Genomic DNA, 144,179 nt, shown 5'->3' on the forward strand with positions numbered 1-144,179 from the left:
TCACTAGGATTTGTTAATAAAGGCGTTAATATCCCACTCTATATTGAGTCCATGAGGGAAAAAACAGCGAAGCTGGTATATCCAGAACATCTCAAGTTGGGACACGCCTCTGATCTTGGACTCACCCCTCCAATGGGGGGTAAATTTACCAATGATCTGGAAACTTGTCCCCTCTGGATTTTTATGATGATGTTCCAGGTAGTGTTTGGGCACACTGTGATTAGTTTTACCCAATCTGATCCGAGCTATGTGTTCATTTACCCTGATTGAGAACGTACGTATGGTCCTGCCAACGTATTGTTTTTTGCACGGACAAGTAAGCAAATAGACAACATAACGGGTGTCGCAGGTTACAAAATCCCTCACATGGTAAATACTGGATGTCACTGTAGATGTAAAACTGGTAATCTTTCTGTTGGTAAGCGCGTTTAAAAGACAGACATTGCATCTCCTGCATGCATGGAATCCCTTCATCTCAGGAAAGAAAGACGGTTTGGTAGGAGGGTCTGATACGTTAGGGGCAAGCTTATTCCTGAGTGCCATGGCCCCCCTAAATACAACTCCAGGTCTATCAGGGAGTGCCGGACCCAAAAGGGAGTCGCTTTTCAAAACGTTCCAATGCTGATTGAGTATGCTTTTGATACGTTTATGCTGGACAGAATACTGAGTAGTAAATGCCCATTTGAATTTTGTATCAGGGGGACGTTTTGGCTTCTCTACAGTAAGGGAATCTCTATCGATCTTGCGAACACGCTCAATATCCTCATCCACTTTCCCCGGTGAGTACCCCTTCTCAACAAATTTGGCCTTGAGGGATTCCGCTTGTATGACAAAATCAGAGGCGTTTGTACAATTCCTTCTAATGCGGAGCAACTGGCTGAAGGGTATAGATTTCAGCCAAGAACTGTAATGACAGCTGTCCGTGGGAATGTACCCGTTTCTATCTGTTGGCTTAAAAAATGTTCTAGTAACCAACTGATTATTGTCCACTGAAATCTCAAGGTCGAGAAAATGTATAAGGGTGTGGCTAAGATCATAAGTGAGGATAATGCCCATCTCGTTGTCATTTAAAGTGACCATAAAGTCATGGAGAGATTCTTCATCCCCATGCCACAGGAGGAGGATGTCGTCTATGTACCTGGCCCACAGCAAGATCTCTGGACGATGGAGGGCATAGACGACATCCTCCTCCCAATGGGCCATGTAAAGGTTCGCCAGGCTGGGGGCAAACTTGACAGTAGCTGACAGTAGTGGGCGGCACCTGAAGTCAGTGATTGTGATTGGCTAATTCCTCTGGCTTCCCTCAGCTGTTTGCAGGCACGCTGTCATCATTGCTTATCCTTATGTTATAAATAGATGGCGTTGGGCACTTGTATGGGTTATGCCCCAGTTGAAGAGCTCTGCCGCTCGAAACATGTCGGGTACATAGCTCATACGCTACTTGCTCATTACGCCATATTTTACTTGTGATCACTTGTACTCGTCTTTCACTGGGCTTGTACTTTTCTATCTATTTTATATATTTTTATCCAGTTTTTTGTTTATTTTGGCTTTTATTTTCTATGCCTAATAAAGGCTTGTTTTGGGATTAACCGCACTATGTGAGTACGTTTTCCCTTACATGGTTTCTACGTTTGGCCTGCATATTACACTCTTTCATCTGAGAACCACACCTGCACGAGCTGTCTCCTCTCATTGGATTGGACCCGTCCTGGCGGATTAAAGGCTGGCACATCAAACAGCTTCCCCATTGACATCACGGCTGCCTAGGAGCTCGTACATGCGTGTTTGACATACCGTCGCTGACGTGTATGTCCACACTTTCCGGTAAGAGTACCCATCTTTATACTTGTTTATTTGGATACCATTATGGATTGCTGATGAGGTTCCAACTGCTTATTAAGAACATCTGAGTTCCATACCTGAGAAGATCACAACATCTTCCATTCCTCTACAGTCATTTGGTCTTTTCCACAAAGAACTTTTGACCAACTCCAAAAAAGGAAATACATTGCATATATATATTTCTTTGGACTGTATAGGCCATTTTGACCTTGGACTATCACATTTACATTTTGGAGTTACACGTATAAATTATATGGACTTCATTTGAGGTTCTCATTATCATTTATTTTTGTGTCCCCTCACTTATCACGGTGTGTTTATATTACACATTATCCAGCTAGATCTCACTTTCTAGCTGCCTTTCAGGTTATTTACCTGTCACATTACTTGGGGGTGTGTCCCCCTCTTTTTTCTTTTTTAAATTTCTTTGATTTTTCACTGAACTTTGATTATTTACCATATTTTTTGATTCATTTCACTGAATACTCAGCGCTGCACTTTTTCTTTTTTATTCTTTGTACACAATATTGTCTTTTGTTGGTGCTAGCTGCTACTGGTTTACAATATTTACAGTTAGCGCAACTTTTTTTTCCTCATTTTATCTTTTTCCACGTGACACCATTGTTGCAGCTCACTAAACAGTCCTTTATCATTTACTACACATTATCAATTATGGATGTATTTGATTATAGGTCCTCTCGCTCTTTAAACACTGAAGGTATTTTCACGGTCACTGGTACCAGCGTGGAAATCAGTGGTGTTTTCATGAGATTGAAAAATCTCATGACCACAGAAATCCATCTACAATGGGACATAGCCTTTCTGGAACAATACCAGAAGGAAAAATTGGTCCCGAGAGGATTAAGGTGGGATATTCACCCACAACAAGGGGATGATGATTTACAGGCTTGGTCTCGTTACTTTAACGAAGCAGGCTTAAATCTTCTCGAATTCCTTACAGGGAGAAAAAAGTCTAAATTAAAGGCCATTGACTCAGAGATTAAAACCCTTCGAGAACAACTTCTTCCACATAAAACATCTCCAGAATACATCTCCCTTTCCTCTAATCTCCAGGGTATACTGGAAAAGGAAGAAAGAGACCAACGTTTTAAAAAACAAAAAAAATATATCCGAGACACTAATGACTATCAAGCTGGTCTGGTTTACAAATGGCAAAAAAAAGAGTCACTTATACCATCCAGTGAGGTAATTCCCACACAGATGGATACCACGGCTCCTTTGGCCAATGTCTCGAGAATTTTGGTTCCCGCGACCACCCCCCAAGTTCCTTCAATGAAAACAACAGATCCTCCAAGTAAATTCCCCATCCCCAATAATCACATCAAGGGGCAACCCAGGGGGAGGGGTGGACGAGGTAAAGGAAGGGGTAACCACCAGGTTTCCAATGACCATAGTACTGCCTATTACCATAGTCGGGATAGATCCCCCCGGGATTCATACACCAGGGATAGATCACCCCACTACTCCCATGGTAGAGACAGATCTCCTCATGAAGTCTATGACAGTCGAGGAGGTGGTCACTATGATCGACCTCGTGGAGATCATACCCCGGTACATACCCACAATAGGTTCCTTCCATTGAGGGACACTAGGGGTTACTATCCCTATACGGAGGGTGATCAGGATTCTTACAATAGGTCTCCTTATTCTTATAATCGCTCACATCATGAGCCCCCCCATGAAGGGGATTTTCCCAGGGCTCGCACGGGTTCCAAAAGGGGCATAGAACAAAACGGGGCACCCGAGGGGGGAGGAGGGCAAGGAAAAAGAGGCAGACTGTAAAAGGTAGTGGCATTTTCAATCTGAGCAAGGTTGAATTTTCCAAGGCTGAGATTACCACCTTAGACAAGGGTTTAAAATTCGTTCCATCGAAACAATTGAACAAATTCGACACTTTTGTCGATATTCATAAGTTTACCCGAAAATTAAATATTCAGAGATATTTTTTGTCTAACCCCTATCAGTCCAAAACTTCTTATGCCTCCTTAGGAGATGTAATCCATTCAGGGATGTCCAATCCATCATTGTTCAATCCTCCTACTACCACAGCATCATCCATTAAGGTCTTTCGAGACTTGGTACTCAAAGATCTTGAAGCCATACCCAAAAAACGTACCTACGACCATCCCGACATCAAATTGGGTCTTAAATCTTTGTGTGAGAGAAAAGACCTAATAATTCGGCCAGCCGATAAGGGAGGTGGTTTGGTCATCATGGATAAGGCGGATTATCATTTAGAAATGTGCCGCATCCTTGATGACACAAGCACCTATGCCCCATTGACGTCTGATCCAACAAAGACGCTAAAGAAGTCTCTTTTGGGTTTGATCAATAGGGGTTTTTCTGATGGAATTCTGGATAAAAAAGAAAAAGATTACCTTATACCTACCGTCCCTCGCATTCCAGTCATGTACTTCCTCCCTAAGATCCATAAAAGTGTCACCAATCCCCCGGGCAGACCCATCGTTAGCGGGATAGACTCGGTGACCTCTCGTATTGGGAGGTACATCGATTTCTTCCTACAACCCCTGGTGCGGGCTGTTCCGTCTTTCTTAAAAGACACAGGAGACACGATACGCAAATTACAAGCAGTGGATCTTCCTGAGGGATGTCTATTGGTAACTGCCGATGTTACATCTCTGTATACGTGCATACCACACAAATTGGGGTTCAAATCTGTGGAACTGTCCCTTTCCAGGGACGGCACACTCCCCATTGCACAACAGAGATTCATCATGGACTTGCTCAAATTTGCCACACAGGGCAATTATTTTTGGTACGACCAACGTTTTTTTCTTCAAACAAAAGGTGTCGCGATGGGGGCCAAGTTTGCCCCCAGCCTGGCGAACCTTTACATGGCCCATTGGGAGGAGGATGTCGTCTATGCCCTCCATCGTCCAGAGATCTTGCTGTGGGCCAGGTACATAGACGACATCCTCCTCCTGTGGCATGGGGATGAAGAATCTCTCCATGACTTTATGGTCACTTTAAATGACAACGAGATGGGCATTATCCTCACTTATGATCTTAGCCACACCCTTATACATTTTCTCGACCTTGAGATTTCAGTGGACAATAATCAGTTGGTTACTAGAACATTTTTTAAGCCAACAGATAGAAACGGGTACATTCCCACGGACAGCTGTCATTACAGTTCTTGGCTGAAATCTATACCCTTCAGCCAGTTGCTCCGCATTAGAAGGAATTGTACAAACGCCTCTGATTTTGTCATACAAGCGGAATCCCTCAAGGCCAAATTTGTTGAGAAGGGGTACTCACCGGGGAAAGTGGATGAGGATATTGAGCGTGTTCGCAAGATCGATAGAGATTCCCTTACTGTAGAGAAGCCAAAACGTCCCCCTGATACAAAATTCAAATGGGCATTTACTACTCAGTATTCTGTCCAGCATAAACGTATCAAAAGCATACTCAATCAGCATTGGAACGTTTTGGAAAGCGACTCCCTTTTGGGTCCGGCACTCCCTGATAGACCTGGAGTTGTATTTAGGGGGGCCATGGCACTCAGGAATAAGCTTGCCCCTAACGTATCAGACCCTCCTACCAAACCGTCTTTCTTTCCTGAGATGAAGGGATTCCATGCATGCAGGAGATGCAATGTCTGTCTTTTAAACGCGCTTACCAACAGAAAGATTACCAGTTTTACATCTACAGTGACATCCAGTATTTACCATGTGAGGGATTTTGTAACCTGCGACACCCGTTATGTTGTCTATTTGCTTACTTGTCCGTGCAAAAAACAATACGTTGGCAGGACCATACGTACGTTCTCAATCAGGGTAAATGAACACATAGCTCGGATCAGATTGGGTAAAACTAATCACAGTGTGCCCAAACACTACCTGGAACATCATCATAAAAATCCAGAGGGGACAAGTTTCCAGATCATTGGTAAATTTACCCCCCATTGGAGGGGTGAGTCCAAGATCAGAGGCGTGTCCCAACTTGAGATGTTCTGGATATACCAGCTTCGCTGTTTTTTCCCTCATGGACTCAATATAGAGTGGGATATTAACGCCTTTATTAACAAATCCTAGTGATTGTATGACGTTTATGTCCTTCTCTTATTGTGCTTTCCTTAATTTGGGATTTTTGTTAGGCATTCTTATAAGCATATCATTATGGCCATTTTCTCCATTTCTCACATGTATTCAAAATATAGCATTGTTATTTTTATATACAGGCATATTTATTATTATTTTTCAGGTACTTTGCTTATTGATTGTATATGTATTAATGTATATTTTTTGTTTACAATAGCAATGATGCCACACAGCCTTGTATACACTGCCTACACCATCATTGGGTATTCCTAAATGTCACTCCCCTTGTATTCCAGGTCAGTGTCCATATTCCTCACTGATTCATATGTGCGAGTCATTGGAATACTTGGAACGCATTGTGAGGGCGCAGCGTGATGACATCACGACGCTGACCTGGTTTCATAATACACTGACTCTTCCCTGTGATTGGCCCCTTTGCGTTCCAGGGTGGGACGCACGCGCGCCGCGTACATCACACGTCAGTATCCCTGCGGTTGCCGTACGGACCCTCGTGTCCACCGTGGCTGCGCTTGCGCATATGTCAAGAGCCTGACCGCCCCCCGCCTCCAGATTGGCAGCAGTTGCAGGTGCCGTAGATCGACGCACCGGCTGCAGTATTGAGGACGGCTATGACGTTGCTTATGCCCCGCCTGGACACGCTCTGGGGACCAATGGACACTCGGATGGTCCACAGTTAACAGGTGGCTGTTCACTTACTACGTCCTTTGCTGACAGTAGTGGGCGGCACCTGAAGTCAGTGATTGTGATTGGTTAATTCCCCTGGCTTCTCTCAGCTGTTTGCAGGCACGGTGTCATCATTGCTTATCCTACGTCCTTTGCTGACAGTAGTGGGCGGCACCTGAAGTCAGTGATTGTGATTGGCTAATTCCTCTGGCTTCCCTCAGCTGTTTGCAGGCACGCTGTCATCATTGCTTATCCTTATGTTATAAATAGATGGCGTTGGGCACTTGTATGGGTTATGCCCCAGTTGAAGAGCTCTGCCGCTCGAAACATGTCGGGTACATAGCTCATACGCTACTTGCTCATTACGCCATATTTTACTTGTGATCACTTGTACTCGTCTTTCACTGGGCTTGTACTTTTCTATCTATTTTATATATTTTTATCCAGTTTTTTGTTTATTTTGGCTTTTATTTTCTATGCCTAATAAAGGCTTGTTTTGGGATTAACCGCACTATGTGAGTACGTTTTCCCTTACATGGTTTCTACGTTTGGCCTGCATATTACACTCTTTCATCTGAGAACCACACCTGCACGAGCTGTCTCCTCTCATTGGATTGGACCCGTCCTGGCGGATTAAAGGCTGGCACATCAAACAGCTTCCCCATTGACATCACGGCTGCCTAGGAGCTCGTACATGCGTGTTTGACATACCGTCGCTGACGTGTATGTCCACACTTTCCGGTAAGAGTACCCATCTTTATACTTGTTTATTTGGATACCATTATGGATTGCTGATGAGGTTCCAACTGCTTATTAAGAACATCTGAGTTCCATACCTGAGAAGATCACAACATCTTCCATTCCTCTACAGTCATTTGGTCTTTTCCACAAAGAACTTTTGACCAACTCCAAAAAAGGAAATACATTGCATATATATATTTCTTTGGACTGTATAGGCCATTTTGACCTTGGACTATCACATTTACATTTTGGAGTTACACGTATAAATTATATGGACTTCATTTGAGGTTCTCATTATCATTTATTTTTGTGTCCCCTCACTTATCACGGTGTGTTTATATTACACATTATCCAGCTAGATCTCACTTTCTAGCTGCCTTTCAGGTTATTTACCTGTCACATTACTTGGGGGTGTGTCCCCCTCTTTTTTCTTTTTTAAATTTCTTTGATTTTTCACTGAACTTTGATTATTTACCATATTTTTTGATTCATTTCACTGAATACTCAGCGCTGCACTTTTTCTTTTTTATTACCTCAGCATGAACCGTGATAATAATTATTGAACCAGTTGAATAAATTATATATATATTTTTGATCTATTGATCTGTGCATACCGCTTGATTTTTGTACCAATATACATTTTTGAAAATGTATTGTTTTGAATTATGTATTTTCTTATTCAAACAAACTAACTTACTGTCCATCCATTATCTTGTTTGTTTTTGCGTGACCTGCTCTAACATAAAAAAAAAACTCCTGAAGAAGCTCATTTGAGCGAAACTAGTTGAGTGATTTTACAGCAGCGGTGTATACGTATGACTCATTGTCATGTACCTCACATGGATGGTTCTTTTATCAATGCTTGTGTGTTTTTTACCTTTCCAATAAATAGGTACATTTTAATACTTTTGTATTTTCATTTCAACAATCGAACACCGTTTAAAAATCCCGGGGTATGTTTACCCATTTCTCTTTTTGTAGGCTAGAAGAAGATTGCCAAGACTCTGAAACTGAGCTGCAGCACAGTGGCTAAGACCATTTAACAGGACAGGTTCCACCCAGAACAGGCCTCGCTATGGTTGACCAAAGAAGTTGAGTGTCCGTGCTCAGCTTCATATCCAGAGGTTGAAGGGGTGGGGGGGGTCAGTCTATCAGTGCTCAGACCATACGCCGCACACTGCATCCAGTAAACGGCGTATCTTTGAGCCTGCGGGACCCCTGGACTCCTGCCAGCAGCATCTTTGGAGCGGCGTGTATACCGCTCCTTCCCATTTAAAACAATGGGAAACCGCGGTAATACTGCCCGCAATGCGCCTCTGCAGAGGCGCATTGCGGGCGGTATTAACCCTTTATCGGCCGCTAGCGGGGGTAAATACTGCACCGCTAGCGGCCGAATCCCGCGGCAATTCTGGTGGTATAGCGCTGCTATTTTAGCGGCGCTATACCGCCACCGCGCCTCCCGCTCAAGTGTGAAAGGGGCCTTAGTGTGAATGAGCCTTTAAACTTATTTAAACAAGCCTTTGTGATAGTTTACCTGGAGTCCAATCACCGTTAACATTGATACAATATCACTGGGAAAAGTGCAGAGATGAGCGGGCGCAGTGATTTTGCTTAGCAGCTCTTAGCAACAAGGACAAACTGTATGCATTAGAGATGTTTGCTGAAGAAAACAGGTTATTTAATTACAAGTGAAAATGTATTTCAGCACATTACAAATTCTCTTTCCAGATTTTCCATTAACAGGGCTCACAATAAATAAGGTCACTGAGGAGACTGGGGAGACTAATAGAAAATAGATTGTGGTCACAACACATGGAACTCAGGACTAAAGCAGTAGAAGTAGAACTTTGTTTGAATGTTTGTATGGAAATAATGCATTTCATTCAAAAGCTCTTAACCACTTCAGCCCCAGAAGAATTTACCCCCTTCCTGACCAGAGCACTTTTTGCGATTCGGCACTGCTTCGCTTTAACTGACAATTATACCCAAACAAAATTGGCGTCCTTTTTTTCCCACAAATAGAGCTTTCTTTTGGTGGTATTTGATCACCTCTGAATTTTTTATTTTTTGCGCAATTAACTGCTTGCTGACCAGCCACCGCAGTTATACGAGCGGCAGGTCGGCTCTGCTGGGCGAGAGCACGTAGCTTTACGTCATTTCGCCGAGCAGCCAATAGGGGCGCGCGCCCCCCGTTCGCTCCTGACTCCCGCGCGCGTGCCCGGCGGCAGAGATCGCAGCTGGGCACCCGCGATCGCTCGTTACAGAGCGAGAACCGGGAGCTGTGTGTGTAAATAAAATGAGCGTTTATTGATTGGTTTGCGCAAAAGTTAAAGCGTCTACAAAATAAGGGATAGTTTTATGGCATTTTTATTATTATTATTTTTTTTACAAGTAATGGTGGCGATCAGTGATTTTTATCGTGACTGCGACATTATGGTGGACACATCGGACACACTTTTTAATGCTATTTTTGGACCATTGTCATTTATACAGCGATCAGTGCTATAAAAATGTACCGATTACTGTGTAAATGATGGCGTTAAACACTAGGGGGAGAGGAAGGGGTTAAGTGTGTCCTAGGAGTGATTATAACTGTGTGGGGTCTGGGCTTACTGTAACACGACACTGATCGCTGCTCCCGATGACAGGGAGCAGTAGATTAGTGTCCTGCCACTAGGCAGAACAGGGAAATGCCTTGTTTACATAGGCATCCCCCTGTTCTGTAGCTCTGTGACACGATCGCGGGACTCCAGCGGACATCGAGTCCGCGGGTACCCACGGGCACGGTCATGGAGCTTGCGGCAGGGGCATGCGCGCGCACGGCACGAAATTTAAAGTGACGTTAATATACGTTACTTCGCGCAGCCGTGCCATTCTGCCGACGTATATGTACAGGCGGCGGTCGGCAAGTGGTTAAAGTGCCACTGACCACCAATGATTGTGGGATTGTTTTGGTGGGTTAAAATGCCATTGACCACCAATGATGGGGTATGACCATCAATATTTGTGGGATTTGCCATTTAGCCATTGCAGACAATGCAACTTCATCCTCCAGGGAACTTACTTCCACTAGTAATGGAAGACTTGCACTTGGCATCATTGAGAGACTTGAAGGCCAAGTACATCTTAAACCACTTAAGGACCGCCGCACAAAAATTTCCGTTGGCAGAATGACACGGACAGGCAAATCTACGTGTGTGTGTATATATATATATATATATATATATATATATATATATAGATATATACTCCCCTTTAAATTTGCCTTGTGGGCGAGGGCACGCCCCTGCAGCGAGCTCCGTGATCGTGCCTGCGGGACCCGTGGACTCGATGTCCGCTGGTGTCCCACGATCGTGTGTCACAGAGCAGCAGAACAGGGATGCCTATGTAAACAAGCATCTCCCCGTTCTTCCTAGTGACAGGAGACTGATCGTCTGCTCTCATCAGGAGCAGCCATCAGTGTCGTGTCACAGTAAGCCACGCCCCCTAACAGTTAGAATCACTCCCTAGGACACACTTAACCCCTTCCTAGCCTCCTAGTGGTTACCCCTTCACTGCCAGTCACATTTACACAGTAATCAGTGCATTTTTATAGCACTAATCTCTGTATGAATGTGAATGGTCCCAAAATAGCACCAAAAGTGTCTGATGTGTCTGCCATAATGTCGCAGTCACGATAAAAATCACTGATCGCGGCGATCAGCGATTTTTATCATGACTGGGACATTACTAGTAAAAAAAACAATTATTAATAAAAATGCCATAAAACTATCCCCTATTTTGTAGACGCTATAACTTTTGCGCAAACTAGGGTTGTCCCGATACTAGTATCGGTGACCGATACAGAGCATTTGCGCGAGTACTTGTACTCGCGCAAATGCTCCCGATGCTTCGCCGATACTTTTTTTTTTTTTTATTATAGTGGCCGCGAGCAGCCAGTATCGGTAATCGGTATCAGCGAGTACTTGGAAAAAAGTATTGGTACTTGTACTCGGTCTCAAAAAAGTGGTATCGGGACAGCCCTAGCGCAAACCAATCAATAAATGCTTATTGCGAATATGTAGAGGAATACATATCGGCTTAAACTGAGGAAACTTTTTTTTTTTTCTCAAATTGTTTCAAATTATTTTTGTTTATAACGCAAAAAATAAAAACCACAGAGGTGATCAAATACCACCAAAAGAAAGCTCTATTTTTGGGGAAAAAAGGACATCAATTTTGTTTGGGAGCCACGTCGCACAATTGTCAGTTAAATTGACGCAGTGCCAAATCGCAAAAAAAGGTTTGGTCTTTAGGCAGCCAAATGGTTAACCACCTCAGCACCAGCATGTGTCTTCATTGCAAAAAATATTGTGGCAAAAATTATAGAATTTTTACAGATTCTATACCCGCGTAATTGTCAGTCAAACTAACGCAGCACTGAAAAATGACCTTGAAAGAAGGGAATGTAACGCACTGGTATTGAGGTGGTTAAGTAACGATTTCTAAAAGGCAAATTAATGAATTCAGAAATATCCTATTTATTGATAACTTTGGAACGGTTGGCCGTATTCCCGCAGCCAGCGGCCTTTTTAATAATAAGACCCCTAAAGGGCCTTTAAAATTACATTTTTCATTCACGCCGATTTTTAATCTCCTGTCCTCATCTCTCTTTTAATCAGCACCGGAATAATAAAGAGCTTGGCCAAGTTTTAGCTATATTGATATCCCTAGAAATACAAGAAATGTAAAATCAACATCCAACATAGGCTGAAAGATAAGGTTAAGGCAATAAGGGGAATCGATCTACTTGACATCACAGAGTTTCCGTAAAAGAGCACTCTACCACAAAGTAGAAGATACTGGTGCACTGTGAAGGTTTGGCTGAAACGAAAGACTTCACAGTCCTCTGCACTCTTCGGGCCAGATTCACAAAGAGATACGACGGTGTATCTCCTGATACGCCGTCGTATCTCTGACTTACACTGGTCGTATCTATGCGCCTGATTCATAGAATCAGTTACGCATAGATATGACTAAGATCCGACAGGTGTAACTGTGTTACACCGTCGGATCTTATTTGCAATTTGAAAATGGCGCGGGGAGCGTTCCCGCTGATTTACGCTGAATAATATGTAAATCAGCGAGATACGCGAATTCACGAACGTACGCGGACCCGACGCAGTGTTGTTACGACGTTTCCGTAGCGGTTTTCCCAGCGTATACTTACCCCTGCTTCTATGAGGCGCAGCCAATGTTAAGTATAGCCATCGTTCCCGCGTCGATTTTGAATTTTTTTACGTTGTTTGCGTACACCGATTCAGAAACGCGCGCGGCGCAAGTTACGCTCACGCCGAAACCACTGACGTCCTAGTGACGTCAGTGGGAGCAATGCACGCCGGGAAATTTCGCGGACGGCGCATGCTCATTTAAATCGGCGCGGGAACGCGCCTGATTTAAATGGTACACTCCCCCTAGCCGCGGAATTTGAATTCCGCCGGGGGTTTTACGATCCGCCGCCGCAAGTTTGGAGGTAAGTGGTTTGTGAATTACCCACTTGCCTCTCAAACTTGTGGCAGCGTATCTTAAATCAGATAGATCAAGCGGATCTAAAGATCCGCTGATCTACCTGAATCTAGCCCTTCATACCTACGTCTCATGCCTTGTACACACGAACGGTTTTCCCAGCGGCAAAACATCTGCCGGGAAAACCGAGAACCTGCTCGGTAGATTTTTCCCCCTACACACAGCCGTTTTCTCTCAGCAGTTTTCCTGTCGGGAAAACTGCAATGGAGCATACACACGGACGGTTTTCCCGGCCAAAAGCTGTCATGTCACGGGAAAACCGGTCGTGTGTATGAGGCATCAGAAGGTACTGCTGAACGATGGCAGGAGACCTCATTTTTCTCTACTTTAATTAAACCTGAACTCCAGGAGTTATTTGTATTGCCTACTTACATTGGTCCAGCTTCGTACATTGGAAGTAGGCATATCTCATACCTGAGGGGCCGCTGGGTAAGCTGATAATCAATGTAGTAATTGGTGCTACTACAGTGATAGCCACAATCTTCCCGGGTCTCCTCAGGTTCTTGCCAAGCTGCTTCCCCTCTGCATACTGACCACAGGGAGTGGTTTTCTTGGAACTGCCACCATTCATAGAACACCTTGTATTTTTTATAATGAATACAAGATGTTCTCTGATTGGACGAGGTAGAAAGGAGGGGCGGTCATATCATGATATCCAACTTGTCCAATCAATTACAAGATGTTGTATACAGTCAGAGGCATTCCCTCTGATACATTCTTAGTAGTATTTAATTTTTTTTTATTTTTTTACCATTTTGGATAGAGTAAGGGAGGGTTATAACCCGCCAGTTTTTTCGCCTTTGTGTCCCATTGTAGAGATTTCCCTTCACTTCCTGTCCCATAGCCACACAGGAAGTGAGAGGAAATCCCTGCAAATTAAAGGAATCCCTTGGGGACCCGCAGCTCACCAGAACTAGGTGTTCCCATTGGAAGATTTCTCCTCTATTAGGCCCCTTTTACACGGGGCAGTGGAGGTGCGGTGGCGGTATAGCGGCGCTATACCGTCTGAATTGCCGTGGGATTCGGCCGCTAGCGGTGTGGTATTAACCCCCGCTAGCAGCCGAAAAAGGGTTAATACCGCCTGCAATGCGCCTCTGCAGAGGCGCATTGCGGGCGGTATTACCGCGGTTTTCCCATTGTTTTAAATGGGAAGGAGCGGTATACACACCGCTCCTCTCATCGCTCCAAAGATGCTGCTTGCAGGAGATTTTTTTCTCTCCTTCCAGTGCTTCGCCTCAGTGTGAAAGCCCTCTGGCTTTCACATTGAGAGTTTTTCAGGTGGTATTAAGGCGATATTTTTAGCGCTATACCGCCTGAAAAACTCCTCAGTGTGAAAGGGGCCTTACTTTTCTGAAAACCCAACAATTTTTGGTTTTCATTTACTTTCACTGAAAATGGTAAACAGGACAAATAGAGAGGTTGAATCTCCCGAATTGGGAGGCACAGACAGCAAGAAAAGAAAAAACACTATCCCAAAACGAAAAAAAAAATACATTTTGCCTTTAGTTATACTTTAAAGTGGAGGTTCACCCAAAAACTAAAATTTTAACATTAGATTGAGGCTCATTTTGGGAAGCAGAATCGGGTGTTTTTTTTTTTTAAATCAAAGCAGTACCGTTTTAGAGATAGATCTTCTCCGCCGCTTCCGGGTATGGGCTGCGGGACTGGGCGTTCCAATTTGATTGACAGTCTTCCGACAGGCTTCTGAAGGTCACATACAGCGCGTCACGATTTTCCGAAAGTAGCTGAACGTCGGTGCGCAGGCGCCGTATAGAGCCACACCGACGTTCGGCTTCTTTCGGCTACTCGTGACGCGATGTATGCGACCGTCGGAAGCCTGTCAATCAAATAGGAACGCCCAGTCCCGAAGACCATACATGGAAGCGGCGGAGAAGATCTCTCTCTAAAACGGTAAGTACTGCTTCGATTTAAAAAAAAAACACCCGATTCTGCTTCACAAAATGAGCCTCAATCTAATGTTAAAAATTGTTTTTCGGGTTAACTCCCGCTTTAACTGCTTCCGGTGCGTGTCATTGTAAAATTGGAACCCTATTGTTTTGGGATGACATCATATGACGTTGTCCCGAGAACAGGCCGCACTCTGTCAATCACTGCGTCCACCGGACACTGCAGGTGAGCGATCACTATACCAGCCCCCTGCCGTGTCATGTGATCGCTGTGACCAATCACAGCAGACCACATGGCTTCCTTTCGTGCCATTCATTAAATACAATTGTGTTAGCTGTGATTGGTCACATGGTAGAAACAGGGCCAATCACAGCCCATTTGTACCAGGTGATTAGCTGTGACCAATCACAGCTACTTACAACAACAGTCGGTGTCTACACACTGTCATTCAGTAAAAATATTTGTTTATAGCTGTGAAACTCACCGCTATAAGCTCGGTTTACAAATAACGCGGTTAACGAGCATTTTGAAAGACAAGCTACTTTTTTTTAAAAAAATCTGACTCTGTGAGTGAGTGTTTAGCAATATGAGCAGAATTCAAGCTAATGGAGTGTGCAGGACCACATTTGGCCAGAGGTGCGGGGGTGCCGGAGCCGAGCAGAGCCATTCGGAAATACTCCATTCCCGGGTGTTTTGGAGCCTTTCTGAGGTCAACCGAGCTGTCCTCGGGTCTTTCCGAGTGTTTCTGAGGCTCTCCAGGCGCCCCCCCACATCTAGCCACATGCGGTATTGCATGCCATTAAAGTCAATGTGGAACAAATTATTTTAGTTTCCATTGAGTTCTATGGGGAAACTCGCTTTGATATGCAAGTGCTTTGGATTACGAGAATTCTCCAGGAACGGATTATTCTCAAAATCCAAGGTTCCAATGTATGTAAAAAAAAAAAAAAAAAAATACTGATCAACCCCCGAGTGGTACGGTGTTACTATAGTAACACTGCATTGCTCTAGTCACAGTATGTTAACCGCTTCCGGACCACCCAATGTACATGTACTGCAGCCTGGTGGCCCTTCAGCGCGAAATCGCATGCCTGTACATCATCTTCATTTCCGGGCCTGCGGTGCGCATGCGGGAGGCAATTAGCGGGTGCCACGAACCCGATGTTCGCTGGCACTCCGCGATCATTCCCTAGAGAGCCAGAACAGCGGTCTGTAAACGAGGCAGATCGCCGTTCTGATAGTAGGGAAGATAGAAATCTTGTGTTTCAGTTAAGCAGGAACACAAATCTGTTTTCTCACCGTCAAAGCACTTCCAAAGAACACAGTTAACCCTTTTGATGGCCCCTGATGTTAACCCCTTCCCTGCTAGTGTAATTTAGTGTAATTAGTACAGTGACAGTGCATTTTTTAGCACTGATCACTGTATTGTTACTGGTCCCAAAAAAAAAGTGTCATAAGTGTCACTTAGTATCCAAATTTGTCTGGCACAATGTCGCAGTCCCTCTATAAGTCGCTGATCGACACCATTACTAGTAAATAAATTAATATCCCATAGTTTGTAGACGCTATAAAAAAATCAATATATGCCAATTGGATTTTTTTTTACCAAAAATATGTAGCAGAATACATATTGCCCTAAATTGATGATATTTGAGTTTTTACATTTTTTTTTATTGGATTCTTTAAAGCAGAAAGTAAAACATTTTTTTTTCTTTTCAATTGGCTTTTTTTTTTGTTTTGTTTATAGTGCAAAAAATAAAAAAACGCAGAGGTGATCGAATATCACCAAAAGAAAGCTCTATTTGTGTGAAAAAGGAAAATCTATTTTATTTGAGTACAGCGTTGCACGACCGCGCAATTGTCAGTTAAAGTAACGCATCGCAAAAAAATGGCCTGGTCATGACCTTCTGGAGCTGAAGTTGTTCAAAAAAAATTGAGAAAAAAAAGTTCCCCCCTGTACAGGCCTGTCTGAAGTTTGCCAATGAACATCTAAATGGTTCAGAGAAGAATTAGGAGGAAGTTTTGTGGTCAGATGAGACCAAAATTGAGTTCTTTGGCATTACCTGGACACATCCCTACAGTCAAGCAGAGAGGTGGAAATATTGGGCCAGATTCACAAAAGGGATACGACGGCGTATCTCTGTTTCTATCTATGCGACTGATTCATAGAATCAGTTACGCATAGATATCCCTAAGATCCGACAGGTGTAATAGTTTTACACTGTCGGATCTTAGGATGCAGTACCGTGGCCGCCGCTGGGGGGAGTTTGCGTCGTAAACCAGCGGCGGGTATGCAAATTAGGAGTTACGGCGATCCACAACGGATTTTCGCGTTCGCTACGTCGCCGCTAGTCTAGTTTCCCGTTGCAAAGTTAGTCGTCGTTTTGGGTGCCCTAACTTTAGTCAGCAATCGTATTGCTGTCTAAAGTATGGCCGTCGTTCCCGCGTCGAAATTAAAAATTTAACGTCGTTTGCGTAACACGTCCGGGAATACGGAAGTACGCTACGCGCGTCGCCGTTCGAAAAATGACGTCACGGCGCGCAAAGCACGACAGGAATTGCGAAACTGAGCATGCGCAGTAGGTCCGGCGCGGGAGCGCGCCTAATTTAAATGGCACACGCCCATTTGAATTGGCCCGCCTTGCGGCGGAGGCCGCCGGCGTAGTTTTCATCGCAAGTGCTTTGTGAATCAGGCACTTGCGATGAAAACTTGCGGCGGTGTAACGTATCTACGATACGTTACGCCGCCGCTCCCCTACGTGAATCTGGCCCATTATGCTTTGGGGCTGTTTCTCTGCTAAAAGGGGCCAATAGACGGGGCCATGTATTGTACAATCTTGGATGAGAACCTTCTTTCCTCAGCCAGAACACTGATGATGGGTCTTCAAACATGACAATGACCGAAAACATGCCGCCAAGGCAACAAAAGTAGTGGCTCAAGAAAAAGCACATTAAAGGTCATGGAGTGGCCTAGTCAGTCTCCAGACCTTAATCCTATAGAAAATGTATGGAGGGAACTGAAACTTTGAGTTGCCAAGCGACAGCCAAGAAACCTTAAAGTGGATGTAAACCCCATTCATGAACTCTGACCTGGGCACATAAATCTGTAGTGTTCACTTCTCGCTCTCCAAAGCCCTAAGTCCTGTGTCTTTCTGCTGCTTCGTTCCTCTGTTATCAGCATGACAAGTTGTCTGATACAGGAGATAAAAGCAGCTGGAAATTTGTGTCAGGGAGGTAACTTAGAGAGACAGATGTGGAAGGGGGTGGTGCCTTTCCTCCAATCAGCTCTCACACAGTGTATGCCCAGAGTCCCCTCACACTGCTTTTTTTTTTTTATTTTATAACACAATGTGCTCTAAGGAGTCTAGAAAGCTGAAGACAGCATATATGTGTAAAACTTATGTAGGGAGATTTGTTTCATCTCTGTGTATCATCGGAGGCTGTTCACTTCCCTGGGTACATGTGAGGGCTTACATCCACTTTAGGTATTTTATGAATATCTGTAAAGAATGGACAAAAATCCCTCCTGAGATGTGTGTAAACCTGGTAGCCAACTACAAGAAATGTCTTACTTACTTACTGTGCTTGCTAACAAGGGTTTCTCCACCAAGTACTAAGTCATGTTTTGCTTGGGGATCTTATTTCACTCACTGAACTGCAACTTAAATTAGAACATGTGTATCATGTGTTTTTTGGTTGATATTCTGTCCCTATCATTTAAAAAACACACCCGATAAAAATGATAGACCTTTAATTTGTTTGTAAGTGGGCAAACCTACAAAATCTGCAGAAGATGAAATAATTATTTCCCCACTCTATACCATAGTTTGTGGACTCCAAAACTCTCCTACAGACTAAATAATATACAATAATTTGGGTTCTTTTCACCAAAGAAATGTAACAGAATACAACGGCCTACATTTATGAATATTATTTATTTGCAAAATTTTATAACAGAAACATAAGAAAAAATAAATAAAAATGTTGGCCTTTTTTTGTGTATTCAGCAAACAAAAAAACGTTGGTGATTAACAACTTAAGGACTGCCTCCTGCACATTTACGTCATTGTGAAGGATATGCTTCAGTGGAATTCTCCCTGCTAGTTTAATGCTGTGTGTGTGTTAGAGGGAAGGTGATTTCAGGTGGGACTCACTCCTCTGCTAACAGGCTGTTGAAATGTTAATGACCCTTCTTCAGCCAGCTCCCTATTTCAAAGGATAATTGATCTATTGTGTGTGTGAAGGAGACCTGTATTTACTGTTTACTGTGATTAGAAGTGGCTCATGTTAATTATTCTGATTGCTTCATTGTGGTAATTATCTCTTCTATATGCGGGGCCAGGCTGTCTAGATAATGTATTCTGTTACAACTAGTAATTACCTTCGCTGATGTCATTATCTAAAGAAATGTTTTCAGGGTCGACTCCGAAGTGTCTGCCTATTATCTGTATGGGAGCCCCCACTGTGTGAGGGGGCGGAGATTGTCATTGTAACAGTTTTGTAAATTACATATAAGCTGTGTGTTGTACCATTAAAGTCTGTCTTGTTCCAGCAGTAAGCTCTGACTCATGTGTGGCTTATTGGGCGATCCCAGGAATATTCCTCCTCATGGAATATTGGGTGATTTTCTTTATGGGAAGAAGGGAATCTTTGACGGGGATATCATTCTAATACCGTCACAACTGGTTGGCAGCAGCGGGATTTTCCCTTCTACTCTCCTTTACACCCGGATTCCAAGCAGACACTGGAAGAACTACTGGAAGTTCGTGGAAGGATTGCTAGCAACAAAGCCAAGCGGGTCATCGTAGCAGAATTAATGGAGCTAGACCAGGAAACCTTGGTTGCAGCAACGCCAGCAGTACAAGAGATGGAGACACCAGTGATTCAGGAGGAGGAATCGCTAGCCAACAAAGTAATGAGAGAGAAGCTAGCATGGTTCGGTCCAAACCCAACGGCGGATGTGGTGCTGAAAGTGATGGACCTGTTAGTGAAGGAGGCTAAACAAATAAGAGACGCAGAACTACAGAAGGATAAACAAATAACAGACGCAGAACTACAGTTAAAACTGGCAGCAGTCCAACAAGCAGCCGCACATTCTCCAAACAGTGAGTACAGCACAGCAGACGCAAGGAAGATTCCGTTTAGCGCTTTTAATGAAAAGGACTGTGAGATTGATAACTACCTGGCAGATTTTGAGCGACAATGTAACCTGCACCGAATAGCTAGAGGAGAGTGGGTTGCAATATTGTCAGGCAAAGCTTCTGATGCTTTCCGGACCGTGCCAGATCAGGATATCCATAGCTACGCCCGGGTTAAAGAAGTGCTCCTGGCTCGTTATGCAGTAACCCCAGAGTCCCACCGACAGAAGTTCAGGGACTCACGCAAAACCACGAAAGACTCTTACGCGGAATGGGCATGCCAGTTATCCCTGTCGGCCTCTAACTGGGTTAACAGCAGCCAGGCCACCACCGCAGAGGACATTTTGCAACTAAAGCTCCTGGAGCAATTTTACAATCACATCCAGACGGACGTCAAAGACTGGGTGAGAGATCGCAGGCCCATGACTCTACCAGAGGCCGCTAAGTTGGCGGATGAATATGCGGATACTCGCAAGACGAACCAGGTCACACCACAGGTACAACCTCCACGACCAATGGTGCCCTCACACCCACCAGCCGCTAGATACCAACCTCCTAACAGACCGGTGACATCTAGCCCTCGCTATCCACGCCAGGAGGACAACGAACAACGCTGCTTCTGGTGCAAACAGCTGGGTCACTTCAAGCAGAATTGCCCCCTGAATGACAACACCAGGTCAAATTGGTCTCAACCTGGGTACCGCCCACCAGCAGCAGCCCATTGTGTAGACTCGGCTTGGGATCCCCAGGAGCTGGGTCAGGAAGAACCATTGGGCACCCCTTACGAAGCCCTCATGGTACAATCTGTTATTACGGACAACAGGGAACACCATTGTCAGCTGGTCATGGGCGACAACCATGAGCCGGAGGGGCCCTGGAGGGAGCTGGGCAGAAAGAGGCACCGCCGGCTACCCTCCAAGAAGAAGAGGTCCTGGAAGCCGTATAACAAGCTGACCTGGGAGGAGAAGAAGCGACTGGAGGAGAGGGAGTCGCAGCGGGCGTCCCAGAAGCGGGCCGAGATGTTCGCCAAGGGCCCACCGGTGGCCCCTTACACCACCACCCAGTTCCTGATGATGAAGGACCACGTGGAAAGCCTGCAGGACATGAGCAAGCAGGAGCTGATCCGTGAGTACATGGAGCTGGAGGAGTGCATCAGCCGCATGGAGGAGGAGAACAACCGCCTGCGGTCACAGCAGGCCGACCCCCCCAGGCTCCATGAACTAGAGATGGAGCTGGAGAAGCTCAAAGAGGAGAACCGGCGGCTGCGGAGGGAGCAGGGGGTGGCTGACCCTATGGGGCACTGATCCCCCCCCCCCCCCCGGACTCTGAGCACCAGTGCTACAGCATTTCAACAAATATAACTTTTTCTTTTTATGAATCTCCTGTGATTGTCACTTCAGAGCCATAACCTGCCCCCTCCCATAGCGGGACACCTAGACGGCGGCGCACAGACCCATTCGCCGTCTTCACACTGACTCTGCAGATCGCACAAAGACTTGGGGACTGACCGGCGTGTGATCCGACGACCCGGTGGCATACCTGAGTCGGAAGCAGTTGCCAAGGGAGGTCAGTCACGCTAAACTGAGTTTACCTCGGACTAAAAGCTCTGAACCCGTCAACCCTACTGGACCAGGGAAGGTCCAACCGGGTTGCCGGAGCAGGGGAAAAAAGGGGGGCCATTGTGAAGGATATGCTTCAGTGGAATTCTCCCTGCTAGTTTAATGCTGTGTGTGTGTTAGAGGGAAGGTAATTTCAGGTGGGACTCACTCCTCTGCCAACAGGCTGCTGAAATGTTAATGACCCTTCTTCAGCCAGCTCCCTATTTCAAAGGATAATTGATCTATTGTGTGTGTGAAGGAGACCTGTGTTTACTGTTTACTGTGATTAGAAGTGGCTCATGTTAATTATTCTGATTGCTTCATTGTGGTAATTATCTCTTCTATATGCGGGGCCAGGCTGTCTAGATAATGTATTCTGTTACAACTAGTAATTACCTTCACTGATGTCATTAAAAGAAATTATTTCAGGGTTGACTCCGAAGTGTCTGCCTATCATCTGTATGGGAGCCCCCACTGTGTGAGGGGGCGGAGATTGTCATTGTAACAGTTTTGTAAATTACATATAAGCTGTGTGTTGTACCATTAAAGTCTGTCTTGTTCCAGCAGTAAGCTGACTCATGTGTGGCTTATTGGGCGATCCCAGGAATATTCCTCCTCATGGAATATTGGGTGATTTTCTTTATGGGAAGAAGGGAATCTTTGACGGGGATATCATTCTAATACCGTCACAGTCATTATTGGTCATTAAAAACGATCGTGTGTAGGCTCCAGGGCATTTTTCTCGACGAGAAAAATGGGCATTAAAAATTTAGACCCTGCTCTATTTTTTCTCAACATTTTTCACGTCGTCGTTTTTCTCATCGTGAAAAATGGTCGTGTGTAGGCTTTAATGAGGGGGGGGGAACGTGCATGCTCAGAAACAAGTTATGAGAAGGAAAATGTGCATAATCAACCCAAAGGGTGGTGCCATTCGAATGGAACTTCCACTTTAAAGTGCCATTGTACATGTTGTACGTCACCGCGCTTTGCTCGAGCATTTTTTTTTTCACGATCGTGTGTACGCCAGGCAGGCTTGACAAGAATCACGTCGAGAAAAACGTTGTTTTTTTCCATGACATTAAAAACGGCCGTGTGTACACGTCATCAGACTGTGCTTTTCTGCTCCACTCTTTTAGAGCAAGTCTACAGGTCAGGTTTGACTTGACAGGAAACAGAAGCCTAATGCCGCGTACACACGATCGGAAATTCCGATGTGAGCTTTTGGTCAGCAATTCCAACCGTGTGCAGGCTCCATCGGAATTTTTCTGTCGGAATTTTAGCCAAGAAAAATTTGAGAGCTGGTTCTCTATTTTTCCAACGGGAAAAGTTCCTGTCGGAAACTCCAATTTTGTGTAGACAATTCCGACACGCAAAAATCATACACATGCTCGAAATCAATTTGACGCATGCTCAGAATCAATTTGACGCATGGTCGGAATTGTTGAACTTCATTTTCCTAGGCCCGTCGTAGTTGTACGTCACCGCGTTCTTGACAGTCAGAATGTTGTGTGACCGTGTGTATGCAAGACAAGTTTGAGCCGAAATTCCGAAAATCCAAGTTTTTCTTGACGGAATTTCCGATCGCGTGTACGCGGCATACGTCTAGGTGATTTTTGCTATAGCGTTTATTAGAGCTGCACAATTCTGGATAATATGAAAATCACAATTTTTTATGGCTTAGAATAAAGATAACAATTCTGAAGAACTTTTTTATTGTAAAGATTTACAACCCCTGAACATTATGTTATCAAACAAGATGGCAATAAAATAAGACATAGTACTCTTTGCTTCAATCAAATTTAAAGAAATGTAATGAAAAATAATGTAATGTGTAAATAAATTAAATAACCATAATATTAAGGTCAGCAATAGTACAAAGCATTAAAAAGTTATTTTTACAAATTAAATACTTTTTTTTTTTAATTGTACACTTTTTTCCAATTTGAAACGTGTAAATATATTGTATGTTGAAGATGTAAAAATATTAATGAACAAAGCAAACAACAACAAAAAAAAAAATGATTTCATTATAAATAGCTTATAAAATAGTAAAGTAAAAAAAAAAAAATCAACAGGAAAATAAGTAAATGGAGAAGGAGATAAAAGGAGTTAATTATGATTACAGTAAATGAAGGGTTAATAAGGGGTTAAACAGAGGAACAATTTAATTAAAAAAAAAAAAAAATTTTTATTTTTTTTTTTACTTGACAAGGTTGCTTTAAAATTTACTTAATTTGTAGACTAAAGTTCATCCCTTGGATCTGTAAGCCTGTATTCACACCTAAATGTTTCAAAGTTGCGCATATTTAAGATTTTGCCGTGATTTTGAAAACGCCTGTAAGGCCGCGTACACACGGTCGAACATGTCCGCGGACCAGTTTCCGCGGACATGTCCGACCGTGTGTACGGCCTAGCGGACAGGTTTCCAGCGGACAAAAGTTTCTTAGCAAGCTAAGAAACTTGTCCGCTGGAAACATGTCCGATGGTTAGTACACCTAATCGGACATGTCCGCTGGTTATGACGTGTAACCAGCGTCCCGAAATCCCGCACATGCGTCGAATTGATTTGACGCATGCATGGAAGCATTGCACTTCCGTGTTTGAGAACGTCGGTGTCTTCTACGTCACCGCGTTCTCTGTCCGCGGGGATTTTGGTCTTATGGTGTGTACACACATCAGGCCAAAAGCTCCCAGGAGACATGTCCGATGAAAACGGTCCGCGGACCGTTTTCATCGGACATGTCTCCTCGTGTGTACGGGGCCTAATCTGCCCCAAAGAAACTCATGTTCTTTTTTGAGCTGAAGGCGGTTTCAGGCGTTTTGCTTCAGGTGACAAAAACGCTCAGATGTGAACAGGTGCCATTGAAATGAATAGGATTTTGCGTGTTGTGCGTTTTTCAGGCATTTTTTTCCTGGCATTTTCCAAGCGTTTTATTAGCTGAAAACACTCAGGTGTGAACGTAGCCTAAATTAATAAACATAAATATACAATGTTTCTTTGTATCTGTCTTTCAGCACCGAGCAGTGTTGTTGATAAACATTGTCGGCTGATTTTTTTTTTACAGCTTTGAGCAGGGGAACTACTCTTCACTTATTACATGAATTGTGGAAATGCTGGATTAAGATCATGTGGGGGGTTGAATCAAAATTGTGATTAATCGTGTAGCTCTAGTGATCATCATCCATGATCCCCCAACCCCCATTGTGTAGCATGTGGTGGCAATAAATCACTAACAGTAGCACAAAGCTTAAATTTGAGCTGTGAAGGGGGCGGTGCCGGGCGTCTCAAACTCTCAGCTGCTCACTGAGAGGCTGAGACGGGTGTCAGTCCAGGCACCTGGCAGATCCAGACTTTGTCGTGATGACACGGTGCCTGGACTGAAATCCATAGCGTCAACAGAGAGCGGACTTCATCGGTGGCGGGAGAGGCTCTAGTAAGCGGCGGAGGCAATCGCGTCCGTTCCCGTGTGTGGTATGGAGCCGAGTGAGGGGGAAGATGGCCCTCTTCCATCTCGATACCATTGCAGGGCAAAATGTCACTTCATCCCATAGCTCTTAAAGAGACTTTTTTTTTTTAAACAACATTTTTTTTTAATGCATTTTAGTGTAAATATGATATCTGAGGTGTTTTTGACCCCAGATCTCATATTTAAGAGGTCCTGTCATTCTTTTTTCCTATTACAAGGGATGTTTACATTCCATGTAATAGGAATAAAAGTGACACAATTTTAATAAAAAAAATAAAAAAAAAAAAAACAGTAGAAATAAAAAAATAAAAAAAAATTTAAACGTGCCCCGTTCCACTGAGCTCACGTGCAGAAGCGAACGCATACGTGAGCAGCACCCGCATATGAAAATGGTCTTCAAACTACACGTCAGGTATCGCTGTGGTCGTTAGAGTGAGAGCTATAATTCTAGCCCTCCTCTGTAACTCAAAACATGCAACCTGTAGAATTTTTTAAACATCACCTATGGAGATTTTTAAGGGCAAAAGTTTGTTGCCATTCCACGAGCGGGCACAATTTTGAGGCGTGACATGTTGGGTATCAATTTGCTCGGCATAACATTATCTTTCACAATATAAAAAAAAAATTGGGTTAACTTTACTGTCGTCTTATTTTTTAATTACATTTTTTTATTTATTTTTAAAAAAAAGTGCGCTCGGAAAACCGCTGCGCAAACACAGTGTGACAGAAAGTATTGCAACAACCGCCATTTTATTCTCTAGGGTGTTAGAACAAAAATATATAAAGTGTTGGGGTTCTAAGTCATTTTCTAGCAAAAAAAATGTTTTTACCTTGTAAAACACCAAATCTCAAAACGAGGCTCGGGGCTGAAGTGGTTAAATGCAACCATATTGCTACACTTAGAGTTACCTCTCTTACTCTTTATACCATCACTGTTCCTCCCTGTTACATGGACAGCCCCTCTCACAAAAGTAGTGCTGAAGTCATGTCAAATCATTACAAAATCTCACAGTAGTATTTGAAGTCAGGCTTTAAAAATTGCACTTTAAATCGCACCAGGCTTCTACGCAGTTGCTACTCGTATTGCAAGACATCGCTCATTTATCAAGTTAAAATTTTTAAAAAAACGTTGCTAGTGTTGTAAAACACTCACGGACCAAGTTACTCGCAATCCAAGGTTTTACTATATTTATACATCTTTTATGTTTTCCTATTTACTATAATAACCATGGTCACTTTTTTCTTTGAAGCACATATTTCTTATAAAATAAATTTGATCAATTTCAACTATTTACATAGGAAGATAAAAATGAGGGTACACCCATTTTGTTTTACAAGGCAACATGCAAAGGGGAAACAAAGCACGCTGGTCCTTGTGTAGGCAAGTCACTGAGAACTTCCATGTTCCATTGAGGCTTTTCTGTCCGGTACAGTAGTAGAATTTTGAGACCTACAGGACAGGCAACACAAACTCCTAATTAGTTCAATATAGTCTCTTGTGCCTTAAAGCATTTTAAAGCCCAAAACAAAAAAGTTAAATATAGTAGCTTTCCAGTCTTTAGATTCCTGTATTATTCATTTTTTTAGGCTTTATTTCTTTAAAGTGAAACTAAACACACAGGGGCAGATCCACAAAGAAGTTACGACGGCGTATCTATTGATACGCCGCGTAACTTCCATTTTGCTCCGGCGTATCTTTGTTTTGTATCCACAAAACAAGATACGCCTGAAGCTGGGCTAGATCCGACTGGCGTACGTCTTATTTACACTGGCCGCTAGGTAGCGCTTCCGTTGAATTCCGCGTCGAGTATGCAAATTAGCTAGATACGCGAATCCACAAACGTGCGTCCGGCCGGCGCATTTTTTAACGTAGTTTCCGTAAGGCTTTTTCGGCGTAAAGTTACCCCTGCTATATGAGGCATACTCAATGTTAAGTATGGACGTCGTTCCTGCGTCGAATTTAGAAAATTTTACGTCGTTTGCGCAAGTCGCAAATAGGGCTTTGCGTAGAATGACGTTCACGTCGTAAGCATTGGCTTGTTGCGGGTTAATTTCGAGCATGCGCACTGGGATACACCCACGGACGGCGCATGCGCCGTTCAGAAAAAACGTAATTTACGTTGGATCAAGTAAAATTAACATAAAACACGCCCACATGTTTAACATTTGAATTCCGCGCCCATACGCCGGCAGATTTACGCTACGCCGCCGTAACTTTAGAGGCAAGTGCTTTGTGAATACAGCACTTGCCTCTCAAAGTTGCGGCGGCGTAGCGTTAATATGATACGCTACGCCTGCCGAAAATTACGATCCGCTACGTGGATCTGGCCCGCACTGTTTAAAGCGGGAGTTCACCCTAAAAACTATTTTCTAACATTACATTGAGCTCAGTCTCGACATAGTCAGTATGCCGATTTTTTTTTTTTCTGTACATACCTCGTAAAGCTATTTTCCTGACACAGCATGACAGCATATACGTATGGGAAGGCTCCACCTGCCTGCCCAATCAGGACCGGTTATACTATAAAAGTAGGTCTCCTCCCTTACCGCAGTATTCTCTGTTTTTTCCTCACTGCTACAGGCGGTTATGCTACTGCTAGAAAGCAGGACATTTTTTGTTTTTCCCTTGCTGGACACTTCCGGCCAAGCCGCACAGGTTCATGCCTCTCCTGTGTCGAAGGTCCCCGCTGTACAGGCAGTTCTGAACGCCTAATGGGGGAGACCTCACCCCCAGCAAGATCCATAAAGATTGGGGTGCAGGTATCTGGTCTAGGATCGCAAAATGGCGGCGGTACGACTTCCGGGTACAGCAAGATGGCGGAAACTGGACTTCCGGTGGTAAACAAGCTTATGGATGGCCAGCCGGGTGAAGCAAGATGGCGGCCAAAGAACTTCCGGTCAGGTGAGACGCCGGGGGCATCTCAGGCACGAGATATAACTTTGGAAACAGCCTGTACACAGAGCGCAGCACAAGGTTAGTGCACCAGCATCGTGACCAGGCACTACAAACGAATCGGGATCCAGGTAGGAAACTTACATGTTGAAAGTTTCATCAAAAACCATGTTATGACAAGTATCTAAGTGGAACCATCTATGAATTTCAGAATCATGAGCACTCCTAGAGACCAGCCACGTATCTTAAAGGGTTTGCAAATCACAACGGATGACGCGGCGCGCCGGGGGGCGGGGCCGAGTGATACAGTCGGCGGCTATGGCCGCTGCTGTATCACGGGAGCGCGCTCGCAAAAGCTTTCCACCATGCGAGGGAGCTCGCATGAACGTGGAAAGCTTTTGCGAGGAGGAGCCGAGACAGCCGCCGAGGGACCCCAGAAGACACGGATCCGGGTCACTCTGTGCAAAACGATCTGCACAGTGGAGGTAAGTATAACATGTATGTTATTTAAAAAAAAAAAATTGTACCTTTAGTGTTCCTTTAAGGGGAGGGCAGGTAGGTATGCATGTCTGCATGACATATCTTTTAAAAGAGTGCATTTACTGATTGGCTATAAACCTGTTTCAGCCTGCAGTTACCACATCATTCCTCCAAGAGCAAGGAGACACAGCACAGACATGCCTCAAGCTCTGAGAGATCAGCATCACACTCTAAAGCCCGTGATCAAAGCCGGCACAAAGTGGAACATACTCAGCATGGGGAGGAGAACAGAGATGATCTCTGTGTAGGATGTGGAAAAGTGGCCCTTAGAGGGAAAATCTTGTGTAAAGCCTGTGTGCGTGAAGCAGCAACAGATAAAGAGATTGAAAGAGCTGAAATTATCCAAATAATAAAGCGGACGGTTAAAGAATCTATACACGATTCAAAACCCACAACCAGTGAAGCCAGAGGGACAAGCAGGGGTCATACTGCGACCCAAAGACCTAGAGACCCATCCCCAGAGTGGGATTCCAGGGAGGATTCCCAAATTGATGACACAAAACTAAGTTTTAGATACTCGGCGGTACAACCGTTGATAAAAGCTGTAAGAGAAGCACTTCAGTGGGAGGAAGAAGTGACTCATCCTGCAAAAGCGAGAAAGTATTACCCACAATTGAAAAAGACAATGCTGTCATTCCCTCTCATAGAAGAGGTAAAGCAAGTGATTCAGGAGGAGTGGGAAAAGGTGGACAGAAAAGCGTCACCTGTCAATAGATTTATGCGTATGTATCCCTTTAAGACAGAGGACATGCATAATTTGGAAACTGGAAAAGAGAAAAAATTGCGCTAACAAAATGGTAAATCAATTAAGTGTATAAATATGAAGGCAGCAATAGCGTGACCCAACACAAAATACTAAAGAAAAAAGAGAGAAAATTGCACCAACCAAGTAATGTGCAATAAAGTCCTTTGTGTAACCACATATAAATAATCAAATTATCAAGGAAAAAATCACACAAATATAAGTGCAAAAATAAGTGCAGATAAGTCCTTAATATATGCACATATGCAACATCAAAGTCCAAAAACGGTGAAATCCAGGACAAACAACACCCAGTGTGTAGATAATAACGTAAACGTGATCCGCCACCACATGGACTGAGGCTTACCAAAAGGTAACCAAATAACAGCGTTATTTTAGGTCACAGCAGGATACTCCAGAGTATGGGGAACAGCTTTAACATGGACCAGGAATGTAAACAGACCACACTTCATAGGATTATCCCATTGGCAGCGGTGAATAGGTATTCACTCAGTATTTTGTGCTGAAGGCTTTATCCTTTGCCTCTGCTCAGTCCCAAGGGAGCTTTTCTGGGTTTCTTTGGTTGATTGTCAAGTACCCATACTTCACAATCAACCAAAGAAACCCAGAAAAGCTCCCTTAGGACTGAGCAGAGGCAAAGGAAAAAGCCTTCAGCACAAAATACTGAGTTGATGGAACCAGAGTTCCTGTTGTACATGAGTCCAGACATGCATGGCAGGTCAATGTTTAACCTGTTCACCGCTGCCAATGGGATAATCCTATGAAGTGTGGTCTGTTTACATTCCTGGTCCATGTTAAAGCTGTTCCCCATACTCTGGAGTATCCTGCTGTGACCTAAAATAACGCTGTTATTTGGTTACCTTTTGGTAAGCCTCAGTCCATGTGGTGGCGGATCACGTTTACGTTATTATCTACACACTGGGTGTTGTTTGTCCTGGATTTCACCGTTTTTGGACTTTGATGTTGCATATGTGCATATATTAAGGACTTATCTGCACTTATTTTTGCACTTATAATTTGGAAACTCCCCCCTTGGTTGATGCCGCTATCATGAGGTTGGCATGGCATGTAACCCTTCCGATGGACGATGCAGTGTCCTTGAAGGACCCCTTAGACAGAAGGATGGATGCAGACTTAAATAGAACCCATCTATCTGCAGGCAGTGCATGTAGACCTGTCTTCGCACTTGCAACACTGGCAAAAGCCATCACAGCATGGGCAGAATACATAAAGGGGAAAATACAGTCGGGTGCAGACATGACGGCATCCCTCGAATTCCTAGACAATATTATACACAGTCTGGTGACTATGTTGGAGAAGCAGCTATTTATTCGTTGCATTGCTCAGCAAGGGCCATGCAATCCTCGGTCATGGCAAGAAGAGCTCTATGGCTTAAGTCATGGACGGCAGACACCTCATCAAAAATAAATTGGTGTCACATCCCCTTTAATGGGACTGCGTTATTCGGAAATATGATGGATTCGGCAATATCAAAAGTGACAGGGGGCAAGTCGGGGCTGCTCCCACAAGATGTAAAACCGAAACAGAGATGCTTCCCGGGGAGAAGGCAATACCCCAATAAAGTAAGGGAGTTCAGACCTCTAAAAGAGTACAGAAAGGGCACAAAGCCACCTCAGTCAACAGTGGCACGGATGTCGAAGGCGGGCACAACGTCAGAACAGCAGAAACCCTTTTGAAGGTTTCTCCGTCCAGACAGGTGCAGTGGGGGCCAGACTACGCAGGTTTGCTCATGTCTGGACGGATCAAGTCAAGGATCCTTGGGTAGTGAAAGTTGTCCGAGTAGGATACCGCTGGAGATTTCTGGTCACTCCTGCGACCCCACATTTCTGCCCCACACGTTTACCTCAAGACACATGGAAACGGCAGTTAATATTCGAATATGTACAAACACTACTCCACAAGGGTGCAGTGGAACCAGTGCCAATACAAGAACAAGGGCAAGGTTTCTATTCCCCAATTTTCTTAATTCAGAAAGAGACAGGCGACTTAAAGCGGGAGTTCACCCATTTGTAAAAAAAAAATTTTTCTCCCCTTAGCTTCCTGCTCGTTCGGTCTAGGGGAATCGGCTATTTGTATTAAAATATGTGCAGTACTTACCCGTTTTCGAGCTGCATCTTCTTCCGTCGCTTCCGGGTATGGGCCTTCGGGAGCGGGCGTTCCTTCTTGATTGACAGCCTTCCAAGAGGCTTCCGACGGTCGCATCCATCGCGTCACTCGTAGCCGAAAGAAGCCGAACGTCGGTGCGGCTCTATACTGCGCCTGCGCACCGACGTTCGGCTTCTTTCGGAAAATCGTGACGCGATGGATGCGACCGTCGGAAGCCTCTCGGAAGCCTGTCAATCAAGAAGGAACGCCCATTCCCGAAGCCCATACCCGGAAGCGACTGAGAGGATGCATCTCGTAAACGGGTAAGTACTGCACATATTTTAAAATAAATAGCCGATTCCCCTAGTAAAAACGAGCAGGAATCTAAGGGGGAAAAGTGCCCTCTAAGGGTGAACCCCCGCTTTAAGACCCGTATTAGACCTAAGAGAATTGAACAAAATGATTTTAGTTCAGAGTTTCAAGATGGAATCATTGCAGTCAGTAACGCAAGCTCTCACAAAGAACGAATGGATGCTATCCCTCGACCTGAAGGATGCATATTTGCATGTCCCAGTGCATGCGCAACTGCACAAGTACCTAAGGTTTGCAGTGGCGGACCAGCATTTTCAATTTACGTGCCTACCATTTGGCCTAGCAACCTCACCCAGAACCTTCTCCAAGGTTCTACTTCCGATAATAGCCATTCTACGCGCTTCATTACTTGGACGACATCCTGTTAACAGCAAAGGACCCACAAGTCCTTTTGAGTCATCGACAAACGTTAATAAACACACTGCAGAGGTTTGGATGGATGATCAATTGGGAGAAGAGCCAGTTAGAACCATCACAGAGAATATTGTTTTTAGGGGCGATCCTGGACACCCACAAAAACACGGTGGAACTTCCCAAACAGAAGATGGTAACCTTACTGAACAGGTTAGAAAGTGTATCCAGAAAACAATACCTGTCAGCGTCGAATTGCCTCAGTATCCTGGGGACACTCTCCTCAACTATCCCAATGGTGAAGTGGGCACATTGGAGGATAAGAACATTTCAGAAAGGTCTCCTCAAGCAATGGCAGAGACGATCAGTCAGACAAAAGATTAATTTAACTTGGGAAATGAAGAGATCCCTGGACTGGTGGAGAGACCCGGTAAACCTTCACAGGTGTCACCAATTAGTAACAGACCCACCTCAAGTAATAACTTCGGATGCGTCAGCATCAGGGTGGGGAGCACACCACGAGGGGCTGTTGGCTCAAGGCAAGTGGAAGTACAGAAGGAAGGAGGTCTCCAATGTCATAGAGTTAAGAGCGGCCTTGTGTGCGTTGGTAGCGTTACAGACACAGATCCAGAACAAGAGAGTGATAATACAGATGGACAACAGGGCAGCGGTCACTTACATAAAGAGACAGGGTGGAACGTGGAGCCAGTCACTGCTGAAAGAGGCGACACCCATAATGGAATGGGCACAACAAAACCTACTTGACCTGTCAGCAGTCTACATACCAGCACTGCAGAACTTTCTAGCGGACACACTGAACAGACAGGCCCTAGATCCCAACGAGTGGGCACTGAACCAGTCAGTATTCTATTGGATATGCAAACAATGGGGATATTCAGACCTGGATCTGATGGCGACGGCAACCAATACAAAGTGCAGGCATTTCTTAGCAAAGGCAAGGTTCCAGGAAGCGGAAGCAATAGACGCTCTCAACGCCAGATGGATCTGCAGGCTAGCGTATGCATTTCCTCCGATCCCCATAATCTTCAAACTACTCAACAGAGTAAGAACACACACAGGAACAGTCATAGCAATAATTCCCAAGGTGGTCACGCAGACCGTGGTTCCCATTACTAGTCATTGACAGTGGGCCAACCCATGCCTCTCCCGAACATCCCGGACCTATTACAACAGGGTCAGGTAGTACATGCAGACCCAGGAATTCTGCACTTAGCTGCCTGGAGGCTGAAGGGAGAAGGCTAACAGAAGCAGGACTTACCACAGAGGTGGCGAAGACATTATTGAAGGCTAGAACATCCACCACTAACCAAACGTATTCAAGGATATGGGAAGTATTCAAAGCTTTTGCAGAGGCATAACAGTTTAATCCCAGAACACCTTCAGAACCACAAATTCTGAATTTCCTTCAGACAGGTTTAGACAAGGGTTTCAGTGTCAGCACACTGAGAGTACAGGTCTCAGCCCTGTCAGCACTATCAGGAGTATAGTGGGCATCGCAATGTCTAATCCATCAATTTTTGAGAGCATGTACAAAAATTCGTCCTGTAAAAAGGTCATATGTCCCACCTTGGGACCTTCAAGTAGTGTTAGACTTTCTATCACAAGAAACCTTTAATAAAAGGACAGTCCACAACGTTAAGAAACATCTCAGCGAAGGCAGTGTTTCTCACGGCAATAACTTCCGGCAGAAGGGTATCGGAATTGCAGGCTCTAGGCTGCAAACCACCATACTCTTGTCTAATGACGGACAGAGTAGTGTTACGAACTCTATCACACTATAGACCGAAAGTCAATACATCATTCCATATAAACCAAGATATGGTACTTCCAACATTTCGGACAGATACAGCAGAGACACCGCATAGTCTGGATGTGGGGTCTGTCCTAGAAACCTACATAGAGTTGACAGAAACATTCAGAAAGACGAAAAATCTATTCGTTGTGTATGAAGGTCACAGAAAAGGGCTGGCAGCATCTAAAAGGACGCTGGCATCGTGGCTAGTTAGGGTCATAGGGAGAGCTTATGTGGCGAAACATCTAGATCCTCCAGCAGAGCTGAAAGCGCATTCCACGCGGGCGATGGCAACATCTTGGGCGAATTTCAGGGGAGTAACCCCCGAACTCATATGTAGGGCCGCAACTTGGGCGACCTTTAGTACATATCTAAACCACTATAAAGTGGATCCGCCGGCTTTAAGAACAGTGCAGTTTGGTTGCACGGTGTTACAGGGAGTGACATGAAGTAATGTCACAAATAAGTAAAGATACATAGTACTATATGTATAAATAAATAAGTACAGCATTACCCACCCGTTTGGTCTGGCGATTTGGTACATCCCATACGTATATGCTGTCATGCTGTGTCAGGAAAAGGGAAAGTGTTATACTTACCTAATGGTAATTTTCCTTTCCTGATGCAAGCATGACAGTATATATAGGTCCCCTCCCGGAAAAAAAGAGGGCCTTTCGCAGTGATACTAAATTATGAGAATACTGCGGTAAGGGAGGAGACCTACTTTTATAGTATAACCGGTCCTGATTGGGCATGGAGGCGGTGCCTTCCCATACGTATATGCTGTCATGCTTGCATCAAGAAAGGAAAATGACCGTTAGGTAGGTATAACATTTTCCCTTTTCTTAGCCGGCTTCCGGGTAGTGAATCCTGCGGGAGTGGGCGTTCCTATGCTGCAGTTAGTGATTGACATGATGACAAACACTACCCCCCCCCCCCCGTCGCATAAGGAGCGTCACGAGTTGCCGAAAGAAGCCGAACGTCGAGTCGGCGCTATATGGCGCCTGCGCACCGACGTTCGGCTTCTTTCGGCAACTCGTGACGCTCCTTATGCGACGGGGGGGGGGGGGTCGTGTTTGTTGGCAGCCGGCTAAGAAAATAGCTTTACAATGTATGTACAGCACAGCAAAAAAAATAAAAAAATCGGCATACTGATAATGTCGAGACTGAGCTCAATGTAATGTTAGAAAATTGTTTTTAGGGTGAACCCCCGCTTTAACCACTTAAGCCCCGGACAATTTCGCTGGCCAAAGACCAGGCCACTTTTGCGATTGGGCACTGCGTCGTTTTAACGGACAATTGCACGGTCGTGCGACGTGGCTCCCAAACAAAACTGACGTCCTTTTTTTCCCACAAATAGAGCTTTCTTTTGGTGGAATTTGATCACCTCTGCGGTTTTTATTTTCTGCGTTTTGCTATAATAAATATCCCTAAATAATATAATATAATATATTATATATATATATATATATATATATATAAAAATTCCCTCAGTTTAGGCCGGTACATATTCTTCTACATATTTTTGGTAAAAGAAAAAAACAAAATCGTAATAAGCATTTATTGATTGGTTCGCTCAAAAGTTATAGCGTCTACAAAATAGGGGATAGTTGTATGGCATTTTTATTTATTTTTTTGTACTAGTAATGGCGCAGTAATGACTGTGACATTATGGCGGACACATTGGACACTTTTGACAACATTTTGGGACCATTGTAATTTTTACAGTGATTGGTGCTATAAAAAACACACTGATTATTGTAAAAATGCACTGGAAGTGAAGGGGTTAACCACTAGGTGGCACTAAAGGGGTTAAGCGTGACCTAGGGAGTGCTTTGAACTGCTAGGGGGCGTGGCTTGCCGTGACACATCACTGATCACTGTTCCCGATGACAGGGAACAGACGATCAGTGACATGTCACTAGGAGATGTTGTGTTTACACTCAACATCTCCCCGTTCTTCAGCTCTGTGACCCGATCACGGGACACCGGCGGATATCCAGTCCTCGGGTCCCACGGGCGCGGTTACGGAGCTGGACGTGCGACCACATGGCCGGCAAATTGAAGGGGACCTATATATATATATACACGCCTATTTGCCCAGCCGTACCATTCTGTCGACGTAAATCTGCGTGCGGCGGTCCTTAATCGGTTAATTTACATTGTCCCTTCTATTTCTATATATGAATGATGGCACTAATTAATTTAAAAAAAGTACCCTTTTTCCTAATCAATATACACCTGTCACATGTTCCAGCTCTTTCCGTGTGGACGGATTTCTGCCAGTCACATGCTGTGTCACACCCCTCCAGCCTGTGTCTTAGAATAAAAGGAAGATGAAGCCTCCATCAATCTACATGTAATATCCAGCCCCCATTGAGTTTAGCTGGTTAGTGGGCATGGGAGAGGAGGGGAGGAGTGAGCTGTCATTTACCTCTGTATATCCACCCACATGTGTGTCTCTCTAGTCACATGGGCTGCTCAGATGTGATAGGGAGGAAATACTCAGCATAGAAACTCACTGAAAACTGAGCATGTGTAATCCCTAGCTGCATTGGGGACTTGGACAGAAGTGGGGGGAAGAGAACAGCAGGATCAACCAGGTGTTTTGCAGAATACATAAAACAAATCTCATAGTGAGCGAGTATGAACCGCATGTACTATATTATAAGATCAACAAGAATTTGATACTTGCATAAAATGCAGTCACCACATCTAAGGGCTGGTAAGCTCTAACATATTACATTTTTGTTTGTGTATTTACATATACTTCAAATAGATTTTCTCCTCACTCTGAAATGATCTGTGTATTGCTGGGTGTCGGGTGAAAAAAAGCTGTTGGGCGAGGAGAATCCAGTGTTATCTCGAGTGCTTAGTGAAATTTCATCGATTTTGTAAGAGATCGAGTTGTAGTAAACCGGGTTTGTGTGGCAGCTCAATGCTTCATGATGAGATATGGATGGACTGTTACAGAATGGGGATCTGTAACACATACATGCACAAAATGAACCAGCTCTAGAGGTTGCATTTGAAGATCTTCGTCTGCCCCGGTCATGGTCTTCCTGTATGAGAGGTATGAGGTTTATCTGGCTTGTTGCATCTCCTATTGGAAGAAAAATGGAACTCCGACTTCTGGCATCCATTTTTGACTGAAGACCGATTGTGTTCTGTACTCTCCGTAATGAAGCCCTTTCTTCTGCATCCCGTCTTTCATCTTCAGAGTTCATGGTCAGAAAGCGGAGGACTACCAAGTTAAGGAAAGCACCAATAACGGTCAGTCCCACAAGAATATACATGAAGCTAAATGCTACATAGGGTGGTTTCTTCTGCAATGCCTCATTCTTCTGGAGGGCAACAAAGTCTCCAAACCCAATGGTTGTAAGAGTAATAAAACAGTAATAGTAAGAGTGGAAAAATGTCCATCCTTCAAAATAGGAGAAGGCAGCTGCTCCAATGCCAAGGGTACCAATGCAAGACAGCAAGCCCACCATGACCATATTTTCCATAGACACCTCGGTCTTTCTCATGTGAAAACATTTTTTCAACTTCTTTAATAAGAATCTGACAAACGTGTTCATGCGTTCACCCAGACTTTGGAACATGACCAGGGTTAGTGGAATCCCAAGGACTGCATAGAACATACAGAAGACTTTTCCAGCATCAGTACCGGGAGCAGCATGACCGTATCCTGGAAGAGAACACAGAAAGCTCTGATGAGATCAAGGTAGATTTAGAGCATGTTTATCAATGTCTTAAAATTATTTTTAAGGGGACGTTTATATAAAGTCTAATGCCTTGTACACACAAATCGGAATTTCCGATGGAAAAAGTCAGGTGGAAACTTTTCATTGGATATTCCGACCGTGTGTGTGTGTGTGTGTGTGCCCCATCTGAGTTTTTCCATCGGAAATTTCAAAGGACTTAGAAAGAGAACATGTTCTCTTTTTTTCCGATGAAAAACATTTCTATCAGAAATTCCGTTTGTCTGTATGAAACTCCGACAGAGAAAAAAACATGTATGCTCAGAATCAAGTCAACGCATGCTCGAAAGCATTGAACTTAATTTTTCTCAGCTCGTCGTAGTGTTGTACGCCACCACGTTTTGGACGGTCGGAATTCGGTGTGACAGTGTGTATGCAAGACAGCTTGAACAGAATTCCGTCAGAAAAATCAGACGAGTTTATCCCGATGGAAATTCCGATCGTGTGTACAAGGCATTACTCCAATCAATATTTTTTTAAGCTTTGAATAGATCAAGAAAGGGTTATAAATAAAGCTTTATCAGGTTTTCATTGCCTTTAGAACAACATACTCAAAGAGGTGCTGGTAATGTTACATGCGTAGACAGATGAAGATAAACTTTAAACAATTTCAATAGCTCTGGCAAGGCAGCTCCCACACAAAGCTTTCCTTAACGGTCACCCAACAGTAGCTCAAGCCATAGAAATATCGAAAGGAACACCAGATCAAAACTGCATGAAAGAGTTCAAGATAACGTTAATTGTTGGTAAAAAAAAGTTGTATAAAGCAGCCAGTGCTCTTCATCTAAGTTTTAGGACTCCTTCATCCGCTTTTGGTCTGGTTATCCTCTCTGTATTTGTTTTTATTGCCACCTGTGTTCCTGTTAAAATTACCTGTTGCTTCTAATTCTATGCATTGAGGTGAAAAACCTACTGTAGTGCACCAGCCCCCCCCCCCCATTTTTACTCACCTTAGACCGTTTGTTCACTCGCCAGAAAAGCACACACACGGTCTGCCCTGTGACTCGGCTCTTGATTGGATAGATTTATAGCAGCGCAGCCATTGACTTATCTCTTTGAACCCTTAAGGCTGGGTTCACACCTATGCAAATTGCATGCGGCTTACACCGCATCCAATTTGCACAACATTTTAAAATACATTCATTTTAATGAGGCTGGTTCACATATGTGCGGGCATTCGCATTGCCCAAAAAATGTGTGCGTTTTCTAGGCATTGCGGTGCGAATTGTCTGCACATAATCTTCTATGGGAACGCATCTGTTTCGCAGATGTGTTCCGTTCTGAACACAAATTCTCTCCCTGCTCACTACACCTCCCCTCCCCCCGTTCCCAGGTCAGCTGATCCGCAGCTACAACTGAGAGGAACCACTGAACTGCCGTTTTTTTCTACTCGCAGAGAAAACAGAGCTGGAATTCGCACTGCACATATGTGAACCCAGCCTTAGACATTGGTTTTTAAAATGGCCAATTTCATACAAAAATAACTTGACCATTTCCCGCCCGCCGTATAGTAAAAGGACGGCAGTCAGAATGCACTCTCGTTCTGGGACGACATCATATAACGGCGCCCCAGAAGCGCCACTCTAGGACACAGCGTGACCCCGATTTCGGTAAAGAGCCGATGACGCTGCTCTTTACCCAAGTGATCGGCTGTGTCCAATTACAGCCGGTCACATGTAAACAAGGAAGTGCCGTTTATTGGCGCTGCTTGGCTCACTCTGACAGAGTGTGTGGTGAAGAGAGCCAATCAGTGGCATCTCCCCACAGGGGAGACCTGTACAGGTAATCAATGTCCTGATTACAGTACAGCCCCAACAGTGCCCATCAATGATACCTATCAGTGCCCATTAGTGATGCCAATCAGTGCCCATTAGTGATGCCAATCAGTGCCCATTAGTGATGCAAATCAGTGCCCATTAGTGATGCCAATCAGTGCCCATTAGTGATGCCAATCAGTGCTTGCTCATCAGTGCCACCCATCGGTGCCACCTATCATTGCCCACCAGTGCCACCTATCAGTGCTCATCAATGCCGCCTATCATTGCCCATCAGTGCCGCCTCATCAGAGCACATCAGTGAAGGAGAAAAATTACTTGTTTACAAAATTTACTGACAGAAACTAAGCAAAACTTTTTTCCAAACTTTTCATTCTTCTTTAGTTTTTTTTAGCAATAAATAAAAAACCCAGCAGTGATCAACCACTTTAGCCCCAGATAGATTTCTCCCCTTAATAACCAGGCCATTTTTTGCAATACAGCACTGCGTTGCTTCGACTGACAATTGTACGGTCAATGCGACATTGTACCCAAACAAAATTATTTTGGTGGCATATGATCACCGGTTTTTATTTTTAAACAAAAACCGTCAATCTTAAAAAAAATATTATATTTTTTCACTTTTTGCTATAAGATTAATATATAACAAATGCATTCATAATTTTGTAGAAAATAGACGTATATTGATTGGTTTGCGCAAAAGTTATCGTGTCTACAAACTATGGGACTTTTAACAGTTTTTATTGTTTTTACTGCTAGTAGTGGCGATCTGCGATTTTTAGCAGGACTGCAACAGTGCGGTGGACAAATCAAATCTGACCCCAAATTACACTTTTTGGGGACCAGTGACATTATTTTAAAAATGCACTGATAATGTAAAAATGACACTGGCAGGGAAGAGGTTAACACTATGGGATGGTCAAGGGGTTAAGTGTGTTTCCTCAAGCGTGTTCTAACTGTATGGGGGGATGGGCTACCAGGGACATGACAGATCACTGTTCCCAATCATTGGGAACAGTAGATCTGACATGTCCCATGTCAGAATGGGGAATCGCCTTGTTTGCAAAGGCAGTTCCCCGTTCTGCCTCTGTAATAGGCACTCGCGGGTCGCCGGTGGACATAGAGTCTGCCTGACACACGGGCACACTCGAGAGCATGCCCACCCACAACAGGTACAGCGATTCACGCAGGAAAGCCAACCTGTCGCAGTATATCCGCGTGAGCAGGTGGGCTAGTGGTTAAAAAACACCAAGAAAGCTCTATATGTGTGAAAAAATATTATAAAAATGTAATTTGGGTACAGTGTTCCTTGACCGTGCAATTGTCATTCAGAGTGTGACAGCGCTAAAAGCTGAAAATTAGCTTGGACAGGAAGGGGGTAAAAGTGCCCAGTAGGCAAGTGGTTAAATGGAAAGCTTGGCAAATAGGGCAAACGCCCCATGCATCACACTTGCTTTGCAAAATTAGATGATGCACTCTATCTCATAAAGACTAATTTACACCAACTGAATCGAGCTGCATTGCTCAAGGCAAAGAAGCTTGTTTTCAATGGTGCCATTTTATCGCTGCTGTTGTAACAAAATGCAAAAAACACAAAACAAAAAGGGGTAGATCCACGTACAACGGCACATTATTGCGCCGGGCGTAGCGTATCTAAGATACACTACGCCACTGTAACTTACTTGTTTTTGTTTCGAATCCTCAACGAATTCGGCCGTAAGTTACGGCGGCGTAGTGTATCTCTTGCGGCGTGAGGGCGCGGAATTCAAATGGATGTAATGGGGGCGTGTTTTATGTAAATACGTTGTGACCCGGACGTAAACAACGTTTTTTTTTAACTGCGCATGCGCCGTCCCTGGGGGTATCCCAGTGCGCATGCTCGAAATTTAACCGGAACAAGCTAATGCATACGACGGTGATGTCATTCTACGCAAATTCCTATTCGCGAACGACTTACGCAAACGACGTAAAAAATTCAAAATTTGTACGCGGGAACGACGGCCATACTTAACATTGATTACACCATATAGCACCTTTAACTATACGCCGGAAAAAGCCGAACGAAAACGACGTAAAAAAATGCGCCGGGCCGACGTACGTTCGTGGATCGTCGTAACTAGCTAATTTACATACTCGATGCGGATTTCGACGGAACGCCACCTAGCGGCCACCAAAAAATTGCAGCTTAGATCCGACGGCGTACTAAGACGTACGCCTGTCGGATCGATCCCAGATGCCGTCGTATCTTGTTTTGTGGATACAAAACAAAGATACGACGCGGGAAATTTAAAATTACACCGGCGTATCAGTAGATACGCCGGCGTAATCCTTTTGTGGATCTGCCCCAAAGAGTATTGATTTGTTTATATAGGGGAATGAGATTCACATAAAGAATTTGGTTTTAGTGGGGGAGGTAAAGTAAAGTAAAAATAATGTATAAAGTGACTCAAGCGCTGATAAATATTCTGAAATTCCAAATAAATGTGTAAAATAATTAATAGATGTTCAAATGATAAAAGCTGCAACCAAATAGATGTGTTTCAAACACTGTGGCATGTAAAATAAAAATTGTGTACAGTAGTTGCGCTAAAATCAACCTAATAAATACAAAACACACCTTAAAATATATGCAAACGTGCTAGTGCAATAGGATCAAGAACGATTTTTAAATGTCCATGAAACAGGCGCCTTGGTATTGGTAAACTAGTGCAATAAATCGATAGAATACCTAAAATCAAAGAGATTATATATAAATGTCCACCAAACTGGTACAAATAGGCTTGTCTGTTTATTAAACAGTCTCTGCAAGTGGTTCCTAATATACCGCAATCACTGCTAATCACAAGCTGAGTGGTAGAGATTTCAGATGCTTGCTACCAATGTTCTGAGATTTATTTGAGAGCCCACTCGAAGCAATCAAAAAAGAAAGATACATAGTGCAATATGCTGATGCTGGGTTCTGAGACACTACAGTGCAAGTACAACTCACATGCCATCAGATGAACTCCGGCACATAATACGATCAGATAAAAATACTGGACTCCTCAGGTCTCGTCACTGGGCTCCTCCCCTACGCTACCTTGAAAAAGTCACATTGACAAGTGAAGTAACGCGTAGGGGAGGAGCCCAGTGACGAGACCCGAGGAGACTGAGGAGTTCAGTATTTTTATCTGATCGTATTATGTGCTGGAGTTCATCAGAAGCGTCTCAGTAGCCAGCATCAGCATATTGCACTATGCATCTTTCTTTTTGATGTATTTGAGAGCCCACTAGAAGCAATCTCGGAACATTGGTAGCAAGCGTCTGAAATCTCTACCACTCAGCTTGTGATTAGCAGTGATTGCGGTATTTTAGGAACCACTTGCAGAGACTGTTTAATCAATAGACAAGCCTATTTGTACCAGTTTGTGACATTTATATATAATCTTTGATTTTAGGTATCCTATTTATTCATTTATTGCACTAGTTTACCAAGGCACCTGTTTCGTGGACATTTAAAAATATTTCATGATCCTACTGCACTAGCACTTTTGCATATATTTAAAGGTGTGTTTTGTATTAGGTTGATTTTAGCGCAACTACACAATTTTTATTTTAACGTAAAAATAACTACTCCCCCTGTTTTTGTTTTTTCTCACAATTTGGAGGAGGATAGTAATGGGGACAGGGAGATGGAACTTCTCCCCCCTCCTCTCAAAAGTAAAAGATATATAGACACGGGTAAGTGAGGGGTATAGGAGTCACACACATATGCGTGTACGCGTTTATATGCATGCACGTATATGTCTTCCCCCCGCTTTTAAATTTTTTTTTTTTTTTTCAGAAGGGGAGAAGATGGGGAAACGAGTTTGCTCCCATGTGCCTCTTTCTCTCGTCTATTCTGTTTTTTTTTAGAAGGCACAGGAGAAAAAAAAAAAGTATATGCCGCGGTATAGTTTAATTTTTAAATGCATGTTTAGAGGATGGATCCTTTTATGTACCAGGCACAGTTTACCCTCTATTTTCAGGATAAAAAAGTGAGTGTTATACGCCAATAAATACAGTATATGTAGCAATGTATTTTTATTTGTATGTATTTATGTGAATTTGAGAATGTTTTGTATTTTTATGTAGGATTTGCAAATGGTTTTGCAAAAGTTATGTGAAAAAATTTAATGAAAACAATATATATATATATATATATATATATATATATATATATATATATATATATATATATATATATATATATATATATATATATATATATAAAATAAAAAAAAATATATAATATATATATATATATATACATATACATACACACACATACACACACACATATACATATACATATACACGCATACATACAGTACCGACCAAAAGTTTGGACACACCTTCTCATTCAAAGAGTTTTCTTTATTTTCATGACTATAAAAATTGTAGATTCACACTACTGAAGGCATCAAAACTATGAATGAACACATGTGGAATTATACATAACAAAAAAGTGTGAAACAACTGAAAATATATTTCATATTCTAGGTTCTTCAAAGTAGCCACCTTTTGCTTTGATTACTGCTTGGCACACTCTTGGCATTCTCTTGATGAGCTTCAAGAGGTAGTCACCTGGCGCAGCACCCCATCACTCTCCTTCTTGGTCAAATAGCCCTTACACAGCCTGGAGGTGTGTTTGGGGTCATTGTCCTGTTGAAAAATAAATGATGGTCCAACTAAACGCAAACCGGATGGAATAGCATGCCGCTGCAAGATGCTGTGGCAGCCATGCTGGTTCAGTATGCCTTCAATTTTGAATAAATCCCCAACAGTGTCACCAGCAAAGCACCCCCACACCATCACACCTCCTCCTCCATGCTTCACGGTGGGAACCAGGCATGTAGAGTCCATCCGTTCACCTTTTCTGCGTTGCACAAAGACAGGGGGGTTGGAACCAAAGATCTCAAGTTTGGACTCATCAGACCAAAGCACAGATTTCCACTGGTCTAATGTCCATCCCTTGTGTTCTTTAGCCCAAACAAGTCTCTTCTGCTTGTTGCCTTTCTTTAGTTTCCTAGCAGATATTCTACCATGAAGGCCTGATTCACACAGTCTCCTCCTAACAGTTTTAGAGATGTGTCTGCTGCAAAAGGTGGCTACTTTGAAGAACCTAGAATATGAAATATATTTTCAGTTGTTTCACACTTTTTGTTATGTATAATTCCACATGTGTTAATTCATAGTTTTGATGCCTTCTGTGTGAATCTACAAAGCCATGAAAATAAAGAAAACTCTTTGAATGAGAAGGTGTGTCCAAACTTTTGGTCTGTATAATATATATATATATATATATATATATATATATATATATATATATTAGTGCTGTCAAGCGATTAAAATTTCTAATCGCATTAATGTCATAGTTAACTCACGATTAATCGCGCGATTAAGGAGGTTCACCCTTTAAAACATTTTTTTTTTGTTTTCTTATTTATTTTATTTTTTTTTATAATATTAAATTGTGTTTTTTTTGTTTTTTTACATTCTGATCACTTTTATTGCTGTCACAAGGAATGTAAACATCCCTTGTGACAGCAATAGGTGGTGACAGGTCCTCTTTATGGAGGGATCGGGGGTCTAAAAGACCTCCGAGCCCTCCTTTGCACTTCAAAGTATTCAGATCGCCGAAAACGGCGATTCTGAATACTGTGTACTTTTTTTAAATCCGGCACCATTGGCAGCCGAGAAACCCGGAAGTGACGTCATGACGCCGCTTCCGTGTTTTCAATGCGGAGACTGAATCAAAGCCGTTTACGGCTTAGTGTCAGTCTCCGCCTGGACACAGAAGGAGCCGGATGGAGGATCGGGTCTCCCGGGAGGCCCGGTCAGAGCGGCGAAAGGCGGCGGGAGGGGGGGGGGGATGTCCCCTCCCGCTCCTCCGGCATAACAACCGAGCGGCTTTTAGCCGCATCGGTTGTTATGTTTGGATAGCCGATCACCCGCTCTAAACAACGGTACCGGGATGATGCCTGCGGCTGCAGGCATCATCCCGGTATAACCCCCGAACGCCGCCTCGTTAATCACGCGATAAAAAAAATTACGGCGTTAACATGGGTCTGCGTTAACGCCGTCAATAACGCGTTTAATTGACAGCACTAATTATATATATATATATATATACACACATACATATACACACATATACACACACACACACATATATATATACATATATATATATATATATATATATATATATATATATATATATATATATATATATATATATATATATATATATATATATATATATATATATATATATATATATATATATATATATATATATATATTAGTGGTCCACCGAAATGGAAATTTTTAGAACCGAAACAAAAAGAAAAGCAAAATAAAAAATAATGTCAGGCCGAAACCGAAAATTACTTTTCTTTTTCTTTTAAATAATTACTATTTTTTTTTTATGGTGATTGTTTTTTTTTTACTATTTTTTTTTTTTACAGTGATTTTTTTGAGGGGGGCTAGTGGATTGTCAGTGTGTTTTTTTATTTTTTATTTAATTATTATTATTTATTTTTTTTATTAATTTATTGCAATTTTTTTTTTTAATCAGCCGTGTTGGGGGGGGGGGGGGCTTTGGTGAGATATCAGGGGTCTTAACAGACCTCTGACATCTCCCCTCTGAGACAGGGAAAGGGACTAGGGACAAAGATTCCCCAATCCCTTTCTCTACAGCTTCAGCTGCGCTGAAAATGAATGGAGAGAAGACAGCGGCTTCTCTTCATTCATAAACTGAAACATTGTAAACACAGTTTACGATAGTTCAGTTATGTGAATGGACAGTCAGTCATCACTGACTCTGTCCATTCGGAACAGTAAGGAGACGGATTTACCGGCTCCTACCCCGCTCTCCATCCTGACAGTTCCAGGGGGTGGAGGAGGAGCACGGAAGGAGAGAGTAACACGGCGGGGGACACGGAGGGATACACAGAGGGAGAGAGAAAGACGGCGGGGGACACGGGGGAGAAGGATACACAGAGGGGGACACGGAGGAGAAGGAAAAACCGAGGGGGACACGGAGGAGAAGGAAAAACCGAGGGGGACACGGAGGAGAAGGAAAAACCAAGGGGGACACGGAGGAGAAGGAAAAACCAAGGGGGACACGGAGGAGAAGGAAAAACCAAGGGGGACACGGAGGAGAAGGAAAAACCGAGGGGGACAAGGAGGAGAAGGAGACACCGAGGGGGACAAGGAGGAGAAGGAGACACCGAGGGGGACAAGGAGGAGAAGGAGACACCGAGGGGGACAAGGAGGAGAAGGAGACACCGAGGGGGACAAGGAGGAGAAGGAGACACAGAGGGGGACAAGGAGGAGAAGGAGACACCGAGGGGGACAAGGAGGGAGAGAGACTGCAGCAAAACGGAGGGGGGCTGGAGGAGGACACGTGACAGTCGGCGGTGATCGTGCGAGCAGTCATTATCAGCAATTTTTAAGCTGTTTCGGCATGTCCCCAAAACAGCTGTTTTCGGCCGATATGTATCAGCCACCGATATATCGGTGCATCCCTAATATATATATAAAAAAAAAAAAAAAAAAAAAAAAAAAAAAAAAAAAACTCACCTTATTGCCCTACAACGTAATAAAAAATAAAAAACTCTTTGTGAATGAGCCCCATTTCCCTGCTTCTGTAATCACAATACTGCTCCTCTACGATAGCCCCCCCAACCATAAGAAGCCAGTGATCTTCAAACAGGGGTGTTGTCAAACTGGCAAATTCCTTTAAGCCAGCCAAATGCTCAAAGTTCGCATAGATTTTGTGAAAGTACATTACAGAAATCTTGCATCGTAACCCAAAATAAACAGAATAGCGCTAGAATATTGCTGGCAAGGAAGCCACATATAAATGTGCCAATAATGAGATCTACACATATCTCCCATGTGTTTCCCTGCAGACCAAACTTCTTATTCCCAGCGCCCAGACTGAAACCTGCTGCCGCGAGAAAATCTTATTTCAAGACCTAAAAACATGCATTCATGTTCTTTCTATTTATAGCCCACTAGTAAGCAGGTGTGAAACCAATTTCTCATCATTTAATTTTTTTATTTCTGTAATTACCATGATACCCAGCCGAAAACGCAAAAATTGGATATCATTTTAAAACTTACCAGACACATACCGGTAAATGCTACAACCAAATGAGGAAATATAGAACATAATGTCATTAACCACTTCAATACTGGGTACTTACACCCCCTTCCTGCCAAGGCCATTTTTCAGCTTTCAGCGCTGTCACACTTTGAATGACAATTGCGCAGTCATGCTACACTGTAACCAAGTAAAATTTTTGATCATTTTCTTCACACAAATAGAACTTTCATTTGGTGGTATTTAATCACTTTTTTATCTTTTCCTAAAAAAATTCAAATCAGAAAAATAAATAAAAAAAAGACTGAAAATGTTGGGAAAAAAAATTTGTTTTTCTTAGTTTGTCAGTAAATTTAGTAAATAAGTAATTTTTCTCCTTCGCTGATGGGAGCTGATGAGGCGGCACTGATGGGCACTGATGAGGAGGCACGAATATGCTGCACAGATAGGCGGCACTGATGGGCATTGATGGGTGGCACTGATGGGCAGCAGTGATAGCACTGACTGGCATCACTAATGGTGATTTCTGGCATTGCCGATACTGATTGCTGGCACTGGTGGGCACTCACTGCTGGCACTGTGGGGGCTTTATTGTAATCAGGGCACTGATGATCAGTGCTCCGATTACATCCCTAGATGTCCTCTGTGAGGAGATGCTGCTGATCGGCTCTCCTCTCCTTACACTCTGTCAGTGTGAGGCGAGGAGCGCCGATTACCAGCATCTTCGTGTTTACATGTGATCAGCTGTGATTGGACACAGCCGATCACATGGATAAAGAGCCGCGGCTCTTCACAGACAGGTAGAGTAATATGGCACACTCTGGATATGGCTAAATATAACTAATAACAATAAGTTTGGGTGATTGAACAAGGGATTTTTAGAGAAGTCTATTAGAGCCACAATGTGTCCATGTAAGGAGAAGCATATGCTGTTGAAATAGCAGCTCTTTACAGAGATCTGGGTCGCGCCATGTCCTAGCAACACGGCGCAGCTGCGATCGAGAGCAGTCGTTCTGGGAGCCATCATATGACGTCCACCCAGAACAAGAGCCGTACCGCCCAGCCGTCATTTGATGGTGGGCGGGTGGCAAGTGGTTAATAATAGAGGTTGACCGATATGGGTTTTTCTCTGGCCGATATGCTGATATTTTAGGCCGATTTTTTTTGTTGCATGTGCCACTGGCAGGCACTTACAGGTGGCACTGGCACTAACAGGTGACACTGGCAAGTGGCACCGATTGGCAGGTGGCACTAATTGCCACTGGTGGGTGGCACTAATTAGCACTGGCAGGTTGCACTGGATGGCACTAATTGACACTGGCAGGTGGCACTGGTTAGCACTGGAAGATGGCACTAGCAGATGGCACTGATTGGCAGGTGGCACTGGCAGGCACTAACAGGTGGCACTGGCAAGTGGTGCTGGTTGGCACTGATTGGCAGGTGGCACTTATTGGCACTGGCAGGTGGCACTAATTGACACTGGCAGGTGGCACTGGCAGATGGCACTAGTTAGCATTGGCAGGTGGCACTAACAGGTGACACTGGCAAGTGGCACTGATTGGCAGGTGGCACTGGATGGCAATAGTTAGCACTGGCAGCAACGCTGTATTCTGGTCTAGGCCAACAAGGCCTAGGGCAGCACGGAAAGAGTCCCCGTTGGCTTGTGCTACATAGTTAGTATAATGCAAGCTGCTTCTAATTTTGACTGTCCTATCATCCTGGACCACAAACCTTCCTCACTGTGCTATATGTTTTCTGCTGCACCATTGGCATGGTTATATCTTCTTAGTCCTCTTCATAAAATTATCAGAAATTTGTGCTTAAAGTAGAACTATAGGCAACACCTTTTTTTTTTTCATTTTGGATAGAGTAAGAGAGGTTTATAGCCCCTGTCAGTTTATTTTTTACCATCCCTGTCCCATTGCAGAGATTTCCCTTCACTTCCTGCCCTATAGCCAAACAGGAAGTGAGAGGAAATCTATGCAAATTAAGGGAATCCATTGCCCCCCCCCCCTCAGGCCATAAGAACTAGTGTCCCCACTCAAAAATTTAAAGGTGGGTCTTAAACAGAAAGGAGGTGTGGCCTTGACAGGAAGGGCTGGGTCATATTTAAATTAGGTGGTGCACAAGTTTAGTCAGGCCTAGGGCAGCACAAAACCTAGGGAGGAGGAACCCCACGTTCCTCCTCCACACTCTGCTGGCACAGGTGCGGCCAGTGTTAAATATCGGCCTAATTTGGATAATTAATCGGCCGATTTTTCCAAAATGACCAAATATCGGCCGATATATCGGTTGACCTCTAGTTAATAATGTGCTATACAGTGAACATAAAAAGTCTACAAACCCCTATTAAAATGTCAGGATTCTGTGATGTAAAAAAATGAGACAAAGATAAATCATTTCAGAACTTTTTCCACCTTAAGGCTCGGTTCACACCTAAACCGGCCGCGGATCGCACTGGAATGCGATTTCAGGGATGAATCAGGGCCGAATCTGCGTCCCTGTTCTCCATTTCAGGGATGAATCAGGGCCAAGTCTGTGGCTGAATGCGGACTGAAACTTGGCCAAAGACGCACGTTTCTGTGCAGTGCGCTCCGCAGCCGCCCCGGAGATATGTGAACCGGCTCCATAGAGAATTGGATGCAGCTCGCATAGGTGTTAACCCAGGATCAGTTCACATTGGTGCGATGCGGGAAATCCTGCGAATCCACTGCAGGTAGCCGCATCACACCTGACCTATGCGAACCACTGGGAGTGTCAATACAAAGTTAATAACACCCGCAATGACCGCAAAAAAAGTTGCAATGACCGCCATTTTATTCCCTTATATTCGGGTCGGCTTATACTCGAGTATATACGGTACTTCCCTTACTGTTTTGCAATAAAAAGACAGAAGTAACTGGTGTCCAATATCCTCTCTCGGTCCTCCTATTTTAGCCATGGATTTAACCCTAGGGTGATATATATAAACAAAATTGAGTCTTTTCTGAGTTAGAGGCATGCAGCGGGCTCCTGCGGTGAGCGATACGGCAATACAGTCTGTAGGAACCTTAAGGGCTGAGCAAGAAAAGCCAAAAGAGCTATATGCAGCCACTCCTAAAGTGCCCGTGCCCCTGCCCATTGTAATCAATGGGCAGCGCCACCGAAGCGCCGTTTTGCGGGCGCTATTAACCCTTTTTTGGCCTGCTAGCGGTGGGGTTAAAAGTGCCCCGCTAGCGGCTGAAAAGCACCGCATAAAAGACGGTAAAGCATCGCTAAAAATAGCAGCACTTTACTTCCGACGCCCCCAACGCCCCAGTGTGAAAGTAGCCTAAGTGTTATTTTACACCGGAGTGGCTGTAGACCGGGGGCCAGCAACCAGTCGATAGCAGCCAGCTGACTGGTAGATCACGATCTGGGTTTGCCGACGCTCAAACCCAGAGCAAACAAACAAACAGAGTGCAATGCAGAAGGGACTATTTGTAAAGTTGGAGGTGTAGTAGGTAGCAAGAGCCACATAAGCCAATGCCTCCTCTGTAGTGCTGGCTCCTGTCCCATGCAGAGTGATACCAACTGCACTCCATCTTACGCTGGCTACAGGTCTCCAGAGTAGTGCCAGCAGCAGGAAAGAAGAGATCTTCAAGTCAGTGTGAAACAATACATTGGGTATATCAGTATAGGGCTGCTTCCACACTGATGCACTGCAGTTTACACACACCATGGGTGCAGTGTACCTGCAGCTTTTCTGCAGGTTTGCTACACTTAGCCATAGCCCGGTGATCTTTGACTACTCTCATGTTGTTCAAGTAGATTCCCACCTCTTGAAGGTTGCCTACCCCTGCTGTAGACGCTTCTGTGAGACACAACAAGCCCCAGTTGTCAAAATGACAGAGCAGAAACGGGAACATGGTGTACAGTATTAACCCAAGGTACTTTTGATAAAGTTTGTTAAAGCCCAAGTTGTGAAAAAAAAAAAATCAATGAATCATTTGTGCTGCAGTCTGCTGCTTTAGTTGAAACCCTCAGGCCCCGTACACACGTCCGAGAAACTCGCCGGCAAAACACATCGCTTTGCTCGTCGAGTTCCTTGTGAAGCCGAGGATCTCGGCGAGCCAACTTTTCCCATTGACTAACGAGGAAATAGAGAACATGTTCTCTTTTTGGCCCGACGAGATCCTCGTCGGTTTCCTCGGCGAAAAGTGTACACACGACTGGTTTTCTCAGCAAAATACGCCTCCCATTGAGTTTCTGGCTGAATTCTGCCGAGAAAATCGGTCTTGTGTACGGGGCCTTAGTCCTCTCATCCCCTTCACCCCTACACCTGTAATCTTCCGGTGCCACAAGGGGATAAAAGAGCCAAAGGACCAGTCATATGCACTCATCAATGCCGACTATGCCCACCCTTTCCTCCCTATATTCATGGACGCTATGAATGTTCATTTAGTTCAGCCTATATGAATGGAGGAGTTGGTCAGAAAGGGCAGGCACAATTGGCACTCTTGGTAAGTGCACGACAGGTTTCTCAGCTTTATTAACCCTCACCACTCCAGAAGAGATGGGGGTTAACCACTTAAGCTGACCATTTAACATAGATATACAGTGGCAAGGTGGCTCTGCAGGGTAGGGGGCGCTTGCGCGCCGCTGGCGACACAGCTCTTCTGGGATTGTACACAGTATATGATGAACATTGTGTACCGGCCAATAAATTACTGCCGGCACCTGCCGATTTTCCAGAACACACACACACACAGGACTGGGCTCTGTCTATGTAAACAAGGCAGAGCCCTGCCCTGTCAGCGGAGAAGTAATGGATTTACTTTCTCCACAAAGCAGGGAATAAAATTGATTACTTCCCCTAGTAAAAGCAGCACACTGTACACAAACATGGAGCGATCCCTGCTAAGCAAGCGGATAAGAAGGCCCTTATAACTTTAAGTACGACTTACGCAAACCGCGTATATTATGCGCCGGGCGCAAGTACGTTCGTGAATCGACCTATCTCTCTCATTTCCATATTTGAATAAGAAATCTATGGGAGCGCCACTTGCGGCCAGCGTAAATATGAGCCCAAGATACGCCGGCGTAGGAAAGTTACGTCGGTCAGATGAAGCCCATTTTCAGGCGTATCTTGGTTTCAGAGTCCAGTGCATAGATACAACGGCGCATATTTACACTTACGCGGCGTATCTCGAGATACGTCGGCGTAAGTGCTTTGTGAATCCGGGCCATTGTATGTCTATGGCCACCATTACTTCGAAGAGAACTGGTTTGCTCATGAAAGAGAATGGTGCCTTCTAATTATCATTCCTCTGGAGCCACAATTATTACACGAGTGGTGCCAGCCGTTCTCAGAACAAGTGCTCAGTGTAAGTACCAGACACTGGAGATAAGTGTCCTGTGTTTAGATGAAATTATCTCTGCTTTTAAACTCCTATTACTTAAAATGCAAATGGAAAAACATTTCCTATAAATCTCTCAGAGCATTTCTACTTAATGCATAATGAATGCCGATGTTAAATATTACAGAAATATGTGAGCAGAGAGGTTCATTTATTATTTACAGCGCATTCCACTTACAGACATTTCAGAGGGTGCTTAAAAAAATAAATAATCAAAATTTTAAAAAGAAACAGCATGAAAGCCGAATGCTGTGCAGGTTTAAAAGGTAGCAACATTTTAACCTAGATTCCTGATGGTGCAGTATGTAATAAAACAGCTTATAGGGAGTTAGTGTACTCTAGTCAGCAACTCAAAGGGGTTCTCAACCGAGTGGATAAAAAAAAAAAAAAAAAAAAAATGCCGTGCCCAAAAAAAGTCAGCCAGAGGGTAAAGGACCAGTTATAAGTATTGACTGTGGTCTCCTGGTAGCTGATCTTTTTCCTTTACCAACTTTCCATGCCTTGTTCTGCACTGTGTCTCTGTGTGGAGGCAGCCATCTTGGCAGAGGCAGGGCTTTGCTTCCTCATATCATATCATTCCAGCAAGGAGAATCACTGAGCTGTAAAGAAGTGACATCAACAAATTTCCTGAGACTGGCAGTCAGAGGCAAGAGAAACTTCGATATTAGGCTTGGTTTGCACTGGTGTGATGTCCAACATCAGATGTGAATCGCACCGAACTGCAGTGCAAATTACATGCAATGTCTGTGCGATGCAAACTCAGCCATACAGATTGTATGGCTTAATTTGCATCACATTCGGACCAAACTCGCACAAAACCCTTTTTTTTGGGGGATTTGCAGGGTTCCCTGCATCACTGCCGTATGAACCGATCCTTACACTGTGAAAAAAACAGGATAAGGGTGTAGGCACAGGAGTGTCTAGACACACTTTCAAGAGGAATTCGAGACAAAAAAAATTAAAAACATTTCAAAGTACTGCTTAGGTACTATTCTAAATTCTCCCTATAATACAGAAAAAGGTTGCACTTATTAAACTACCAAAATTAATAACAATCAAGAAATGACAATCAAAGAGTGTGAAACCACAATAGGTGAATATATGTGAATAGTCAATTGTGTATGAAAAAATAAAGTATACAAAACGTCTCTGAAAAATGTATAAAACTATAAAGTGCAATGTAAACGTCTCTGAAAGATGAAGGTAATATAAAGTGCAACAATGTTCACAAATGAGAAAGGTCCAGCAAGATGAAATGTTCCAGGGCTTTCACCAAGGAAAATGAAGATCTCCGTGTGATAATCATTCAATACGTGGGGACTCTTACCGGAAGGAGTGGACCTCCTGTAGCAGCGAGGTCACACATACTTGAGTATCATTTACAAAAAAGGAAAAATTAGTAGGTATGCCATTTGGGCATAAAGGACAAACACGGGAAGCCCAATCCATTCACCCAGCACATGATGTCTCTGCACTGATCCTGAGCAGGACTGGGATTTCTAGGAGGAGAGTTGGGACAGTAGCCAGCCATCGAGGAAGACTGCCCCAGACTGTCAGCGAATCCTTGAGACAGGATGTATCTTCAGACCCTGTAGAGGGCTATATCTGCAAGTGCTTGTGACCTCACTGCTACAAGAGGTCCACTCCTTCCGGGAAGAGTCCAAACTTATTGAATGATTATCACACGGAGATCTCCATTTTCTTTGGTGGTGGTGAAAGTCCTGGAACATTTCATCTTGCTGGATCTTACTTATTTGTGAACATTGTTGCACTTTATATTACCTTCATCTTTCAGACATTTAGGGCCCTTTCACACTAGCGGACCGTTCGTCCGCTCATTACAAGTCCGTTAACGGACTTGTAATGAATCCCTATGGGAACGCGTCCGTTAGCGGATGGAGCATCTGCTAGCATCCGCGTCAGTCGGGATCCGCTTTTCAGAACGGAAGAAACCCTATTTTTCTTCCGTTCGGCGGAACGGACCGGATGCAGACGGACAGACGGTCCGTCTGCATCCGGTCCCCCATAGGGGACAGCGGAGCAGAGACAGGGCGGTCCCTGCACTGTATGCGGGGACCGCCCTATCCGCCGACAGCTCAGCGGGGATCCCCGCTGAGCTTTGGCGGACACACGGAGCGGACCCAGAAACGGTCCGCTCCGTGTGAAAGAGCCCTTACATTGCACTTCATTATTTATTCATTTTTCAGAGACGTTTACATTTGTATACCGTATTTTCCGGCGTATAAGACAACTTTCTAACCCCTTAAAATCTTCTTAAAAGTCGGGGGTCGTCTTATACGCCGGTAACCTAACCTTACCTTATCCTAAGACATGCAGAATCGCGGCCGTACGTTTTTTCAAAAGCCGCGCCTCCTACGTCTTCTGTTCCGTGATAGGCGGAACACTCAGCTTCCAAGGAGGCATTGTGTTTAGTGTCCGCCTATCACAGAGGCCCTCTCGTCCTGTGTTTAGTGTCTGCCTATCACAGAGGCCCTCTCGTCCTGTGTTTAGTGTCTGCCTATCACAGAGGCCCTCTCGTCCTGTGTTTAGTGTCCGCCTATCACAGAGGCCCTCTCTTCCTCGGACGATAGGGCCTCCGTGATAGGTGAACACTGAACACAGTGCCCTCCTGGGAAGCTGCGTGTTCCGCCTATCACGGAACAGAAGACGTAGGAGGCGTGGCTTTTGAAAAAACGTACAACCGCAATTCTGCATGTCTTAGGATGAGGTAAGGCCTTTAGATATACTTTACTGAACAGTGGAATAACTGATTTCCAAGGGCAGAAAACCCCCCATGTCTGCTCAGCGAGTCTGGCATGTAATGGGGCACAGTCTGGCATGTAATGGGGCACAGTCTGGCATGTAATGGGGCACAGTCTGGCATGTCTAGTAGGAAGGGGGTAGTCTTATACGGCGAGTATATCCCAAAACCAACATTTTGGCTGGAAAATTAAGGGGTCGTCTTATACGCCGGCAAATACGGCAATTTATTTTTTTATACACTTGCGCAATTGACTATTCACATATATTCACCTATTGTGGTTTCACACTCTGATTGTAATTTATTAATTCCTATTCATTTTAGTAGTTTAATAAGCACAAAATGTTTCTGTTTTTATTTCCTTCTGTTTGCATGATTATATCTCATGTTTTAGTGTCGCTGCTATTTGCACATTTTGATCTATTGGCACGGTATACCATTTTTTGCCTATAATAATGCAGCAAATCTTAATTTTTTTTGTTCAGTTTCACTTTAAAGAGGAAGTTAACCCTAATGGGTTTTACTTCCTATTTTGCTCCCTGCAAATGAAAAGCATAATGGGCTAGTATGCATTGCATACTAGCCCATTATGTGACATTTACCTGCAAAATAATCCAGTGATGTCCCCTGTGCAGACTGCGTCCATCTTCTGGCCCTTCTTCCTTCCGGGCCGTGGACTTCCGGCTCTGTGATTCGCCAGAGCCGCGTGACGTCACTCCCGCGCATGCGCACGGGGGCCGCCATTAGTGGCACAGGTCAGGGAAAAAGCGCCACTTAGTTTAGTTTCTTCCCAGCGCATGCGCTGTTTACATTATCAGCGGACTACAAGTGAAATATCTCCTAATTCTAGGCTTACCTACAGGTAGAAGTCACAAAAAAATGGTTTACCACCACTTTAAGCCCTAGTAAATGAAAAAAGAAGCTGTGCTCAAAAAAGCCAGCCAGATGGTAAAGGACTAGTTATCAGTATTGCCTGTGGTCTCCTGGTAGCTGATCTTTTTCCTTTAGACCCCTTTCACACTGGGGCACTTTAGCATTAAAAATAGCGCATGTAAAGTGCCTCTGAAGCTACCCAGTGTGAAAGCCTGAGTGCTTTCACACTGGGGCGGTGCGCTTGCAGGATGGGGAAAAAAGTCATGCAAGCAGCATCTTTGGGGCAGTGCGGGAGCGGTGAATACACCGCTCCCACAACGCCCTGCCCATTTAAATTAGATGGCAACGTTGCCGAAGCAACGCGGAGCGCTATTAACCCTTTCTTCGGCCGCTAGTGGGAGTTAAAAGCGCCTCACTAGCAGATGAAAAAAGCAGATATAACAGCAGTAAAGTGCTACTAAAACTAGGGGTGATTTACCGCTATGGCTTGCACCGCCCCAGTGTGAAAGGGGTCGTCCTGACTTTCCATGTCTTGTTCTGCACGGTGTCTCTGTGTGGAGGCAGCCATCTTGGTAGAGGTAGGGCTTTGCTTCCTTATATCAGTCTTCCATAAAGGACAAACAGTGAGCTGTAAAGAAGTGAAGTCAACAAATCTACAGAGACTGGCAGTCAGAGGCAAGATAAACTTAGATCTTACACTGTGAATAAACAGCAATAAGGGTGTAGGCACAGGAGTGCCTAGGCACACTTACATACCAGGAAGTTCTTGCTACTTTTCAAGAGGAATTTCAGACAAAAAAAATGTCCAGGGTACTAATTGGGTACAATTATAAATGCTCCCTATAATACAGCAAATCTTTTTTATTAGTTTCACTTTAAAGAAGTACAGCCAAAGCTTGTTTGCTTGTACTTCTATGGATCACAGGAGTGCATATGATTCTGCACCCCTGTGACCCATTCTCAACAGACAGCGCTGTCGGCTGACGTCACCAAGCCAGTTCAGACTCGGGCAAGATTGTGACCATATTGTCGGGAATCCACCCACATGCCTGGACCAGCACAGCCACTGTGGACCCGAGCTGGCTGCTCCCACCCCCTCCACAGCCCAGTGGACTTTTTTCAAAATCTTAGGTCTTTAGTTTTTACCACCAAAAGAAAGCTCTGTCAAAAATAAAAAGATAACATTTTTATTTGGGTGCATCGTTCCATGACCGCGCAAATGTCATTCAAAGTGCGTCAATGCTAAAAGCGGATTGGCTTGGGCAGGAAGGGGGTAAAACGTGCCCAGTAGGCAAGTCGTGAATTCATTTGTGTTTGTAAATCCATTCAAATTACTGAGCTGTGAAGACAATGGCAAGTCAACACTGTCCTCATTTTGCTTGATCACATTTTTATAAATGACTTTGTTTATATTTAAACTAGGGTTGTCCCGATACCACTTTTTTAGGACCGAGTACGAGTACCGATACTTTTTTTCAAGTAGTCGCCGATACCGAATACCGATACTTTTTCTGATTTTTTTTTTAGGGGGAATCTCCACTTTAATTCTTATCTTCAGTTAGTCATGAGAGAAAGGCAGGAGGGGGAGGGGAATGTACTGTCTGCCACCACTGGTCATAGTAACTAATGACCAGTGGTGGCAGACAGTATATTCCCCTCCCCCCCTCGCCATGCTGCATATTAAAAAAAATCTGAATGGCAGTCACAGATCATAATTAATCTTCATACACATATCACATATTACATCGGTTACTTACTATGACCAGTGGTGGCAGACAGTACATTCCTCCGCCCCCCCCCCTCCCCCTCACAGACTGGCTTTCTGATTTTTTTTAATATGCAGCATGGCGAGGGGGGGAGGGGGAGGGGAATGTACTGTCTGCCACCACGGGTCATAGTAACTGATGTAATAAGTGTATGAAGATTATGAACTGTGAGTCACAGTTCATAATCTTCACATATATAGAAAAAATAGTGCAGCGCAAATAACACATTAAATACAATAATAAATCAATAAATCAATTTGGTAAAGTCCATAAAGTGCAAAGTGATATAAGTGCTCCAAAAAATCAATGGTGATAAAAGGTGCAATAATCTTCAACAGATCCGTGACCCACAGGAAAGGGTTATCCTCCACCAAGAGTAAAGGGTGGCCTCTCACCTCAATAATTCGACCTGTGGCTAGGTCAAAAGACAAGAAGCAAAATCTCCAAAGATAGGTAATCAGCTTTACATGGGTTCAATTCCAAAGAATCCACCAGATGGCACCAGCGGGCAATAAGCAAGGCAACACTCTCCCATACAGCATTTACATGGACCGAAAAAGGAGTAAGAAGGACAATTCTAAGTGCTAACTGCTTAAAACGTTTAATGAAAATAAAAGCATAAGATATAAAACTCACATGGTCCTGCACTCGTAGACCGAGTGCAGGTATAACAGCAGTTACCGGAACGAACGTCCGGATCAATGTACACAGCTTGTTTGGGTCTCTGTGAGGCAAACGCGGGTGACGTCAACGTAGCTCCTCCCCCTCGTACGCGTTACGTCCCAAAGTGGGCGGGACTTCATCAGCGTGCCCCGCCCCACGCTGATGAAGTCCCGCCCACTTTTGGGACGTAACGCGAGAATTGTCCTTCTTACTCCTTTTTCGGTCCATGTAAATGCTGTATGGGAGAGTGTTGCCTTGCTTATTGCCCGCTGGTGCCATCTGGTGGATTCTTTGGAATTGAACCCATGTAAAGCTGATTACCTATCTTTGGAGATTTTGCTTCTTGTCTTTTGACCTAGCCACAGGTCGAATTATTGAGGTGAGAGGCCACCCTTTACTCTTGGTGGAGGATAACCCTTTCCTGTGGGTCACGGATCTGTTGAAGATTATTGCACCTTTTATCACCATTGATTTTTTGGAGCACTTATATCACTTTGCACTTTATGGACTTTACCAAATTGATTTATTGATTTATTATTGTATTTAATGTGTTATTTGCGCTGCACTATTTTTTCTATATATTCACTTTGAGATATTTTTTGAGTTATATCTGCAGTGCTGGCTTGCAATTTAGTTTAATTCGTATTTATCTTCCAGCGCTGAATCACTTTTTATTTCATAATCTTCACATATCACATCAGTAACTAACTATGACCCGTGGTGGCAGACAGTACATTCCCCTCCCCCCCCTCGCCATGCTGCATATTAAAAAAAATCTGAATGGCAGCCAGTCATCACTGATCAAGATCATCATAATCTTAGGCATCTGACTACAGTTTTATCCGATGTATTAGTCACATGTTAGTCTTACTTGCTGCCTGCCTGGCAATGGTGCGGTGGTGGTGGCACTGACTCGTTGTTCGTTCCTCCTCGGCGGCGCTGGCTCCGCCTCCTCTTCTAGCTTGAACGGCTCGGGCTCGGCTCCTCCTCCCATCCCCTCCCGCATATGGCCGTGACCCCTGAGATACGTCACGCCGCTGGGAGGGGAGCAGTGATGGACGCCCGTGATTGGCTGACGGCGCCGCGTACATGCAGATACGTGCAGCCTGAGCCAGGTAAATGAAATACTCACCCAGACTCACAGTCCATCGCTGGCTCCCGTTCACTGCCCCCTCTATGCACCGCTCACCTCTATGCACTACTCGATGAAAAAAAAAAAAAAGTATTCTATTTTGGTATCGGCAGTCTGTACTCGAGTATGAGTACTAGCGCAAATACTCGGTATCGGTCCCGATACCGATACTGGTATCGGTATCGGGACAACCCTAATTTAAACCCATTCAAACATTATGAATAGGTCATAAGATGAACAGACCCATCCATACCAGCTATCCCTGAGGCAGTTATGTGTCGGGAAAAGGAGAAGAGCGGTCCAACAAGAGGTGCCGTTTTTTTGCCACTGATCGCCGATACTGGAACCAATATTCAAATTAGCCACTCCCTTTTTTAAATTAGCCACGCCTGCCGTATGCAGCAGTGCCACTATGTCACCCTGCTAAGCTTCCCCCAGGATTGATAGGAGTGTTGCATATAGCCTATATTGCTGATTTATTACGTGTATTAGGATCATGATAATATTGATTTTAAAAACAAACGTGCAGTAAAGCAGTTATGTATTCATTAAAAATACTTTAAATTCATTTTAAAATTTCAAAATTATTATTTTAGAAGGACAGGACAGGCAGACTGTAGATAGATTTTGTAATTCTGAAGCAGGTTAATGGAAGCTTATATTTGGTGCTGCATTGAGGAGATGGAAAGGAAATGAGTTATGATCAAACCTGCTACCCAATGATGGGTAGAAATGGATTCCGATTACCCATAGTATGAACTTGCTCTGCTAAAGTCAAAATGAGAATTGCGCGGTCGTTCACATTTATTTCTGAAATAAGTAATTGTTCATTTTTATTCCACATAAGAAAGGGAAGGATGTGATCAAGGTGAACAATACTAATAACGTCCTCATTTCAAGAAAACATTTACGTAAATGACTTCTACTCTTTTGCCTCTTCAGCTTTTAATATTCTTTCAGTTTAACTGCCAGCTACTAAAATGGACAGGTCAGAACAGCTTAACCACTTAAGCCCTGGACCATTTGGCTGGCCAAAGACCAGAGCACTTTTTGCGATTCGGCACTGCGTCGCTTTGACAATTGTGCGGTCGTGCTACGTTTTTATATATATAAAAAAAAAAAATAGTTTCCTCAGTTTAAGCCAATACGTATTCTTCTACATATTTATGGTATTGATTGGTTTGCACAAAAGTTATAGCGTCTACAAAATAGGGGATAGTTTTATAGCATTTTTATTAACAAAATGTTTTTACTAGCGATTTTTATCGTGACTGCGACATTATGGCGGACACATCGGACACTTTTGGGACCATTCATGCACTGATTACTGTGTAAATGTGACTGGCAGTAAAGGGGTTAACCACTAGGGGGTTAGGAAGGGGTTAAGTGTGTCCTAGGGAGTGATTGTAACTGTTAGAGGGTGTGGCTACGAGTGACACGTCACTGATCGCTGCTCCCGATGAGAGGGAGCAGACTATCAGTGACCTGTCACTAGGAAGAACGGGCAGATGTTTGGTTTACACTGACATCTCCCTGTTCTTCAGCTCCGTGACCCGATCGCAGGACACTGGCGGACATAGAGTCCACGGGTCCCGTGGGCACGATCACGGAGCTCACGGCGGAAAATTTAAAGGGACGTACATGTACGCCCATTTGCCTTCAGGCGGCGGTCGGCAAGCGGTTAAAGAAGTATTCCAAGTCTAAATTTTACTTGATCCAAACTAAACAGAAAGGAAAAAATATTTTTAGTCTATCTTTTTTTGTTGATAGTGCAAAGGAACCGATTGCCTTCAGAAGTCACCTATTTAGTAGAGTCCACCTGTGTGTAATTTAATCTCAGTATAAATACAGCTGTTCTGTGAAGCCCTCTGAGGTTTTTGTTAGAGAACCTTAGTGAACAAACAGCATCATGAAGGCCAAGGAACACACCAGACAGGTACAGGATACAGTTGTAGAGAAGTTTAACTAGTTAAAGCAGAGTTCCTCCCGTTTTTTAGTTTATTAAGTCAGCAGCTACAAAAAGTGTAGCTGCTGACTTTTAATAAACAGACACTCACCTGTCCCACAGTCCAGCAAATCGGGCGCCCGGAGCCTCGCTCCTCTCCCCCTCCTCTCTGCGGCACCGTCATAGCAACTGTGGGCACCCGGCCGTGACAGCTCACGGCTTCACGGCCGGGCGCGCACTGCGCATGCGCAAGTCATGCTGCGCTCCGCTATTGGCCAGGCAATCTTCTGTGACCTGTGAAGTGTCCCAGAAGATTGCTCACAGGGAGGGGCCATCTAGGGCAAGAGGAGGAGTCTGGGCAGCCGTGAAGAGGAAGGAGGAAGTGGGACAGGAAGTCCCACTAAAAAGAAGATACCCAACCCCCCCAAAAAAATTACATGCCAAATGGCATGTAAGGGGGAGAGGAGTGCTTAGTTCAACTTTTGGGTGGAACTCCGCTTTAAGGACCGAGCCTATTTTTCAGACTTGGTGTTTTACAAGTTAAAATTGTTTTTTTTTTGCTAGAAAATTACTTAGAACCCCCAAACATATATATATTTTCAGACACCCTAGAGAATAAAAGTGTGACAAACTTTGACTCTTAAAAATCTCCATAGGCAACGTTTAAAAAAGTCTACAGTTACTAGTTTTGCATTACAGAGTGGCTGTGTAGTTAATTTTTGCGCCCGCTCGTGAAATGGCGTCAAACTTTTACCCTTAAAAATCTCTGTAGGCGAAGTTTAAAAAATTCTATAGGTTGCATGTTTTGAGTTACAGAGAGGAGGTCCAGCGCTAGAATTATTGCTCTTGCTCCAACGATCGCGGCGATACCTCACATGTGTGGATTGAACACCGCTTTCATATGCGGGCACGACTTACGCATGCGTTCGCTTCTGTGCGCAAGCTCAGCGGGATGGGGAGCTTTACATTTTTATTTATTTTACTTTTTATTTTTACACTATCCTTTTAAAAAAAAATGGATCAATTTTATTCCTATTACAAGGAATGTAAACATCCCTTGTGATAGAAAAAAAGCATGACAGGTCCTCTTAAATGTGAGATCTGGAGTCAAAAAGACCTCAGATCTCACATTTACACTTACATGAAATAATAAAAAAAAAAATCTCCTTTAAGACCATTGAGCGGAAGTGGCATTTGACGTTGCTTCCGTCATCCAATGTTATGGAGCCGAGGGGGAGCATCCAGCCTCACAGGGGAAAGGACGCGATTGCCTCTGCCGATACCGACGGCTCCGGTAAGTGGCAGAGACGACCGAAGCGTGGCGTGGGGGGGCCTCTTGCTCCATTCGATAAAAGGGATCTGCTGCGAATGCGGCGCAGAGACCACTTTTATCTGAAAGAAGACCATCCACCGTTGGGGATACCGGGGTTATGGCATCAAAGTACCGACGTACAACGATGCCCGCAAGTGGTTAGCAGGGTTAGGTTATATAAAAATATCTCTAGCTTTGAACATCTTACGGAGCACTGTTCGATCCATCACCCGAAAAAGGAAAGAGTATGGCACATATACAAGCCTACCAAGACATGGCCACCCACCTAAACTGACAGGTCGGGCAAGGAGAGCATTGATCAAAGAAGCAGCCAAAAGGCCCATGGCAACTCTGGAGGAGCTGCAGAGATCCACAGCTCAGGTGGGAGAATCTGTCTACAGGACAACTATTAGTCGTGCACTTCACAAATCTGGCCTTTATGGAAGAGTGGCAAGAAGAAAGCCATTGTTAAAGGAAAGCCATAAGAAGTCACATTTGCAGTTTGCGAGAAGCCATGTGGGGGACACAGCAAACATGTGGAAGAAGGTGCTCTGGTCAGATGAGGCCAAAAATGAACTTTTTGGCCTAAGAGCAAAACGCTGTGTGTGGTGAAAAAATAACACTGCACATCACTCTGAACACACCATCCCCACTGTGAAACATGGTGGTGGCAGCATCATGTTGTGGGGATGCTTTTCTTCAGCAGGGACAGGGAAGCTGGTCAGAGTTGATGGGAAGATGGATTGAGCCAAATGCAGGGCAGTCTTAGAAGAAAACCTGTTTGAGTCAAAAGACTTGAGACTGGGGCGGAGGTTCACCTTCCAGAAGGACGACCCTAAACATACAGCCAGAGCTACAATGGAATGATTTAGATCAAAGCGTATTCATGCGTTAGAATGGCCCAGTCATAGTCCAGACCTAAATCCAATTCAGAATCTGTGGCGAGACTTGAAAATTGCTGTTCACAGACACTTTACATCCAATCTGACAGAGCTTGAGCTATTTTGCAAAGAAGAATGAACAAAGGTTTCACTCCGTAGATGTGCAAAGCTGGTAGAGACACCCCCTAAAAACATATGAAAAGTGGTTCTTCAAAGTATTGACTCAGGTGGGCTGAATACAAATGCACACCACACTTTTCACAGATTTGTAAAAAAAAATTAAAACCATTTATAATTTTCCTTCCACTTCACAATTATGTGCCCCTTTGTGTTGGTCTATCACATAAAATCCCAATAAAATACATTTACATTTTTGGTGTCACATGACAAAATTTGGAAAGTTTCAAGGGGTATAATTACTTTTTCAAGGCACTGTATATGTGGGGAAAAAATTACATATTTTATTTGGGTACAGGGTTGCATGACTACACAATTGTCAGTTAAAGTATCGCAGTGCCATATCGCAAAAACTGGCCTGGTCATAAAAAGGGTAAATCTCCTGGAAGTCAAGTGGTTAACCACTTGCCGACCAGCTGCCGCAGTTTTACGGCGGCAGGTCGGCTCGGCTGCGTGAGATCACGTAATATTACGTCATCTCGCGAATCAGCCAATAGGGGCGCGTGCGCGCTGCCGGAGGCACGGGCGCGCCCCCGGTCCCGACGCGTGTGCCCGGTGGCCGCGATCACCACCGGGCACCCGCGATCGCTCGTTACAGAGCGAGAACCGGGAGCTGTGTGTGTAAACACACAGCTCCCGGTCCTGTCAGGGGGAGAAATGCCTGATTGTCTGTTCATACAATGTATGAACAGCGATCAGTCATTTCCCAAAGTCAGTCCCCCCCTTCAGTTAGATTCGAACACACCCAGGGAACATACTTAACCACTTTCTCACCCCCTAGTGTTAACCCCTTCCCTGCCAGTGGCATTTTTATAGTACTGATCGCTATAAAAATGTCAATGGTCCCAAAAATGTGTCAATGGTCTTAAAAATGTGTCAAAAGTGTCCTCCATAAAGGACGCAGTACCGATACAATGCTGATCGCAGCTATTACTAGTGAAAAAAAAATATTAATAAAAATGCCATAAAACTATGCCCTATTTTGTAGACGCTATAACTTTTGCGCAAACCAATCAATAAACGCTTATTGCGATTTTTTTCTATTTGTGGGAAAGAAGGACGCCAATTTTGTTTGGGAGCCACGTCGCACGGCCGCGCAATTGTCAGTTAAAGCGACGCAGTGCCGAATCGCAAAAAGGGGCCCGGTCATTGAGCAGCAATATGGTCCGGGGCTGAAGTAGTTAATTTCCTCTTCCAAATTGATTCTTCTAGAAAAAAACATCCAATCATCCCAGAATATCAGAACATTTAGGTATGGAGAGAATGGGCCTTTGAATATAGAATCTTAAGGGGCTTTGGCACAGCTTAAGGGAGAGCGAGAGACGTGAGAGCAAAATGTATTATACATCACACGATGGTGCCTGCTGTCCAACTGTAGCCTTACTTTAGATTACCATAAGCACAATAAGCTAGTGATATACACACACACACACACACACACATACATATTGCAATTTTAGTTCAGAGCAAATTTGTGTTGCTGTATGAAGCACTGATCTTATAACTAGCTAAAAAAATATGCGGTCTTCATTTTATAGCCTTATCTGTACAAATCATCTCTTGACAGTGAAATCATAGAAATGTTACATCATGCAGACATAGCTGGGTGTACTGCTGACTGCATGTGCCTCTCTCCTTTCACTTCCCTCTCCCCATCCCACAGTTAATGATTACTGAAAATTACCCCTTATTTTAAAACCCATCAGCCATACTTTGTGTACAGTCTTACAGGCACACGTGCATCACCAACAGAAAGGCCCCAATAGAAAGCTGGCCAACATTACCAATTAGGCACCAGGTACTTTACAGCTACCTCCTGGGGTACCCCTTTTCTAGTAACACATAAACCCATCTGCTATTGGCTGTTTGTATTGAGTGCACTCAAGAACACCGAGTATCTATTGCCTCCTTACAGGTGTAATGCAAAAAAAAAAAAAAAACGGGAGGGGGGCCAGCCGGGCCTGTAAGGGGGCCTGGGGACCATTGGGCCCCTTACAGGTGTAATGCAAAAAAAAACAGGGGGGGGGGGCTACTGGGCCCCTGGAAACCATCGGGCCCCTTACAGGTGTAATGCCTGTACCCCCTGATGGCGGCCCTGGATCTAGGTCCCTGCTTTGCTAAGACACAGGACCACGCCTTCCCTACTGAGAGAACGGCAGTCTGCCTTGTTTAAATAGGCAAACTGCTGTTCTGCCTCTGTGCTGAATGATCAACAGGTACTGGCGGACATCAAGTCCACAGTACCTACAGATCAGCTCCCGTTGTGTATTATCACAGCGGGAGCGGGCCGGTGCATGCGAGCCCCCAACCTGGAAGTGTCATGTCACGTATTGGGTATGTGATCCGGCGCAGCAGTGCCACTTCACCACCTATTTTTAATGTATACGGTCAGCAAGTGGTTAAAGTGGTGGTCAGAATGCTAGCCTTATGCACACGATAATTTTTCGTCTTGGAAAAAAAAACACGTTTTTCAGCCTCTAGAAAAAACAAAGTTTTTTCCAACTTCATCATTAAAACGACGTTGCCCACACACGATCGTTAAAAAAAATGCTCTAGCAAAGCGTGGTGACGTACAACACGTACAACGGCACTATAAAGGGGAAGTTCCATTCAGATGGCGCCACCCTTTGGGCTGCTTTGGCCGATTTTGTGTTAGGAAAAGACGATTCGCGCTTTTCTGTCTGTTACAGCGTGATGAATGTGCTTACTCCATTACGAACGGAAGTTTTACCAGAACGAGCGCTCCCGTCTCATAACTTGCTTCTGAGCATGCGTGGGTTTTTGACAACGTTTAAGCCCACACACGATAATTTTTTACAACCCGAAAAACGACATCGTTAAAAAATGCAGCATGTTCGATTATTTATCTTTTTACGTTTTTCGGAACCCAAAAAATGATGTGAAGCCCACACACAATCATTTTAAATGACATTTTTTTTAAACGTTGCTTACATGCCGAAAAATTATCATGTGTATGCGGCATTACAGAAAGCTAAAATGATCACTGGTATCATGCTGTTGGCTCTGCCAAGTTGCGTTGGTTCTAAAACCATGGATACGCCACCAGATAGGAGGTCAACCAGCCACAGCTCAAGGAACCCCCAACAACCTCCGGAGGAACCCTGGTCAACAATGTCTGCTGTGGATAATACTAAACAGATCTGATCAATAGAACATCTGATCTCTGCAACCAGGGACAATGACACTGAACAATATAAATACCTTGTTAAATAGCGTAGGCGGTTATAATAAGTAAGCACTTGTTAAGGGAGCATGGAGCTTTTACATGTGCAAGTTTACAAAGCCTCTGCTTTTTATGTACACAGCTAAAAAGCATTTACTTGTGTCCACTTGAAGAGAAATCAGTCATGTAGATAGGCACAGCTAGCGCCTTTTAATGCTGGGGCTGCATATTTAAAGACTCTTCATGCGAGCACGGTCATAAATGTCCGAGTCATACCAAGCACTTATGTCACACTGCGACAGATGGTGGAAGCATAAGCGCTTCTAAAAACAGGTGCATCAATATACACATCATCCGTGACTCATTGATCATTTCTTCGTCGCCAGGAACATGAACTGGGCTAAGAAAATATTATTTCTCTGTTACGTTTTAATAAATGTGCTGAGCACCTGCAGCAGGACTGCAACCGGTACAGAGTAAAATAGCAGACTATGGGAGTTAAGTTCCACCCGCTCATTTGTCGTCGTCCCCTCTCCGGTGCCACATTTGGCACCTTTCGCGGGGAGGGAGGCAGCGGATACCTGTTTCTGACAGGTAACCTGTCCCCACTTCTGGAAGACCGGGCCGCGGTGAATTACATCAGCGGCTCGGCTCACTCCTTCCCCCCGCCGTGCCAGTAGGAGAGTGCAGCAGTGCTTCGCACATACCCAACCCAACGTGAAGCCGTAATGCTGCACTGTCGCGTTCCCTTGTCGGCAATGGCGGCGGCAGCACCCGACAGCTGATGGAAAACATCAGCTGCAGTGCCGACATCGCTGGACTCCAGGACAGGCCAGTGTCCGAATATTAAGTCAGTAGCAACAGTATGTGCAGCTGCTGGCTTATCATTTTTGCAGTGGTGGGCGGAACTCCGCTTTAAGAGTTTCAATGTGCATGCAATCAGGCAGGCCCTGGCACTACATGGTTTTGGTAAATCTAAAGGAAATCGGACAATAAAAGTTGTATTGTGTGTATGGGATTTTAGGGCTCATTCACATTCATGATGTTTTCCTTTACCAATAAATGCCAGTCACCGAAAAGACAACTGTACCTTGTTCATGCTACAATGGAGTTGGTTTTGGGACACTCTGGCTCTCCAAGATGCCCTCTTTAAACCCAAATCATTTTACTAATCATTTGACACTATATTGTCAAAAGTATTGGGACGCCTGCCTTTACACACACGTGAACTTTAATGGCATCCCAGTCTTAGTCCGTAGGATTCAATATTGAGTTGGCCCACCCTTTGCAGCTATAACAGCTTCAACTCTTCTGGGAAGGCTGTCCACAAGGTTTCGGAAGCATCGGTACAGGCTTTGCAGCACTTTTATTTAGAGCCCTGCTCATCCATGCTCCATCCCTGGCTCATCCATCCACATTCATGCTCCATCCCTGGCTCATCCATCCACATTCATGCTCCATCCCTGGCTCATCCATCCACATCCATGCTCCATCCCTGGCTCATCCACCCACATCCATGCTCCATCCCTGGCTCATCCATCCACATCCATGCTCCATCCCTGGCTCATCCACCCACATCCATGCTCCATCCCTGGCTCATCCATCCACATCCATGCTCCATCCCTGGCTCATCCATCCACATTCATACTCCATCCCTGGCTCATCCATCCACATTCATGCTCCATCCCTAGCGCATCCATCCACATTCATGCTTTATCCCTGGCTCCACCATCCCTGGCTCATCCACACTCATTCATGCTACATTCCTGGCTCATCAATCCTCATTCATGCTCAATACCTGGCACATCCATTCTCAATAATGCCAATTCCTGCTTCATCCCTGGCTCATCCATCCTCCATCCCTGGCTCAATCATCCATAGTAATGCGCCATCCCTGGCTCATCCATCCACATCCATCCCTGGCTCATCTATCCACATCCATGCTTATGCATGCTAAAAAAAATGCACTGTCACTGTACTAATGACACTGACAGGGAAGGGGTTAACATCAAGGGCAATCAAAGGGTTAAATGTGGCCCTGGCAGTGATTACCAACTGATTATATTGGGGGAATGTAAAGATCTGTGTTCCTGCTTAGCAGGAACACAGGATCAGCACATTCCCTTCTCACAGAATGGCGATCTTCCTTGTTTACATAGGCAGACCGTCGTTCTGCCTTTCTCCTGACCCGCCAATTGTCTCCCGCTGTGTCCAATCATGGAATGCGCCCCAGACCCAGAAGTGTCAGATCACGTACCACATGATCTGACACAGAGCGGTTAAAGTGGGTGGGATATATTAGGCAGCAAGTGAACATGTCCCTAAAGTTGATATTTTGAAAGCTGAAAAAAAAATGGGCAAGCATAAAGATTTAAGCGACTTCGACAAGGGCCAAATTGTAATGACTGGGTGACCGAGTAAGAGGAACTCCAAAACTGCAGCTCTCGTGGGATGTTACCAGTATGAAGTGGTCAGGACTTGCCAAAAGTGGCCCAAGGAAGGAAAACCAGTAAACTGGCAACAAGGTCATGGGTGGCCAAGGCTTATTGATGTACGTGGGGAGCGAAGGCTGGCTGTGTAGTCCAATCCAAACAGAAGAGTTACCGTATCTCAAACTGCAGAAAAGGTTACTGTGGTTCCTATAAAGAGGTGTTACATATGGGGCTGCGTAGCTGAAGACCGGTCAGGGTGCCCATTAGGGCTGAAACAACTAATCGATCATAAAAATAGTTGTCAACAGTTTTCATAATCTAGTTGGTCAGCCGACATATCAGGAAATACAGTGCAGCACACATACAGCTCAGTACACCATCCATACAGTAAGTGCCTGAGCGCTTGTAAATGTGAATGTGCGAGAAGCAATGCCTTGTGGGACACAGTCCTGGACAGGACAAGGAAGTGATTTAGGCTCAGTTCACACCTATGCGAATTGAATGCGAGTTTTTCCGCATCAAATTCGCATAGCACGAGAATGTGACTGACTCTCTACGAAGTCGATTCTCATATCTCCGCAGCAGGTCCGGTGCGAATTGCTGAAAAAACGTGTGCTTTTTGGTGCGTTTCAGGTGCGAATTCAGCCCAATATTCGGTCTGAACTCGGACCTGAAATGGTGAACCAGCATGCACAGGACCCCTGCTGTGCGACGGATGCGGCGATAGTGTGAATCGAGCTTCAAAGTGGTTCTAAATCCAGAAGTCTTTTACCTTAATGTTTTCTATGCATTAGAGGGGTTGTAAAGGCTTGTGTTTTTTCACCTTGATGCATCCTATGCATTATGGTGAATAAACACCTGGCAGTCACCGGCCCCCCAGTTTCAGTAAAAAAAACTTAAAAAATAAACCACTTTGAAGCAAAATAATGGTCAGTGTCAATCTGCAGCCTCAATGCAGTCTGATCTGTGTCCATATGCAGCCTATGTGCCCATCTGCAGACTCACCATCTCTTGTGCAGTGCAGCCGTCATCTCCTGTTCACTCGGCTCTCAGTCGCGTCGGCAGTCACATACACAGTCCCGCCTCTACCATCGACATTGGACCAGCTCCTTTGATTGACAGAACACTGGTCCAATGCCGGTGGCGGAACTGTGTGTAACGTCAGAGCCAAGTAAACAGGAGATGATGGCTCGGTGAATTCCGGCGACGCTCATTCCCCTCCGAGTCCAAGGTAAACTATCGGCGTATAACACGCACCCGTGATTTTCCCCTTTTCAGATGGAAAAAGTGCGTGTTATACGCCAATATGGTATTTTATATAATAAATGGCGGCTGTATCTGTGCCTTTTTACCTTTGTTTCACATATGCCAACAATAATATTGCAATTACCGCTAAATCAGTATAAATTAGGCTGAGATGCATAAAAAAGGCTGAGTTGCATAAAAAAAACTTTAACAAACGTTTTTATTCAAACAAAAAGAAAACAGTACAAAAATTGGAATAAAAAACAGCGGTACAGCAGAGGATAAGTACAGTGAGGAACTCAAGACAATAAGATTACAAGGATAATCACAAAGTAGTAGATGGAGCTAGACCCTGCAAGGTCTAGAATGGGCAGCGGGATGAGGTGATCCTAACCTGAGAATAGTTCAGGTTGGGAGGAACCAATCATGATGGTGGAGGGGAGGGGGTGTGGGGGTCTATGTGAGTCCAGGAGGTGCCTGGAGCACAATCAGTTTATCTTGTGTCATTGGCAGTCGGCCCCCAACATTTTGGGACTAGAGGACGGTAACAGGAGGAAACATCTTTTGCGTGCGGGAGGAGGTGGGGAGATCAAAGCTCCAGCAGCAGAGAGCCATCACCCCTTCATGGAGAAAGTCTTAGTGTCCAAGTCTATCACCAGCCATAACATTATACAGTGATCGATCTAGCAGTCACCCATGATTTTCAGACTTTATCACATTTTTGAGGGCATTTGCGGCCCATATACATCAATTTGTAAAGAGGTAGTACTGAGTCTACCAATGCACGACATTGAGTCATTGTGGGGGGTCGCCAATTTCCAAGCAACGTCTTTCTAGCATAGAAACAGAGAGATAAAACAGTTTCAGTTTAGCATGTGTGGAATGAGTCACCAATTCCGTGATACCCAAAAGAAGAGCCTTAGGGTCCAGTGATATCGAGAGTTTAGTAGCAGCGTTAATCTCCGCCACTACCTCCCTCCAATAGTTCTGGGCACAGGTCCGATTGTGTACGGTATATCGGGGCAAGCCTTTGAGGGGTATAGTAGGCCCTATGTAAAAACTTCAGTTGAATAAATCTGTCCACAGCAGAGATTACTGTTGGTATATACTGGGACAGTACCGACTTCCAATCCTCCTCCGACAGGTCTGGAATGTCTGTCTTCCAGACTGGGTGCAGGGGAGATTCACCTCCTGAGTCTCTGCAGATGAGGCGAAGGTAGACGGAGGATACTATTCTATCTACCCCACAGGAGATAAGGAACCTCTCTATCCTGTGTGGCTCAACTGAAATTGCCCTGGGAAACTGTGCCTGCGCAGCATGCTTCAGCTGTAAATATCGAAATGGCATCCACAAAGGGAGCCGATATGCTGCGCGCAGCTCTTGGAAAGGAAGCAGCGTTACGGCAGGCATAATTTGTTGTATCTTCACTATTCCAAATCTGGCCCAGACACTGGGGTCCGGGATAGATTTGAAGTGCGAGAGTTTGGGGTTACCCCACAGTGGGGCATGAGGGGAGATGAGTCAGGCGCTGCAACAGCCGCAGTGACCCTCTCCCAAACCTGGATTGTAGTACGCATTGGGAGTGTTACCTGCGGGGAAGCTTTAGTTCCTCTATAAACTATAAATTGGTAAGAGTAAGAGCCTACAATAGCAGCTTCAAGGTTTACTCCAGGGTTACATCTGGTTTGCTTAAACCACCAGCGAACAGTGACCAGCACTGTCGCCCAGTAATATTTCCTGAAGCATGGTAAAGCTAGCCCACCAGAGGATAAAGGGAGCTGAAGTTTGCGCTGTGCTATTCTGGAGCCCTTCCGCCCCAAATAAAGGAGGAAACTATGCCATCCAGTCTTTAAAAGAAGGAGGCGAGATGGGGGCCGGGGTATTTCGAAATAAGTACAAGAACTTAGGGAGAAACACAATTTTTAACAGGCTTACCCTCCCCACCGGTGTCAAGGGGAGTGTTTTCCAGGCCTGGCATTTTACAATCAGGTTTTGTAACACCGGGTATAGGTTATCAGTTAGGTATTGCGTCAGGTCATTACTGATTTCAATTCCCCGTAGGGGTGGCAAGGTCAGACAGGCAAAATAGTCTGGATTTACTCCAGTTGATTCTAACCCCAGAGAAACTACCAAATCTATCTATAATCGAGAGGGCCGCCACTAGGGATTGAGAGTCATCGCCGAGATATAAAAGGGTATCATCTGCGTATAGCGATATCCGCTCTATCCACCTCTAGTCCCTTCACCTCATGCGTTGAGCGGAGTAGTATAGCCATGGGCTCAATGGCCAGGGCAAAAAGCCCCGGAGACAGTGGGCATTGCTTTCTCGTCCCTCTGCATAATTAAAAGGAGGGGAGAGGGTACCACTGGTGCGCACCCTAGCCATGGGCGATCTATACAACAGCTTCATCCAGCTAACAAATTTAGAGCCAAACCCGAATTTGGCCATCACTCGCCACAGGAAGTCCCACTCGAAGGCCTTCTCTGCGTCGAGTGAGGCCACCGCCCCGCAAGCATTTTGATCCCAGAAGGTTGCTATATTGGTGTGGAGCCTGCGGATATTAATGCCCGTGCCCTTGCCTGGCATGAACCCTGTCTGGTTGCCATGAATTAGTGAGAGTATTACTGCGTTCAACTGATTGGCCAGAATCGTAGTCAGGATTTTGGCATCTACATTAAGCAAGGATATGGGCCGATAGGATGAACACAGTTCTGGATCCTTCCCGGGTTTAGGTATCACAACAATCACAGCCTCGATCATGGAAGTCGGGAGGCACTGTTGCTCCAACGCTGCAGTGAGCGTGGAGTGATAGTGCGGGCCTACTATGTCTAGGTTGGTCTTGTAGAACTCCGTGGGGAGTCCATCGGGACCTGGGGTCTTGCTTGCGAGATGCATACAATTTAATGGGGTCTCCAAACCTGAACAAAGGGGCAGTTTATTGTTCTTCAGACTTTAGGGGGGCTGAACTGTGACCAGCAGCAGTGGCAATTTTCCTGCCATTAGTGGGCATAAATATCACCATATTTGGTATTAGAGGGAGGAATGCCCTATCGTTGGTATCACTGGGAGGAATAGCAGTTCTAATATTGGCGTTAGTGGGAGAAATGGTGCCCTATTGTTGGTGTCAGTTGGATGAATAGTGTCTTATATCAGTGAGAGGAAAAGTGCCCCAAGGGCCGGATAAAGTCAAGCAAAGAGCTGCATCCAGCCCCAGGCCTGCAGTCAAGAGATCACTGGTCTAGATGCTCTCATTTTTAAAAACCTGAAATAACAATACAAATCATTTGTAAACAGAAAAAAATTCACTTTCAAAAGGAAGAACACATAAGGATTTGGAGCCAATCTGTCCCTCCCAGGCCTTCAGATAGAAGGTCTTCCTGGCTGTATTAGAAATTCCATATTTCTGACTTTAAAGCGAAGCTGTCAAACCATCAGCTGCTAGGAAAGGACAAGAATAGACACCATAATCTTCTCTCTGAAAGTACCATCAGAATCCTATTTACCAGTTCTCTAAGCCAGACTTTTTATGCTCTAGCAATGAATGTAGCAGACAAAGAGATGCTGAAGCTGTCTCCGAGGATCTATTAAAATAGGCTTCTATTTTACTGTCCAATATATCTATAAGTGTATCCAAGGGCAAAACCTATCTTTAGTTTCGGATGCTTGAGTAAAGGGTTAAAACCTCCATCAAGTTTATATTCTTGTCTCTCCTGCTGGGGAGATTAAAATCCAAAAATCCCAAATTTTGAGCTTTCACCAGGCCAGGAATAGAATGGAAATCTTCTAGTGGGGACATCCATCTCAGAAAGGATTTACCTCACTTTGGAGACATTTCCTCTCACATTTTCTTGTCTATATTGTTTAAACTGAAGTAGAAACCACTGTGCCTCTTAAAGCAATCAGCGTGGTGGTGATATGATGGCTCTACATGGCCCGTTTTAACCCTTTAATCGCTCCACCAACACACAACAAACAGTGTAGTGAATGCGGTTGCAGGGCGCTTGTGGTACTTCCCATTCACTTGAATCGGTCACAGGTGGCAAGTTTACTGCCCATCGAAAAGGGACAAGAACAATAGTTGTTGCTGCTAGTACGCAGCAAAGCATTTCAACTTCGGCATGTAAACACCCCCGTCCACTGCCTTTGTAGCTTAAAGTGGAACTTTGACCATAACAACTTTATAAAAAGTTGTATAGTGTTCTTTAGCAAGGAATATACCGAATTTTTCGCAGAATAAGATGCACCTAGGTTTTAGAGAAGGTAACCAAAAAATATATATATATATATATATATATATATATATATATATATACACACTCTGACCCATACAGAAGCCTGGCAAATAAAATGTACGTTAGCCAGTGGACAGTACGTTAGCCAGCGGTATTCAAATAATAAATAAAGATACACCAGTGTTTATGTGAGTATAATCTGATAAGCGAATAATTGGATCTTATAAGGCAGGGATCGACAAATCCCGGGCGCCAGGTCGCCATGGCGACTAGAAATAGTGTCCTGGCGACTTGGCTTGGAAGGTGGGCAAAAGGTGGGCTCACCACCAGCTGGTGCCATCTGGTAAGGAAAAAAGGAACGTTGCGCTATTAATATAAATTAAACTAAACAATCAGTTGATAATGGAAAAAACCGTGCCCCAGATGACGTCAACTTTTGACGAAACGTGCGTCGGGAAGGTAGCATGCTGACGCAAGACGTTTCTTCGTTCCGTGTGGACGGGCGTTTGATTGAGCCGGCCGGCTTCTATCCATTTCTGTTTTTATCCTGTAAGTGTTAAACTTTTTTTATTAAAACAACTTAGTCAACATACTTCACCATGTGGGCAATATCATTCTTTCTATGTATCTACTGACCACATTACACCGGAGGACTCCAGGATATATCACCATCGCTCAGGATCTCAAAGGCCCTGGCTAGGGGTTTAGCCGCATGCTCGTATTGCTTTATGCTCTGGTAAGCCTCCCATCCATAGGGTGTTTTGGTGGTGGTGGTCCCTTGAGTCACAAATATCCTATATGTGCTGGTCCTGTTGTACTTCACCATTAAGTTTTTCTTGTGACACGCTGCAATCTTGTGGATCCGTGTTTGGGAAGTCTCAACATCCATCCCTTCTCATCCCCCTGCGAGGATCATCAAAAGGCCCTGGCTGGGGTTTGCAGCCGCAAGCCTTTTATTGCTTGCCATCCGGTAAGCCTCCATCCTTTTTTATTTAGTGGTGTCGGCCACCACACATGATTTCAACTTATGAACTTTTATTCAATATTGATGAACTTACTGATGAACCATTTCCATTGATACAAAGACTTTACTTTCAATCATGTGTTCTATTCCCTTTTAATTTTGGGGTCTTTTTAATTTTAATTTCATCATATTTTTTCCATTATCAACTGATTGTTTAGTTTAATTTATATTAATAGCGCAACGTTCCTTTTTTCCTTACTTGTATTGTGTTTGTATGACACTGTTGTGTTGCAGCTTAGTTAGGTATTTTTTTTTTTTTTTTTTAGTGCCTTAGCGCGGTATTTCTTCTCTTTGTCTTATCTGGTGCCATCTGGTGGTGAGCCGTTGTTATTACCACCAGATGTGAGCTGGCGCCATCTGGTGGTGGCCGTTGGTATTACAATTTAAGCATTACAAGTTAAACAGCAATTCTAATGTCATTTTTCACTATTTTCACTGCCATCTTCCTCCCTCTAATTAGAACCCCCAAACATTATATATATGTTTTTATCCTAACACCCTAGAGAATAAAATGGCGATCGTTGCAATACTTTCTGTCACGCCGTATTTGCGCAGCGGTCTTACAAGCGCACTTTTTTGGGAAAAAATTACACTTTTTTAAATTAAAATAAGACAACAGTAAAGTTATCCCCATTTTTTTTAATATTATGAAAGATAATGTTACGCCGAGTAAATTCATACACAAAGGAGAGAAGGATATGGGAATCCCACCTATTTATCAAATATGTAGTACTCACCGATATTTTCGGGGGGTGCAATCAAAAATATAATGTACCAAGAGAGAAAAAAAAAAAAAAAAAAAAAAAATGACTGCTGCACACCCTTAAGAGTTATTACTACGTTTTATTAAATATCAGAAAATAGAGCATAAAAGGCATTAAAAACACACAGGTAACCAATAATGGTATAGTACCCTAGAAGTGACCTGAGAATACACTCACAAAAGCGAGACGGCAAAAATCAGTGACAAATTGAAAACTGGAGCTTGATCATCCAATAAGGAGATCTAAGTCCATAACTCACCCATTCACCCTCCACACAACACAAAGAGACCCCCCACCCCAAGCACATATAAAACCCCCACTGCTATCAATAATCCTAAAGATTTCCACACCATGCGGTGGTTCCCTGTAACTACAGGTGAAAGTACCACCGTCTAAGTGGGAAAAGTTGCAAAAAAGAAAAAGCTCAAAAATGGGGACATGAGAGGGATCCACTATATAGTGGTATAGTAATACTGCTCAATTGGAGATAAATGGCAAGTGATAAATCAGATGAGAGAGATATAGTCCCAGGGACCACAGACAATTCTACTAGGCTGGAGAAAAAAAGTGGTATATATATATATGTCTCTGCTCTTCAGATGGGTCGCCGCGTCTGGCGTAAACAGTTATTCAATTTCCATCAGATAGTAACTGATAAGGAGGCATTCAACAAAAATATATATTTGAGACACTGTAGTAGTGATCATTAAGTATCAGAGTTCACCTATGCTGCACTTGAGAGGACTATGCAACAATGTAGCCACAATTGATTGACGGGTTCCCATTACTTATGGGTAGTGTCCATTCTAATATATCAAGTAGATATGTCCATCAGATATTGAAATCTTGTTGAACTGCTAATGGCAATTAGGCTTACATGAATATTGGATGTGTTGATATATACACTGTTGGTGAGCAGATAATTGATCAGCATTCCACAGAAAATAAACGGTTGAAGTTGTACTCACTGTTGGGCTGTTATGTGTAGCTCAGAGTTGTAGCTACCACATCAAATCTGTACTCACGTGCTGCCAGAGAGATTTGCAGCCGAGCCATCCATCCATGTGTAGCACACAGAGCCTGAAGCACTCCTCATCAGTGCAGTAATGATAGGTGAATGATATAGTAATGTCCAGTATAAAACTGCAATTATACAGTGTCTTCAATGATGTTAGGCAAATACCAATCTCCAAAGTTGAGAATAAAGAATGTATTAGGTCTCCATGGGGTCAGTCTCTCCAATTTGAGCGTGCAAGTAATGTTCAGATTGCACTGTTCATGTCTCCATGTGATACTTTTCCTTAAGCTGCTTAGTGGCTCAAGGTAACTATGTTACCGAGCTCCAAAAGAAAAAAAAAGTAAAGTAAAGTAAAGTAAATTCATACCCAACATGTCACGCTTCAAAATTGCGTTTGAACACCGTTTACATATGCGGGCGCTGCTCACGTATGTGTTCGCTTCTGCGCGCAAGCTCGTCGGGACGGGGTGCGTTTTCTGGTTCCGAACCTTTTTAGCTGGCTCCTAGATTCCAAGCAAATTTGTCAACCCCTGTTATAAGGCCATACAGTGTAGATCTATAGCAGGATGTCTCCCATGTTCCTAAGGAATCTATAGCACAGTAGACACACACCTCTGTCATAATACAAGTAAAGATATTGAAATAGTAAGAAAAAGGTGAGAAACAGTGAGTGTAGTTAGCTGTGTCTCGTTCCATCTATCTAAGCACCTAGCATGATCTCCATATAAATACTCCCATAATATACATACCACATATTTCAACACACACGCCGCGTCTCCATCTCACTGCACATCCCATTCATTCTGGCAGTTGGCCCTGCCTCCCTCTGCCCTATTGGCTCGCAGCAGCCCGGGAGGAAGGCGTTCCCAGAAACGTCAAGGGAATGGCTGCGTTTGGTGACAGCGGACTCTCACGTCACCCCACGTTGGGCTAGCGGCGCCATGATTGGAGGGGATGCGGCATTGCCTTGGGCAGGACCAGCTTCTGGTTAGCTGGAGTGAGGGAGGGCGGCCCGAGTAGGTGGTGTGTCCTGTGTGTGTGCACGGTGCGAGCGACGGCGGCGACTCAATATTCGCTCCATAAGGCGTTGCCTACACACCATCGTTTTTTCAAAATGCTCTAGCAAAGCGCGGTTACATTCACCACTCTTTTCTATTGAAGCTAGCTTCATAACTTGCTTCTGAGCATGCGCGGGTTTAAAAACGTTGTTTTAAACGTTGTTTTGCCCACACACTATCATTTAAATTGACACAAAAAAAACAAAGTTTTGAAAAACGACACAAAAAATTCAAGCATGTTCGAATTTTTTTTTGTCGTTTTATTTAAGACATAAAACAACGTTTTGCCCACACACTATCATTTTAAATGCCTATTTTTAAAACGTCGTTTTTTTTTCATCACAAAAAACGACCGTCTGTACGCGGCAATATTTTCCATTTAATAATTTTTTTCCCGATGATTTTTTTTTTTACTTCTATTTTATAAACTATTAACAATTAAAAACGTTTTTTTTTTTTGTTTGCTTTGTTCTATTTTTACATGTTTCACATTGAAAAAAAGCACAAAATGAAAAAAAAAAAAAAAAAAGTATTTCATTTGTAAATAACATTTCAATGCTTTGTACCATTGCTGACAGTTGAAGTGTAAACAGTAGGTATCGGCAAGTAGAAAAAAACAAAAGTATTGGTCCATCCCTATTACATAGCTATACCTGCAAAAGGGGCCAGCCTGAAGTGATCTAGTAGGACTTCATTTTCTGACTAAAGATCCACTTTAAGTGGGAGTGGTAAAAATGAGGTTTAACCATGCATTTTCAACGCCATCCAACTGCAAATCTACAAGCCCTATGTGAAGGAAAATGTTCCCAATTAGACACAGATAGGAGAAAAAACACCTTATAGGGATTTGCACGTTTGTCTAAACTGATCTTTTTTCTTCTAGATAGACCTAATCATCATCATCATCATCATCAAAAAGTAAGTTATTTTCGTTAGTGAGCTTTGATATTTCCGCATCTATTATAGGGCCCAATTAAAGCCCAGCTGAACTTTTAAATCACCTCATTACATTCTAGGGGCAATTAACCACTTGCCGACTGCGCACCGCCGTTCTACGTCGGCAAGTTGGCTCTGCTGGGCGAGAGCACGTAGTATAACATCTCTCTCAGCCGCCACTAGGGGCGCGCTCGCCCCCGACTCCCGTGCGTGTGCCCGGCGGGCGCGATCGCCGCCGGGCACACGCGATCGCTCGTTACAGAGCGGGGATCGGGAGCTGTGTGTGTAAACACCCAGCTCCCGGTCCTGTCAGCGGGGGAACCGCTGATCTTCTGTTCATACAATGTATGAACAGAGGATCAGTGTTTCCCCTAGTGAGGCCCCCCCCCCCCCCCCCCACAGTAAGAACACACCCAGGGACATACTTAACCCCTTCCCCTTCCCCTAGTGTTAACCCCTTCACTGCCAGTGGCATTTTTATAGTAATCCAATGCATTTTTATAGCACTGATCGCTATAAAAATGCCACTGGTCCCAAAAATGTGTCAAAAGTGTCCGAAGTGTCCGCCATAATGACGCAGTACCGGAAAAAAAAAAAAAATCGCTGATCGCCGCCATTACTAGTAAAAAAAAATATTAATAAAAATGCCATAAAAATACCCCATATTTTGTAAACGCTATAACTTTTGCGCAAACCAATCAATAAACGCTTATTGCGATTTTTTTTTACGAAGAATAGGTAGAAGAATACGTATCGGCCTAAACTGAGGAAAAAAAAAATTTATATATGTTTTTGGGGGATATTTATTATAGCAAAAAGTAAAAAATATTCATTTTTTTCAAAATGGTCTCTCTATTTTTGTTTATAGCGCAAAAAATAAAAAAAACGCAGAGGTGATCAAATACCACCAAAAGAAAGCTCTATTTGTGGGAAAAAAAGGACGCCAATTTTGTTTGGGAGCCACGTCGCACGACCGCGCAATTGTCTGTTAAAGCGACGCAGTCCCGAATCGCAAAAAGTACTCTGGTCTTTGGGCAGCAATATGGTCCGGGGGTTAAGTGGTTAAAATAAAGAGGTGTGAAAAGTGTTATAGTTTGTTCTCTTTAGAAAGCAAGCACAGCCAGAGTAGAAAAGCAATACGTGCAGATGTTTAACAAGCGTGCAGCGCTTACTCATTATTGAGCAGATCAAGGGCCAATATGGGCCCCTAGCTGAAAAAGCCTGGAAATTCATTATTTCCAGTGATGGGCAACATCATAATCCACAGTATCTACCTCACTCTGCTGGAGGCACAGCCCAAGGCAGGGGTCTTCAAACTACGGCCCTCCAGTTGTTCAGGAACTACAATTCCCATCATGCCCAGTCATGTCTGTGAATGTCAGTGTGTTACAATGCCTCATGGGATGTGTAGTTCTACAACAGCTGGAGGGCCGTAGTTTGAGGATCCCTGGCCCAAGGGAACAGAAGGCCTACTCTCCAGCACCATCATGATTAGTAGGCAGCCCCATCCCAGGAGACCTCGGAACTCAAGAAAACCAGAACTACTGGAATCCAGCCGGGTAAATAATGGGACAAAACTGTAAGGGGTTAACACTCATCCCCTAGTGTTAACCCCTTCCCTGTCAGTGACATTTATACAGTAATCAGTGCATTTTTATAGCACTGATCGCTGTAGAATTGTCACTGGTCCCAAAAATTTGTCTAAAGTGTCCGATCTGTCCGTCGCAACATCGCAGCCCCGATAAAAAGAAAAAGAAAAAAAAAAAAAACACGCTGATCACCGGCATTACTAGTAATAAAAAAAGAATTCAAATGCCATAAATCTATTCTCTATTTTGTAGACGCTATAACTTTTGCGCAAACCAATCAATATACACTTACTGCGTTTTTTTTTAAACCAAAAATTTGTAGAAGAATACATATTGACCTAAACTGGTGAAGAAATTTTAATTTTTTCGAGGTATTTATTATAGCAAAAAGTAAAACATATTGGGTATTTTTTGGTTTACAGCGCAATAAATAAAAACCGCAGAGGTGATCAAATACCACCAAAAGAAAGCTCTTTTTGTGGGGAAAAAATGGACATCAATTTAATTTGTCAGTTAAAGCGACGCAGTGCCGTATTGCAAAAAATGTCCTGGTCCTTAAGTGGTCAAGTATGGTGTGTATACATGTCAATTTTAGGTAATTTTAAATCAGCAAAACAACTAAATGGATCAAAAAAATAAACACCTTTTCAGTGGAGCCCCCCCTCGCAAGGATTAAATGCACATCAAGTCTAGTGGTAGAGGAAAAAGGTGCAATACCTACCTTATGCCTCGATCCACAGACTCCCTCCATCTGTGCAACCAGCCTCCTCTCTAAGGTACTCCAGCCTCCGGTTGCACATTTACCTCCTTATATACAAATGGAGAACTAACAGTCCTAAATTGTATGAAATGATTTCAAGGGACTGCCCACGGTCCAGAGCTTTAGGGAGAAGAGTAGAGTGCTGGAGTGAGAAATATGGCAAGAAACCCCCCTACTCCCTGAAGGTAAGCCCCTGTTCTCATCGCAGCGATTTGACAGGTGAAATCGCATGTCAAATCAGAGCCTATTGCCAGCAATAGGAGCGTCTCAATTGGTGCCGCACCGATTTCCAAAAGTAGTTCTTTTGGCGACTTTGGGGGCGATTTCAATAGACATCCGATCCGTGCATGAGCCCGCACACATGCCTTTCAAGTCACCCCCGAAGTCGGACTGAAATGCGTTTTTTAATTATCCGAGTTCACATGAACTCGCACGACTTTAAAGCTGTGTTCAGTGTGAACAAGGGCTAAAAGAGAAGTATGGGAATAGCAAAATAAATCACTCGCCTAGATGGCTGCAGCTGTTCCCCGCCTGCTCTTGGTAACACAAATTACAGCCAATCACATGGCAGCAACTGCATTTAGGCATCTAGACATGATAAAGATGACTTTCTGAAGTTCCAACCAAGCATCAGAATGGGGAAGAAGGGGGATTTAAGTGACTTTGAACGTGGCATGGTTGTTGGTGCCAGGTCTAAGTATTTAAAAAAAAAAAGTCTGATCTACTGGGATTTTCACACACCATCATCTCTAGAGTTTACAGAGAATGGTCCGATAAAGAGAAAATATCCAGTGAGCAGCATTTGTGTGGAGGAAAATGCCTTGTTGGTGTCAGAGAAGACGATTCTGTTTCCAGATGATAGAAAGGCAACAGTAAAGCCCTGTACACACGATCGGTTTGTCTGATGAAAGCGGACCGATGGACCGTTTTCATCAGTCAAACCGATCCTGTGTGGGCCCCATCGGTTTGTTTTCCCATCAGTGAAAAAAAATAGAAACAGGTTTTAACATTTTCCTATGGCTAAAAAAACGATAGAAAAAAAAAACAAAAAACGGTCGTCTGTGTGGAAGTCCATCGGTCAAAAATCCACACATTCTCAGAATCAAGTCGACGCATGCTCGGAAGCATTAAACTTAATTTTTCTCAGCATGTCATAGTGTTTTACGTCACCGTGTTTTGACACGGTTGGATTTTTGACTGATGGTGTGTAGGCAAGACTGATGAAAGTCAGCTTCATCGGATATCCAACGAAAAAATCCTTTGGATTAGATTCCATCAGATAGCCGATTGTGTGTACAGGGCTTTACTCAAATAACCACTTGTTACAACCAAGATATGCAGAATACCATTTCTGAACGCACAACACATCGAACCTTGAGGCAGATGGGTTACAGCAGCAGAAGACCACACAGGGTGTCAGCTAACAGGAAACTGAGGCTGCAAAACGCAGACTCACCAATTGGACAATAGAAGATTGGAAAAATGTTGCCTGGTATGAGGAGTCTCCATTTCAGCTGCAACATTCAGATGGTAGGGTCAGAATTTGGTGTAAACAACATGAAAGCATGGATCCATCCTGCCTTGTATCAACGGTTCAGGCTGGTGGTGGTGTAATGGTGTGGGGGATATTTCCTTGGCACACTTTGGGACCCTTTAGTACCAATTGAGCATTGTTTAAACGCCACGACCTGCCTGAGTATTGTTGCTGACCATGTCCATCCCTTTATGACTACAGTGTTCCCATCTTCTGATGGCTCCTTCCAGCAGGATAATGCACCATGTCACAAAGATCCAATCATCTCACCACTGGACAATGAGGTCACTGTACTCCAATGGCCTCCACAGTCACCACATCTCATCCAATAGAGCACCTTCGGGATGTGATTGAACGGGAGATTCTCATCATGGATGTGCAGCCAACAAATCTGCAGCAACTGTGTGATGCCATCATGTCACTATGGACCAAAATCTAAGGAATGTTTCCAAAACCTTGTTGAATCTATACCATGAGGAATGAAGGCAGTTCTGAAGGCAAAGGAGTCCTGCTGATGCGTCCATTGACACAGACAGCGGGACTCTGCGCCGCCCCCCACATCATTGAATTTGATTGACAGCAGCGGAAGCCAATGGCTGCGCTGCCATCAATCTATCCAATCAGGACCCGAGACACTGGCTGAAGCTGCTGTGCTTGTCCCCGTTGCTGGAACGATCGGGTTCAGGTAAGTAAAAGGGGTGAAAAACCTCAAGGGTTTATGTCACGGGGACCCTACTTCCCCTACTGTTCCCCAGCACCAGCCCTACAAGTGTTTGCGCCAAGTATCACTGACAGGAGTCACTTTGGGTGTGGTTGTATTCCATTGTTCTGTTGTATCTGTAGGCCTTGGGAGAAAAGTATATTATGGGATGCATGTCTAGGTGGAGGGGGGGGGGGTTCCTCCAGCAGCCCCTCCCTGCTGATAAGACTTTACTGATGAGAAGTTTGAATACACCTGACCTGTGTGTCTATTGTCATTGGACAGTTAACCCCGCCCTGAATCCAAGGGAGAGGGGGGGGGGGGGGGGGAATTGTCCCTGAGTTGTATATCTGTTGTTACATGTGTTTGAATAAAGAGTCTGATGTTTCTCATCCTACATTGAGACACGGCTAGTGACTGGGTGGGCTAAAGGGTCTCGGATCATGTGATATCGGACAGAAGAAGCATTTATAGCGGACACAGTCCTGTTGAGGACGGAGGCCTGTTACAGTTTACAACTCCTTTAAGTTTATAGGCTGTGGTGTAACCACCGGGCATGGTGGGTTGGCATTTTCAGTGTTAAAACAGGTGGTGAGGAGGTGCCATTTCATTTCCTCACTGCTTGTCAAATGGCCGCAGTGGATCACTTTTCAGAGGGGCAGCAAAGGCTATTGCATGTGCGAACGAGGCCTAAGAACCCCAAGAACCTTGGATTGACTTCATATGAGCTTCTTGTACTCCCTGTACAACAGAGTTCAGAGAAACAATACAATCAGCCAATTAACAGCACAAGCAGCCAATCTGTTGTACTGTAGAGCAGGGGTAGTCAACCCTTGGTCCCCGGCCCACTACCAGGCCGTGGCCCTTCTGCAGGCGAGCGGCCATCAAGAGACATGCTGGGCTGCCGGCATGAGAATGCTGGGTGGATGAAAGAAGGGAGCAGGCGGGCAAGCAGAGATATGATCTCTCTCCGCCCCCTGCATCACCGCTCTTTCGCCTGCCAGTGCTCTGTCTCAGTGTCGGAGGTTGGGCGGGGAGCAGAGAGATGACATCTCACACTGCCCACCCCGTATCGCCGCTCTCCTGCGGCTCCTCGCTGTGAGAACTTAGATTCCTTGTTCAGCGGCGCAGATTGCCTGCCCCCGGACAGCTAATCAGGAATGGCAGAAGGGTGGAAGCAGAGAGTCACAGCCGAAGGAGTCCCGGACCCTCCCTCTGCCAGGTGAGACCGGCTGCAGCATGAGGAGGGAGACACCCTGCTACATCCAGAATGGCAATCCCACAGAGATGTGACGTCATCAGTGACACGTAAGCTGTGTGTGGGAGTGCAGGTGAGGTGTGCTGGACTTGTAGTTCACCCCCTCAGCTGTCTGCCTGATATACCACAAGGGGCGCTCCACTCGCTCCGCATCTTGTGACAGGCAACGTGGCAATCCACATCTTGTGGCAGGCAGTGTGGCAAGTGACATTCCTCATCTTGTGGCAGTAAGCGCGGCAGGTGATGTGGCAAGTGACATTCCGCATCTGGTGACAGGCAATGTGGCAAGTGACAATCCAAATCTTGTGGCAGGTGATGTGGCAAGTGACAATCCACATCTTGTGGCAGGTGATGTGGCAAGTGACATTCTGCATCTGGTGACAGGCGATGTGGCAAGTGACAATCCAAATCTTGTGGCAGGTGATGTGGCAAGTGACATTCTGCACCTGGTGACAGGCAGCGTGGCAATCCACATCTTGTGGCAGGCAGTGTGGCAAGTGACATTCCGCATCTTGTGGCAGTAAGCGTGGCAGGTGATGTGGCAAGTGATAATCCACATCTTGTGGCAGGTGATGTGGCAAGGGACATTCCGCATCTGGTGACAGGCAGCGTGGCAAGGGACTATCCACATCTGGTAGCAGACAGTGGCAAGTGACACGCTCAGGGCTTCCACCGATTCTACATTATGGCGAGTTGAACCATTTAATTTATTAGTACTACAATGTAATAATAGAAATAATGCGATTCAGTCACCCTGACCCCTGCGCCCCCGCCCTTGGCACAATTTTTCTTCCACGCAGCCGGTCCCCGGTGCCAAAAAGGTCGGGGACCACTGCTGTAGAGCAAGGAAAGGATCACCCATGTGAATAAGCCCTTCACCCTGCTATATATATATATATATATATATATATATATATATATATATATATATATATATATATCTCCTATACCGCTTTATATACATTTGTTACCATTGATTAAACTACAGCAAAAAAAAAAACATGAAATCTGTGCATGTAATAGCGACAGTGATAGCGAATATAAATGTAACTACGAGATATTATTCAGACTGACTCACCGTTTTATCACAAGGCGGCCAACACAGCTGCTGACAAAGGACCTTCTCTAATACACTGTCAAGTTATCATAGTCATGCTTGAGATCAGCGAACATCATACTAAGTGATGCGTTAGATTTTTCAGTCTCTGCCGTCAGACGCAATCTTACTTGCCAAAAGTCAACCCGTTTTCTGAATGAAGATCAGATCACACTATGGTGAAGGGCAAACAGAAGAAGCAGACTTTAACCATTTCAGGACCTTCTACAGCACAGAAACATCCTGAGATCCTAAGATGTCACTACAATCTCCAAGACACTTCAAGGGAAATAGTCAATTCCCCTCTATACTGAGCGCGCCCACGTGTGCCCTAACCAAGACTTACCTAAAGCTGGCCATACATGGCTCGAATGGAAGCACTTGCCTACAGGGCACCTTTACCCCCTTTCTACCAAGGCCAATTTTCAGCTTTTAGTACTGTCGCACTTTGAATGACAATTGCGCGGTCATGCAGCACTGTACCCAAACTAATATTTACCCCTTTTTTTTTTTTTGACAGATTTCACTTTTTTGGTGGAATTTTTTTTTATTTTTTTTGCTAACCAAAATGAAAAAAAGTTTTAGTTTCTGTTGTAAATAAGTAATTTTTCTCCTTCGCTGATGTGCGCTGATGAGGTGGCACAGACGGGCACTGATAAGGAGGCACTAAAATGTATAACTGATGGGCACCAATAGGCAGCACTGATGGATGGAACTGATGGGCACTGATAGTGGCACCCATCAGTTCGGTCTGATAGAACTGACGAGGCAGCACTGATGGGCGTAACGGAACTGAGGTGCAGCACTGATGGGTAGAACTGATGCACTGTTCACTGATAGGCAGCACTTAGGGGCACCAACATTAATCACTGATGATGACCGATTGGCAGAATCATTGTTGAGGTTGCACTGATAATCAGTGTCCTGATTGTCAGTATAGATGTCCCCGCTGAGGAATGCAGCCTACCGGCTCTCCTCTCCTCACGTGCTGTCAGTGTGAGAAGAGGAATGCCAATAACCGGCATTTCCAATTTACACTGTGATCAGATGTGATTGGACACAGCTGATCACATGGTAAAGAGACTAAGTCCTAGGCTTTTTACCGTGAACAGTGATGCGATTTGTCCAACAGACACTGCGCTCCACCGATCGCCGCCTGCACCCCAAGAATAGGAGGAGGTCATATGACGTCCTCCCAGAACGAGAGTTTAGGTGTAGGTTCACCTTTTCAGAGAAAATGAAAAGGTGAACACCCATTGTCTTAATGCATACCATCAGGGTGGATTTGATTTAAATCACTAGTAAAAAGGCTTGATTTAAATTATAATTTTTAAAGCGCAACTGTCATTTCTGTCCCTCAGCAGCTCCTCCTCTGACCTGCTGTAGACTCACCGACAGTCCCATTCACTTTAATGGAACGGCTGGTGATGCAGCAGTGGCACAACAAGGTGAGGGACGTGGCGGCAGCAGATGAGTGGACGCCCGCTAACAGGGGCTGCCATGATGGATCAAAAATGACAGGTGCTCTTTAAATGTAAGGACTTATTCTTGCTGGTAGTTAGAATCTTTAATACTTGCAAACAAAATTCCTATTTAGAATAAAAAGCTGTCAGATTAGTAAAACAGCGATATCAGAACCCGATTCAATCATACAGTTTGTAGTGTACATAGATTTGCCAAACAATGGGATAAAGGAATGTTCCTGAACTTTGTTTTATGTAGTGCAGTGCATGTTATCTCAGTTTGCAAAGCTTGGATTCATTGAATGAGTTTACCAAAAATGTAAATATTGCAGAATATACAGCCTTATGGTACAGAACTAAGCTCCTTTTCATGCTGAATAAACCAAATGTTTAATGTATCTCAACTAGAAAACTATCATTAGATACATTTTTACTCCAAAAGCATTTTATCAAAATAAATTTGATTAAAAAAAAAAAAAAAAAATTTTTTTTTTTTTTTACTGATTGATTTTTATCTACCCTGTACACTATGCATTAAAGCAAAGTTCCTACAAAAAAATTGAAATATTAAAAAGTCAGCAGCTACAAATACTGCAGCTGCTGATATTTAATAAATCGGGTACTTACCTGTCCCAGGGTCCAGCGATGCCGGGGAACGAAGCTCCGCTCCTCTCTCCCTCCTCTCTGCAGCGCTGGCATTGTCACTGTGGGCGCCCTGCTGTGCCTTCACAGCCAGGCACACACTGCGCATGTGCGAGCCACGCTGCGCACTGTAACTGGCGAGCAATCATCTGGGACCTGTGACGTGTCCCAGATTGCAGAGAGGGAGGTGGGAGAGGTGAACTTCCTTCCGGCGCCACGGAGCCCTGGGAGGAAGTGGGAGCTGGCATCCTCTAAAAAGAGGGTTTCCGCTCCACCCCCCAAAAAAATTACATGCCAAATGTGGCATGTCAGGGGGTCACCTTCCCTTAAAGAGGAATTTCCATTTTTTGGGTGGAACTCCGCTTTAAGATGTCCACGAATGTGTAAGCTGTCTGGGACACTCCTCCTGATTGTCTGAAAACACAGCAGTGGTGTCATTGGCTCCCGCGGCTGTCAAACCAAGTCAGTTAGCCAGCCAATCAGGGGAGAGAGAGGGAGGGAGCAGGGCCAGGCTGGGGCTCCGTGTCTAAATGCTTTGACTCTGCTCCAGTGCCCCCATAGGAAGGTGCTGACTGTGGGGGCACTCGATAGGAGGGAGGGGCCAGGAGCAGAGAAGAGGGACGTTAATGCATCCTATGCGTTATAATAAAAAAACTTCAGTGTGCAGCATCCCCCCTAAAACCTACCTGAGCCCATCTCAATCCAGCGATGTGCACGAGTGCCTCGGCAGTCCAGGACTCTCCCTCCTTATTTGCTGAGACACAGCAGCGGCGCCATTGGTTCCTGCTGCTGTCAAAGTCAGTTTTTCCTCATTGGCGAAGAGGGGCAGGGGCGAACCGCAGCTCCGTGTGAATGGACAAAGAGCTGCGGCTCGGGTGCCCCCATAACAAGCTGCTTGCTGTAGGGGCCTCAACAGGAGGGAGGAGTCAGGAGCGCTGATGAGGGACCCGAGAAGAGGAGTATCTGGGCTGCTCTGTGCAAAACCATTACACAGAGCAGGCAAGTATAACATGTTTGTAATTTTTAAAGAAAATAACTAATGAGATTAGTGTCATTTTAAGGCTTTGGGATAACTTTAACTGGAATCACTTGCTGTCCGCTGAACGCTAATTTACGTTGGCAGAATGGCACGGCTGCGCAAATGGACATACCTGTATGTCCCCTTCAAGACGTGGCATTGCATGCGCGCGCCCCCGCAAGCTTCATGAGTGTGACCGCGGGTCCCGCAGACTCTATGTCTGCGATCGTGTCATGGAGATGCAGAACGGGGGGGGGGGGGCGATTCCTGTCATCGGGAGCAGTGATCAGTGTCGTGCCACATGTAGCCCACCCCCCTAAGTTAGAATCACTCCCTAGGACACAATTAACCCCTTCCTCGCCCCCTACTGGTTAACCCCTTCACTGCCAGTGTAATTTACACAGTAATCAGTTCATTTTTATAGCACTGATCGCTGTATAAATGACAATGGTCCCAAAATAGTGTCAAAAGTGTTCCGCCATAATGTCGCAGTCACGATAATTATTATTTTTTTAAATAAAATAGCAGATCGCCGCAATTACTAATAAAAAAAAATAAAAATAAGAATGCCATCCCCTATTTGGTAGACACTATGGGCCAGATTCACAAAAAAGAGATACGACGGCGTATCTCCTGATACGCCGTCGTATCTCTGTTTCTAGCTATGCGACTGATTCATAGAATCAGTTACGCATAGATATCCCTAAGATCCGACAGGTGTAATTGTTTTACACTGTCGGATCTTAGGATGCAGTACCGCGGCCGCCGCTGGGGGGAGTTTGCGTCGTAAACCAGCGTCGGGTATGCAAATTAGGAGTTACGGCGATCCACGGCGGTTTTTCGCGTTCGCTACGTCGCTGCTAGTCTTTTTTTTTGTGCCTTAACTTTACGCAGCAATCGTATTGCTGTATAAAGTATGGCCGTCGTTTGCGTAAGCCGTCCGGGAATACAGAATTAAAATCGAAAAAATGGCGTCACTTCGCGCAAAGCACGGCGGGAGTTAGGAAACGGAGCATGCGCGGTAGGTCCGGCGCGGGAGCGCGCCTAATTTAAATGGCACACGCCCATTTGAATTGGCCCGCCTTGCGCCGGAGGCCGCCGGCGTAGGTTTTCATCGCAAGTGCTTGGTGAATCAGGCACTTGCGATGAAAACTTGCGGCGGTGTAACGTATCTACGATACGTTACGCCGCCGCTCACCTACGTGAATCTGGCCCTATAACTTTTGTGCAAACCAAATATACGCTCATTGCGATTTTTTTTACCAAAAATATGTATTAGAATACATATTGGCCTACACCTTTTTTGGGGATATTTAATATAGCAAAAAGTAAAAAAAATATTGCATTATTTTCAAAATTGTCGCTCTACTTTTGTTTATAGCGCAAAAAAAAAAAAAAAAAGGTGATCAAATACCACCAAAAGAAAGCTCTATTTGTGGGGAAGGACGTAAATTTTGTTTGGGAGCCACGTCGCACAATTGTCAGTTAAAGTGACGCAGTGCCGAATCGCAAAAAGTGGCCCGGTCATTTGGCAGCCAAATCCTCCGGGGCTGAAGTGGTTAACCCGGAGTTCAGCTTTAAAATAGCAGTGCAAGTAAAATGTTTGTATTGTACAATGCCTCCTCATTTGTGGATTCCCTTGCCTCGGTTATAGCATTTGTTATGCTATCCTAGCAGGGTAAACTTTACGATAAGCTTTCAACAGAAAAAAAAAGGAAAAGGCCAATGAGAGTTTTATGAGTGCCCGGGTGCACATACAACTAAAGCGATGCATTCTGTTATTCCACATTATTTCCTATGTCCAAAAATAGTTGTGCCGTTACCCTCTGACACACAGCAAGAGATAAATAGAAATGGGTATGACTGGCCGGCATCGCCAAGCCATTCTGATGTCACGTACAAGACATAGTGAACAGATGGGACCATAAAAGGACGTTTGGGAGCAAAGCTAAAAATTTGTTTAGTAAAATTAGAAAATCTTACAATAAAATGTTAACCATATTAGGAATGTGGATTCTGGAAAGGAAGAGGGATGTCATTATTATGGATGAAAATTAAAACCCACAGACTAAAAGACGTATGAGGTGTACTTGTGTGCCTGGATCCTGGCAGATGATTTAAGAAGGTTGAAGCAGGATCTGCATAAATCAGGACTTATACTATTTATTAAAGCTGAATTGAAGCAGTTACCGTATATACTCGAGTATAAGCAAAGTTTTTCAGCCCTTTTTTTTTTAGGGCTGAAAATACACCCCTCGGCTTATATTCGAGTCAGTGTACCTGAAAATGTTGTCAGACTCCGGGCGTCCATTGTTTAAATGTCGCGGTCTCCTCCTGGTCCCGTTTCATGATAGGCGTCTCCCAGCAGCCTATCACAGACGTCTTCTCATCCTCGGACTCAGTTTCCCAACAGACACTGGGAAACTGAGTCCGAGGATGAGAAGACGTCTGTGATAGGCTGCTGGGAGGATGAGAAGACGTCTGTGATAGACTGCTGGGAGACGCCTAATCACAGAACGGGGCCAAGAGGAGACCGCGACATTTAAACATCCGAGCAGCATGGACATTCTCCTCTGAGCCCCGTGGCAGTCGGGGATTCAGCGACACATACCAGTGCAACGGGACCTTGTTTTTGGACCGGAATAGCATGCAGGGACCCTTCTCACCCCCCCTGCAGCGTGGCATGAGGTCTGCAAAACGAAAGGGGAACACACACCCCCAGAAAATAATGGCCTATTTGACCCAGCCAGCCGCCGGACAAATCCAAGATGGCGCCACGACTGCAGCGCCTGCCCCTCTCAGACTCACAAAGCCACAACATCGGAGATTAAGAGGATGGCTTTATGGAGCTCACCAACCCTGAGCAAGGCTTGCCCATCTCCTAAACACTGAATGGATGCCCGCAGCCTGTCAAGTATTTCAGGTACACTGACGGGCACAATGAGGTTGCAATGGGCACAGTGAGGTTGCAATGGGCACAGTGAGGCGTGCAAATAGGCATTGTTGACCCTCTTTTCCGCTTACAGTAGCTGCTGCATTCCCCCCCCCTAGGCTAATACTTGAGTCTGGGTTCATTGCCAGACTACTAAACATCTGGTCCAAATTAACCTCCTTATGTTCTACTAGTCCTCCCGTGGATTGACCACAAGTTCAGACACGTGCCATATCATCCACTTCAAATCAGGCCTTTCTTCCGATATATGTAGGGATACATGTACAAAGGAAAATATGGAGGCTTTCATTACTGACCTCTAGGGCTGCAACGGATCACAGGTGATCCGTGATCCGAACGGGTCACCCCCTTCGGATCGGAACACACTGTGATCCGCGGATTGCCGCGGCTCTGGAGCTAGGCCGAAGCCGCGGCCTTTCCTAATGTTATGTCCGAGGCTCCGGAGCTAGGCCGAAGCCGCGGCCTTTCCTAACGTTATGGCCGCGGCTTCGGCCTACCTCCGGAGCCGCGGACATAACATTAGGAAAGGCCGCGGCTTCGGCCTAGCTCCAGAGCCGCGGCCATCTTGGTACACCCGGCAGCGGCCCTCCTCCTCTGTTTACACCCACAGAGGAGGAGGAGAGTATTGTCTTTGGTAATATGGCACTTCTGTCTCTAAAACAAAGCTTTACCCGCCTTTGATAAAAAGCCCACAGTGAAATCATACAACAAATACTTTAGTTGCATGACATTACACTAGGGCTTGCAGCATGGTACCTCTCTGCACATAGTAACATGATGTTCTAGCTAATATTACATACATGGATATTACAGTGGGGGGGGGGGGGTGGATATTACAGTGGGGGGGGGGGGGGGGAGATGTGGATATTACAGTGGGGGAGAATTTTTTAAAAAAAATGTTGCCGATCCGAAAAATGATCCGATCCGTGAGTTTTTTGATCCGTTGCACCCCTACTGACCTCCGACTGAAAATGCTATTTAAAGGAGTTGTAAAGGAAAAAAAATTTTTTTGCTGAAATGACTATTTACAGGGTATAGAGACATAATAGTTAACGGATTCCTTTTAAAAATGATTAAAAATAGATAAAAATCAATCATATAATGTACCTCTAGTTTCGTTTTTGCATGTTATCCTGCCTCTGTGCATGTACAGAGCCATAGAGCAGTGATGGTTTGGAAAATGAAACTAGAATCTCCCAGTACTGTGGTCATCAGGAAACAGACAACCAGGAAGTGTCCAGAACAGAGAAGGATTACAGCAACATCAGAGCAAAAAACGAACAAGGAGGACATGAAACCAGGACTGCAGTAAGGTAAAGGAAGCTATTTAGCGCAAATAAATATTTCCCTTAGTGACCCTTTAATACTTACTGACCTGGAACAAGCAGGCAGCATGTGAGGGCAGATCCCTTGATGTCCATACTGGGGCTCCAACATGATGACCCGGCAACTAGCATTTGAACAATGGGAAGGTCAGGAATGGCAGCCCACATAATCTATCAGTACAGGCTTACTGGAATTAGACCAGGCACCTTCTAGACTTTAACCACTCGTCAGTGTTGCCAACCTACCAGATTGAAATTTACTGGCATTTCACAAAAGTTACTAAATTAAATTTTTAGGTGCAAATTTCAGTATTTAGGCTACAAACAAGTACGCTAGGCAAATAGCTATGTAATTTAAGGTAGATATTAAGGTAAAAAAAACATATTTTCGATATAATAAGGGCAAGTTATTTAGTCACATCACCCCCTTCCTCCACCACCCTTTGCCACCAACACCCCCTGCAGTGCCACAATCTCCCTCTGCCTCCAATCTCCCCCTGCGGTGCCACCAACAACCCCTGTCTCCATCCCCCACCCTCTGCGGTGCCACCATACCCCTCTGATGTGCCACCAACACCCCCTGCATTCAATCACCCCCTGCCTCCATCCCCCTCTGGGGTGCCACCAACAACCCCTGTCTCCATCCCCCACCCTCTGCGGTGCCACCATACCCCTCTGATGTGCCACCAACACCCCCTGCATTCAATCACCCCCTGCCTCCATCCCCCTCTGTGGTGCCACCAACAACCCCTGCCTCCAATCTCCCACCCTATGTGGTGCCACCATCCCCCTCTGCGTTGCCACCAACACCCCCTGCCTCCATCCCCCTTGGCGGTGCCACCGCAGCCACCATCACCCCCTGCCTCCAATCTCCATGCGTAGTTCCAAGCCGAACCGATCTTGGCTATTTTTACTGGCACATTCCCGCAACCACGGAAATTTACGAACGGGGGGGGGGTGCCCTTTTTTTTATATGACCTATCCGTAAAAATACGGACAGTTGACAACACTGCCACTCGCCCACCGGGCACTTTTATCCCCTTTCTGCCCAGGCCAATTTTCAGCGCTGTCACATTTTGAATGACAATTGTGTGGCCATGCTACACTGTACACAAACTATCCTTTATATATATATTTTTTTTAGACAGATACAACTGTCTTTTGGTGGTATTTAATCACCATTGTTTTTTTATTTTTTTGCTAAACAAACTAAAAAATAATAATTTTTTGTTTTGTTTCTTTAGGTAAGTATTTTTTCTTCTTCACTGATATGCGCTGATGGGGCTGCACTAATGGGCACTGAAAGGTGGCACAGATAGGCAGCACTAATGAGGTGGTGTATTGAGGAGGGAGCTGAAGCCTGTTTTTTGCACCATCACTAATGACCAAGGCTGTGTCGTTGGAGCTACTGAAGTGATTTGAAGCTGAGTATAAGGCACCTGTTTCACAGAGCTGTTGTATCCAGTGACACTCTCACGCTGCTGCTAATCAACATTGTTTAACCCTTTATTTTACCATCTACTCTATAGGGACGGTATTCTGAGATTGAGTACTATTTTATGCTCTGAATTAATTAGCTTTGTATTAATTTATTAATTTTTATACACTCATTTTTTTCCTCATCTATATATATTTTGTGTGCTTCACCCAACTGTGGCAACACGACTAATCCCCTATTCAGGGTTTTGAATTATTATCACAATTGGATTGATCTTAGTAAGGCATCACATAAATTAGTTGTTTTTAGCGCATATGTTTATATTTTTCACTAATGAGGTGGCACAGATAGGCAGCACTGTTGGGGCTGCACTGATAAGGATACCGATGATCAATGCAGATGTCCCCTGTGTGGATATGCCCCACCAGCGTGAAGGGAGGATTGCCGATAACTGGCAAATTCTGTTTACATCAGTGATTGCACACAGCTGATCAAGTGTTAAAGAGCCGCCATTATTGGCTCTTTACCCTGATCTGAGATCAGCTGAGTCTGAAGGACACAGCAATCACAGATCACTGCCGATGCACGCCGCAGGGGGCACGCAGGCAGCGGCCACGCTGTAGCTCTCATTCGGCTATAACGTGGTCATAAAGGGGTTAATTATAGGCATATACTTTCATTATAGGCATAAAATAAACTAAACTAGAGGTCCATCATGGGAGGATACAGCGTACGTCCAATTACATGAGGGGTGAACAACTAACTGCACCTTTAAAGGCCGCACTGATGTAACACTGTCCATCACCGTTGGCGCAGGGCCGCCATTTCTTTGAAGGCAGATGGACTAATTGGGAGGAAGGCGACTAACAACCATCCTTGTATTGGATCTTGGATTTCCATATCCCGAGTGATCACATTAAATTCTAGCATTGTGGGAGCCCGAGAAACAGAAGGATATAGGATAACAAAGACATGCTTTTGTTTCCATGGTCACGTAACTTTCATCACTGCAAAATAACCAGATAACCTTCATCATATTTTATGGTAGATTTTTCCTATAGCTACACACAAAGTAATGGCTAAACAAGTATACATAAAACCTCATTTCCCCCAGCATTAAGAGTGTATATAAATGGATCTGTCAATGCCGTTACCATATACTGTGGTGACAGCTCTGTGACCCGCGATCAAATAGTATAGTGGCCGGTCTGTCTAGTATATTCCACTTATCTCTACATCTTAGTTAAATAATTGGAGGGGGAGGGGGAGAGTCTACGCTGATAACCTCACAGCAGCGAACGCTGAAGCTCTCTTTGAGGAGGAATCCAGTTTTAAAGGATTTTAACTTGTGTTTTAGCTTTTTGCTTGGTTGCCGATTTAGCGACCGTATTGTTTACCCTCTTTTGCACTCACAGAGCTAGTTTATGGTTTGTCTTTGAAAAAAATATTTCAACAACATTTATTCTATTGATGCCTAGAGCTGCACGATTAATCGTAACAAAATCATGATCTCGATTAACCCCCCCCCCCCCCCTCCCGCGATCTCCAGACTGGATGACCCGCGATTTTTGGATCCAGCGTGGAACGCAAAGGGGGTCGATCGAGCAGTTGCGGGTGCGGCCATAGGAAAGTCCCCGGCTTCAGCCTAGCTCCGGAGCGGTGGCCATCTTGGTACACCCAGCGGCGGCTGTCTCGTCAGGAAGTGACGTTTCGTCGCCGCCGCCATCATGTTTCAACCCACACTCCTGCATACTAATGTTAGTGAGAAGGGGGCAAGCGGACATCTTGTTACACCCAACAGAGTTTTAGCTTTCACAGTTATTTTCAACACAAAACGGAGCTTAAATGCTTAAATACAGTGGGCCAGATTCTTGTAGTTCCTGCTGCGGCGTCGCGTAAGCTATTTACACTATGCCGCCCCAACTTACAGGAGCAAGTGCTGTATTCCCAAAACACTTGCTCCGTAGTTTGCGGCGGCGTAGTGTAATTGGCTCGGCGTATCCCCGCGTAATTCCAAGGGGGCGGATTGTATTTAAATTAAGCGCGCCCCCGTGCCGTTCGAACTGTGCATGCGCCGGGCTTAAAATAGCCCAGTGCGCATGCTCCAGTTCTCAACGGAAAACGTCAATGACGCCGACGTGTGCATCATTGATGTAAAGTCGTATTCAAGAACGACTTGCGAAAACGACGTACCCGACGGGAAAAGACGACGCGGACCCGACGCCATACTTAACATGGCGTACGTGGGACTGGCGTAAGGTTACCCCCTCATATAGCAGGGGTAACCTTACGCTTACGCAAACGACGCGATTTTGTTCGGGAATCGGCGTATCATGCATAAACAAATGAGACCTGAACGTAAACGCCACCTAGCGGCCGGCGGCGAATTACATTTAAGATCCGACAGTGTAAGTGACTTACACCTGTCGGATCTTCAGCGTATCTATGCGAAAATGATTCTAGGAATCACTCGCATAGATACGCGGGTCAAAAAACAGAGATACGACGGAGTTTCCTGAGATACTCCGTCGTAACTCTTCTGAGAATCTGGTCCAGAGTATGTAAATCTGATGGACTGTTTACATGTTAAATTTTTCCTACCAAGTCATTGTAAATTGACGTCGGCCGCATTGCTCGGCACCCGGGCCCGGCGGCCGTGATGTTCGCCGGGCACCCGCGATTGCCCGCAATCACGGCAGGACCATGGATCTGTGTGTGTAAAAAATATATATATATATATATAATGTTTGGGGGTTCTGATTAATTTTCTAGACAAAAAAAAAAAAAAAAAAAGATTTTTACATGAAGGAGAGAAGTGCCAAAATAGGCCCGGTGGACAAGTGGTTAATGTATAAACTGCTGGCAACAAAAGCGAGTACACCCCTAAGTGAAAATGTCCAAATTGGGCCCAATTAGCCATTTTCCCTCCCCGTGTCATGTGACTTGTTAGTGTTACAAGGTCTCAGGTGTGAATGGGGAGCAGGTGTGTTAAATTTGGTGTTATCGCTCTCATACTGGTCACTGGAAGTTCAACATGGCACCTCATGGCAAAGAAGTCTAATGCCACGTACACACGACCGTTATTCATGTCATGGAAAAAAACAAAGTTTTTCACGACGCGATTCCTCTCAAGCCTGCCTTGCATACACACGATCGTGAAAAAAAAATGCTCGAGCAAAGCACGGTGACGTACGACGGCACTATAAAGGGGAAGTTCCATTCTAATTGGCGCCACCCTTTGGGCTGCTTTTACTGATTTCGTGTTAGTAAAAGACGATTCACGCTTTTCAGTCTTCGTGCTTTTTAGTCTGTTACAGCGTGACGAATGTGCTATATCCATCACGAACGCTAGTTTTACCAGAACAAGTGCTCCCATCTCATAACTTGCTTCTGAGCATGCACGTTTTTTCCCTCCTCGTTAAAGCCTACACACGACCGTTTTTCACCATGCGAAATAGAACGACGAGAAAAAATAGAACAGGTTCTAAAAAATTTAACGGAGCCTACACACGACGGCTTTTCACGACCAATTTAAAAAATTGCATTTTTCTCGTCATGAAAAACAGTCGTGTGTACGCGGCATGAGTATCTGAAAAAAAAAAAAAAATGCTTTCTCTACATAAAGATGGCCTAGGCTATAAGAAGATTGTCAAGACCCTGAAACTGAGCTGCAGCAAGGTGGTCAAGACCATAGAGCAGTTTAACAGGACAGGTTACACTCAGAAAGGCCTCGCCATGGTCGACCAAAGAAGCTGTGTGCACGTTCTCAGTGTCATATCCAGAGGTTGTCTTTGAGAAATAGACATACGAGTGCTGCCAGCATTGCTGGAGAGGTTGAATGGGTGAGGAGGTCAGGTCAGACCATACGTCGCACACTGCATCAAATTGGTCTGCATGGCTGTCATCCCAGAAGGAAGCCTCTTCTAAAGATGATACACAAGAAAGCCCGCAAACTGTTTGCTGAAGACAAGCAGACTAAGGACATGGATTACTGAGACCAAGATGAACTTTTTGGGTTCAGATGGTGTCAAGCGTGTGTGGCGGCAACCCGGTGAGGAGTACAAAGACAAGTGTGTCTTGCCTACAGTCAAGCATGGTGGTGGGAGTGTCATGGTCCGGGGCTGCATGAGTGCTGTAATTTCTTCAGTGTTGTCTCATGAAAAGATATGATAAAATAGTTACAAAAATGTGAGGGGTGTACTCTATTTTGTGAGATACTGTATATCCCACTGGAAGCAGGAAATCACTGAAGTGGACACTGCTATGCCAGTGATCTCCACTAGCTTCAGAGTCCCATGCCTAGTGACTACCCTGCTGCAGTGTAAATACAGGAGGTTGCACTATTCAGAGAATGCTTTGCATTTTCCCAAAGAATGCAAAGCCTTCTCTGATTGGATGAGATGGGGAGCATGTCGTCACTGACCTGTCTCTCCACCTTGCCCAATCAGAGAACGGATTGCATTCATTGAGAGAATGGAAAGCTCCCTCTAAATGGCGCACGTGCTGAGCGACCAACCTTCTGCATTTACACTGCAGCAGGGCAGCCACTCAGCACAGGACCAGGAAGCTAGTGGAGATCACTGGAGTAGCGTTGTCTATCACAATGTTTTCCAGCTTCTAGACAGATACCACATGTATGATATATGCAGTTAAGCCAGCCATAGACGGTTCAAATCTCAGTATGTTCAGCAGGAACTGGTTAAGATTTGAACCACGTATGGGCAGGCTGAATGTACCCAAGTTGATTAACAACCAGCCTGTTGGATTTCATATGTGGTTATTGCTAGCAGCTAATATATATACTAGCAAAAAAAAATAAAAAATCAGTGTTCTCCCGGCAGGGGGGAGGAAACACATGGCTCCGCGGAAGAGATTCCCCCCATCAAGACAGTCAGTATTGATGACGGGAATCAGGCATTTTTTTTGCTTTTTCTATGGCCGGTCACACCTGAAATTCTACTTTAAAGTGTTTGATTTGATTTTATTATTTGTAAAGCGCCAAATACAGTTCATGAACTGCGCCTAAGTGTATGTAAACCAACATTTTAAAAGTTGGGGACTACCTGCAAATACCTGGTGATCCTGTCAGCCTTCTTGATGAAGGGCCTTCTATTGATTCTTGGCCATTCTAACAGAACAAACAAACAGTGCTAGTGTGGTCAGGTTGCATCCCTTCTTCCTCTCTTGGACCCACAGGACTCCATGTCTATGTCCCCCTACATGGCCCAACTGATGGTCATTAGTAGTCTCTGCCCCCATCCTTCCAGTAGGGGTGAAACGGATCAAAAAACTCACGCTTCGGATCGTTCCTCAGATCAGAGTCACGGATCGGATCATTTTTCGGATCACCACCATATATAGTCCCCACTGTAATATCCACATCTCCCCCCCCCCCACTATAATGTCCACATCTCCCCCCAACTGTAATGTGATATTACAGTGGGGGGAGATGTGAACATTACAGTGGGGGGAGATGTGGACATTACAGTGGGGGGAGATGTGAACATTACAGTGGGGGGGGGAGATGTGAATATTACAGTGGGGGGGAGATGTGAACATTACAGTGGATATTACAAATATCCACATCTCCCCACTGCAATATTCACATCTCCCCCACTGTATAGGAATATTTTTTGCTCTTACCAGCAGGCGGGTGATGATGACGTCAGCGCGCACTCTAGGGGAGCTCCTCTAGGCTGCCGCCGGGTGTGCTAAGATGGCCGCCGCTCCGGAGCTAGACCAAAGCCTTTCCTAGGAGCTCAATCCGTGGATCGTGTGGTGTGCCGATCTGAACAGGTTGACCCGTTTGGATCACGGATCAATGAAGATCCGTTGCACCACTACCGTCGATCGAGGCTTACATGGCCTCCATTAAAAGTGGGTAATAGTTATTTAAAAGATAAAGGGTTAACACTTTCTTCACATGAATAAAACTGCTTTAGCATTCATTTAATGACTTGAGGAATAAAAGTAACCCAGATGCAAACAAAATGTGGTAATGCATTTGGCCTTCAAGTTACACATATCATGGTAAACCTATAGGGCAATGGGTACATGGGCATTTGTTTGCCTCTGAGTTTCCCCATGCAAACCAATGTGAATGCAAAAGCAACCCCAAGTACCGGTAGATCATTTTTTTTTCTAAATTCCAGCTCCCCTTTGTACCAATATAGCATTAACTTATTAAAAGTACTTATTTTGCAAAAAAAATAAAACCGTTTTCCATTAATTCTACAGACGGTTACCTCTCTCTCTTCATGGATGTTTAACCACTTCCCGCCCGGCCTATAGCCGATTTATGTCCGGGAAGTGGTTCTGAAATCCTGACAGGATGTCCATGGACGTCCTGCAGGATTTCATGCCGCGCGCGCCCGTGGGGGCACGCAGCACGGCGATCGGTGATGCGGGGTGTCAGTCTGACACCCTGCATCTCCGATCTCGGTACAGCGCCTCCGGCGGAGACTCTTTACCACGTGATCAGCCATGTCCAATCACGGCTGATCACGATGTAAACAGGGAGAGCCGTTGATGGCTCTTCCTCACTCGCGTCTGACAGACGCGAGTATAGGAGAGCCGATCGGCGGCTCTCCTGACAGGGAGGGTTCGCGCTGATTGTCTATCAGCGCAGCCCCCCCTCGGATCACCATACTGGACCACCAGGGAAGCCCACCATGGACCACCAGGGAAGGGCAAGAAAAAAAAAAGTCTGCAAAAAAAAAGCATTAAAAAAAAAAAAAAAAAAAAAAAAGATGCCAATCAGTGCCCACAAATGGGCACTGACTGGCAATATGAGTAAATCAGTGCTGCCACCCCAGTGTCCATCAGTGTCACCCCAGTGTCCATCAGTGACACCCCACAGTGTCCATCAGTGACACCCCACAGTGCCCATCCATGCCCAGTGCCCACCTATCAGTGCCCATCTGTGCCACCCATAAGTATACATCAGTGCCACCCATAAGTGCCGCCCATGAGTGCCCATCTGTGCCGCCCATGAGTGCCCAGTGCCGCCCATGAGTGCCCATCAGTGCCGCCTATGTGTGCCCTTCAGTGCCGCCTCATCTGTGCCCATCAGTGCCGCCTCATCTGTGCCCATCAGTACTACCTCATCAATGTCCATCAGTGCCATCTCATCGGTGCCCATCAGTGCCGCCATATCAGTGCCCGTAATTGAAAGAGAAAACGTACTTATTTACAAAAAAATTAACAGAAAAAAATAAAAACGTAATTTTTTTTCAAAATTTTCAGTCTTTTTTTAAGGTGCGTAAGTGCCTGGTATGGAAGTGGTTAAACACACGGCTCGATTACTTCTGCCTTCTTCAAACAGACTTTAGGTCATGACACAGGAAGGAGTTGACCAGCTGAAGGTAGATGATGATGATGCAGGGTGTGCGCTAATGCGATCAGCTGGTCAACTCCTGCCGACTTAAAGCAAAGGTTTGCCTAAAAAAATAAAATAAAAAAGTTAAAAGCCAGCAGCTACAAATACTGCAGCTGCTGACTTTTAATAAATGGACAATTACCTGTCTATGGGTGCCTACGATGTTGGCAATCAATGTGGATCAATCGATCGGTTCTCGGCTGCCCCCGCCGCCATCCTCCGTGAGGGGGATCAGGAAATTATGCCTTGCGGCTTCACTTCCCGGTTTCCTGCACGTCCTCACTGGTCCCCAATATCTTCTGGGACTGTGCGTTTCCCAGAAGACAGCGGGGGAGGACAGTGTAGGCGCCGGACAGGACATAGATCACTGCAGTGATCGGTGACCTATGTCAGGAAGTGGGAGAAAATATCTGCTCCCCCTCCCCCCTGAAAGGTGCCAAATGTGACACTGGAGAGGAGGGGGGGGGGGTAATCCAAAAAGTGGAAGTTCCATTTTTGGGTGGAACTCCACTTTAAAGTCTGACCAGGAAGTAAGGCAGAAGTAATGGAGAAGTGTGTTTAACCAGTTAAGGTCCAGCCACCGCAGTTTGGCGTCATGTTGGCTTCCCTGGGCGAATCTGCGCAGCTGTACGTCGGTCGCTTTAAGACCACTGGGGGGGCGCAGTGCGACGACGACGGAGCCGATGCGCGTGCCCGGTGTCCACAAGGTCAGTCGGGCACCCGCGATTACTCCTAAGAGAGACAGAACGGAGATCTGTCAATGTAAACAGACAGATCTGCATTCTGACAAGAGAGAGGTGACAGATCTGCTGTTCATACCGATTATGAACAGCGATCGGTCTTCTCCTCCAGGCAGTCCCACCCCCCACAGTTAGAAACACTCCCTAGGACACACATTTAACCCCTTAATTGCCCCTAGTGTTAACCCCTTCCCTGCCAGTGTCATTTATACAGTAACCTGCGGCTATTTATAGCACTGATCGCTGGATAGATGTCACTGGTCCCAAAAAAGTGTCAAAAGTGTCCGATTTGTCTGCCGCAATGTCGCAGTCCCGCAAAAAATTGCTGACCACCACCATTACTAGTAAAAAAAAACAAAAAAAAACATAAATCTATCCCCGATTTTGTAGATGCTATAACTTTTCCGCAAACCAATCAATACATGCTTATTGCGATTTATTTTTTACCAAAAATATGTAGAAGAATCAACCTAAACTGAGGAAGAAATACCTTTTCTCATCAGCAGTATCTGGTTAAAAGAGAAGTAAAGGTTTTTTTTTTTTAGACTTACCTAGGCGAGACTGGCATCAGTCCAGGCACCTGGAGGATCCAGACTTTATTGTCTAGATGATGCAGTACCTGGACTGATTTCTGTGATGTCAGCAAAGAGCGGACTTCAGTCTGCTCTCTGCTGAAAACGGGTCACAGGAGTGCAAAACGAACAAGCTCAGGCTGGACTTCTCCAACCGCCAATGTTCCAAGTTTAACTCAGAATAGAAAGCTAGAAACCTTCATGGTGCAGTATGTTCAATTAAAAAGCCATTTAATGAATAATAGAGGCACTTACAGAAATGAAGCTAAATGCTGCGTTAATGCTGTGGGAGCAACGGCGTCCCAAATTGTCTCTCCTTGCTTCCTGTGCGCTCGTAACACCACAGTCTCGATAGACGGAACGTGATGACGTCACCGGCACCCTACATACGTTTCGTCACTAGCGGACTTCTACGGGTTTAGCCGAAGGTCGGGTGCTGCTGCTGCCTTTGCCCAAACCCCCCCGTTTTCAAAGATTTATATACCTTTCCAGGTTCTTATTCATTTTCTATTCACTTTTTTTCACCTAATTTCCTATATTTGAGTTGGTATTGTAGCGCTGCACTTTTTTTAATTATATATGTCCTATGAGGCTGCAGGACCCCTGACCCCCTGTCTGGGCAGTGCTGATTGGCCCTGTGCTGATCACATGCACCCTCCCAAGGCTCTGTTCTATCAGGAGATGGATTGGGGACAGCGGAAGAAGGGGAGGGCCAGAGAAGACAGTTAAAACAGCCTTTTTGCAGAGGATTAACCGCTTAGGTTCCACAGTGAGAATAACAAGCATGCTTTACTGCACATACAGACTGATTTTACTGTTGTGGGTTTACTAACAGTTTAATAGATTATTTTTTTAACAACTAATAAAAAAAAAAATAAAAATACGAAGGCAAACTAGTTTAAATGTTTATAACAATGGCAACAACTTAAAGCGGAGTTCCACTCAAAAGTGGAGTTTCCGCTTATCCATCTCCTTCCTCCCTCTGATGCCACATTTGGCACCTTACTGGGGGGAGGGAGGGACAGGTACCCATTCCCTGCTTCCGGAGATGGTGCCGCGGAAGTTCAGCCCCCTCCTCCTTCCTCTGATGCTGGCCAATTAGAAAGTGCAGCGTGCTTCACACATGCGCTGAAGAGACCCGGCGGTGAAGCCGCAAGGCTTTGCGGTCGGCAAAGGCGTCAGCAGCACCTGACAGCCGATCCGAAAATTGGCTGGGGTGCCAACATCGCAGGAACCCTGGACAGGTAAGTGTTCGAATATTACAAATACTGTAGCTGCTGACTTTCAATTTTTTCGTGAGGTTCGCTGGAACACCTCTTTAAGGCTTAGATTTTATTTTAAAGGTTTTTTTTTTTTTTTTTATATATATAAAAAGGTAAAAGCTTTCAAAGGCTGAACAGCATGCAATCAATATGAAAAGTAAAATGTTTCTTTTCAGGACATAATGCAATCTGTGAAGAATGAGAATATAGGTTGTGCTCTGGAATGAATAAAAGGAGGCAAACTCTTACCTATAGTAGTGATTACTGTAATAGCAAAATAAAAGGAGCCAGCGAATTTCCACTGCTTGCCTGCACGGTGCGGCTCGGACTGCAGAACTACGCGCTCAATCTCTCGATAGTCCTCGTCAGAAAAATGATATTTCTTTTTCAGGTCAGTTCTTTTTTCCTCCAGGATCCGTTTTCTAGAGCTTTCAGTCTCGGATTCGAGGGCATCAAAGACGGCAGCTCCCACCAAGAGATAGGAGAACATGCATAGAATCAGAGAGAGAGTCCTTATATTCTGCTTCTTCATTTTGTGCAGGAAGACTGATAATCCCGACTTAAACATCAAACTGGACATTCATTTACAGGCTGACCTGCAAACCTTCAAATTCTATGACAGTTGCAGACACCAGACAAATCCCTGAGCCATTGGTGGAACCTGAAATATAATAGAAGAAGGACTGTGAGCTGTGTAAGTATCACACTGAGGAGGAGCGCCAGGATATCAAACACAACTACGCATGTGACTTGCTTGTTTCAATACGTTACAAGGCGTGAAAGTTGTGAGAAGTTAGACATGCAAAATTAAATTATATATATATATATATATATATATATATATATATATATATATATATATATTTTTTTTTATATCTCTATATAGCTGCACAATTCTGGCTAAAATGAGAATCACGATTTTTTTTCTTAAAATAAAGATCACGATTTTCACGGTGTAACATCTTCTTTCACATTATACAAAAAAAAAAGAAATAAAAAAAATTGGGCTAACTTTACTGTTTATTTTTATTTTTTTTATTGATTAACCGCTTGCCGACCACTGCATGACTATTTACGTCGGCAGAATGGCACGGCTGCGCATATGGATGTACCTGTACGTCCCCTTTAAATCTCGTGACTGTGGGCGCGCCCCGCCGTGAACGAGACCGTGGGTCCCACGGACTCGATTTCTACCGGATGCCCTCGATCATGTCACGGAGCTGCAGAACAGGGGGGTGCCTGTGTAAACAAGGCATTTCCCTGTTCTGCCTTGTGACTGGACACTGATCTAGTGCTCCCTGTGATTGGAAACAGTGATCAATTTATGTCACTGGTAGCCCAGCCGCCACACAGAATCATTTCCTAGGACACACTTAACCCCTTCCTCGCCCCATAGTGGTTAAGCCCTTCCCTGCAGTGTCATTTACACTGAAATCAGTGCATTTTTATAGCACTGATCGCTGTATAAATGACAATGGTCCCAGAATAGCGTCAAAAGTGTCCGATGTGTCCACCATAATGTCACAGTCATGATATATATATAAAAAAGAAAATGCCATAAAACTATGCCCTATTTTGTAGACGCTATAACTTTTGCGCAAACCGATCAATATACGATTATTCTGATTATCATTAACCACAAATATCTACAGAAAAACCTTGGTTTGTGAGCATAATTTGTCCCAGAAACACACTTGTAATCCAAAGCACTTCTATCGAAGCATTTTTTTTTTTTACAGGGTATAAAAGAGAAGAGAGGCGCCTCTAAGTGTAGTAATAAGTTGCTAAATGTTGTACCTTCATTAAATGTAACAATATTGCTACACTAAGAGGCTCCTCGCTTCTCTTTTACACTCAGTTGTGACATGAAGTTACTTTTATATCAAGACATCGCTTGTATATCAAGGCAAAATGTATTAAAACATTTTGCTTGTCTTGCAAAACGCTCTCAAATCAAGGTTTTACTGTAGAAGAATACATATTGGCCTAAACTGTGGAAAAAAAAAATTATATATATTTTTGGGGGGATATTTATTATAGCAAAAATAAAAAAATATATATATATTATTTTTTTTCAAAATTGTCACTCTTTTTTTGTTTATAGCGCAAAAAATAAAAACCGCAGAGGTGATCAAATACCACCAAAAGAAACCTCTATTTGAGGGGAAAAAAAAGAACGGCAATTTTGTTTGGGTGTAATGCAGCACAACCGCGCAATTGTCAGTTAAATCGACGCAGTGACGAATCGCAAAAAGTGCTCTGGTCAGGAAGGGGATACATTTTTCCGGGGTGGTTAACCACTTGCCGACCTCCTCATGTAGATATACGTCAGCAGAATGGCACGGACAGGCACATCAACGTACCTGTACGTGCTCTGCTTGACGTGGGTGGGGGGTCCGATCGGGACCCCCCCGCTACATGCGGCTGTCGGTAAGCCTCGGGGAGCGATCCGGGACGACGGCGCGGCTATTCGTTTATAGCCGCTCCGTCGCGATCGCTCCCCGGAGCTGAAGAACGGGGAGAGCTGTGTGTAAACACGGCTTCCCCGTGCTTCAGTATGGCGGCGCATCGATCGAGTGATCCCTTTTATAGGGGAGACTCGATCGATGACGTCATTCCTACAGCCACACCCCCCTACAGTAGTAAACACACACCAAGTGAACACTAAATGTTACAGCGCCCCCTGTGTTTAACTCCCAAACTGCAACTGCAAATGCATTTTTTTGCTGTGAAAATGTGTCAAAAGTGTCCGAAGTGTCCGCCATAATGTCGCAGTCACGAAAAAAATAAATAAAAAAAAATTAAAAAAAAATCGCTGATCGCCGCCATTAGTAGTAAAAAAAATAAAAATGCAATAAAACTATCCCCTATTTTGTAAACGCTATAAATTTTGCGCAAACCAACCGATAAACAATTATTGCGATTTTTTTTTACCAAAATAGGTAGAAGAATACGTATCGGCATAAAAACTGAGGGAAAAAATTTTTTTTAGATATGTTTTTGGGGGATATTTATTATAGCAAAAAGTAAAAAATATTGAATTTTTTTCAAAATTGTCGCTCTATTTTTGTTTAAAGCGCAAAAAATAAAAACCGCAGAGGTGATCAAATACCACCAAAAGAAAGCTCTATTTGTGGGGAAAAAAGGACGCCAATTTTGTTTGGGAGCCACATCGCACGACCGCGCAATTGTCTGTTAAAGCAACGCAGTCCCGAACTGTAAAAACCCCTTGGGTCTTTAGGCAGCATATTGGTCCGGGGCTTAAGTGGTTAAAGTGTATTTTAAAAAAAAAATGAGTTTGAAAAACCGTTGCGCTATATGTGACATAAAATATTGCAACAACCACAATTTTATTCTCTAGGGACTAGAGGAAAATCATCAATGTTTGGGTGTTCAAGTAATTTTCTAGCAGAAAATAATAATTTTTACTTGTAAGCAAAGGTTTGGTCTTTAAATGGTTAAACTTCCTTCATCTACACACTGGAGTTCTTTCCTTCGATAAAAGAACAAAAAGATACTTTGTTTCTACTTATCCGCAGTGTTGTGATAAAACTTGGCAGGCTGCCTGGATTTAGTTTTTCCAGCTGTGAGAACTCTCTGCACTTGTTGGAAAGATTGCGACGGGCCGTTTTGAAAATCAATAAGGGAAAAAGATTGCGATTTTGATTCTCAACGATTAATCGTGCAGCTGTATTCCCACAAATCAGCAGACTGCAGCCCTTTGTTTATGAGCAGTGTTTACATAGAAGAAGAATCAGGCTAGACACCGGGGCTGATTTACTAAAACTGGAGAGTACAAAATCTGGTGCAGCTGTGCATGGTAGCCAATCAGCTTCTAACTTCAGCTTGTTCAATTAAACTTGACATAAGAACCTGGAAGCTGATTGGCTACCATGCACGGCTCTACCAGTTCTAGTAAATCAACCCCACTGTCACCTTGCCCATTCAGGGTAAAGTGACATTGGCTTTGTAAATGGCCAAACCCAATCTGCCAATACTTACCTTGTCAGCGAGCCGACATAGCACCTGCCACTAAAATCCCTATGCGACAGGTGTGGGATGCAGTGACGCCACTTCCCTGGTCATGTGATATTGCCGAAGCCTAGGGATTGGCTGTTACACATGAGCATTGGCAAACAGAAAGGCAAACAAAAAGAAAAAAAAGAAATGGGAGTTCTTCTTTAAAGGGTCACTAAAGGAATTTTTTTTTTTAGCTAAATAGCTTCCTTTACCTTCCTGCAGTCCTGGTTTCATGTCCTCATTGTTCGTTTTTGCTTTGAAGTTGCTGTAATTCTGCTGTGATCTCCACACTTCCTGGTTGCCTCTTTCCTTATAACCATCATACTGGGAGCTTTCTCACGGCGGTCTAAGCTGTCATTACTGTGTGTCTAATACTCCTCAGAACCAATCAGATTCATTTTAAAAACAAAACACTGCCCTGGATTTGTTTGTTTTTGTTCTGTGAGTCTTCCAGACTCACCTCTCACCCGGAACTTCATGTATGTCCTTTAAAGCCGAAAGTGAAACTACAGGCACATTATATGATAGATTAAATTCAATTTTTAATCATTTTTAAAAGGAATCAGTTAACTTTTATGTCTCTATACCCAATAAACAGTCATTTCAGCAAAAAAATGTTTTCCTTTAGTGACCCTTTAAGGCCCCTTTCACACTGGGGCGTTATTCGAGCGAAGCCTCATCTGCAATCCCAATGTGCTGGTAAAGCACCACTAAGACCCTAACATTTTAGGACGTTTTTGCAGTGCCTCAGTGTGAAAGGGCAAGGCGTTTTTACAGCGCTTTCAATTCATTTCAATGGAGAGGGGCGTTTTTGGAACGTTTTTTTATTTTTATTCCCACCCTCCTTGTCGATTTTTTATTTCTTGTTTTGATGAGGAATACAAAAGGGAAAGGGGCACTTAAACCCCCTTCCTGCCCAGACCAATTTTCAGCTTTCAGCGCTGACGCATTTTGAATGACAATTGCGCGATCATAGAACACTTTACCCAAATTATATTTTTATCATTTTTTCCCCACAAATAGAGATTTCTTTTGGTGGTATTTGATCACCACTTTTTGGGAAGGGGGAGCAAGTACCTGGTTTTGACAGGTACCCACTCCCACTTCCGGGTAAGATCGCTGAGCTACGACATTTCCGGCCCCTTCTCGTTCCCCCTGCTGCCTTCTGGGACATGCACATGTCCCAGAAGATGGCGGTACTATTTAGAAAGCGCAGCATGACTCGGGCAGTAGGAAATTGACTGTGAAGCCTAAAGGTTTCAATGCCGGTTTCCCTTACTTACAATCCCAGTCCGTGCACCCAAAGCCGAGTGACAAATCGTGCTTGATCACTGGACAGGTAAGTGTCCCTATATTCAAAGTCAGCAGCTACAGTATTTGTAGCTGTTGACTTTTTATAAAAAAAAATCAGACTGAAACTCCGCTTTAAGAGATTATTTAAGTATTGTGTTATTAAAAAACAAAACAAAAAACACATTATACTCACCAAGGAGGATGCAGCATCGGTCTAATGCCGCATCTGTACCCTGCCTATACTAAGGCTGAAAACTGAGCGATCAAAGACCACTGGTCGCTCAGTTCTCAGCATTCAGTGAGCAGAGAGCCGTGACTGTCAGTCTCCGGCTCTCTGCTCTGCCCCTCCTCTCCTGCGCTCACTGGAGCATTGGTGTGGGAGTGACTGGCTCAGTCTCTCATCAGCGCATTGAGAGGCCAAGTCAGGTGCCGGTTCAGGCTTTTGGGCTGATCCTGACCATATGGTTCAGATCTTTTCAAAGCCTGGACCAGCTCTAAGGCTGGGTTCACACTACTACACTACTTTCATCCTACTTTGCTCTGCTCCATTGGTCCTACATCCATCCTACTTTCATGAACAGGATACTACTTTGGTCCGACTTCAATGATATTCAATGGGCCTGAAGTAGGATCAATGTAGGACCAAAAGTAGTACAGGGAGCATTTTCAAAGTCGGACCGACTTGTGTAGGACGCTACAAGACGCTCTCATAGGGAAACATTGAACACAGAGCAAAGTAGGATGAAAGTAGTGTAGTAGTGTGAACCCAGCCTTATGGGAAGAAGCAGTATACACGCCGCTCCTCTCACCGCTCCAAAGATGCTGCTGACACAAGATTTTTTTGTCTCCCGCCAGCGCATCGCCTCAGTGTGAAAGCCCTCAGGCTTTCACATTGAGTATGCAGTGCAGGAGTTTTTCAGGTATACAGCAGCAGCGCTATTTTTAGCGATGTACCGCCTGAAAACTCCTCAGTGTGAAAGGGGTCTCAGAGTAAAGCCAAAAAAGGTATTACCCTACTTCTCCTTTAGGCCCCTTTCACACTGGGGCGTTATTCTAGCGTTTTTCGAGTGAAGCCTCATCTGCAATCCCAATGCGCTGGTAAAGCACCGCTAAGACCGTTTTAGGGTGTTTTTGCAGCGCCTCAGTGTGAAAGGGCAAGGCGTTTTTACAGCGCTTTCAATTCATTTCAATGGAGAGGGGCGTTTCTGGAGCGTTTTTTTCAGCGCCCAAAAGCTGCTCCAAAGATGCTGCTTGCAGGACTCAGTGTGAAAGGGTCCATTGAGATGCATGGAGAGCGTTTTAATAGCACTATTTTTAACGCCAAAACGCTGTAAAAACGCTTCAGTGTGAAAGGGGTCTAAAAGTGGTTGTAAAGCTTTTTTTTTTTTTAAATAACAAACATGTTATACTTGCCTCCACAGTGCAGCTCGTTTTGCACAGAGTGGCCCCGAACCTCGTCTTCTGGGGTCCCTCGGCGGCTGTCTCGGCTCCTCCCTGCATGAGCTAACCCCCTTCATGGTAAGCTCTCTCCCAAGGGGGTTAGCTTGTGAGCGCGCTCCTGTGATACAGTTGGTGGCTATAGCGACGCGGGATTGCGCTCACTGAAGTTCGGGGCTCATGTAAGAAAAACGCGGGCTCCGGGGGGGGGGGGGCGCAGAGTGCAAGGTGTTTTTTCACCTTAATGCACAGAATACATTAAAGGGGAGTTCCAGCCATTTGTATGTTTATTAAAAGTCAGCAGCAACAAAAAGTGTAGCTGCTGGCTTTTAATAAACAGACACTTACCTGCTCCAGCGCTCCAGCGACGCGCCGGCCGGGGCTCCGCTCCCCTCCCCGGCTGGCGTCTTCATTCTCAGTGTGGGCACCCGGCCGTGACAGCTTTCGGCCTCACGGCCGGGCACCCACTGCGCATGCGCGAGCGGCCCGGCGCCGCGCCGTGTAATTGGCCAGGAGATCGCCTAGGACCTGTGACGTGTCCTAGGCGATTGCCTACAGCAGCCCCTTCCTGAAGGCGATTAAGCTTAGTCGCCTACAGGAAGGAGGAAGTGGGACAGGAAGTCCCACTCGTGCTGAAGCCCCCACTCCCCCCCCAAAAAAATTACATGCCAAATGTGGCATGTAAGGGGGCGAGGAGTGGGTTAAGAGGAAGTTCCAAATTTGGGTGGAACTCCTCTTTAAGGTGAAAAAACACGAAGGTTTACAACCCCTTTAAAGTGGATGTAAACCCACTCTCATCCTTTCTAAACTACTGCCATAGTGCTGATCTATGATCAAATGTCTCCCCTCTGTCTGTTATGAGACCTGAAAAACTGCAGATTCTGTGGGTGGATCTGTTGTCTGGAGCTCAGTGGGTGGAGGCGCGATGTCAGTAGACTCCCCGCCCTCCTCTACACTTCCCTTGTCAACATGCATTTTTTCCTGTTTATTCCTTACACTCAATTTTGCTATGATCACTAACATCCAGAAAAGTAACCACATGACTTCAGAAAAGGAGTGGGGGTGGGAATTAAAAAATAATGCCTGTCTCCAGGCTAGTGCATGAGAAATGTAAATAACCTGTCACTCAAAGCAAGGGGGGAAGAACGGACTAAGGTTTTTTTCTGTAAGTCCGTTTTATTTCACTGAACAATAAAAGAGGATTGCTCAGCGCAGGATTAACTCTGTGTGGCAAGACTGGGCACAGATGATAGGAAATCTTATACTCTACATTGTGACAGCAAAAAAATAAAATAAAAATGTCGGGTTTACATCCACTTTAATGAATACAAAGCCTGCTCAGATGGGCAGAGGTTGTAACATCATCAGCCCACGCCTCTCTGACTCTCCAAGCCAATCCGAGCAGGCTTTGTATTCGTTAATAGAATACATCGCTCGCCGTGATTGGCTCAGAGCGGTATACTGTATACAGTACCGGGATGTTACCGAATGCGCTGAATAAAGCCTGTTCCGGCTACCCCTCGGCTCCTCTTCCTTCCACGGCCATCTCGCCATCCACCACCGGAGCTTTGGTATGAAGCGCCTGACCCTCCATCTGGCTCTGCACACATTGGTTCTCCCCCTAGAGTGGATTTTGCCGGGCATATGAGGCATTTACCACCGCAGCATTGCTTCACAAACGTATTATTGGTCTTTCGGTATGTTACCGAAGCTTCTAGACAGACTAGTCGGAAGGGGGTCGTCTTCTACGGCGAGTATATCCCAAAACCAAACCTTTAGCTGGAAAATTAGGGGGTCGTCTTGTACGCCCAGTCGCCTTATACGCCGGAAAATACGGTAAGTTATAAAACCTCAGTATTTTACTGCCCTACTACCTTGCATATCATAGTACTCACAAAAGTGGAGTTACACTTTAAAGCAGCCGTGTTAACATGGAGGAACCCTTGAAATAACTGTCTGGTCTGAATGAACCTCTGCTCATAATTACTGTATCTACAGCTCACAATCCATTAACGTTAGGGTTGTCCCGATACCACTTTTTTAGGACCGAGTACAAGTACCGATACTTTTTTTCCAAGGACTCGCCGATACCGAATACCGATACTTTTTTTTAAATGTGTCCCCAAATGCAGCCATGTCCCCCCACAAATGCAGCCATGTCCCCCCACAAATGCAGCCATGTCCCCCCACAAATGCAGCCATGTCCCCCCACAAATGCAGCCATGTCCCCCCACAAATGCAGCCATGTCCCCCCACAAATGCAGCCATGTCCCCCCACAGATGCAGCCATGTCCCCCCACAGATGCAGCCATGTCCCCCCACAGATGCAGCCATGTCCCCCCACAGATGCAGCCATGTCCCCCACAAATGCAGCCATGTCCCCCCACAGATGCAGCCATGTCCCCCCACAAATGCAGCCATGTCCCCCCACAAATGCAGCCATGTCCCCCCACAAATGCAGCCATGTCCCCCCACAAATGCAGCCATGTCCCCCCACAAATGCAGCCATGTCCCCCCACAAATGCAGCCATGTCCCCCCACAGATGCAGCCATGTCCCCCCACAGATGCAGCCATGTCCCCCCACAAATGCAGCCATGTCCCCCCACAGATGCAGCCATGTCCCCCACAAATGCAGCCATGTCCCCCCACAGATGCAGCCATGTCCCCCCACAGATGCAGCCATGTCCCCCCACAGATGCAGCCATGTCCCCCCACAGATGCAGCCATGTCCCCCCACAAATGCAGCCATGTCCCCCCACAAATGCAGCCATGTCCCCCCACAGATGCAGCCATGTCCCCCCACAAATGCAGCCATGTCCCCCCACAAATCCAGCCATGCCCCCCCCATATCCAGCCATGTCCCCCCCATATGCAGCCTTGTCCCCCCCCCATATCCAGTCATGTCTCCCCCATATCTAGCCATGTCACCCCCCATATCCAGCCATGTCACCCCCCATATCCAGCCATGTCTCCCCCCCCCCATATCCAGCCATGTCTCCCCCCCCATATCCAGCCATGTCTCCCCCCCCATATCCAGCCATGTCTCCCCCCCCATATCCAGCCATGTCTTCCATATGCAGCCATGTCCCCCATATGCAGCCATGTCTCCCCCCATATCCAGCCATGTCTCCCCCCCCATATCCAGCCATGTCTCCCCCCCCATATCCAGCCATGTCTCCCCCCCATATCCAGCCATGTCCCCCTTACCTGCATCCCTGCTGCCGCTGACTGGCTAATACGCGCGGGGAACATCACAGCTTTAAATTTGAATAGCTGTAATGATTTGCGCCGCAAATCATTACATTGGACTTGCTCGGGTGAACTGTCCAATCCCGAGCAAGGGGGAGTGTCTATACGCAGCGCGGCGCGAATCATTACAGCTATTCAAATGAAAGCTGTGATGTTCCCCGCGCGTATTAACCAGTCGGCGGCAGCAGCGGGGATGCGGCGTAACGGCGGCGGCATCGGATCTGGCATCGGGGGTATTTGCGGGAGTACAAGTACTCCCGCAAATATTCGGAATCGGTATCGGGACTACCCTAATTAACGTGATGCTCAGTGAGAAGAATGCTCTTTACATTTGTGTCAGTGGGATGAATCCTCCCTTATAGAGAGCTAAAACGGATCATTGTTTTTTATAGTCACTTATCTGAAAGGCAGAAAACGCTCAAGGAACCCCTAGCAGCCTCTGGAGCAGCCTCCTTCAACCCTTTTAACATGGAGGATCCCAGGGAGCCCCGGCTAATAATTACTATCTGCAGCTCACAATAGATTAGCGTGTTGGTCAGAGAGCAGAAAGCGCCTTACTTTTGTGGTTATTCGGAATAATCCGCCCCTTACAGATAACTGTTTTTAGTGGTTTGTAGCTACTTAGCTGAGAAGCAAAAATTGTTCATTGCTCAAGAAACCCTTAGCGACCTCTGAAGGAACCCCAGATGAGGAAAGGCGGCTCTGGAGGAATCCTAGGAACCCATGGAACTCTGAAAAGGCTGGTCTGATGGAACTTTATGTATCCATTGAAACCAGATTGGGAAAGGATGTTCTGGAGGCACCTTAAAGTGGAGTTCCACCCATTTTTTTATGCTTGTCTGTGCTGCATGCTCTAATCTCATAGTGTTCAGAATGGACAATTTTTATTTAATTTGTTGCTTGTAAATACCCTTATTTTGTAGTCCTTCATTACTTCCTCCTCCTTATTTGCCTAGGCTATTTGCAAGGGTTTCTGGGATAGGCATCATGTTTCCCAGTAGTCCTTGCAAACCTGACTGAAACCTATTACATTGCTTGTGCACTGAGCATGTGCGAGATATGCAAAGCTGAAATCCAGGAAGTCATACAGTCTGGCTTCATGATGCCCACACTTAAGATGGCCACGGTCTATTTCTAGATTATAAACTATTTAAATGCTGTAACAACCTAACAAAACGGACCTTAGTTTACAGACTAACTTTACTAGAATACATTAAGCTTGTGTATTACAGGGGTATTTATATTTAAAAAGTGAAATTGTGGGTGGAACTCCCCTTTAAGAGTTTGTGGAAACCTAGCCGAGAATGGCTGCTTTGCAGAATCCCTAGGAATTCTGATGAATCCAAGGAACCCTGGATGAGAAAGGCAACTCTGGAGGATCCCTGGGACTCTGCAGAACCCTGGATAAGAGACTGCTCTGGAGGATCCCTGGGAATTCAAGTAACCCTGGATGAGAAAGACTGCTCTGATGGATCACTAGGAATCCACTGAATCCTGGAAGGGCTGCTCTGGAGGATCCCAGGAATCCACTGAATCCTGGAAGGGCTGCTCTGGAGGATCCCAGGAATCCACTGAATCCTGGAAGGGCTGCTCTGGAGGATCCCAGGAATCCACTGAATCCTGGAAGGGCTGCTCTGATGGATCACTAGGAATCCACTGAATCCTGGAAGGGCTGCTCTGTGGGATCCCAGGAATCCACTGAATCCTGGAAGGGCTGCTCTGTGGGATCCCAGGAATCCACTGAATCCTGGAAGGGCTGCTCTGATGGATCACTAGGAATCCATGGAACCCTGGAGAGGCTGCTCTGGAGGATCCCAGGAATCCACTGAATCCTGGAAGGGCTGCCCTGGAGGATCACTAGGAATCCATGGAACCTTGGAGACGCTGCTCTAGGTTTCCTAGGAATACACATAGTCCGGGATGAGAAGGCTGCTGTAAAGTGTCACACCCGGGCAGTTTGGGACGGACACCTGGAATCATGACCTTGGACATGTCACTTTTTAATCCCCCAATTCCATGGAAGTGATATGACTCTGATCCTTCCATCCTCTATTATATAATGACTGATATATCTATATGAAAGCAATGGTGATGTAGTAAGCTCTGAGGGGAGAGATGATGTCTATGGGAGATTTCCTGTATATCTGTCTGGACCATGCTGAGGGGAGAGATGATGTCTATGGGAAGAATTTCTGGACCATGCTGAGGGGAGACATGAAAGCTCGGCTTACCCTGTGGAAGTGCAGTGGGAGGCCTGTGTATCCCGTGTGTGTCCCGTACTTGTCCCTCCAGTGTCCTCCATCCTCCTCAGTCCCCGTGTCCCGGTGATAAGAAGTAGTAGGTCGCCATGGTCTAGGTTGGCGGTCCGCTCTCCATCACTCCCCGGTGCCTTTTGAACTGGCGCGCGACAGGCTGCTGTCTCAGCAGTTGCGAGCTGAGTGCGCAGGCGCGGCTCTTTAACCCTTGACGGGGGGATGGCAGCACCGCCTTGGAGATGTGCCATAGCAACGGAGACAGAGGAATGAGAGATTTTACTCCCACTTAGCAACATGGATGTGGCGATCAGCGGCGCCGCTGTGCTGGATCAGAGGGGGGAGGTCACTGGTCTCCTCCGTCATCACAGCTGACGTCATTGTATCCTTATGTCATACAATCTGTCAACTTACTTCTTTTAAAGAGTTCACCCCATAATTATTTTTTTTATATATGATATGCTTAAATAAATTCTAATAAAATAACAAAACCAGCGTCGTCTTGCTGTAATCGCTCGCAGAATGGCATGTGGCACGCCGCCATCATCTCTGCTGATGTCACCAGGAGCCGGCTGTCTCTTCGGGGTTCTTGTAGTCCCCCCCCCCCCAATGGCGTGATGTCACAGTGATCTAAATGGGACGGCTTTGGGGAGTGCGCCATTCTCACTTCAGCCAGAAACGTTGGAAGGTAGTCAAGGGCTCGTCCATACGGGCGCAGTGTACACAATCTAGAGGATCTTGGTGCCCCAAGAGCTCCTGGTGCTGGGTCCAACCTCCTATAGACGTACGCATCTACACTATATTACCAAAAGTATTGGGACGCCTGCCTTTACACGCACATGAACTTTAATGGCATCCCAGTCTTAGTCCGGAGGGTTCAATATTGAGCCTGGGATGCCACTAAAGTTTATGTGCGTGTAAAGGCAGGCGTCCCAATACTTTTGGTAATATAGTGTAAGGATACTTATTCCATACATGGAGGAATTTGTGGAAGTGGAAAATCACTGTGGAATAGGGTTGCCACATTTTCTTCACGCCAAAGCCGAACACTTTACCTGTCATGGCAATTTTTTTTGGGGGGGGGGGAACGCTGTGGTATTAAAGCGGATGTGCCATGGGAACAAAATATTAAAAGTAGCTACAAATACTGCAGCTGCTGACTTTTAATATTAGGACACTTACCTGTCCTGGAGTCCAGCGCCGATCGCAGCAGAGCACGAGCGATCGCTCGTCACTCTGCTGCTCCCCCGCCATCCACGCTGAGGGAACCAGGAAGTGAAGCGCTGCGGCTTCACTGCCCGGTTCCCTACGGCGCATGCGCGAGTCGCGCTGCGCCCACCGATTGGCTCACACGCTGTGTGCTGGGAGCCGAGTGTTCCCAGCACACAACGGGCGACAGACGGGATGTGACGGAATGCCCGTCTTTCGCCCGTATCGTGTGGCCGGAAGTGGGTGCAAATACCTGTCTTTAGACAGGTGTCTGCACCCCCCTCCCCCCTGAAAGGTGTCAAATGTGACACCGGAGGGGGGGAGGGTTCCGATCAGCGGGACTCCACTTTAGGGTGGAGGACCGCTTTAAGAGATCTCTGATATATGGGGGTTTCTTCTAAACAAAACTACCACTTACAACAGATTTGCCATCATTTTCCCTTAAATTAGGGTTCCCAAAGCCCCCCTTACATCTGAGTCCACAGGGCACCCCTTACATCAGAGTCCACAGGGCACCCCTTACATCTAAGTCCACAGGGCACCCCTTACATCTAAGTCCACAGGGCACCCCTTACATCAGAGTCCACAGGGCAGTGCCCTGTGAAATCTGATGTAAGGGATGCCCTGTGGACTCAGATGTAAGGCGTGCCCTGTGGACTCAGATGTAAGGGGTGCCCTGTAGACTTAGATGTAAGGGGTTCCCTGTGGACTTAGATTTAAGGGGTGCCCTGTGGACTCTGATGTAAGGGATGCCATGTGGACTCTGATGTAAGGGATGCCATGTGGACTCTGATGTAAGGGATGCCATGTGGACTCTGATGTAAGGGATGCCCTGTGGACTCTGATGTAAGGGATGCCCTGTGGACTCTGATGTAAGGGATGCCCTGTGGACTCTGATGTAAGGGATGCCCTGTGGACTCTGATGTAAGGGATGCCCTGTGGACTTAGACGTAAGGGGTGCCCTGCGATATTGCAGGGTGCGACAAAATCCGGGCGCCCGGTCGCGATCACGCGGTGGGGGAGGTGGGGGCGCACGGAGACACAGGATACCCCATCCTGTGTCTCCGTGCACCCCCGCTGTGCGATCGCCGCGGGCCCGCGTCGGCCAGTAATTGAGGCCGCAGCTTTGCGGCCTTCTGCAGGCCTAAGCTTCCCTCTGTGATCTGGCGCCATCTTGTGGTGGCCGTTCGCATGACAGGTAAAACAGACATTCTAATCTGTGTTTTTCACTGCCATCTCCTTCCCTCTAATTAGAGCCCCCAAACATTATATATATTTTTTATTCTAACATCCCAGAGAATAAAATGGTGGTTGTTGCAATACTTTTTTTTATATTGTGAAAGATAATATTACACCGATTAATTTGATACCCAACATGTCATGCTTCAAAATTGCGTCCGCTCGTGGAATGGCGACAAACTTTTACCCTTTAAAATCTCCATAGGCGACGTTTAATAAATTCTACAGGTTGCATGTTTTGAGTTACAGAGGAGGTCTAGGGCTAGAATTATTGCTCTCGCTCTACCAATCGCGGCAATGCCTCACATGTGTAGTTTGAAAACCGTTTACGTATGCTACTCACCATGGGCGTCCGCTGAACTTTTTTCAGGGGGGGGCATCATTTTAAGGTCATCCATGCTCGGTCCCTTTTTGACAATGTCATGAAGGGGAGGGGCTTAGTCATTATCACATAAAGCGCAGGCATGAAAAGGTTTGAGAAACCTGATGTAACTATCAAGCAACTAGCAACTTTGAATAACAATATCATAAAAAATGGAGCTCCCCCCCCCCCCCCCAAGGAAATAACAACCCCCAGGATCAGTGCCAGTTTCTGCAATAACAATCTCCAGCTTTGCTGTCAGTTTCCGCAATAAAAATAGCCAGCATTGTTGTCAGTAGCAACAACAATAACCCCCCACATCGGTGCAGATTTCTAGAATAAAAACTTCAGCATCTGTACCAGTGTACATAATAATGACCCTCAGCACTGGTGTCATTTTACGCACTAAAAACTCCCAGCATTTGGTGTCATTTTCTGCAATAATTAGACACTTCCTAATGGGTCAGTCCCTAGGAACAGTAATGGATAGTGGCCAACAGGCCCTCTTACCAGACCCTCTATGGTTGGTGCGGGTACAGTGTGGCTCTCTGGTTGGTGCGGGTACAGCGTGGCTCTCTGGTTGGTGCGGGTACAGCGTGGCTCTCTGGTTGGTGCGGGTACAGCGTGGCTCTCTGGTTGGTGCGGGTACAGTGTGGCTCTCTGGTTGGTGCGGGTACAGCGTGGCTCTCTGGTTGGTGCGGGTAAAGCGTGGCTCTCTGGTTGGTGCGGGTAAAGCGTGGCTCTCTGGTTGGTGCGGGTACAGCGTGGCTCTCTGGTTTGGTGCGGGTACAGCGTGGCTCTCTGGTTGGTGCGGGTACAGCGTGGCTCTCTGGTTGGTGCGGGTACAGCGTGGCTCTCTGGTTGGTGCGGGTACAGCGTGGCTCTCTGGTTGGTGCGGGTACAGCGTGGCTCTCTGGTTGGTGCGGGTACAGCGTGGCTCTCTGGTTGTGTGGGTACAGCATGGCTCTCTCTCTGGCTTCCCCCAGCATGAGCACAGTATTCTCTTTTTTACTCTTGTAACCCCCCCAGCAGAGTGCTTGCATGCTGGGGGCTTTAGCATGGTGTCTGTGGACACGCTGGGGCCGCCACTCTTAAGGGACTACATTTCTCATGATGCCCCCAGTCCCCAGAATCTTCTGATTGGCTCTCTGCTGTGGCCAATCATGGCTTGGAAAGCAGGAAGCAAGGCGGCGGCATGGCAAATCCAATTAGAGCCGCTCTTTCTTTCTTCTAGCTCCAGCTGACAGAGAGGGGGAGGGGGGTGATCGGGGGAGATATACAGTACAGCCAGCCCGCGGCTCTCCTCTCCCTGTCACAGCGCCGCTGCTCCATTTACCAGAGACAGGGAGAGGAGAGCTGCGGGCTGGCTGTACTGTATATCTCCCCCGATCGCCCCCCTCACCCTGTCAGCTGGAGCTAGAAGAGAGAGAGAGAGTGGCTCTAATTGGATTTGCCGATCCTGCCCGCTGTTTTTCTCCCCGAGGATCATGGCACTGGTTTCTAGGGTGGCAAGCGCCCTCCCTTGCCCTATGGAGCGGACGCCCATGATACTTACGTATGCGTTCACTTCTGCACGTGAGCTCGGCGGGACGGGACGCGTTTTCTGGCTCCTAACTTTTTTAGCCGGCTCCTAGATTCCAAGCAAATTTGTCAAACCCTGCGGTATTGCATGCAATAGAAGTCAAAGCGGAACAAATTATTTTCGTTTCCATTGACTTCTATGGGAAAACTCGCTTTAATTTGCGAGTGCTTTGGATTACAAGCATTCTCCTGGAAGGGATTATACTAATGTGACTATGCAAAAAAAAAGGAATTCAGCTCTAAGTTTTTTATTATTAGGTCAGCAGATGGGAGATTCTTCTTAAAGCGGGAGTTCACCCGAAAAAAATTTTTTAACATTAGATTGATGCTCATTTTGTCAAGGGGAATCGGGTAGTTTTTTTAAAAATGAAGCAGTACTTACCGTTTTAGAGAGCGATCTTCTCCGCCGCTTCCGGGTATGGTCTTCGGGACTGGGCGTTCCTATTTGATTGACAGGCTTCCGACGGTCGCATACATCGCGTCACGAGTAGCCGAAAGAAGCCAAACGTCAGTGCGGCTCTATACGGCGCCTGCGCACCGACGTTCGGCTACTTTCAGAAAATCGTGACGCGATAGATGCGACCATCGGAAGCCTGTCGGAAGCCTGTCAATCAAATAGGAACGCCCAGTCCCGCAGCCCATACCCGGAAGCGGCGGAGAAGATCGCTCTCTAAAACGGTAAGTACTGCTTCGTTTTAAAAAAAAAACACCCGATTCCCCTAGACAAAACGAGCCTCAATCTAATGTTAAAAATTAACATTTCCGGGTGAACCTCCACTTTAACTAAATTATTCTGGTCATTTGTTCTATTTCATTTTAAAATGTAAAAAAAGTCCATAATGTGTCTTTGCCATATTGCAAACAGCACAGGAGAGGTTTACCGGCTCTTTGCACTTATACAGCCAGATTCACGTAGAGCGGCGTATGTTTAAGCGGGCGTAGTGCATCTCATATGCGCTATGCCGATGTAACATTGAGAGGCAAGAGCAGTATTCACAAAGCATTTGCTCCCAAAGTTATGTCGGCGTACCGTAAATGGGTTGGCGTAAGCCCGCCTAATTCAAAGTAGCAAGGCAGTGGGCGTGTAGTATTATAATGAATCGTGACCCCATGAGAATGCATGGCCAAACGAACGGCGCATGCTCAGAATCACGTCGCAAATACTCCCTATGATACGACGGCTCAATGCGTACGACGTGAACCTAACTTACGCCCATCCCCATTCACGTACGACTTACGTAAACAACGTAAAATCCGACGGCACTTCTGACGTCCATACCCTAAACGACTTAGACCAGCTTTTTGGTGGTTTAACTTTACGCCGGAAAAACGCCTTACGTAAACGACGTAGATTACAGCGACGAGCGCAAGTACGTTCGTGAATCGGCGTATCTAGCTCATTTACATATTCGACGCGTAGATCAACAGAAGCGCCCCTTGCGGCCAGTGTAAATATGCACCCAAGATACGACGGCGTAGGAGACTTACGTCGGTCGTATCTTGGCAAAATTCAGGCGTATCTCATTTTAAGAATGAGCGCATAGATACGACGGCACACATTCGGACTTACGACGGCGTATCTACAGATACGTCAGCGTAAGTCTCTGTGAATCCGGGCCATAGAGTTTAGATGAATTTCTGTGCTTGTACACCATGTTCAATCAAAGCAGCCAACCCCCAACACATTTGTATCTTTCAATTTTAACAGAAGCTGTTGGTGTTAGACTACATTGATTTATTTGTGGCTAACAGTAGGTTTATTTCTTTCTATGGACACCGACTGCAAAAAATAAACTTTTTTCCCCTTGTCTATGTGGATTTCCATCAGGAGCATCGGTTTCCTCCTAAATCATGATTAGTAATGGGCCGATATACCAAAATCAAATTTAATGATTTTTTTTTTTGTCAACTGACCAAAAGCAGGCATATTTGCCTGAAGCAGTGGTATCCAAACTACGACCCTTTGCTTTCCTTTATATGGCCATTGGGGCACTATTCTTCCCACTGACATTAACAATGGGGCATAATTTCTGCCATTGGCACCAACAGGTGGGCACTATTCCTCCCGCTGACACCAATGTTGGGACACTATTCCTCCCACTGACACCAATGATAGAGCACTATGCCTCTCACTGACACCAATAATGGGGCATTATTACTCCCACTGACACCAATGATGGGGTTCTATTTCTCCCACTGACACCAATGATGGGGTTCAATTTCTCCCACTGACACCAGTGATGGGGTTCTATTTCTCCCGCTGACACCAGAGATGGGGTTCTATTTCTCCCACTGACACCAATGATGGGGTTCTATTTCTCCCACTGACACCAATAATGAGACAATATCCCTCCCACTGGCACCAATTAAGGGGCACTATCCCTCTCATGAACCCCAATGGTGGGGCATTATTCCTTTCACAGACACCAATGATAGGGCACTATTCTGGGCCGGTGCTAGACTATTTTGCGCCCTAGGCAAGACCAGCTACTTGCATCCCCCCCAAAAAATAAAAAAATAAAACTGTACACATTGCCCCCCTTTCTACAGAAACTGACCCCCCTTTAGCTTTTCATCGCCCTTCCTGTACACATGGCCTGAGGAGTGATGACAGGGCACTCCAACTGCCAGCATGGCCTAGGGAGTGATGACAGGGCACTCCAACTGCCAGCATGGCCTAGGGAGTGATGACAGGGCACTCCAACTGCCAGCATGGCCTGAGGAGTGATGACAGGGCACTCCAACTGCCAGCATGGCCTAGGGAGTGATGACAGGGCACTCCAACTGCCAGCATGGCCTGAGGAGTGATGACAGGGCACTCCAACTGCCAGCATGGCCTGAGGAGTGATGACAGGGCACTCCAACTGCCAGCATGGCCTGAGGAGTGATGACAGGGCACTCCAACTGCCAGCATGGCCTAGGGAGTGATGACAGGGCACTCCAACTGCCAGCATGGCCTGAGGAGTGATGACAGGGCACTCCAACTGCCAGCATGGCCTGAGGAGTGATGACAGGGCACTCCAACTGCCAGCATGGCCTGAGGAGTGATGACAGGGCACTCCAACTGCCAGCATGGCCTGAGGAGTGATGACAGGGCACTCCAACTGCCAGCATGGCCTGAGGAGTGATGACAGGGCACTCCAACTGCCAGCATGGCCTAGGGAGTGATGACAGGGCACTCCAACTGCCAGCATGGCCTGAGGCGTGATGACAGGGCACTCCAACTGCCAGCATGGCCTGAGGCGTGATGACAGGGCACTCCAACTGCCAGCATGGCCTGAGGAGTGATGACAGGGCACTCCAACTGCCAGCATGGCCTGAGGAGTGATGACAGGGCACTCCAACTGCCAGCATGGCCTGAGGCGTGATGACAGGGCACTCCAACTGCCAGCATGGCCTGAGGCGTGATGACAGGGCACTCCAACTGCCAGCATGGCCTGGGGAGTGATGACAGGGCACTCCAACTGCCAGCATGGCCTGAGGAGTGATGACAGGGCACTCCAACTGCCAGCATGGCCTGAGGAGTGATGACAGGGCACTCCAACTGCCAGCATGGCCTGAGGCGTGATGACAGGGCACTCCAACTGCCAGCATGGCCTGAGGCGTGATGACAGGGCACTCCAACTGCCAGCATGGCCTGAGGCGTGATGACAGGGCACTCCAACTGCCAGCATGGCCTGAGGCGTGATGACAGGGCACTCCAACTGCCAGCATGGGGAGTGATGACAGGGCACTCCAACTGCCAGCATGGCCTGGGGAGTGATGACAGGGCACTCCAAGTGCCAGCATGGCCTGGGGAGTGATGACAGGGCACTCCAAGTGCCAGCATGGCCTGGGGAGTGATGACAGGGCACTCCAACTGCCAGCATGGCCTGGGGAGTGATGACAGGGCACTCCAACTGCCAGCATGGCCTGGGAGTGATGACAGGGCACTCCAACTGCCAGCATGGCCTGGGAGTGATGACAGGGCACTCCAACTGCCAGCATGGCCTAGGGAGTGATGACAGGGAACTCCAACTGCCAGCATGGCCTGAGGAGTGATGACAGGGCACTCCAACTGCCAGCATGGCCTAGGGAGTGATGACAGGGCACTCCAACTGCCAGCATGGCCTGAGGAGTGCCATGCTGGCACTCCAACTGCCAGCATGGCCTGAGGCGTGATGACAGGGCACTCCAACTGCCAGCATGGCCTGAGGCGTGATGACAGGGCACTCCAACTGTGAGCATGGCCTAGGGAGTGATGACAGGGCACTCCAACTGCCAGCATGGCCTGAGGCGTGATGACAGGGCACTCCAACTGCCAGCATGGCCTGGGGAGTGATGACAGGGCACTCCAACTGCCAGCATGGCCTGAGGAGTGATGACAGGGGACTCCAACTGCCAGCATGGCCTGGGGAGTGATGACAGGGCACTCCAACTGCCAGCATGGCCTGGGGAGTGATGACAGGGCACTCCAACTGCCAGCATGGCCTGGGGAGTGATGACAGGGCACTCCAACTGCCAGCATGGCCTGGGGAGTGATGACAGGGCACTCCAACTGCCAGCATGGCCTGGGGAGTGATGACAGGGCACTCCAACTGCCAGCATGGCCTGGGGAGTGATGACAGGGCACTCCAACTGCCAGCATGGTCTGAGGAGTGATGACAGGGCACTCCAACTGCCAGCATGGCCTGAGGAGTGATGACAGAGCACTCCAACTGCCAGCATGGCCTGAGGCGTGATGACAGGGCACTCCAACTGCCAGCATGGCCTGGGGAGTGATGACAGGGCACTCCAACTGCCAGCATGGCCATGGGGAGTGATGACAGGACACTCCAACTGCCAGCATGGCCTAGGGAGTGATGACAGGGCACTCCAACTGCCAGCATGGCCTAGGGAGTGATGACAGGGCACTCCAACTGCCAGCATGGCCTGAGGAGTGATGACAGGGCACTCCAACTGCCAGCATGGCCTGAGGAGTGATGACAGGGCACTCCAACTGCCAGCATGGCCTGAGGAGTGATGACAGGGCACTCCAACTGCCAGCATGGCCTGAGTAGTGATGACAGGGCACTCCAACTGCCAGCATGGCCTGAGGAGTGATGACAGGGCACTCCAACTGCCAGCATGGCCTGAGGAGTGATGACAGGGCACTCCAACTGCCAGCATGGCCTGAGGCGTGATGACAGGGCACTCCAACTGCCAGCATGGCCTGAGGCGTGATGACAGGGCACTCCAACTGCCAGCATGGCCTGAGGCGTGATGACAGGGCACTCCAACTGCCAGCATGGCCCCTGTAACCCTACACCCTCTATCCTGCACACACTGTCCCCCTTTAACCCTACACCCTCCATCCTGCACACACTGCCCCCCTTTAACCCTACACCCTCCATCCTGCTAACACTGCCCCCCTTTAACGCTATACATCCTTCCTGCACACACTGCCCCCCTTTAACGCTATACCTCCTTCCTGTACACACTACCCACCTTTAGCGCTATACCTACTACCTGCACACACTGCCCCTCTTTAACCCTACACTCTCCATCCTGCACACACTGTCCCTCTTTAACCCTACACTCTCAATCCTGCACACACACTGCCCCCCTTTAATCCTACACCCTCCATCCTGCACACACTGCCCCCTTTAACCCTACACCCTCTATCCTGCACACACTGCCCCCCTTTAACCCTACACCCTCCATCCTGCACACACTGCCCCCCCTTTAACCCTACACCCTCCATCCTGCACACACTGCCCCCCCTTTAACCCTACACCCTCCATCCTGCACACACTGCCCCCTTTAACCCTACACCCTCTATCCTGCACACACTGCCCCCCTTTAACCCTACACCCTCCATCCTGCACACACTGCCCCCCCTTTAACCCTACACCCTCCATCCTGCACACACTGCCCCCCTTTAACCCTACACCCTCTATACTGCACACACACTGCCACCCTTTAACCTTTCACCCTCCTTCCTGTAAACACTGGGGCAGGATCCTGAGAAAAAATGCACGTGGAGTGAATTTCTAGAGATTACATACTGTATGCCAGGGTGTGAAGTAGAGGAAGAGCTGCAGGAGGCTGAGGAGGGACAAAAAATGGCCTTGTCATTAAGCAGACAAATCTTCCGGTCTGTAAGTGTATTGTAATCATTTGATGAAGATTTTTCTTTTGTTTGTTCAGTTTGCTGCATTCGAATTGAAAAAAAATAAAAATTTTCATTTAGACCGATTCGAAAATGTATAGATTTGATAATTTCAAATCGAAAAAAAATCTGTAAATTTGAATAAAATACAAAAATTCCAAATACGAATTGAACAAATGAACTGAATTTAACTAAACAAAATAACTAGATTAACAAATCAAAACAAATGTTTTCGTCATGCACATGTCTACCTTGGGGAGATGCAGACTAGAATACTGCAATCACAGAGGAGAAAATGATATCACCTGTGATGTATTTCAGTTATCTTGCAAACGTGGCCTGTTAGTGGGTCCTAAGGATAGGAGTTGAGAACCACTGGTCTAGAGCTTCGGCTTGGGCTTCACCCAAAATTCAATTTTGGGTGAAGTCCTGCTTTAATGTTTGTGGAAGGAATATACCCTCCTGTAGACTAAGGGCCAGATTCTTGTACGATCGCGTAACTTTGTGCGGGCGTAACGTATTTGATTTACGTTACGCCTCCGCAACTTAGACGGGCGGGCAAGTGCTGTATTCTCAAAGCACCTGCTCCGTAAGTTGCGGCGGCGTAGCGTAAATCGGCCCGGCATAAGCCCGCCTAATTCAAATTTTGATCAGGGGGGGGTGTTTTATTTAAATCTTCTGTGACCCGACGTGATTGACGTTTTTCCCAAACGGCGCATGCGCTGTCCGTGGAATTTCCCAGTGTGCATTGCTCCAAAGTACGCCGCAAGAACGTCATTGGTTTTGACGTGAACGTAAATGACGTCCAGCCCCATTCACGGACGACTTACGCAAACGACGTAACTTTTTCAAATTTCGATGCGGGAACGACGGCCATACTTAACATTGTTACGCCGCACTTACGCCACCATATAGCAGGGGTAACTATCTGATTTACATATTGATGCGTAAATCAGCGTACACGCCCCTAGCGGCCAGCGTAAGAATGCAGTTACGATCCGACGGCGTAAGAGACTTACGCCTGTCGGATCTAACAGATATCTATGCGTAACTGATTCTAAGAATCAGGTGCATAGATACGATGGCACAACGCAGAGATACGACAGCGTATCTGGAGATACGCCGTCGTATCTGGAGATACGCCGTCGTATCTGGAGATACGCCGTCGTATCTCCACTGAGAATCCGGGCCTAAGATGACCAGATTTTTTTAATGAAATCCGGGGACATATTTTGTATTGCTAATAATGGCAGCAATCAGTGACTCTGCCCATTGACGCCACTGCCCGACTCACAGCCTCTCAAGTCTTATGCCGCGTACACACGATCATTTTTCAGCATGAAAAAAAAATGTTGTTTTTCAGCATGTTTAAAAAACAAAGTTTTTCCAACTTCATCATTAAAACGATGTAGCCCACACACCATCGTTTTAAAAAAATAATCTAGCAAAGCGCGGTGACGTACAACACGTACGACGGCACTATAAAGGTGAAGTTCCATTCGCCTTTGGGCTGCTTTAGCTGATTCCGTGTTAGTAAAAGACGATTCACGCTTTTCTGTCTGTTACAGCGTGATGAATGTGTTTACTCCATTATGAACGGTAGTTTTACCAGAACGAGCGCTCCCGTCTCATAACTTGCTTCTGAGCATGCGCGGGGTATTTTTCGTCATTTTAGCCCACACACGATAATTTTTTACCACTTCGAAAAACGACATCATTTAAAACTACGTTAAAAAATGCAGCATGCTCGAATTTTTGTTGTTGTCGTTTTTCAGAACCTGAAAAATTATGTGGAGCCCACACACAATCGTTTTAAATTACGTTTTTTAAAAACGACGTTTTTTTCATGCTGAAAAATGATCGTGTGTACGCGGCATGACTCTCTGGGCCCCGGCTACTACTAAGAACACAGGGAAGGCAAGGAGATAACCAGGCAGGCGGCTGGTCGGGACTTGAGCCAAGGCAGAATAACATGCGAGTGAATGGGAATGCACCCGAAACTGAAGAAATATTCCTTCCGCTCCGACCAGCACATGGTCATCAGAAAGGGGCACAGATAATGGAAAAAAATACACCCCTCTACACCCCGAGTATAACCAGAGTTTTTCAGCACATTTTTTGTGCTGAAAATGCCCCCCCTCGGCTTATACTTGAGTCACCTTTTTGCGCCTAATCTCCCGGACTTTGGGGACACGATACCGGCCGGCCAAACTTGGCACACATATAGCCCCACTCTTCCTCTATAAGTGTGCAGTTGATTGTCCGGGGGACCTACGGCCGGGGAGCAACGATTTTTCAAAGTCGGGCACCCCTTCCATAGACTCCCATGTTAAACGGTCATTTCTCTGGTAACTTTGGGGACCCGGTACTGGCACACATGTAGTCCCAGTTTCCCCCTACAAGTGTGCAAAGTTTGCTGTCTGGAGGACCTATGGTGTCTATATACTCTCATGTTAAACGTAAGTCTAGTCATGGACACAGTGAGGCACGGGCACAGTGAGGCATGGATACAGTGAGGCATGGGCACAGTGAGGCATGGGCACAGTGAGGCATGGGCACAGTGAGGCATGGGCACAGTGATGCATGCACATGGACACAGTGAGGCAAACTGAGGCATGCAGATGGACACCCTAGGCCAGTGATGGCGAACCTTTTTGAGCCCGAGTGCCCAAACTGGAACACATTTTTTTTTGAAGTGCCAACACTGCAATTAAACATGAATACCGAGGTTTTGGTTTAGAAAAAACAATTAACAGCTTTTTTTTTCAATGAAAAACACAATGACAGAGCTTTCTATTAACCACTTAAGCCCCGGATTTTTAGGTAGCTAAATGCCCAGGCCAGGTTTTGCGATTCGGCACTGCGTCGCTTTAACAGACAATTGCGCGGTCGTGCGACGTGGCTCCCAAACAAAATTGGCGTCCCTTTTCCCCCACAAATAGAGCTTTCTTTTGGTGGTATTTGATCACCTCTGCGGTTTTTATTTGTTGCGCTATAAACAAAAATAGAGCGACAATTTTGAAAAAAATGAAATATTTTTTACTTTTTGCTATAATAAATATTCCCCAAAAACATATATAGAAAAAAAAATTTCCTCAGTTTAGGCCGATACGTATTCTTCTACCTATTTTTGGTAAAAAAAAATCGCAATAAGTGTTTATCGATTGGTTTGCGCAAAATTTATAGCGTTTACAAAATAGGGGATAGTTTTATTGCATTTTTATTAATTTTTTTTTTTTTACTACTATTGGCGGCGATCAGCGATTTTTTTCGTGACTGCGACATTATGGCGGACACTTCGGACAATTTTGACACATTTTTGGGACCATTGTCATTTTCACAGCAAAAAATGCATTTAAACTGCATTGTTTAATGTGAAAATGACAGTTGCAGTTTGGGAGTTAACCACAGGGGGCGCTGTAGGAGTTAGGGTTCACCTAGTGTGTGTTTACAACTGTAGGGGGGTGTGGCTGTAGGACTGACGTCATCGATCGAGTCTCCCTATAAAAGGGATCACTCGATCGATACGCCGCCACAGTGAAGCACGGGGAAGCCGTGTTTACATACGGCTCTCCCCATTCTTCAGCTCCGGGGGGCGATCGCGATGGAGCGGCTATAAACGAATAGCCGCGCCGTCGTCCCGGATCGCTCCCCGAGGTAAGCCGCCCGCCGCATGCAGCGGAGGGGGTCCCGATCGGACCCCCCACCCGCTAGAAGGCAGGGACGTATATATACGCCCATCTGCCTGTACGTGCCATTCTGTGGACGTAAATAGGCGTGCGTTAAGTGGTTAAACAATTTTTTAACAGCAATGATGGGGCGCAATGTTTCCCAATGACACCTATAATTAGGCCCAATAACAGCAATGATGGGGCGCAATGTTTCCCAGGCTAGCACGTGACCTTCGGACGCTCATTCTATGTCACGCCCACTCGGACACGTCACCGCTAGCACAGAGAAGTGTGAGAAATGTAGTTTGTGGGTGCGATGTGGCGGTGTGACGATTGCATTATATTTTTTTATATTTTCTGTGACATTTCTGGCATGCCCACCGAAACGGCTTGCCGTTCCGGGTGCGGCACGCGTGCCACGCGTTTGCCATCACTGCCCTTGGCATATACTCGTGTCAATAAGTTTTCCCATTTTTTTGTGGTAAAATTAGGTGCCTCGGCTTATATTCGGGTCGGCTTATACTCGAGTATATACGGGTAATTTAGAATTTTAATTTTTTTAATTCTGCACTGACTGTCTTTGAAATTGCCCCAGCCCCTGTTCAAATCCAATCCGGGGACAAAACCGGGGACAGACTTGTTCTGGGGACAGTGCCCTCAATCCGGGGACTGTCCCTGGAAACCAGGGATATGGTCACCTTACTGTAGACAGACAGCCACATTTCTAGCCAAATAATAGAAAATAGGACTAGACTACTTTCTTCTCTCACCCACAGGACGACCATCAACCAGTGCAGACATAATGGTCTGGATCAGGTGACGGTAGACTGTATCTGAGAGATATTAGGTAATTAGATTGCATCTATAAAAAAGTACATCAATGCAACTTCTTGTTTTATATGTCCTAAATATACCAGGGTTCCCCTAATGCCCTGTACACACGATCGGTTCGTCTGATGAAAACGATGGACCGTTTTCATCGGACGAACCGATCGTGTGTGGGCCCCATCGTTTTTTTTCCCATCGGTGAAAAAAAATAGAACCTGTTTTAAAATTTTCTGATGGTTAAAAAACCGATAGATAAAAACGATTGTCTGTTGCGAAATCCATCGGTCAAAAATCCACGCATGCTCAGAATCAAGTCAACGCATGCTCGGAAGCATTGAACTTAATTTTTCTCTACACGTCGTTGTGTTTTAAGTCACCGCGTTGGACACGATCGGATTTTTAACTGATGGTGTGTAGGCAAGACTGATGAAAGTCAGCTTCATCGGATATCTGATGAAAAAATCCATCGGTCCGTTTTCATCGGATGAACCGATCGTGTGTACCTGGCAAAAGGGCTCTTAAAGCACTGTCTTGTTCCATCTTATTTGTCTAACAGCAAATTTGTCATGTGTATCAATGGGTTAACTATTTCTTTCCATTGACAGCAATCACGGGTGGTAATTGTCACATTACGTGAAGAAGGGTTTGATGGATCTTCTAATGAGTTGAGCACACAGGTGATTGAAGTAGACTATTGATTATATAATAAGTGCTTTTCTCGTTAACAGAGAACTGCTGTTCTTTATAAGACATCGGTTTCCAGGACAATATGATGGAGTGATCAGCCTGGTCAGTTTCCTCTTCGTTTCTTCCATATTTGGTTACGTTTGGTGTCTTGTCTTATCCCCGACTGAAAAAATGCTGTACTCCAGATGAGAAAATACCGAATCACTTGAAATCTAAGGTTATGACGTTCAAGAATTTATGTAGAAAGAAATAAGCAAGCGAACAAATATATTTTTGTCTGCGACTCCACTAGGGAACATTTTCCCAACATTATGTGATGCCCATACAAGAAATGCCACTGCCAGGGACAGGAAGGGTTGGTTTTTACTCTTGTAGCGCAGCCCCTAAAGAGCCGCTGGTGAATTTAAGCCTATTTCCCCCTTACAGCACACACAGCCAGGCACACAGCATCCCCCGCACTCCTCCTCTGGCTCAAAAGACCAGTCTAGGGGTTTCTTTTTGTGTTTTATTGGAGAAGAATGAACTTGGATAAGAATGGGGAGAATGGGATTCCCGGGGACTTAAAAAAAAAACTGTACAACTTGAGGCCTTTTGGTTGTGAACATCTGTAGTAGAGGTGCATGATTATTCGTAATCTCGATTCCCCCTGCGCGATCTCCAACCTGAATTAGCTAAATTTTCCGGGATGTAGCCTGGCCCACATGAGAAGCCGCGGAACCACCGTGGAACGCAAATAGCGCTGATATCGCAACTGACGTCAGCAGCCGGAACTGACGTTAGTCAGCAGAGAGGATGCCTGGTCCTGGGCGGTACCACATTTCTTGGCCGGGAAACACCGAAGTGAGCGCGCACTGCACACCAGCATTGATCCGATGCCAGCTACCAGGCATTTTTTTGAGAATCGTGAAGAGAATCGTGATCTGTATTCTAAGCAAAAGAATTGTGATTCTCTTTTTTCCCAGAATCGTGCAGCTCTAATCTGTAGGTCTTGCACAACTTCTGGCTGCACTTTCCCAACAAAGTCCCTTAGAATCTCCAGCTGCCTGTGACCTGTACTTCACTAATAATCAAAAGTGCTTCTCTGTCACCTTTGCAACACTGGGGTATAGGGTTGCCACATCATCCCTTTAATCCAGGACACACATGAATTACACAGGTTCTGTGGCTGATTAAGGTGGCAATTAAACTCACTTGGTGTCTTTTCTGCATTAAAGTGGAGTTCCACCCATAAATATTACATTACATCAGTAGTTTTAAAAAAATGTCATTAGTCCTTTACGAAAAAAAAATTTTTTTGTTGCTAGGCAGAATAGTTAATCTTCCCACTTCCTGCACCTAGGTGCTTAATGCTTCCTAACCTACACCGCACAGACTCCTGGGAATGTAGTGGGTGTAACTTTCCAGGAGTCTGTGCACTCCCCAGTCTCAAAGAATCATGTGACTTGGACAGCACAGGTGCTGAAACCTGATCTGACACTGCTTGTGCAGCACTGAGCATGTGCGAGATTTGCAAGGCTGAAATCCAGGAAGTCATACAGTCTGGCTTCATGATGCCCACACTTAAGATGGCCCCAGTCAATTTCTATTTTATAAAGTGTCTAAATGCTGTAACAACCTAACAAAACGGACCTTAGTTTACGGACTAACTTTACTAGAAAACATTAAGCTTGTGTATTACAGGGGTATTTATATTTAAAAAGTGAAATTGTGGCCGGAACTCCGCTTTAAATTAGCCTCAGAATCCATTTTGTTAATATGTGTTCTGGATAAAAGGGATGATGTGGCGACCCTACTGGGGTCCTGTACCCACTCAGCCACAAGGACCATTGGTTGCCTCCTGCTGATATCCCTCCAGGCTCTTCCAAGTGAGGGAGATGTAGACTCACACCACCTCTGGACAATTTGGGCTCTCTCCCACAGCTTCCTCCTGGCCCTATCCCGTGAGCATAGATTTAACTCTTTGATCGACCCTGATGTTAACTCCTTCCCTGTAGTGTCATTTATACAGTGACAGTGCGTTTTTTTTTTTTTTGCCCCAATCACTGTAATTGGTGTCACTGGTTCCCAAAAAGTGTCATAGTGTCAGATTTGTCCACCGCAATGTCACAGTCCCGCTTAAAACTAGTAAAAAATATAAAATGTATAATAAATAAAAAAAAGTCCAAAAATCTATCCCATGGTTTGACACGATAACTTGTGCAAACTAATCAATATACGCGTATTGGGATTTTTTTAAACAAAAATATGTAGCAGAATACATATTGGCCTAAATTGTAGAAATTTGTTTTTTTTTTTATTTTTTTATTGGATGTGGGTTTTTTTTAGCAGAAAGTAAAAAACATTGTTTTTTTTTTCACAATTGTCTGTCTTTTTTAGTTTATAGCGCAAAAAATAAAAAAACGCAGAGGTGATCAAATACCACCAAAAGAAAGCTCTATTTATGGGGAAAAAAAGGACATCAATTTTATTTGGGTACTGCATCGCATGACCGCGCAATTGTCAGTTAAAGCAACGCAGTGCCGTATCGCAAAAAACTGAAAATTGTATCATACTTACCAGTAATTTTCCTTTCCTGGTGCCTATCCATGGCAGCATACTAGTGATAGAGCTCCGCCTCGACTCCTCCCTCAGGACTAGTGAATAGAATAAATTAAAGGCATAGCCCCTCCCCCAACATTCTCCGTACTATAGAATACCGAGGGTGGGAGCGTATGCTGCCATGGATAGGCACCAGGAAAGGAAAATTACTGGTAAGTATGATACAATTTTCCGTTTTCCTGGTGCCTCCATGGCAGCATACTAGTGATAAATAACTAGCTTGACGCGGGTGGGATAATGCTTAACAATAAGAGTTTTTAATCAGAAGAGGACATAGCAGCCTGAACTGCCCTTCTTCCGAACTCCACCGTTGTGAGAGCTCCTGGGTCAATGTGGTAGTGTCTGAGAAACGTGTTTCGAGACGACCAGGTGGCTGCCCTGCACACCGTCTCCAGCGATACGTTAGCCCTTGTTGCCCAGGAAGTAGCGACTGCCCTAGTGGAATGAGCATTCACTCGAGATGGAGGCTCCATATTCTTTTGAAATGTTTTAGCCTGGCTCCCACCGGGAGTGTCAGGGTTGGCTCGGCGTCAAAAGGACTGCTTTTGCTCCTGAGGAGCCGGAGGGGCTTTCATCTTTCTGTTCAAGAAGGATTGCTGAGTGCCTCTCCAAGGTCTTCTGTTGTCTCTGAATTGACCCGAATTTCTGAAGTCTCTTGAATCTGAGCGGCGGAACCTAGAGGGACCACCTCTGAATCTTCGTGTTCTCCTGTCTTGTGGGAGCATACCAGACTTCCCTCCTGACAGCCTAGAGATTGCGTTATCCATCTTATCTCCGAAAAGCGCCTTCCCATCAAAGGGAATTTTGCACCAGCTCTGTTTGGATGAAAGGTCAGCTGACCAGGGTTTCAGCCACAAGGCCCTTTTTGCCATCACAGAGTGTAACATAGATCTCGCCGAGCATCTGATGGTATCAATGGCAGCGACTCCGACAAAGTCTGCTGATAGCCTGAGTTCCTCTAAGGCTTTTATTACGTCTTCTGTTGGGACGTTTTGACGCAGAGCAGTCTCAATGTTATCTGTCCATGACCTAATGGCATTAGAGACTGACGTGAGGGCGATGGCCGGTTTACAGGCTGCTCCTGCCGCCAAGTAGCTCCTCTTTAGTTCTAGGTCAATACGCCTGTCTATGGGATCCTTGAAGGAGGTGGAATCCTCCATTGGTAAGGTCACGTTTTTGGCAAGGCGTACTACTGATGCATCCACCACCGGCATAGAGTTTAGTGCCTGTGTTCCAGATTCTGGTAAGGGATACAACTTGTTGAGCCGGGTCAAAGAGAACTTTTTATCAGGCTTTGCCCATTCATTGAGAATGATCTGGCTTATCTCCCCCATTAACGGGAACAGAATCTGCTTCCTTTTGAGAAAGGGAAAATAGCTTGTCGCCTCTTGAGGGGGATCATCCTCTTTCCAGGAGATTGCTGACTTAACTGCCTGGATAAACGGGCTTACCAGGGAAAAGCTGAACCCTGAGGATTCTGATTCCTCTGCTGAATACTCCGAGTCATCTCCGGGTGAGGAGTCTCTGCCTGACCGATCAGTCGGTAGTACAGGTTGCCCGACTGTTGAGGGCCCCGGGAGACTGGGTTCCACATTCTGAGTCTGTGGTACCTGCGAGGTCGGCTGAACAGGGACAGCAGCCAAGAGCTTGGAGAAGGAGTCTCTCATAGCTTTGTCCAGCAGTTCTACTGCCTGCCGATTTTCCTGCTCGCGGCTGGACGCATAGTCCGTAAAGCAGTCCTTACAAACTACCTTGTCGGGTAGTGGCGTAGCCCCGCATGTCCAACACTTCTTCCTTCTTTGACTTCTTGAAGATGGAGAGTGATCATGACCCCTGGATCTTGACCTCTGTGATCTATGGCGTGGAGATCGGGATCTTCGCCTTGATGAGTGGGACCGGTGTCGTGAGGAATCCGATCTGCGGACTGGGCTGTCATTATCACGAGATCTTGATGACTTTCTGGTCCTCTTGGAGTGGGCAGGGCTACGATGTAAGGAACTCACGTTAGAAAAACAGTGAGGGCACTTTTTTTTTTTTTAAATACTCACGTATCGTTGGTCCATACCTAATGGTGTGAGGATCTTTGTTACGCGGTGAATGACTCATTGTTAGAGCTTGGGCGGAAGGATCGGCTGCAAAAATTGTAGAGAGGCCGCAAAAAATAAATAAATAAATAGATAATAAATAAATAATTAATAATAATAATAATATTTGCGACATTGAATAACGGACAAGCAAGCACCTGTCTGCAACCTTCAGACAGGTGTTGCTATGTCAGCACTTTTCCCCCATCTCCTTGCTTCTTACCAACAATCTCTGGGGCTGAAAACCTAGCAGGGCTTAGATCTGTCACTGCAGCAACAGTCAAGCCCTGTTCTAGGTCTCTATTTAAACTCTCCTGAGGGAATCTTCCCCCAGGATCCGCCCCCAGCCAAAAGACTGGAAACAAGGGCAAAAAAGCCCTGTTTCCAGAATCCAAAATGGCCGCCGCGTCCCGTGACATCACCGCGCATGCGCCGCGCATGCGCAGAAGCGCCGGCGCCCGTGACACAGGAAGTACTGCGTCAGGGCGCCGGGATCCCCAGAAATTGTAAGTGGTAATGCACTGGAAGTGTGGGCGCCGACCAGCACGGCCCCCCCCCGCCATAGCAAGGGATCAGCTGCATCCAGAGACACCTGATACAGGTCAGCCCAGAGTGTCAGGGCGACAGGGCACCCACAGAAGATTTAAGGGGTTTTTTTTTTTTTTTTGCACAGCATTACAGTTTGAAAGAAAAAAACATATATACAGCACAGCATAAGGAAAACAGAAAAGGAAAGAAAAGTCTGGCCTGGGGTAGTGGAGCCGATCCTTCCACAGCTTCCGTGTCATTTTATAGGTGCTCCTGGCAGTTTGCGTTCCTATGAGGAAACTCTGCGATGCGACCCCAACAGATCCACAGAGGGGTCTCCCAGCTTATTAGCGCTATTAGCGGCCCAAGAACAGGGACTGCGCTCGGGAAAGGCTAAACCCGGCGGACGCTGCCGACTGCAGAGGTATGGACATACTTCTACTCTTCACCAGTACAAGAAGGTATGGAGGAAAAAAAGGAGAATGTTGGGGGAGGGGCTATGCCTTTAATTTATTCTATTCACTAGTCCTGAGGGAGGAGTCGAGGCGGAGCTCTATCACTAGTATGCTGCCATGGAGGCACCAGGAAAATGGCCTGCTCATAAAGGGGCTGAAACCTTCCAGGGTTGAAGTAGTTAATGAGCGTTGTCATGTCATGCCTGCCGGTCTACCTTCTGAATAACAGTGTCTAGGCTCCTTTTTTAGTTATCAGTTCTGTTGAACCTTCTACTATATAATTACCCATTATGATTGAGAGGCTGTCATAAAACAGCGCCACAAAACTTTATTTTTAGTTTTAGCATCCAGCAAGGGATTACCAGCTGCTCAATAGGATAGAATTATTTTTAACCTTTTAATATTTTTGTGGGATTTTGTAGGCTTCATTTGGTGGAGTGCTGATTCATGTTGCAGGGGGATTATGGCTGCATTTTTCATTTATTAGAATTTTCTATTATTTTTGTAGTAATAAATGATTGTGGCGAGTACATTTATACAGCGGGAACAGTTTACATATAGTACATTCGCACCAGTCCCTGCGCTAAATACGTTTACAATCTGAAGCTAGATTCACATTTGTGCGGTTGTTTGTCACTGCGGGACCACACCTGTAGCCGCAGCTGCACAGAAAAATACGCTGCCACTCAGGAGATGTGTGGGAATACCATTAATCCCAAGGGCACTTCCACACACGGGAACTCTGCACTCTGTGCTTTTCCTGCAGCTGTGTTTTCGAAAAAGGTGCAGGAACGTTTTCCCTGCGTTTTCAGAGTATTCAAATGAATGGGTTGCTGTGTACAAGCAACACAGCTGAAGGAAAACTGCACAATTATGAATTTAGCCTAAAGGTGGCCATACATGAACCTAAATTTGGCCGGGTTAAGCAGGGACTGACTGAATTTCGTGTTTGTGTATGGGCAGGCTGGTTGGACAGAAGTCAATCTACTGGTTGACTTCTGTCCAACCATCCTGACAGATTTTCCCCACTCAATCAGTGCTGCAGGCTATAGCTGGCAGTGCTGATCAGTGTATTCAATGGCCAGGCAATGTTCTGGGACCTGTGACGTGTCCCAGAACATTGCTGGGAGGGAGGGGCAGCCTAGGGGGAGAGGAGGAGTCGCCTAGGCGGCCAGAAGGAGGAAGAAGGAAGTGGAATAGGAAGTCCCACTCCAAACCAGGTACCCAGCTGTCCCAAAAATGGTGGCATGTCAGGGGGCGAGGAGTACTTAAAGCGGAAGTTCCACTTTTGGGTGGAATGCCGCTTTAAATAGCCTTTTTTGCATCTTCAGATGTAAACATGAAGGATCGGAGGTAGTCAAATGTAAATGAATGCAAGATCTTACATGGACCTCCTAGATCGAATATGGGTCCCCTAGATCTAACATGGCCCCCCTAGATTTAACATGAGTCCTTTAGCTCCAACATGGGCCACCTAGTTCTAACATGGACCCCCTAATTCTAATATGGACCCTCTAGATCTAACATGGGCCTCCTAGATATAACATAAAAAACAACAAAGAAAAAGTGCCTCTAAGTGCAAGTATTTAATGGGTACAGCAACATGTATTTCCACACTTACACAAAGTTTACCCATTAAATACTTGCACTCAGAGGCGCTATTTCTTTGTTGTTTTTTGTCTTTTTACCAGAGCTGGCTTCGCTCTTCAGGAAAGCTTGCCCTCGGTGCTCTTGAATGTCACTTTTTAGATGTGTTACAACATCATTTACAAAAGACTGCCTATTTCATGGACACTTCCAATAAATTTTACCCATGGACTAGTTTATTTGGCCAGGTTTATGTACTAATTTATATCCAGTCTTGATTCCCTGAATTTTAATTTTCTAGGCGCTGACATAATTTGTATATAGATATAACATGGGCCTCCTAGATTAAGGTGACCAGATTTTTTAAATGAAATCCGGGGACATATTTTTTCTTTACTAGTAATTGCAACAATCAGTGACTCTCTGCCCGTCGCCGCCCGCCTCACAGCCTCTCAAGTCTTACTCTTCAGGCCCCGGCTACTACTGGATGGGGAGCGGAGGAAGATCACTCCGCCAGGGAAGGCAAGGAGATAGGCAGGTGGCTGGCCAGGATTTGAGCCAAGGCAGAAGAACATGCGAGCGAAGCTGAATGAGCATGCGCCCGAAACTGAATAAACATTCCCTCCGCTCCGACCAGCACATTATCATCAGAAAGGGGCACAGATAATGGGAAAAATACAACCCCCATATGCTAGTAGGCACGGCGGAGCGGGGGTGTGTAATTCTAATTTTTTAATTTTAATTCTGCACTGATTGTCTTTGAAATTGCCCCTGCCCCCTATTAAATCCAATCTGGGGACAAAACCAGGGACAGACTTGGTCCAGGGACAATGTCCTCAATCAGGAGACTGTCCTCTGAAACTGGGGATGTCTGGTCACCCTACCCTAGATCTAACATGGACCTCCTAGATCTAACATGCGCTCACTGGATTTAACATGGAGCCCCTGGATCTAACATGGGCCTTCTAGATCTAACAAGACTCCCTAGATTGGACATGGGCACCCTAGATCTAACATGGGCACCCTAGATCTAACATGGGCCTCCTATATCTAACATGGACCCCCTGGATCTAACATGGACCCCCTGGATCTAACATGGGCCTCCTATATCTAACATGGACCCCCTGGATCTAACATGGACCCCCAGGATCTAACATGGGCCCCCAGGATCTAAGATGGGCCCCCTGGATCTAACATGGGCCCCCTGGATCTAACATGAAGCTCCTGGATCTAGCATGGGCACCTTCGATCTAACATGGACCCCCTGGATCTTACATGGGTCCTGAAAGCTCATGCAGCAGAAAACTGAGCAGTCACAGACGATTCAGCAGGGGATCTATTCATAGATCTCTGCTGATCAGACTGGAAATGGCCATATGAAAGGCTCATTAGTTCCCCATCTCACATGTACAGTATATTCACTTTATACGCACACACGTAATAGGGCCACCTTCGACAGCAGCCAATTACCCAACCAGCATGTCTTTGGTGTGTGGAAGATACCAGAGTACCCAAAGGAAACTCAGTACAATGAGAACATGCAAACTCCATGCAGCTAGTGTCCTGACCAAGATTCAACACGAGGACCCCAGTGCAAACTGAACTTTGTATGGCTGCACTTTTCTATTTATCTGTAATCCACCCAACCTGTATAAACTGGTCTGTGACTGTATATCAGTGACTGATGATGCATTTTTAAGGGTTAACAAAAATCATACATTTAACCATATTTTAACCACATAAGGTTTTACATTTTGTTTGTGACTTGAAAATGTGTACTACACATCAATTCTGCGAAATAATTAATTTCAGCAATAAATCTTAACTGAATTTACACAGTGATTTTCCATCCCCCACCTAATAATCCAATACAGAATCCAAGGAAACACAATTAGGACCAGTCAATCCAGTGTCTACTGCTTCTAGCAGTCACCAGGGACCTTATTAATGCTGGAGCAATATTCTTCACATATATATATATATATATATATATATATATACTAGACATTTGTAACTGTTTCACTGCCATGCATGATATTACCAATATAGACCAAATTTATCTGGGAATCTGAAATAAAAATGGACTATACTAAAATATTGAATATTGAGTATATTAAATGAAAGCAATCATTCAGCTGTATTGTTAGTCTCAGCTACTTAAAGGAACACTAAAGGTACAATTTTTTTTTTGTTTTTAAATAACATACATGTTCTACTTACCTCCACTGTGCAGATCGTTTTGCACAGAGTGACCCGGATCCGTGTCTTCTGGGGTCCCTCGGCGGCTGTCTCGGCTCCTCCTCGCAAAAGCTTTCCACGTTCATGCGAGCTCCCTCGCATGGTGGAAAGCTTTTGCGAGCACGCTCCCGTGATACAGCAGCGGCCATAGCCGCCGACTGTATCACTCGGCCCCGCCCCCCGGCGCGCCGCGTCATCCGCTGTGATTGACAGCAGCGCCAGCCAATGGCTGCGCTGCTATCAATCCGCCCAGCCTAGCCAATCAACGGCCAGGCTGGGAACCGAGCAGGATGACAAGCACGCGCCCGGGACTTTCGAACGGTGAGGTAAGTAAAACGGGGGCTCGGGGGGGGGGGCGGTGCTGTCAGATGTTTTTTTACCTTAATGCATAGGATGCATTAAGGTAAAAAAACTTTTACCTTTACAACTCCTTTAATATTAGTTGTACCCAGGGCTTTTTTTCATGGGGAACTTGGGGGAACTCAGTTCCACCACCTTTGGCTCAGACCCTTTGGTGCCTGCTCACTACAATCACTTGTAAACACAGAAGTCTGGTTTTTGTGTTTACAAGTGACAGCTCTGCACTCTGTGTGTAACCCCCCTGAACTCTGCACTCTGTATGTAATGCAATTCTGGTATTTAATGCCCTTTTAAGACCTTTCTACTGTTTGTGAAATCTGAACG

General features: G+C 45.4%; 2 protein-coding genes across 2 annotated transcripts; both read right to left on the reverse strand.

The window, feature by feature from the left end:
• Positions 1 to 36,210: 36,210 nt before the first annotated feature.
• Positions 36,211 to 118,500, reverse strand: LOC120918510 (potassium channel subfamily K member 9-like). The gene is made up of 3 exons (XM_040330123.1): positions 118,279 to 118,500; positions 106,297 to 106,708; positions 36,211 to 37,554 (listed from the first exon to the last, which is right to left on the reverse strand). Exons 2-3 carry the CDS (start codon positions 106,625 to 106,627, stop codon positions 36,638 to 36,640), a joined length of 1,248 nt encoding a protein of 415 aa, XP_040186057.1. The 5' UTR covers positions 106,628 to 106,708; positions 118,279 to 118,500; the 3' UTR covers positions 36,211 to 36,637.
• Positions 118,501 to 137,111: 18,611 nt separating this feature from the next.
• LOC120918709 lies at positions 137,112 to 138,808 on the reverse strand. Its single transcript, XM_040330414.1, has 2 exons — positions 138,669 to 138,808; positions 137,112 to 138,586 (listed from the first exon to the last, which is right to left on the reverse strand). Exons 1-2 carry the CDS (start codon positions 138,707 to 138,709, stop codon positions 137,134 to 137,136), a joined length of 1,494 nt encoding a protein of 497 aa, XP_040186348.1. The 5' UTR covers positions 138,710 to 138,808; the 3' UTR covers positions 137,112 to 137,133.
• Positions 138,809 to 144,179: the final 5,371 nt, after the last annotated feature.

This window comes from Rana temporaria, chromosome 12, assembly GCF_905171775.1.
Source record: "Rana temporaria chromosome 12, aRanTem1.1, whole genome shotgun sequence".
Lineage (NCBI taxonomy): Eukaryota > Metazoa > Chordata > Amphibia > Anura > Ranidae > Rana > Rana temporaria.

Coding starts and splice junctions, on each gene's coding strand:
- LOC120918510 (XM_040330123.1), bottom strand. CDS start 106,627: ATGTCCAGTTTGATGTTTAAGTCGGGATTATCAGTCTTCCTGCACAAA. Junction 37,555..106,296: donor TACAGTAATCACTACTATAG/GTAAGAGTTTGC, acceptor GTTCTCTTCCAG/GATACGGTCATGCTGCTCCC.
- LOC120918709 (XM_040330414.1), bottom strand. CDS start 138,709: ATGAGTCATTCACCGCGTAACAAAGATCCTCACACCATTAG. Junction 138,587..138,668: donor AAAGATCCTCACACCATTAG/GTATGGACCAAC, acceptor CTTACATCGTAG/CCCTGCCCACTCCAAGAGGA.